General features: G+C 52.9%; 8 protein-coding genes, 1 long non-coding RNA gene and 1 pseudogene across 16 annotated transcripts in view; 5 read left to right on the forward strand and 5 right to left on the reverse strand.

Annotated features, from left to right (window-relative positions):
- The first annotated feature begins 555 nt into the window (after positions 1-555).
- On the forward strand, positions 556-5668 carry CRABP2 (cellular retinoic acid binding protein 2). Of its 3 annotated transcripts, none has more exons than XM_036344585.1 (4): positions 556-803; positions 4093-4402; positions 4618-4734; positions 5199-5668. In XM_036344585.1, exons 2-4 carry the CDS (start codon positions 4235-4237, stop codon positions 5247-5249), a joined length of 336 nt encoding a protein of 111 aa, XP_036200478.1. In that variant the 5' UTR covers positions 556-803; positions 4093-4234; the 3' UTR covers positions 5250-5668. The 3 variants fall into 3 exon arrangements, with proteins under 3 accessions (XP_036200478.1, XP_036200479.1, XP_036200477.1); XM_036344586.1 differs by having other exon boundaries at positions 4139-4402; XM_036344584.1 differs by having other exon boundaries at positions 559-803; positions 4224-4402.
- A 14565-nt stretch (positions 5669-20233) lies between these two features.
- NES (nestin) lies at positions 20234-29084 on the forward strand. The gene is made up of 5 exons (XM_036342646.1): positions 20234-21152; positions 22297-22421; positions 24372-24445; positions 24689-27717; positions 27769-29084. The coding sequence occupies exons 1-5, from the start codon at positions 20370-20372 to the stop codon at positions 28555-28557; spliced, it is 4800 nt and encodes a 1599-aa protein (XP_036198539.1). The 5' UTR covers positions 20234-20369; the 3' UTR covers positions 28558-29084.
- A 6999-nt stretch (positions 29085-36083) lies between these two features.
- On the reverse strand, positions 36084-53309 carry BCAN (brevican). Of its 2 annotated transcripts, none has more exons than XM_036342639.1 (15): positions 53100-53309; positions 52448-52548; positions 49023-49133; positions 48010-48384; positions 47519-47693; positions 47135-47262; positions 46113-46406; positions 44015-44248; positions 42860-43498; positions 39343-39450; positions 38646-38804; positions 38055-38137; positions 37522-37666; positions 37069-37259; positions 36084-36535 (listed from the first exon to the last, which is right to left on the reverse strand). In XM_036342639.1, the coding sequence occupies exons 3-15, from the start codon at positions 49111-49113 to the stop codon at positions 36440-36442; spliced, it is 2718 nt and encodes a 905-aa protein (XP_036198532.1). In that variant the 5' UTR covers positions 49114-49133; positions 52448-52548; positions 53100-53309; the 3' UTR covers positions 36084-36439. The 2 variants fall into 2 exon arrangements, with proteins under 2 accessions (XP_036198532.1, XP_036198533.1); XM_036342640.1 differs by having other exon boundaries at positions 52448-52543; positions 53100-53205.
- Positions 53310-62814: 9505 nt separating this feature from the next.
- HAPLN2 (hyaluronan and proteoglycan link protein 2) lies at positions 62815-68745 on the reverse strand. Of its 2 annotated transcripts, none has more exons than XM_036342642.1 (7): positions 68478-68745; positions 67776-67834; positions 65921-66032; positions 65354-65707; positions 65061-65177; positions 64762-64944; positions 62815-64342 (listed from the first exon to the last, which is right to left on the reverse strand). In XM_036342642.1, the coding sequence occupies exons 3-7, from the start codon at positions 66006-66008 to the stop codon at positions 64062-64064; spliced, it is 1023 nt and encodes a 340-aa protein (XP_036198535.1). In that variant the 5' UTR covers positions 66009-66032; positions 67776-67834; positions 68478-68745; the 3' UTR covers positions 62815-64061. The 2 variants fall into 2 exon arrangements, with proteins under 2 accessions (XP_036198535.1, XP_036198536.1); XM_036342643.1 differs by having other exon boundaries at positions 67776-67837.
- On the forward strand, positions 64758-70849 carry LOC118672801. Of its 2 annotated transcripts, none has more exons than XR_004973213.1 (3): positions 64758-64871; positions 67706-68023; positions 70205-70849. It is a non-coding gene; the product is annotated as an uncharacterized LOC118672801 (long non-coding RNA). The 2 variants fall into 2 exon arrangements; XR_004973214.1 differs by having other exon boundaries at positions 70216-70849.
- A 3225-nt stretch (positions 70850-74074) lies between these two features.
- On the forward strand, positions 74075-81342 carry GPATCH4 (G-patch domain containing 4). The gene is given in 9 exon segments (XM_036342641.1): positions 74075-74237; positions 77516-77655; positions 78088-78161; positions 78258-78350; positions 78451-78537; positions 79987-80078; positions 80303-80353; positions 80587-81151; positions 81154-81342. Coding segments are annotated over 8 exon segments (1083 nt in total). The 5' UTR covers positions 74075-74237; positions 77516-77576; the 3' UTR covers positions 81196-81342.
- Positions 81343-82195: 853 nt separating this feature from the next.
- Positions 82196-84946, reverse strand: NAXE (NAD(P)HX epimerase). Of its 2 annotated transcripts, XM_036342644.1 has the most exons (6): positions 84708-84944; positions 84515-84623; positions 84282-84392; positions 84090-84203; positions 82827-82974; positions 82196-82509 (listed from the first exon to the last, which is right to left on the reverse strand). In XM_036342644.1, the coding sequence occupies exons 1-6, from the start codon at positions 84887-84889 to the stop codon at positions 82307-82309; spliced, it is 867 nt and encodes a 288-aa protein (XP_036198537.1). In that variant the 5' UTR covers positions 84890-84944; the 3' UTR covers positions 82196-82306. The 2 variants fall into 2 exon arrangements, with proteins under 2 accessions (XP_036198537.1, XP_036198538.1); XM_036342645.1 differs by lacking the exon at positions 84282-84392 and having other exon boundaries at positions 84708-84946.
- A 4843-nt stretch (positions 84947-89789) lies between these two features.
- TTC24 (tetratricopeptide repeat domain 24) lies at positions 89790-94498 on the reverse strand. Its single transcript, XM_036343907.1, is given in 8 exon segments — positions 89790-89795; positions 89889-89975; positions 90625-90723; positions 92143-92241; positions 92574-92686; positions 92853-92981; positions 93426-93629; positions 93793-94498. Coding segments are annotated over 8 exon segments (1443 nt in total).
- A 6033-nt stretch (positions 94499-100531) lies between these two features.
- IQGAP3 (IQ motif containing GTPase activating protein 3) overlaps positions 100532-136856 on the forward strand; it is a 40196-nt gene continuing 3871 nt past the window's right edge. Inside the window, exons 1-34 of one of the 2 annotated variants that reach the window (XM_036344133.1) lie at positions 100532-100568; positions 104073-104160; positions 108325-108481; positions 109108-109185; positions 109790-109866; positions 110555-110622; positions 110776-110889; positions 111094-111272; positions 111747-111834; positions 112329-112492; positions 113241-113328; positions 114231-114394; positions 116057-116214; positions 117629-117750; positions 117851-118014; positions 119007-119097; positions 119898-120065; positions 120157-120296; positions 120390-120560; positions 123735-123818; positions 123959-124030; positions 124132-124201; positions 126768-126976; positions 127775-127927; positions 128221-128384; positions 128741-128965; positions 129851-129991; positions 132477-132561; positions 132919-133151; positions 133491-133623; positions 133753-133855; positions 134594-134720; positions 135943-136030; positions 136789-136856. The exon at positions 136789-136856 is cut by the window's right edge and continues 145 nt beyond it. In XM_036344133.1, coding sequence (XP_036200026.1) covers positions 100532-100568; positions 104073-104160; positions 108325-108481; positions 109108-109185; positions 109790-109866; positions 110555-110622; positions 110776-110889; positions 111094-111272; positions 111747-111834; positions 112329-112492; positions 113241-113328; positions 114231-114394; positions 116057-116214; positions 117629-117750; positions 117851-118014; positions 119007-119097; positions 119898-120065; positions 120157-120296; positions 120390-120560; positions 123735-123818; positions 123959-124030; positions 124132-124201; positions 126768-126976; positions 127775-127927; positions 128221-128384; positions 128741-128965; positions 129851-129991; positions 132477-132561; positions 132919-133151; positions 133491-133623; positions 133753-133855; positions 134594-134720; positions 135943-136030; positions 136789-136856 — 4271 coding nt within the window. The remainder of the gene's footprint in view (positions 100569-104072; positions 104161-108324; positions 108482-109107; positions 109186-109789; positions 109867-110554; positions 110623-110775; positions 110890-111093; positions 111273-111746; positions 111835-112328; positions 112493-113240; positions 113329-114230; positions 114395-116056; positions 116215-117628; positions 117751-117850; positions 118015-119006; positions 119098-119897; positions 120066-120156; positions 120297-120389; positions 120561-123734; positions 123819-123958; positions 124031-124131; positions 124202-126767; positions 126977-127774; positions 127928-128220; positions 128385-128740; positions 128966-129850; positions 129992-132476; positions 132562-132918; positions 133152-133490; positions 133624-133752; positions 133856-134593; positions 134721-135942; positions 136031-136788) is intronic. The other variant, XM_036344134.1, reaches the window with a different exon arrangement.
- Positions 105733-107654, reverse strand: LOC118673181 (annotated as a pseudogene).

Below are 136856 nucleotides of genomic sequence, written 5' to 3' on the forward strand. Positions count from 1 at the left end.
CGCCCCTTCGAATCGTCCCAGCAGGGGGCGTCGCTGCCTCACTTAAGAGCCTGCCCAGAACCCCCGGGGCCCCTAGCGGGTCTCGAGTTCGGAGTGGTCCCGGGGGTCCAATTCAGGCTTCCCCGGAGGCGAGCTAGGGCGCGCCCTCCCTCCTCCGGCTCCCGCTCGCGAGCAGGGCTGGCCCGCGGTGACGGCCCCAGGTCCCGACACCAAGGAGTTGGGGAGACGTGGGGAACCCGCACGACATGACCCTGGGGTTCGGACGGCAAGACCTGAGCCCTGAGCATCTGCGCCCGGCGCCCCACGCCCCTCTGGGCTGAGAGGTCAATCCCAGCCCTCGCTCTCCGTTCGCCTCCCCGTCCCACCGCGGGCGCGGGGCGCGCGCTCTCGGTCCCCAGCAAACCCTGGTCCCGCCCACCGGGCTAGATCGGGAGGCAGGGGGCTTGGGAGTGGGGGCTGTGCGGCGGGCCGGGGCTCAGGGCCCCCCAGGTGGGGTGGGAGGCGGGGCGGGAGGAGGGGCCACCCCGTTTTTTTGGGCAGGGGCGGGCCCGCACCGGGTATAAAAACTGCCCGCGCGGGAGCCCCGGCCAGCTTTGGGGTTGTCCTGGGACGTGTCCTGCTTCCCGAGTCTCACGCTCTGGCGAAGGCGGCGGCCACATATCGTTTGACTAAAGGACTCACCGTCCAGTGCTCCAGCCGAAGACCCTAAGGGCCCGCCTCCAGCGCCGCCACCATGCCCAACTTCTCTGGCAACTGGAAGATCGTCCGATCGGAAAACTTCGAGGATTTGCTCAAAGTGCTGGGTAAGGAGATTTGCAAGGGCCCCGGAGAGGGAGTATTCGGAGGTGGGTAAGAGTAAGAAAGGAAGGGGGGGTAGAATCAGGGCTTAGGGGTCCCAGGGTGCTGGGCCGGGCCACCTAAATCCTGCTTTCTCTGGCGGGGCGCCCACCGATGCCAGCTCCTGCAGTGACTCAGCCTGTGAATCAAGTAGAAACCAGAAGCACGAGGTCCGTATCCCTTTGGGTGGGGAAGAGGGGCTCTCTTCAGTTCAGGAGCTGCAAACCCTACATCCAGGCAGGGAGCCTGGGCCCCCGCCCCCCCCCCCCCCACCCCCGAGACCTTTCGGCCTCCTTCCCTTGTCCCCGCTGGTAACCCAGCCCAGGCAAGTTCCTTCCCCATGTGCCGCTCTCCACCCGCCAGGTGAGGGCCACCCCAACCCCCCTTGGCCCTCCTTCCTTCCCCCTTCAGCACTTCCCACTCTGCTCCCTCTTCACCCCCATCTGTGAGACAAGTATTTTTCCTACAGCGAGTTCCAGAAACCTAAAATTGCTCTAGATAATTATCACTTTCTTCGATTTCAAGAAATGGCTTTGTGTGGAACTCCCCCCTCACCCCCTTTCTCCAATAGGAGTTCTCTTTTCCCTTCTCCCTGGATACCCACTACAGCCCAGCTGGGTGTGCTGGGTAAAGGCAGGGAAAACTGTACCCACCCAGATGGTCCTTCCCAACTCTTGTGTGCCCTCTGTCTGGGCAAGGGGTGAAAGCTAGGAAATGGCTGGAGGGGGTGGGGGGCTCTGGGAAGAGATGGAGATTGGTTAAGCAACTGGGGAGCCACCTGGGAGCCCCAGAGCCATCCATTTCAGGACTGAACAGAGAGAAGCCAGTTGGGCTGGGTGGGGAGGGGCACCTTGTGTGGGGCCAGGGGCTGTAGGGATGAATCTGAACCTAGGAAGGGTCTGGAATGCTATCCGAAAAGCAGGGACTTCCAGCATTCCTTGCTGCTGGTTCTCCTTGCAGTCTAACCACAGAACTTCTAGTCATGTCAGTCTTTCTTGTGTTGCCCTCGCTGAAATGAAACACCAAAAGGATAGGAAATTTCCCTTCAGAAGGCCTCGGTGTCATCCCCTCCCCCAGCTCCGGATTTGGCTCCTCTCCCCAGTGGGTGAGGCACCCCTAGGACCCAGCTGGAGAATAAGACCCAAAGCCCAGCCCTGTTGTCTGTCTATCTTCGTCTGTTTGTCCTCCCTGCAGGGTCTCTCAGAGCCACGTGCCCTCCTCAGGCCCTGCTGGGAGACAGATTGCAAACAGACCCATTAACACAGCCCTGAGTCAGCCGAGGTTGGCCGAGGCTGGACCCGCTCCACAGGCAGCAGAGGCGGGCGGGCTGGAGGGGCGTCTCCTCGGAACCCAGCAGCCTTGCCTCCACCGGAACCTCAGTCACTTCTCACGCTCCTTGGCCCTAGTCCAGGGTCCCCCTCCTGTGAGGGATGCTCAGGTGTTTGGAGGACAACTGTCCCGTGCAGTGTGATGGCCATGGATGGAGGAGGCTCTGCTCCTGTAACAGGACAGATGGATGTTAGAGAGCAGATGGGCTTCCCAGGCAGCAAAAGGGTGAAGTAGTCTCAGTGCAAGAACATGGAGTGGGACGTGCCTTCTCTGCCCAGTCAGCTGGACCTGGAACCTCGGTCATTTCTCCCGGGCCTGAGATCAGCAGTCAGGAACGGGGCTCCTGGGCTCCTGAGGGCCAGGGCTCTCTCCCTCCAACTCCCTCTTTCTGGCTCAGAGTGTGTGCTGTGGTGCCAGGGGGAAAGAGATTTGTTTCTCTCGGAACCCAGGTCTAGAGGAGGGACAGGGAGTTTGGGCCGGGTCAGGGGTAGGGGAATCCCGCTCACCTGGCCCAGCCCAGCTTGGCCCCCTCATCCCCACCAATTGCTTCTCTGGGGGATTCTGCTCCAGTCAGGGCAGGAGGCCTGGCCCGGCAGTTTAGACCCGGGCCCTGGCCAGAGGCGCCTGCCTGCCTGCTTGTCTTCTGTCAGAGGGGTGCTCTCTCCTGGCACCCCCACCCCTCTTAATAACTGGGGAGCAGAGAGCAGCGGTCCAATCTGGGGGAGGATATGCGGACAGGCGCGGGGACTCTGAATGAGAAGCACTTACCAGGGTGAGTTGGGGACACATCAGGGGCGGGGAGGGCAGTACCCCTTCTGTCCCGTGAAGGGAAAGGGCAGGCGTGGGAGCCTCCCAGGAGGGCAGGTGAGCAGGAGTCTGATGCAGAGAATGTCTGAGCCCCAGCTCTGGCTTTTTTTTTGCCTTCCTTCTATCAGTAAAAGTGCCTGCTACCGGAAGACTAATTACTATTTCTTAAAAACTCAAAGGTGTGCCTGGCACTGAGTACTAGGCCCTAAACACACCTACCTCATCCCATTTGCTAGGCTTTGGGAGAAACTATTGTCTCCATTTTACAGTTGAGCAATCTAAGGCTCAGATAAGTTAAGCCATTTGCCTAGGCCCTAGGGCAGTGATGGCGAACCTTTTGCGCTCTTGAGCTTGGCGTGTCGTATTTTGAAAAACCCTAACTTAACTCTGGTGCCGTGTCACATATAGAAATTTTTTGATATTTGCAACCATAGTATAAAAAAGATTTATATTTTTGATATTTATTTTATATATTTAAATGCCATTTAACGAAGAAACATCAACCAAAAAAAATGAGTTCGCGTGTCACTTCTGACACGTGTGTCATAGGTTCGCCATCACTGCCCTAGGGTCACCCAGCCTACAAGCGCGGCTGAACCAGGTGGAAATCGAGGAAATGGATCTTACTCCAGAACCTTTGGCTTCCCCAGCGGCTGGCCACCTCTTCCCTGGCTGAGAACCCCTGTCCCTTCTCATTTTGGGGAGGGACAGAGATTGGGCAAATGAAGGCCCAGCTGGCACCAGACAGGGGAGGTGGGTCGCACAGGGAGGGAAGTGGTCCCTACCTCCAGGACAAAGTGGTGAGGCCTGGCCTGGGAGGGTCTGTCCTGCACATGGGCAGAGGTGAGGGCACAGTGGCTCTAATGAGCCCACCCAGCAGAGGGTCTCAAGTAGGGTAGACAAAGGGCCCAAAGTGAGGTGGACAGAGCCAGTGAGCCCATAGCAGGATGTCTGCTGGGTGAGGGGAATGGGAAAAAGTGACCCTGAGCTGGGAAGGGGGGGCAGGGTGGCTAATCTAGGACTGCTGACTCACCCAGGTGGGGTGGCTGCTAGGAGCAGGATCCTTTAAGGGCAGGCACTGACTCTCTGCCCTCCTCCCTAAACCCCACCATTCATTAGGGCTGCACCACCTGCCCTGTCCTTCATGAACTTTCTCGGAAACTAGCCAGACTGCTCCAGCTGTCTCTTGGGGAAGGTGTAACACAGGTGCCTGGAGCACCCCAAAAGGTGAGCCTCTCTCTTCTCTGCAGGGGTGAACGTGATGCTGAGGAAGATCGCTGTGGCTGCCGCCTCCAAGCCGGCAGTGGAGATCAAACAGGAGGGAGACACTTTCTACATCAAAACCTCTACCACCGTGCGCACCACGGAGATTAACTTCAAGATTGGAGAAGAGTTCGAGGAGCAGACTGTGGATGGGAGGCCCTGTAAGGTGAGTGCCAGGAAGGAGTCCCTCAGGATCCTGGCTTCTATTGCCCTGCCTCTCAGCATGCCATTTTCTAGTCTTTTCCTGGGTCCCATTCTCTTTTTCTAATGGAGGAAGTCCCTCGGTCGTGGTGGTGGGTAGAAAGGGGGTACAGCCCCTATCTCTCTTGCTACATTGTCCCTGATGGGGGCGCAGCTCACTTGGCCACCTCTCCCTTGCAGAGCCTGGTGAAATGGGAAAGTGAGAACAAAATGGTCTGCGAGCAGAGGCTTTTGAAGGGAGAGGGTCCCAAGACCTCCTGGACCAGAGAACTGACCAATGATGAGGAGCTGATCCTGGTGAGTCCTGCCTCCTCCCAGCTAAGGGCAAGCCCACTGCTACCTTGGGGGATGTCCTGGGGTGCTCCAGGGTGCAGAGGGTTCGAGGACAGTCATGGTTGGTTTCCCACGTCCTGCTGGGGTGTGAGTAAGCTGTCCCTGTCCACCCAGTGCCCTCACGCAAATGAGAAATGGCGCCCCCTCGGAGGGGAACAGTGGATATTCACTGAGAGTCCCAGCAGTTCTCCAGGGGACCTCCCCCGCTTAGGGATGAGGATATAGGGTAGACCCCTGGGGCTCTGGTGCCATCTTCCCTCCCATGATGCCCAGGCCTTTGGGGACCAGCTTCTGACTGTTGGCCCTGAACCAAGAAGCAGGTTTGAGCCTAGAGACAGAGCGGAGTTCCTTTGTTCAACCCTCCTCCTCTTCCCAAGCCACAGGGCCGGGGCCTCCCGGGCTAACAGTGACTTCTGTCCTCCTTCCAGACCATGACGGCGGATGACGTTGTGTGCACCAGGGTCTACGTCCGCGAGTGAGTGGCTGTGGGTCTGACAGAGGCCCAAGCCCATCCCCAGCCCACGCTCCTGCTTCTCTGCCCTGTGGGCCGTCCCTCCCCCCTGCCTTCTAGGCTAGCTCTCCCCCTCACCCATGCCACTTCCCCAGGTGCTGGGATGCCTCCTGCAGGGGCTCTGCGTTTTTTGCCCCTCCTCCGCTCCCCTGTTCCAACAAAGAGGGATGGGTTGCAGGAGCCCAGATCACCCATTTTGGAATCACTCCCCTCACCCCCCAAATAGCCAGTCCCAGCCCCAAACCAGCCCAGAACCGTCTCTTTCTGTGAGGGGACCTGAGGGCCTGAGAGGGAAAGACAACCCTCAGGCTTCTACTTTGTCCCTGTAGCCTATACAGTATAGAATATTTATTGGTTAATTTTATTAAAATGTTTTAAAAAAAAATATAACCTGTCTCTGGCTCATTGGAAAGATGTGTGGGAGCTGAGGTTTCAGTAGCAGGCATATGAGTTAGGATCCTTCCCTTCATTGTTCTCACCACCACCTCTTCATCTGCTGCTGAATCTGAGCATCACCCCCACTTCCTCTCTTCCAACCTCCTTGGTCCCCCCTCTGACTTCCAAGGTCACCAGGGCCTCGTCCCCTGACCCCTCGGAGGGGCGCTTGACTTGAGGAGCTGATTCCTATCTCCTCCCACCTTCTCCACAAAGGCGACACAGCTTCCTCCTCCTCCTCCTCCAATTGTTCCTTCTCTCTCCTCCAACCTCAGTCTGTGGGCACCCCAGGCCTGGCCTTGGCCTCCCACACATTCCAGGTGAGCTCATCGATGCCCCAGGCTGGCCTTGCTCCTGCCCAGGTCTCCCTGTCTGAGACAAGCATGTCTCTGCCTTGAGCCCTCTCACATACCCCTTCTGCCCTGGCTCCTACATCTCCCAGGCCCCTTGGACCCTTCTCCCTGAACCTCCACACTCAAGTCTATACCGCATCTTCCCAGATTCCATCCTGATCTCAAATGCTTGCCCTCCTTCCCCGGGCCACTGCCCTAGGTCAGACCTTGTCATCACCCACCAGGTTCCATACAGCAGTAGCTTCTAACTGGCTTTCCTGGCATGATAAAGGGAAATGAGCACAATGTTGGAATAAGGGAGTTTTGAGTCCTGGTTCTGCTACTTGCTGTTTGTGTGACCTCAGACAGGTGGGTTTCCCTGAGCCTGAGCTCTTCGCACAGTCTGAAGTGGCCTCTCCCTGCATCTGTGCTTCCGCCAGTGGGCACGCTTCACAGCCTGTGTCAGCAGTGCGCTCCCTCTCCCTGTGTCAGCAGTGCCAGGGCCTAAGGCTTCTGCCCCCTGAGAGGCCACATACGCAGCTGAGGGCAGAGGGTCAGGGCCAGGGAGTTGGGGAAACAGAGTCTCCTCAGAATGTGGGGTGGGGGAGGTGAGGGGTCCGTTCATGTATTCAACCAACTATCATTTCCTGAGTAGCTAGTACCCTGCTAGGTGCTGGGAACACAGATAAGAAAAAAAATGGACAAGATCTCTGCCCTCATGCGGCCTGTAAGAGGGAAATGGACCTTTAATGGGGAAAGATAGACAATTGAAAAATAAATGCACCAATAAATAATTGTATATCGTGCAGGTTCTATGAAGGAGAAAGGGAGAGAGCATGATGGACTGGGATGGGCGCAGATGGAGGAGGGCAGGTGTTTTGGAGGACAAAGCATGGGGGGGGGGCGGGGGGGGGTGATCCTGAAGCACCTAGTGGGATGGAGCAGAGGAAAAGGTGCTCTAGGCACAGGGCTCAGCAGGGTAAGGGCCCTGCAGACAGGTTGGGGCTGTCCAGGTCCTGCGAGGAGTACAGGGCAGGGTGGCTGGGGCTGTCAGGGGCTGGATTGGCCTGAGGGCCACCGTATTTCTTATTTTATTCTAAATGCAATGAAACCACTGAAAGGCTTTTAAAAGGGGGAGGTGGTGGCTTCCCATTTGTGGGTTTTTTGTTTGTTTGTTTTAGTTTTGCCTTCCGAAGCAAGGCCTCCAAAAATTAGATTGCCTCCTCCCCCGCCCCCCCAAAAAATGGGTGAGAGAGAGTATACATTTGTGTTTGTAAGAGGTCCCTCTGGCTGCCAGTGGAATCGGAGAAAAGGAGGAGTGAAGGGAAAGCCAGCAGGAGGCTAGTGAGGTGCTCAGTGGGGGAGGGGGGGAATGGGGCGCAGAGGTGGAGGGTGCAGCCTCAGTGATACATTAGACGGGAGGGGAGGGGAGGGAGAGAGAGGGAGGTGTCACAGTGGCCCTGGGCTTCTGGCTTGGGCCACTAAGGGAGTGGTAATGTTTTCAGAAATGGAAAAAATAAGTCAGGCTGGGCTTTCTGGATGCCAGTTTCTGTTGTAATCCCGAAGAGCCCTAACTCCGGGCCTGAGCCCCTGCTTCGTCTCTCTGCGGCATCACCTCCCCTCTTCTCACCCATCCTGGACTCCAGTTCTGTCTGACCTCTATCCTTCCCACCTGAGCTCGACCCCCTCCCCATCCTGGAGAGACCCTCTGGCCCCTTCCCAGATCCTGGCTGGAACTGTCTCCCGTTTGCTCCGAGCACCTGCTCGTTTCTCTGCCTAGTTTGTCTCTTTCTGGAACAAAGATGTTGAGAAAGGCAGAGAGAAGAGGCCAATTTCTCTTTCTCAGGAGATCCCAGAGGGCAGAGGCTGGGTCTTCCCCATCAGACTGGGGGCTCCCTGAAGGCAGTGGCTCCCTGGTGGCAGGGCCTTTCCCCTTGGCTCTGCTTCTCCTGTACTTCCTTGCCCAGCAGCCTGAGATGACAAGGAAATCACTGTCCTGAACCTACAGGTTGGATCAGGGAGGGGCGCCTCACCCATCTGATCCAGCCTGGCCCAACCCTTGAAAAAGTCCCTCCAGCCCCGGCCCAGGTGGCTCAGTTGATTTGAATGTCATCCTGTACAACAAAAGGGTTGAGGGTTCGATCCCCAGTCAACAGGGAGATAACTGATTGATGTTTCTCACATGATGTTTCTCTCCCTTCCTCTCTCTCTAAAATAATAATGATAATAACAATAACAATAACAATAACAATAACAATAATATCCTCAGGTGAGGATTCAAAAAAGAACGAAAGAAAAAGTCCCTCCAGCTTCCCTTCCCACCCCCAAGTCCCTCTTGAGCTCTTCTGCTACCTGGGTCTTCATTACTCAGCAGCACGTTTGGAAGAAAATGCACGGGAAGCCCCACCCTCTGCCTACATCCTGTGCGAGTTCCATGGACAACCTTCTCTAAGTCCAAGCTTCTCAGAACCCAGCCACTGGAGGGTGAAAGGGCTCAGGCAGCAGAGATGCCCCGGCCACCGAGGCCCAAGACAGGAAGGCAAAGACAAGGGAGGGGCCATGTGTGATTCTGCCCTGGGGTTGGGGCTGACAAACATGGCAGGGGAACCAGCAGGCACTGGGAGAGTCTGCGCCAAAATCTTAGGGAAACAGGTGCCACCGAAGCACACACACCCTGGAAGCAGGAGCATGGAGCTCAGACAGAGAAAGGCCTGGTAATAGCAAAACCAAGAGGCCAGGTGATCACTCGCAAGAAGTTATGCGAGGAGGAAGGAGGGGCCACGTGAAGATTGAAGGGATGTGGCCAGGAGCCCCCAGAAGCTGAAGAGGCAGGAAGGACCCTTCCCTGGAGTCCTTCCAGGGAGCACAGCCCCAGACACCCTGATTTCAGATTCTGGCACCCAGATGGGGAGAGCGCATGTTCCTGCTTTAAGCCAGTCTTGTAGTCATCTGAGCAGCAGCCTCAGGAAATAGGCTCCTCCTTGCCCCTTCTTTTGGGGCTTTGACCGGGTTCTGGAAACAGCTGAGTGCTGGGGTCCAACCCCAGCAGGTCCAGGGGTCCCCAAAGGTGTGGACGGAGTTAGTGAAGAAGGAATGACATGGAGAGGGCGTTCAGATGATCATCATAGCAAGGTTCTCTAGCCACGTTCTGGTCAGGATCTCCAGTGAGGTTCTGGTTAGGATCTCCAGCCAGGTTCTGTGTCCATGTTCTCTTGCTAGGTTCCCCAGCCAGGTTCTGTCCAGGTTCTCCAGCCAGGTTCAGTAGCCAATTTCTGTAGTCAGGTTCAGTCCAAGATCTTTTGCCATGTTCTCTCCAGCGAAGTTCTTCTGTCTGTAGGTTCTGTGTAGGTTCTGTCTTCTTAGTTCTGTGTTCTAAGTTCTGAGTCTTGCTGTCTTGTTGCATCTGTATTTATACCAGTTGATTCAATCCTATCAATCTATATTACAAAGGTTAGGGCGTTTCTTATCTTCATTCCAGGGAGTAAAGATTATGTAGCTTAAGCACGGTTGTTCGTAGTTAAAGTGATTAATTACCCGCCTGGCACTTAATTAAGAGGTTTTATTCCCTCCCTAACTTCAGGGGAAAATCCCTACCTGGGGAAACAACCTTTCTCAGAGAGGAGACCTTGGTTAAAACACATAGTGCCAAGAAGGTGAGCAAACATATTAAGAACAATATGCCATATATGCCAGGTCCCTTGAAACAGCAAGGATGGACCGGCTCCCGGCAGCTGAGCCCTGTGCCCTGGCAGGGTAGAGCCCCTAGACCGCTCACTGCAGGGCTCAGAGGGAGATCCATCCCTGTGTCTGTGCCTCAGCCCTGTCTCCTGCTCCCCCGGGCTCCTGGGCAGCGACAGTGCAGTGGGCACACCAGGCAGGCTGCTTGGCTCAGGGACTTCTCTCCTCCGGAGTCCCCCGCTGCAGGATGATGCAGGGCACTCCCCTGCCCCGCCCTTACCTCCCAGGCCTTCCCCCTAAGGAGTCCTGCCTGGGCCTGGGCCTGGGCTTCCTGGAGCACCTGGGTTGACAGGAGCCCACAACTGGGTTGCTGTGCCCATATTCTAGATGTCAAGACTGAGGCTCAGAGAGGGGGAGCAGAGGTCCCTACCCCCAGCCCACCTCCCCCTCAACTCAGCCCAGCTCACAGGTGGCTTCCCCAGCTGCCTCCGGGTTGCCATGGTGTCAGAGGAGGGGGAGGAGGAGGAGGAGGAGGAGGAGGAAGAGGAGATGGAGGGGCAGGTTTCTGAAAAGCAATCCCCGAACACACACCAGCTGGCCCCTCCTTGCTCACTCCCTCTCTCCAATGTCAAAGCATCCATTTGTACAGCTGGGCCCAGGCCTCTTCTAAGCAGGGAGCAAAGGAGGTCAAGAAGGCAGAGGGCCCAGGGAGTGGGTTCTGGGACCCCAACCTCAAACAGCAGATTTCCTGGACCCGGACTCCATTGCCCTCCCACAGTTCCCAGACCAGGCGAGCTCCTTCCTGCCTCCCTGCCTTCCCGCATGCAGTTCCCTCCATCTGGAATGCCCTTCCTCAGCCTTCAGGTCCCAGCCGGCTTTAACTCCACTGGAGAACCTCCCCTGAGTCCCCAGGGGCTCCCCCTGCATCCAGGACCCACCGTGGTCACAGCCCTTTTCTTGATGATGCTCTCACGGGGCGGTGAGGTCATGGGGATGCTAGCTTTGCCTTTGTAGCCCAGCGCCTGGCACAGACAGGTGCTCAGTAAATCTGGAAGGAAGGAGGGAGGGAGGGAAGGGAGCAAAAAGGCACCTCTGATAGGATAGGAGAGGATCTGGACCGTGAGCACCGGGCACAGGGCTGGGCACGGAGCAAAGCCCACTAGCTTCCTGCCGACTCCACTTGAGCCTGTGCTCCAGCACCTTCTGCCTCACCCCATTTGGAGCCGGCTCAGGGGTCCTCTCTACACCCACAGGCCTGTGTCTGCTGTCCCTTTGGAGGCAAGGTAATCACACCAGGATGCAGACGTGCACTTGACTCCATAAGGAGCTCCCTGTGTTGGGGAGAATTGGGAGAAAGGCCTCCATTCTCCGAAATCCAGGGCCAAGCAAGTTTGCAAGGGTCGGAGAGCTGACCTTGATCAGGGGACTTCAAAGGGTTTCCACGCTGAGTACTTTCTGCAAACAATGCCTTACCTGATGCCCATGACATAAAACAGATGGAAACTAAGCTGCTTGGGGTAGAAGTTGTGGGTGTTGAAGGCACTGGGAGATGGGGGTTGGGGTTGGTCCTGGTGGTGGGATGGGGCAGCCAGGAGAGAGAGAGAGAGAGAGACAGAGAGAGAGACAGAGAGAGAGAGAGAGACCTGGGTTGAGTCCAGTGGCTGACATTTACTAACTGGTACAGAAGGGCTTCAATATTTTCAGAACTGTGTGTTCATGCCAGTGTGGCTGAGCCAACAAACTCATCTTTCACAGCAAGAAGTCAGTCTATACAAACAAAAATGAAAATATGTCCTTGGAAAAAATCATGCCTTCAATCTTTAATGTTCTCAGTTTCTTTTCTTTTTTTTAAATCTTGAATGGATACTTTAGGGGAAGTATCTCTTGTCCAGAGGAAATATTGATATGAATTCAGCAATTCCATCAACTTCTCTTTCCTTTTCTTTTGTGAAATTCAAGTAAAATTAAATTTAAAATTGTATCCTGAAAAAACAAAACAAAAACAAAGCCCAAGGAATTCAGGGCATCGCTGAGACTTGAGAAGAGAAAGCCTGGGGGGAGCCCGGGGCCCAGAGTGGCTTTGAAGCTCCCAGAACCCAAGGGCAATTCCATGCTTCTATGTGGCAGGAAGAGCCAAGTTACAGGGACCCACATGGGAGGAAGTGGCAGAAATCTGGCCAGAGACAGGAAGAGGGAGAGATGCTGAGGGAGAGACTGGGGGAAGGAGACGCGGGGAGAAAGTTAGTGGGAGGGAGGGGGAGATACCCAGACCAGAGAGGAGTGGAGGAGGGGGAAAGAAAGAGCCCCAGGGGTGCGGGGTCAGAGGAGAGGGGGTCTGATGGTCAGTCCTCTGACCCCAGGTCCCTACAAAAGGCTGCCTCAGGACCTCCGCAGGCACAAGATGGATGGGACTGCCAGGCCCTTTGTGGTGGGAGGAGGAGGGAGTGTAGGAGGTGAAAGGGAGCAGGCCCTGAGACAGTCCTCCAGGGTCCCCCACCTCTTGTTAGCTCCCTTTTCCCTCCCCACAGTGACCTCCGGAGCCTCCCAGAGTTAGTGGGGGATGGGGGAGAGGCTCAGGGGGGAATGGGGAGGAGGAGAGGAGGGGAGGAGGGGAGGAGGCAAGGAGGGGAGGAGGGGAGGAGGGGAGGAGGGGAGGCGCTGAGTCCAACCAGGTATTTCTCCTGGCTGGGCCAGCCATACCTGAGGAAGATGGGGGACAGAGTAGAGGGACAGGAGGGACCTGGTGGGGGGGGGGGGTCACTTAGTCTATATAGAAAGTGCATCAGAGCGTCCTTCCAATGCGCCAAAGTTGTGGGTTTGGTCCCCAGTCAGGGCACATATAAGAACCAACCAATGAATGAATGAATGCATAAATGAATGGAACAACAAATCAATCTCTCTCTCTCTCTCTCTCTCTCTCTCTCTCATCCTCTCTCTAAAATCAATAAATAAGGAAAGTGAATCAGTCGTGTGCAAATAAGACACGAACACAGTGCCTGCAGTGGCCCCAGCAGCGGCGGTTGAGACTCTTGCCCGAGTGCTGGTCAGGGTCCCCTGTCAGGTCCTCCCACCTCTCCTTCAGGCCTGCCACTGCCCTCCTGACCTCTGGCTTCCTCCTGCCCCAGCCCCTTGGCACTGCCAGCTGCCAGTCGAGAAACCAGTTCTGTTTCTGCCCTGGATAAGGATCGCTGGGCTGGGCTCTTCCCAGGCAGCGGCAGAAACCTGGCAGGCCCACACCACCCCGCCCCTACCCAGGGCTGCCAGGATTCCCACCCGAGAGGCCCACCGAGGCCTTGCTCCTCCCTCACGTCTCTCCCCTGTCCAGCACCACCTTCCTCTGCGCCCTGGCACACCCCTTGCTGTTGACCCTTGGTCTCCCTCCCCTGCCTCCGGGAGGGCTTTGTATCTTACAGAGGGACCCTGAGGAGCCCCAGTCCCCAGGGTGTCTCCATGCCCCTTCCTCCCTTCCAGTGACACTTGGACCCTCCAGAGTCCCTTGCCCAGCCCATTCCCACCGGAGGATCAGTTCTCAGAGGCGCGTCTGTCCCTTGGCTTTCCCCTGGGTGTCCATTCCCACCTCCATTTGTTTCCCATTGGTCTGCATGGCCTGTATCCCCTCGGCCCCTCCCAGCCTACCCCGCCCCCCCAGCAGTGGCTCCCACAGCAGGGTCAGCCCCCTGCACAGTCACTGGCACTGGAGGGGGAGGGGGAGACAGGGTTGACCCCACTTAACCCCAGTCTATAGACTCCTCTGGAACCATCATTCATTTCCCAGGACATTCTGGTCCCTTTCTCATCCCCTGGAGCTACAGCCACCGACCCCTCCAACTAGAAGGGACTTTAAAGGGCCAGCTCCTCCATTCTTCTGCCTCCTGGCTGCCTGACCTCTGCCTCGGCCCAGTGCCCCAGAAACCTCCTGCTCCTTCTTCCTGTCCCAGCCTGCCATAGGGTTGGCCAGGCTCTCCCAACCACTTGCAGGGCTGGCCAGGGCCCCAACCCATTGCAGGGAGCAGCAAAGGTTCAAAAGCAGAAAGGAGGGCAACCCTGGCAGCCATCAGGGGAGATCTGGGGGTGCCCAGAGGAGATTGGACTCGGGCCTCAGCTTCTACCTCCAGCCCTTGGAGTGAGCAGGTGTGACCAGCCAGGCTGGGGTTCAAGCAGGTGACTGAAGCTGGAGCTGACACTTCACAGTCCTCAGCAACCAGCCTCCCTTCTGGCCATCCCAGGTGGGATCTTAGAAGCTGGGAATCCAGGGACCAGAGAACAGAGTCCCCAAAGACAGGGCCTTCAGGGATCACCCCTCTCCTTCGGTCCAGACAAAAGTGAGGCGCAGAAAAGGGTGTGGCTTGCCTTCGGGGGTGGGGGGAGGGCACTGAGGAGGCAGGGACAGAGGACTCACGGGTAACATGAAGGGGCTGCTTGAGGTCACCACACACTGGCAGGTCACATGGCTGTCGGCTGGACCCCTCCAACCCCCGGTCTCTCTAGCGAGAGGAGCAGGTGTTAGCGTGGAGAGAAATGTTAGTTCTCCCACAGTCTAGCTTCCATCTCTCAGCCTGGAGTGGGCCCAGCCTGGGCCCCTCTGGCCCTCTCTCTTTATGAGGCCAGAACAGGTGCGGGCCCTTCAGGTTCAGGTGGGGATTAGGGGCTAAGGTTTCAGCAGGGGCCTGAGGGCATGGGATCCTGCACCCAGCCGGGGAGGAACACTGAGGGAGATTCTTTGCAGGGGGGTGGGGAACCTTATGTCTGCCAGGGGCCATTTGGATATTTATAACATCGTTCTTCTGCTCTACAAAATTATCCACTTAAAAATTAGCCTGCTATATTTGGTCAAACATTTAATTAACTCACCCCTCATGCCTTGGCAGGACCAGACCAAATGATTTCGCAGACCTTATATGGGCACCTGCGGGCCAGACGTTCCCCACCCCTGCTAGAGCCTTAACCTAGCCCCTAACCCACTTCGGCCTACACAGGTATGAGCCCGAGTATAAGGAGAACCAGGGCCAGGTCATTGCCTACTTGGCCACACTGGGCACAGGTGCCATCACTGCTTTCGGGGGTGCCTATAAAGGCAGGACCCGGCCCTGGGCAGTAGGGCAGCTTTTATTCCCTTGACTAACATTGACTGAGCATCGATTATGTGCCAAACACTGTGGTGATCAGGGCCAGTGCAATCCCCGACACAAGAGCTCCCATCTGTTCTTCCATCCAATGAGGAAATAGTCACAGAGCTCCTGTTATGTGCCAGGCATGGCGCCCCACACCTCTCCTCCGTTCCAGAGCCAGGGCAGGACCTGCACAGCAAGCTCTGTGGGACAAGGTGTCCACAAGGGCCCTCTCTTACCATCCCCAGCGTCTGCCATCAGGCTGCCCAGCCTCAGCTCCAGCCCCTTTCCTCATAGCTGTGTACAGGCCTAAATCTTTCAGCGAAACTTTCCTGTAATTGTCCTGTCATCGAAGCTGGACCCAGAAGCCAGCCAAGGGACCGCAGAAACACAGAGACAGGGGAGTGAGGTCATCTCGTCTGGCAGCCTGTCTCAGGGCAAGAACATGTGCTACAGCCCAGCCGAGTGCCAGGACTCACCAGAGCAGGAGGGAACCCACCCTCCCACGACCTTCCCATGGTCCCCGTTCCTCCAGGGAAGTCCTTGCTGAGGGCTCCCTTCGTTGCCTCCTGCTGCAGCTTTAGCTCCGCGGGAGGACTGAACCCAGAAGAAAGGCTCCTTTCCTCCAGTGGCTTCAGGGACCAGGAAGGGGAGGAGGGAGTCGCACCAGGTGGGGCGCTTTCTCCGGCTCTGTCACCTTTCTTTTCTTTTCCTTTTCTCCGCCCCTCATTCTCTCCCTTCCCTCCTCTCTCCTCAGTCGCCTGGCTGGACGCCAGCATTGTTCCTGCCCGGCTCCCGCTCACTCCTCCTTCCCTCCTTGTCCCCTCTCCCCAGCCAGCCCACCAGCAGGCCCAGGCCCTGGTGCACTAGCCCCAGGCAGGAGGGGGGGAGTGTGTGTATGTGGGGGGACCACTAGAGTCCCACCCTCCGCTTCCGCATCACTCTGCTCTTCTAGTCCCCGCTGATGGCCTCCACCCCAACATAGAAAGCTGGGAGCTTGGGTTACTCAGAGCCTCCGGTTATTTTTAATGCCACCAGCTCAGAAGATAAATTTACCTCCCCTTCCCCCCAGCTGTCCTGGGTACCCCGGCTCCCCTTCCCCCTCTCCCTACACAGATTCCCTTCTTCCCATCTCCTCAGACTTTCCTTGTCTCGAATCCTCCTCACATTCCCTCCTAGTGGGTCCCCCTGGACACTGGACTCCCAGCAGGAAAACAGCTTGACCCCCAAATCCCATAGATGAGGCGGAGGTGTCCTGGTGTCCTGGCTCCACCTAGTGCCTTCTTGAGACATCACATCCAACAAGGGGTTCCAGCAGGCGCTTCCCCTTCGATGGCCCAGGCTGGGGCAGACTGGTCTGCCTGCTTGGCCCCAGCCTGGGGCCTGGGTCCCACTGTTACTTGGGCAGGGAGGGGCTGGCGGTAGAGAACACACCACCTCTTCCTCTCCCTTATCCCACTCTCTTCTCTTTGATCCCACAACCCAAGCGAGTTCTTTCTGGAATTCATTCCCAGGCCTCTTGCTTTGGCCCAAAGAACCCTCTGGCAATAATTCAGGGCAGGAACTGCAGCTCTCCAGGGAGGACAGAAGAGGGACAGACCCTGGGGTCAAGATGTGTTGTTCATTCCTAAATTGTTGGAGTCCCCAGGATTGAAGAAGCCACCAAGGTCCACTAAGACACCTCCAAAAATGAATCAGCCTGGAGCAGGCAGCCGGCCTGGGCTCCAGTAACAGAGCCTTCCCTCCATCTGGTGGCAACCTGCTCAGGACAGAGACAAGCCTTGCAACCATCCCCTTTGGGTTGGCATCTGGGCCCCGTCCTTTCCACCCACCACCATGGTTCTGGTTCCTGGATCCATGTAAGAAAAGTCTGGGTCCTTTTACCCTAGAACTCTTCAGACACTTAAGATGCCCAACTCTATGTATTTATTTTCTAATACTTCACGCCCTTTACCAATAAAGAATTATATTACACCCAGTGGTGTGCCACTCCATCCCCCTTGCATTCCCTCCTCCTCCCCAGACAGAATCACTGTGCTCTCTTTGATTTTTATCATTCTTTTGCCTTTCGGCAATATGTTTACTACATATGCACGTGTCTCCAAAAAACACGTTGTTTTGCAGGGTTTTGAATGTTTGAGAAACGCATCTGCCGTGCATACTTCCCGCAGCTGCTTTCCTTCTCAACACTATGGCCTCGAGCCTCCTCTGATGTGCTTCCAGTTGTGCGGAATGAACACACTGCAGATTGTGAAAAGTCTAAAAACCGGCTAGTTCTTGGTCAGGGCACATGCCTGGGTTGCAGGCTCAGTCCCCAGGAGGGGGCGTGCAGGAGGCAGCCGATCAATGATTCTCTCCCATCATTGATGTTTCTCTCTCTCTCCCCATCCCTTCCCCTCTGACATCAATAAAAATATATTTTAAAAATTTTAAAAAAGAAAATCTGCTTAAACACACACACACACACACACACACGCACACGCACACACCCAAACAAACATTACAACAGTCAGGACTGAGGGCAGAACCCAGCGACACAGCCCAGAGCCCTCCTCAGCTTGCTCATAGATGTCTCTGGGGACAACTACTGAACTCTGTATCCACCCCTGTAGCGTCACATGGCCCATGTGTCCTGGGCCCAGAGACACAGGAAGTGCAGCCAAAGGCCTCACAAAAACCCCGTAATCCAGTGCAAGCCCCGGGGGAGGAGAGGAGGACACTGGCCTAGGAGTGCCTGGGGAGTGCCTGCTGGCCCCCATGCGGGGCCTCATTTTTCTCAGTTTTCCGCTTCAGATACCAGTGATCTTCTTAGAACCCGCTGAGCATTGATGAAGCTCTGTCAGGCTGTGTTTGCTAGAACCCACCTTCTCCTGCCTTAGGAAAAGCAACACCAGACTCTTCTCCAGCATTCTAGATCATCTCTGCTTCCCATGAGCCCCAAAACTCACCTAGGGTGGTTCATGGGAGGGCAGTTTGCTCCAGCTAAATGGCTTGGTAGAAAGACGTCCCCACACCTGGTCTTGTTTGATACTCAAGTAAAACTTATGGGGATGGGTGTTAACCTCCTTTACCAACAGGTAAACTGAGGATCACCTACAGAAGTTATGTGACTTTCCCCAGGTCAGTGGTCGGCAAACTCATTAGTCAACAGAGCCAAATAACAACAGCACAACGACTGAAATTTCTTTTGAGGGCCAAATTTTTTAAACTTAAACTATATAGCTAGGTACATTGTTATTAACTTAATTAGGGTACTCCTAAGGCTTAGGAAGAGCCACACTCAAGGGGCCGACCACGGCCCTAGGTCATTCAACTAGAAAGTTCAAAGGTCAGACCCAATGCTCTCTGTGTGAGACACAGTGCCAAATGTCTCCCCTCCGCATCAGAGGGAGTGGCCAGGAGAGACATTCACCTCCTTATGCCCCCCCACCTCTCCAGGGGACCTCCCTAAGGACTCCAGGGACCCCAAGTATTCAGCATCTCTCTCCCCATAGGGAGGAAGTGAAAGAGGAGGGGGAGACCCCAGTCAGCTCTCCTGGACACTATTTTTGGGGAGCTCCCAGCCCAAACCAAACAGCAGGATTTGTGAGGTAACGTGAGGAAGGAGAAGCCTCAGCCTCCCGTCTACACCAGCCCTCAGTCGCTCCCCGCACTCCACACCCATGGGCCCTCCCAGTCCTATGCCACATATTGGTAGTGAATTCCAAATCGCAGCCTGCCTGGGGCTGGGAGGGAACGGGTAGGAATGGCCTCCAGGTTTCTGGTTTGCTGTAACTTAGGAGACCCTCTTCATTGTCTGTGCTCCCTCGACTCTACAGACACCTTGGGAGCTAAGAGAGGCAATAACCTTACGTCCACTTCCATCACCAGACTATGAGCACCCATCACTGGTTGTTGTTGTTTTTAATATGTTTTTATTGATTTCAGAGAGGAAGGGAGATGGAGAGAGAGAAACATCAGTGATGAGAGAGAATCATTGATCAACTGCCTCCTGCACGCCCCACACTGGGGATTAAGCCCGCAACCCGGGCATGTGCCCTGACCAAGAATTGAACTATGACCCTCTGGTTCATAGATCAATGCTCAACCATTGAGCCAAGCCGGCCGGGCTTACTATACTTTCCTTGTTATTGATAGTATTACAGAGGAGCACCCATCACTGTTGCTCTCACATCACCCAGCTCCTCCAGGGCTGGGACTGAATGTGACACATAGTAGGTGCTGATTAACACGTGTAGATCTAAATTGGATTTACATGAGCAGAAATTCCTTCCCTAAGATCCCCCCGTTTCATTATCCCTGACTCTCCTCCTTGGCCCTGCTGCTCCTTTACTCTGCATATCCCAAGTCCTACAGTCTCCCCTACCCAGGAGGAGGACCCCTCCTCAGAGGGCCTTCCCAACTACTCCCACCCTCGGTGAGCTCTCTGCAGAACCATCAGAGGGATGTTTGAAGGATTAAATCAGACAATGTAAGTAAAGTTGTCAGAGCACGCTTTGGCACATCACAAAGGCTCAATAAATCTGGGCTGGTTGCGATCAAGGGAAGAGCCGCTGCTTCTTTCTGCCTCCTCTTCTTGGCCAGGCCTGTAGGCCACCAGGGGGCGTCCTCTGCCCAAAAGTCCCTGCCACCTAGGCCAGGACGTGGCGCCCTTCCCTGAGACTAGGGGGGGCCTCGGACTAAGCGGGGTGGGTGCGTGAACCTCGGGTTTTGTGAAAGAGCAGGAGGAAGCATGGAGGTGAGTAATGGGGAAAGTACCCTTGCATCTGACCTTTCCATTCTCGGATGGACACAGAGGCGATAGGGTGTGTGTCCATTTCACTCTCCCAATACAACGCATCCGTTCTTTTCCCCCAGGCAGTGTCTCTCTTACTTCTCTTTGCAATTCTGCCTTCTTCTAGTATTTTGGGGTGGGGTGGGGTGGGGTGGGGCATTTGCAATTACCAAAAAAAAAAGAAAAAAAGAAAAAAAACAACCATGGGCTTTCCATCATTGCTCCCACTTTATGGACGAAGAAACGGAGTCTTAGAGGAGCTCAGGAAGTGACACCTTTCTCGGGTGTGCTGAGTAACTGAGGCTGGAATCCTCTTCGGGCCCCGAATGCCCTGGCACCCCCCGGACGGCTAGTTCTGTGCATAATCGACTTTCATCAGGGTTATGACCCTTCCCCTCTGCCTCCTCCCTCAGAAAGCCACACCCTGGGATCAGATTCTCCAGGCATGGCTTTTCCTTAAAAAAAAAGTTCCACTTTGCATCTGGCACACCAGGCCGCAGGGACAGACAGGGGATGCCGCGGCTCCTCCCAGCTGAAGGGGTTAAGGCCCAGGCCCCGCCCCGCCCCGCCCCGGCCGGACCGGCGGGAGTATGAATAGCCTCGCTCCCACTCCCGACTCCCCGTCGCTCCAGCCGCTCCTCGCCCCGTCCTGTCATTGTCCCCGTCGGCCTCCTTTTCCCTTTCATCCTAAAAGCTGTGCGAGCCGCTGGCTTCTCCCGGTGCCCAGCGCCTCTCCCTCTTTGGCGGGTCAGACGTGCAGGATGGAGGGCTGCCTGGGGGTGGAATCTTTTCAGATGTGGGAGCTCAACCGTCGCCTGGAGGCCTACCTGGCCCGGGTCAAGGCGCTGGAGGAACAGTATGAGCTGCTGAGCGCGGAGCTCGTCGGTCTCCGGGCACAGTCCGGGGACGCTTCCTGGCGGGCCCGCGCCGCCGACGAGCTGGCCGCCCTGCGGGCCCTCGTGGACCAGCGCTGGCGGGAGAAGCACGCGGCCGAGGTGGCGCGCGACAGCCTGGAGGAGGAGGCGGAGAGCGTGGCGGGCCGGTGCCGGCAGCAGCGGCTGGCCCGCGAGCGCGCGGCGGACGAGGTGGCCCGCAGCCGGCGCGCGGTGGAGGCGGAGAAGGGCGCCCAGGCCTGGCTGAGCCGCCGGGCGGCCGAGCTGGAGCGCGAGCTGGAGGCCCTGCGCGCGGCGCACGAGGAGGAGCGCGCGGGCCTGACGGCGCCGGCCGCTGGGCCCCCGTGCCGCCCCGGTCCCCCGCGCGCGCCCCCGGCGCCCGGCCCCGAAGTGGAGGAGCTCGCGCGCCTGCTGGGCGAGGCGTGGCGCGGGGCCGTGCGCGGCTACCAGGAGCGCGTGGAGCGCATGGAGACGGCGCTGGGCGAGGCCCGCCAGAGGCTGGGTCATGCGGTGCAGGGCGCCCGCCAGGGGCACCTAGAGCTGCAGCAGCTGCAGGCCGAGCGCGGCGGCCTCCAAGAGCGCAGGGCAGCCCTGGAGCAGAGGTTGGAGGGCCGCTGGCAGGAGCAGCTGAGGGCCACGGAGAAGTTCCAGGTGAGGAGGTGGGGGACCTGGGGCGAAACAAGACTCCGAAAAGTCCCTACGGGGCTCAGAGACCTTCTGGGGAAGGGAGTGGGAAGTGGGGGTGGAAGGGGGGTGGTTGCCCATTCAGGGACCACTTCTTAGAAAACTCATAGCTGGTGCCAGAGGCCCTAGACTTTCACAGCTCCCTCTAGAATAGGGTGGAAATGGTTGGGGTCGGAGCCTCTCAAATCAGACCGCCTGGAAGGGCAGACAGGCCCAAGACGGGTGTAAGCACCTTCCCACTCTGATGGCCTCTGGGCCCCTCCCTAGACTCCGTTGTCACTGGCAAGATGCCCAGGACTTTCCTTCTCAGTGCTGCCGAACCTCATGGTCCTGCTACTCAGAATCTTCAAAGTTCCTAACCACCCTCGTCCCCCTGACAGGTGGGGGTGAGGGGCCCTGCATGAGGGACCAACTGCCCTTGTCCCACGTCATGGCTTCTTAACTCCCTCAGCACATTCCAGAAGCCTGGGACAGCTGCTCCCCCTCACACCGCACAGATGTGACCAGCAACTGAGAAAACAGCTCCCTTCCTGGGCGGACAGAGGTCTCACCATGGCCACCTCCCCAACCCTCCTCTCAGAGGAGACAGATTCCAGAACATGTGGGAAGTGGAGGGGGTGGGTGTGAGGAGCAAAAGACAGTGATTGGGACTAAGGCAGTTTTGGCTTCCAGTGCTGCGGGCTCCAGGCTTCTTGATTAATCGTTTTTCCTTCTGCTGCTTCTACTCCCCCTGCCCTCTCCTCTGCTCTGTAACCATCTCCTCCCCTCCCTCATGTCCCCCTTCCTGTGGCAGTTGAATTCTGAGCAGCATGTGCAATCATTTAGTCAGCATCCTCAGAGAAGGAGCCCCATGGGAGGAGAGAGAGAGAGAGAGAGAGAGAGAGAGAGAGAGAGAGAGAGAGAGAGAGAGAGAACATGCCCGAGAGGGGCCCTTGTGCTCCTCTTGGGGTCTCCAGAGGGGTTCTCTGGGCAGGGAGTGGGATAGGGAGGCAGGAATCTGCTCAACAGAGAAGCCAGGAGCAGAAGGTGCTGTTGCAGCAGCCAGGGGGATGCAGGTTCATCAGCAGGCAGGACCCCACCCTTTACTGACTGCCTCCGGCTTGCTCTGCAGCTGGCCATGGAGGCCCTGGAGCAGGAGAAAAAGGACCTACAGAGTCAGATTGCCCATGTCCTGGAAGGTCGGCAGCAGCTGGCACGCCTCAAGATGTCCCTCAGCCTGGAGGTTGCCACATACAGGTACAGGTTGACCCCGACCCACCCAGATGAGGCAGAAGGGCCTCAGCTGAAGGGGTCCAGAGCCACCAGGTTCTGTGACTCTAGGCCAGGGATGGCGAACCTGTGACATGCGTGTCAGAGGTGACATGCAAACTCATTTTTTTGGTTGATTTTTCTTTGTTAAGTGGCATGTAAATATATAAAATAAATATAAAAAATATAAGCCTTTGTTTTACTATGGTTGCAAATATCAAAAAATTTCTATATGTGACACGGCACCAGAGTTAAGTTAGGGTTTTTCAAAATGCTGACACGCCGAGCTCAAAAGGTTCGCCATCACTGGTCTAGGCTGATCCCTTTCACACCAGTATATTTCCCACCTGAGCCCACTTAATCCCCGATGGGTTCAGGACCAGAGAAGTATCCTGTGCCCAAGAAATCCCCCAAGGAGAGGTGATATTGCTGAATAGGAGAGAGGGCTGGCCACCTGTGGGGCATCTGCATCCGGACTCTTACCCCAGGGGGCTGAAAAGCCCTGTCTGAGTGTGTATTCTCACGCAAGGAGGTAAGTTCCTTGGGCAACCTCAGAAAGGAGGAACTGCAGGTATGGGTAGGTGGCACTGGTTTGCACTGGCGAGGCTCCTTGTCTGGAAGATGGAAGATGGGCTGGGTGACCTCCAAGGCCCCTTCCATCCTGAATGTCATGGGCCTGACTACTCTCAAATCCTAGTCCCTTGGCCCTACCCAGCCCTTCTGCTAGCCACATTTCCTGGCCCAGGAAAGGCTGAGACTGAGGAGGTGCTGCTGCTCTGGCTGTGTGGCTTTGGGTAAACTCACAGCCTCTTCCGGGAAACTGACCTGGTTGGCTGAGGGTTCAGTGACAGAGCCTGAGGAAGGGGCTTTGCTACCATGAAGGGCTTCGTATACCAAGCCCACTGTGAGGACTGGGGTTAGACAAGCTATGAAGACAGTGCCCCCAGAGTCCACAGACAAACAAAGGCAGGGGTCCTAGGACAGGTTCTGGAGGGGAGGGGAAGCAGGGCCCAGAAAGGAAGCAGGGCTCAGTGAGGAGCCAGGGATGAGGAAGGGAGCCATGGAGTGAGCTCAGAGGGCAGGATGCTGCCTGGGGAAGGATGGAGGTGAGACTGCAGACAATACTAACCAGCCTCAGAGATCATGAGGAAGAGCTGAGAGTTGATGTTCAGCATAACCTGTTGAATTGATTGTTTCCCCCTCCTCCTATGGGTCTCTCCTCCCCAGTCCCCATGGGGTATTGAGGCAAAGGCATGAACACAAAGACCTCTGTTGCCCTAAAAGGCTTGGGACCCAGAGCACTTAGAGATCCCAAGATGAGGGCCTTAACCCCAATCAAATCACTGAGGGAAAGGGTCTGGGGAAGGCTTAACCTCGGGGTTTTTGAGGCCTGAAAAGGATTTAGATGAATTCTTTTATTTCTTTCTGTGACTAGCTCCTGGGGCCCTGGGGGAGGAGGAGGGAGCCTATCCCATGGGAACAGCCTGAGAATTCCCACTTCCCCTGGGAAGCCCCTCCTTAGACCCTCCAGATGGTGGTGTGGACAATGGCATCAATTAGCATGAGAATGGGCACCACACACAGAGGATGAGGTCATTAGCCTGGGGTGGGGAGGGGGAGCCTAGTCTAAGCTATATGTGGGAGTGTGTACATTGTGTCTGCTGTGTGGGAATCTGCTTGTGTGTCTGTGAGCTCATCTGTGTGTCCCAAATATGTGTGTGATGCTCTGTGACCAGGTGGGTGATATCTGGATATGTGATTTCATGTACACAGCCAAGTATATCCCCACCTGTGGCTTTCATGTGATAGTGGTAAAAATGAAAAGGAAGTCTGCAGTATTAGGGTTTTGGTTTTTATTTTCGTGTTTTTTTTCTGGCTGGTTTGCCTACGGCCCTGTGGACAGAGGGCTGACCCAGTTTTCCCTCCCTCATTCCCCAGGACCCTCCTAGAAGCTGAGAACTCCCGACTGCAGATACCTGGCGGTGTGTCCAAGACTTCCTTCAGCTTCCAGGGTAAGAGTTGGGGCCAGGTTCCCCCTCCTCAAAACTCTGCCCTTTTTTGCTTTTCATACCCCAGAGCAATTCCTTTCTTGAGAGGCACCAGTCTAAGTCTTGACTCCTTGGCTCCCAACAACCCATACAGTAGGAGGCAAGGAGAGGGCCCATGGGCACTCTTGCCAGAAATGGTAACTGCTCTGTGGCCCCATCCCCCTGCCAGTACATACTGACACCGTTTCTTTTCCTCCATCTTTCCAGACCCCAAGCTGGAACTTCATTTTCCTGGTACTCCAGAGGGCCAGCGTCTGGGACCTTTGCTCTCTGTCCTCAGCCCTACTCCCCTCTCCTTGCCCTTACCTGATACTCTTCAGACACCTGTTCCAGCCTTTCTGAAGAGCCAGGAATCCCTCCAGGCTCGTACCCCCACCTTGGCCAGCACCCCTATCCCACCCACAGCTCAGGCTCCCTGCCCTGCAACAGATGGAGAGATCAGAGCCCAGGATGCCCCTCTCTCTGTGCTCCAGCCAGAGGTTGGGCAGCAACAGTTTCCACAGGCCATGGGGGCTGAAGCCAATGTAGCCATCCCTGCCAGCATCCTGCCAGGACCAGAGGAGCCTGGGGGCAAGCAGCTAAAGGCCAGTCCAGGCCAGTCCCCTGAGGATCATGCCTCCTTGGCCCCACCCCTCAGCCCTGACCACCCCAGTTTAGAGGCCAAAGATGGAGAACCCAGTGAGACCAGAGTGTCCAGCAGGTTTCAGAAGGATGGTGAAGGGGAACTGTGGGAACTGGCAGAGAAGGAAATAGCCATAGAGGTCAAAGTGGTAAGCAGCCTGCAGCAGCAAACACAGCAAGAAGAGGGGGATCTGGACAGGAAGGAAATCCAGGACTCCCAGGGTCCTTTGGAAAAGGAAACTCTGAAGTCTCTGGAAGAGGAGGGTCAAGAACCACAGAGTTCGGAGACACTGAGACCTCTAGGGAAGGAGAATCAAGAGCTATTGAAGTCTTTAGAGGAAAAGGACATGGAGGTAGCGAGAACTCCAGACAAAGAGACTCTAGAACTACTTAAGCCTGTAGAAAAAGAGGACCCGCAGACATTGCAATCTCTAGAAAAAGGGAACCAAGAACTAATGAGATCTCTTGAAGATAATCTAGAGACATTTTTATATCCAGGGAAGGAAAATCAAGAATTAGTGAAGTCTCTAGAAGGGGAGAACTTTGAGTCCTTGAGAGCTCTAGAAAAACAGAATCAAGAACCACCAAGGTCTCTAGAAGAAGAGGACCAGAAAACACTGAGAACTCTAGAAAAAGAAAATCCTGAGTCTCTGAGTTTTCTAGAAGAAAATCAAGAGTCCTTGAGATCTCTAGAAAAAGAGAACCAGGAACCACTGAGGTCTCTAGAAGAAGAGGACCAAGAGACAACGAGACCTCTAGAAAAAGAGACTCAACAGCCACTGGAGTCTCTAGGAGAAGAAGACCAAATGACATTGAGACCTCTGGAAAAGGTGAAACCAGAGCCACTGAAATCTCTTGGAAAAGGCCAGGGGATATTTAGACCTTTTGAAGAAGAGAATCAAGAGTTATTAAGGTCCCTAAAAGAAGAGAGTATAGAGGCAGTAAGATGTTCAGAAACAGAGACTCTAAAACCGCTAAAGTCTGCAGGAGAAAATCTAGAAATATTAAAGTCTACAGAAATTCAAGGGCCATTGTGGTCTCTGGAAGAAATGAATCAGGAGACAATGAAACCTCTAGAAAAGGAAATTCAAGAATCGCTAGGGTCTGTGGAAGAGAACCAAGCGTCATTGAAGTCCCTAGAAAAGGAGAATCAAGAATCATTGAGATCTCTGGAAGAATGGAACCTAGAAAATTTGAGATCTCTGGAAGAGGTAGACAAGGAAAGTCAAGAGTATCTGGAAGAGGAAGAGAACTTGGAGAAGGGAGAGAATCCAGTGTCACTGAGGTCTCTGGAAGAGGAGGGGCAGGAGCTGCTGCTGTCTGCAAATCAGCAGAGGTGGGAAGATGTGGTGGTGGGGGGCCAGGAACTGGATCAGGAAACGCCCTCTGGGAGGGCTGGCGTGGACGATGAGGATGAGGCAGAGCTGGACCCGAGGGAATGTGATGGCTTCTCTGGAAAGGAGGGATCTGCAGAGGAGGGAGAAGTGCAGTTGACTGCCATGGGAGGAGCCTGGAGCACAGGTGAGGGGCACCCAGGGAGCCCTGAGCCCAAAGAGCAGAGGGCTCCAGCTGAGGGCGCCAGTGGGGAGGGAGTTGGGGGCCTTCAGAAACCTGAAGAGCCAGAGAACGTGGAGGCCCGAGGCCTCCATGCTCCCTGGGGAATGTCAGAGGTGATAGAGCCAGTATTGGAAAATGAGGATAAGGCCCCAGGGGGTGGCCGAGCTTCCCCAGAGGTCACCTTGGGGTTGGAGGCAGCCGTGGGTGAGTCTGCTGCAGGAGCTGAGCAGGGACTGGAGCAGAAGATGGTAGGGTTGGAGGACCCAGGCCACCTGGCCAGAGAGGAGGTGATAGAGCTGCTCCTGGGGGAAGAAAGTTTGGAGGCAAAGAGTGTGCAGGACTTGGAAGGGCCTGAAAAGGACCTAGAGGAGGCAGCTGCTCTGGAGCCAGAGCTTTCCATACTGCCCAGGAAGAGCAAAGACACTCTGGAGTCTCCTGGGGCTGGGGAGGAGTTGGAGCCTGAGGTCCCCTCGGGAGAAGACGAGGTGCTCCCTGCTGAGACCTTGTGCCATGATGCAAGTGATACCCCTCAACCCAGGCTCCTGGGGTCAGAGGAAGCTGAGGAGGATGCAGAACCAGGGCTAGGGTCCTCCAGCCCCAGGCCCACCGAGCCCTTGTCGCTCAACCCAATCCCTGAAGCTGCCCCTGGGCCCCAGCCCCTAGCAGAGGGGAACCAGGAGGCTAGCTGGGGGCTGGAGGGCAGGGCTGAGGCCCTGGAAAAGGTGGAGGTTGAGAAGGAGGAGTTGGGTCCTGGGGGACTCCCCGAGGGCCTCCAAGATGAGGAGGAAGAGAGCAGAGATGAGAGCGAGGCTGATGAGCTGGGGGAGACCCTTCCTGACTCCACGCCCCTGGCCCTGTATCTTGGCTCCCCTGCCTCTTCCGAGTGGGACGTAGCTGCAGAGAAGAGGCCCTCCCCTCAAGGGGAGGCCAGAAAGGAGGGATGTGATTTTGCTGTCCTGACCCCTGAGGGCCATGGGGCCCACCAGGAGGAAGAGGAGGAGGAGGAGGAGGAGGAAGGGGAGGGGGAGGGGAAGGGGGAGGGGGAGGAAGGGGAGGAAGCGGAGAAGGAGGAAGGGGGAGAGGAGAGGGAGGAGGAAGGGGGAGATGAGGAATGTGGCCAGGACTCTGACCTGTCAGAGGAATTTGAGGACAATGTGGGGACTGAGGCTTCTGTCCTTCATGGGGACCCTGGGGAATTGATGGAGCCTCTGGGCCAGGTGTCCCAGGTGCTACTGGAGCCTGCAACCTGGGGTCAGGATGGGGAGTCTGATGGGTTCGCAGATGAGGAAGAGAGTGGGGAGGAGGGAGAGGAGGAGGAAGAAGAGGAGCAGAAGGAGCCAGGGCGTGGGCAGTGGGGGCGGGGGCCCTCTGTTGATAGCCTTCCTGCCATGAGCGGCCCTCAGAGGGGGAACCTCTTGGGGTCTGAGACTGTGGATGTCAGCATCCCCTGGGATGATGGCTTGAGGGGTGCAGCCGCTGATCCGCCTATGACTGCCCAGGAGACCGAGTCCCAAGACAGCACGGAGCCCTCTGGCTCAGAGGATGAGTCTGACGATGCCCCCTTGGAGAGGGAGGACTACGTTCCAGGCCCTCTGGGCACCCTCGGAACAGAGGATGCCCCTGGTGTCAATGGCCAGGGCCCCAGCTTGAAGGATGAGTTGGAGCATGTGAATGGGGGTTTGGTGAATGGGGTACAGCAGTCTGAAGGAGCAGGGCAGGGAAAACTGGGGGCCCTTGAGGGGGACCAAGGGAACCCTTTGGAGGAGGAGGAGGGGAGTGCCCTGAAGACCCCTTGGGCAGGGGCTTCCCTTCATCTGGACCCAGGCCAGTTCCTAACGTTCACTCAGAGGGAAGGAGATGGGGACTCATTGTCTCCTGATGACTCGGGGGAGGATTAGAGACAGTGCTGTTCCTGTGCTTAGGACCTGAGTGTGGACAAGTCCCCAAGCCCCTCCCTGCTCAGGGCCAGCGCCTTAACTTACGATCTCCCGACCTGTGGTTTCTGCCCAAGAGGCCTGGCTGGCCAAGGTGAAATGGGGTGTGGGAAGGGCACCTACCTGTCCCGAAAATGGAGGCTCCAGGAATAAAAACCAGCCCCTCAGACCCTGCAGAGTGGGCATCATTCCTGCACTGTCCCATGAGGTTTAAGCCAACTGAATCCCTGTAGGACTAGGCCCTTTTCCTTGCACCCCCTTTCCTTCCCATCCTTTTGGCTGGAAAAGGCCTGGGGCCTGGTGGCTCTGCCAAGAAGAAGGTGGCTGTGGTGATCTTTGTGTGGGGGGGTTCACCAGCCCTGTCCCTCCTCACTGTACCCTCATGGGATGTCTGGTCAGTAAGGGGGTGCTCCTATGTCTTGACCCCCCCATATTCCTGCCCTGTGTGACCCTCTCTCGCTCCTCCCTGCTTGAATAAAGTAATGCTTCCACCTACCAAGCCTGGACTCTTTCTTCCCCAATTCAGGGAGTCGTCAGGGCCAGCACAGGAGCTGGGGAGACCAGGACGCATCGGGAGATGCTGGTGTTGGGACGGGGTTCTTCCTGAGGAGAGGAGGCCCTGGAGGCCTCATGGGGCGGCAGTGCAGACAGACGAAGGCTGCAGGCAGCAGTGCTAGGGCCCTGGGGAGGGCTGGGGGTCCCAATCCAGGTGATCTCAGTGCCTGAGCATGCAGGCTGTCATCATCCTGCCACGGGGCTGATTACAGGGAATAGGACTTGTGCCACCCCCGCTCTTGCCTGTCCCCCCCCTCCGGCCCCTCAGTGCCGCCAGCATAATAAGCCCCTTTGCCCCCAAATCCAAACAGCTGTCTGGCCTGTGATGTCTGCATGGACTGGCTGGGTCAGAGGGGGGTGAGGGACGGGGAGGCCTGTTCGGCTTTAGTTGGGCTTTATTGTCTGAATCTCAGACTCAGCCACACAAGAGGGGCGTTGGGCTGGGTGACTTGGGGGGACCTCCCAGTACAGGAAAAGCAGGAGAAAGGCTAGGGGAAGCCGGAGGGATGCAGCTTTGACCTTTAGTAGTTCTTTTCTCACATGCTGAAGCAGGAAACAGGCAAGCCCGAAGTGTGGAAGTGAGGAGGGGGAGATACTGAAGTGGCAGGGCTGACACAGAGCTAGGGGCTGTGTTGATGACTGGGGTAGACGAAGGGTGAGGGGCACAGCCATAGCTTCTCTCCACCCCACCCCTTTCCAGGGTCCCTGTGCAGGGCAGGGAGGGACCAGAGGTTCCTGGATGAGGTGGGGCCTGAGGCCTTGAAATCAGGATATGCAAATAGAAGCCCTCCCCAGCTCAGCTCAGTGGGGAAGGAAGATCTGGCGACACCTCTAAATAAATACACTTGGTGGGGGTGGGATAGGGGCTGCCAAACAAATGCTCCATATTTGGAGACAATCTCAAGTTTGGGAACAGGCCGAGGGCCTGGGAAAGATGACAGGATGAAGGCTCAGCCAATCTGGCCCCCACGCATGTCCTCTGGCCAAGGAGGGGTGGGCAGGAGGCCCCCTGATAGAATCCCACTGTCTGTCTCTCTGCCCATGTTTTCTCCTTCTCCATCTGGGAGTCTCTGTCTTGGGCACTGACGCCCCCATTTCACCGTCCACCCTGCCCTTGGGGTCCAAGAGTCTGTCTCCCCTTCTGGCAGCCCAAGCCTACACTCTCCTTCCTGTACTCACCACTAACAAGGCCTGTGTGACCCTGCCAGGCGGCCAGGCCGGAGGCCAGCACATGGGCATCCAGGCGAGTAAGACCCACTCCCTGACCCTCTGATGTGACACAGGAGCCCTGTTCGTGGTCTCCCCAGGCCCTGGGGCACCCCCGCCTGGGCAAGGGACCAAGGACAGAGGCCAAGCCAAGAGCAGTCCTTCCCTGTGCCTGGGTGAACATCCTGTCCCACACACCAGGGTCCCTGGTCCCCCACAGAGTTACCCAAACCAGCTGATTCTTCTTTTTTTTTTTTAAATGTATTTTGTTGATTTTTTACAGAGAGGAAGGGAGAGGGATAGAGAGTTAGAGACATCAATGAGAGAGAAACATCGATCAGCTGCCTCCTGCACACCCCCTATTGGGGATCGAGCCCGCAACCAAGGTACATGCCCTTGACCGGAATCGAACCTGGGACCCTTCAGTCCGCAGGCCGACGCTCTATCCACTGAGCCAAACTGGTTAGGGCTTTTTTTTTTTTAAATATATTTTTATTGATTTCAGAGAGGAAGGGAGAGGGAGAGAGAGAAAGAACATAGACGTGAAAGTGAAACATTGATCCCCCTACCGGGGATCGAGCCCACAACCTGGGCATGTGCAACTGGACAGTGCCCAACTCATTGAACCACACTGGCCAGAGCCAGGTTTGCATTTTAAATAAGACCTTCTGACGACTGAGCATGGCCTGGAATGGGCAGGCGTGCTTCGGGGAGGCTCCTGCAATAGTCCGGGAAGGGGAGATGGTGGCAGGGGGATGGAAAGGAGGCACAGAAGGGCAGCAGTTTCTGGACTTGTGACCCGCTGTGGGAGGTACGGGGACATGGCAGTGGAGGCTCTCAGGGTGTTAGCCTGGGCGGCTGGGAGACAGTGGTCCCATCTCTGAGCTGAAGAACCCAGCAGGAAATTGTGAGCACCAAGAGAGGCTGCTCTGGGGGAGGGTGGCATGTGAGGCTCAGGAGAGAGGACCCAGCTGGAGACAAGCATGGGAGGGTTGTTGGCTTCAGATCATCCAGACAGAGCCCCCAGGGAACTCCCGGCTGTCCGAGAGGAGACCCTTGGGCAGGGGCAGGAGGAGAGACCAGAGAATAGGAGGACCAGGGGACTATGGCACCTGGGGAGACCCTGTCTTTGTCCAGCCCAGTGCCTGGGGGCCCGGGGGTGCTCAGTGACTTTGGGTTGCATAAATGAACTGATGAAAGAATGAGTGGCTGATGAACTCTGACAACAGGAAGCCCTTTGGAGGGTGGGGTCCCCTCCAAGGAGGGAATGAAGAGGCTGCACCCTCCCCCCACCAGCAGGACAAGTGGGAGGTTATTCTGGGCCTCCTCTGGGTAAACATAGCCTCTGAGTGGGGTGGGGGCGGGATGGGGGCAGGGTGGGCCCCCCCAGGTGGCTTCCTCATTTGTTTGGGGCACTTCCTTATAAGGCTGTGCAGGCTGAGGGCCATGGAGGGTGAGGTCAGGGCTGAGCTCTCCATTCAGCCCAGCCCGATGCTGTCCCTGTTGTCCCTGTGGCTGCCAGAGTCTCAGAGGAAATCAAAGGCTGAGACTTTGGGCTCCAGCCAAGGAGCTCAGAGTGGGGCCTCTTAAAGGGCCCCTGAGCCTTCATGTCTGCTGTGGGAGCCCAGTTCAGGGCGGGGGAGAGGGTGTCCTTCCAGGGTCCTCTGGGAAGGTAGTGCTGGGGACCCTGGTTTTCCCATCTGTATGATGGGCTCACCCTCTGAAGCTATGGGCAGCTCTGACACCCTGTGGTCCCACCTTTGTCCCTTCTGCTGCAGGGTCTGCCCCTCTTGCTCTGATCTCCTGAGAGCGGACTCATTCGTTGCTTCCAAAGGCCCTGGTTCCTCCGCTCCCCCTTCCCAGCCCCTCTTTGGGGAACCAGCTGCTGCCACTTGACCCTGTGGTGTCACAGCTGCTGCCAGCAATGCCATCCTTGCTAGGCAGGGAAGGAGGAATGTGATTTAATTTCAGCTGGAATGTGCCCTCTGAGGCTGCCCAGAGAGAGGGGAGGGGGTGTAGACCAAGCCACCCACGCCCAGGAAACCCACGAGGGCTCTGGGCTGGGGAGGGGCTCCTGTGCCCTGTGCCATGGGAGGGGCCCTGCAGCAGGATGGGTCTTGGTAGCAGTGGGAAAAGAAAAGGCTTCTGGTGACTGTCCCTGAGTCCACAGGCCCCCTCAGAAAGGTAGGGGGAGAGTCTCCTCACCCCATGGGGAAGGGACGACTGGCTGGGGCAAGAAGAGAGACAGAAGGCCTCGGGTGAGGGCCCACAGGCTGCAGTGGAGAGCAGAGGAGCATTCTGAGATCCCACATGATTTCGTTCAGCCTGGGGGCCCCATTCCCTCTCCCCTCTTTCTTTCTTTTTTTAAAATATTTTTTTATTGATTTCAGAGAGGAAGGGAGAGGGAGAGAGAAACATCAATGATGAGAGAGAATCACTGATTGGCTGCACACCCCACACTGGGGATCAAGCCCGCAATCCGGGCATGTGCCCTGACGGGGAATCGAACTGTGACCTCCTGGTTCATAGGTCGACCCTCAACCACTGAGCCACACACACTGGCCCCTCTCTCCTCTTTCTAACCCAGCACCCCAACACCAGGTCGAGCTTGCCTCTTTGCCAACATTTCAGGAGCAGTGGACTCTGCCTCCTGCTCCCCACTTCCTCCCCAAGCCCATTATTCCAGGCTCTCCAATGTGGGTGTCTCTCCTATCACCTCACACCTGTTCTGGATGCTATAGCACCAATCCCTCTTGCCCCCAAAGGGGTGGACTTCAGGCCCCAGAGTCCCAGTCCTACAGCCCTCTTCCCCTAAGTCTCCTCTCCCAGCTTCAAAGTCCCCTCCCTTCAGCCCCATTCACCCTCCCCACCCCCATGACTCAGCTGTGCCTCCAGAAATAAACGGAGGCAGGAGCCAGGGGGCCACTGTCGAGGAACCACCACGTCCCAGCAGCTGTGGGCTCAGCTGCTGCTAAGCCGGAGCCACAGGGTCCCCGGAAGGGTGGCTGGGAGACTTCAGCGGTCAGGTGATGCCCAGCTGGCTTGGCCCTCTCCTGGGACCTCATCCTCCCTGCTAAGGAGAACGCTCCTCCCTGGAGCCTCACTCTCCTTCCCTATCCCCTCGCCTCTGTCTTCCATCGACTTTCCTCCCTCCTCTCTGGCCTCTCCCAACTCCTGAAGCACTTGGTGTCTCCTGGATCTCTTCCTTCTCTGCTCATCTCATTTGTCAGGAAGTTGTATGTCAGAGCTTCAACACACCTTGATGGGGAAACTGAGGCACCAAGAGACATCCCTTGTCAGTGTTCCTAAGAGTCCCTAGATGCCAGTTGGAGTCCACAGAACATGGGCCAAGTGGCTGTGGGTCGCTGCCCTTAGGTGGTCCGGTCCAAAGTGGTCAGTAGCCTTCCCTCGTTAACAAGCTGCCTAGAGACTAAGGAAGGACCCCCAGGAAGTAAACTCAGGGCCACCGAGCCACCCACAGGCGACGAAGCAGAGTCGAGTCTCTCACAGGGGATTTTCTCACACCCTCTTCCTTCTCCCCCTTTTTTCCTCTGCTCCTTCCCAAGCCCTTCCTCTTGCTCTGCCCTGAATCTTCTAGTTCTTCCTTCCCAGGAGGGAGGAGATTGCTGGAGAAGCAAGGTGGCAGTTAGATCTCAGGGAGGACCTCCAGTCGGGGGAATAGGAGGGGGATCTGACTGCAGCCCCCATGGAAATCCCTCCCCCTCAGGGGTCTGACAGGCGAGCATTCTTTGAAGTCTTTGGGAGCTGCTGTGTCACAGTAGGCAGGCAGGCAGGACAATGGGGCCCTTTTCCTCCCTGCACAGGGGCAGGCCCACCAACGGCCTCAGGGCTGGGACAAAGGCCCCAGTGAGGTCAGGGCAGTGTGTAGGGTGGGGAGGTGGGAAGGAATAAGGTGAGGGGGTGGGTGGGTCAGAGCAGCCTGGGGGGAAGCTGGGGACCTGGCGGTTGAGGACCTTGGCAGGCCCATGTCACCGGGCTCTCGGGCTCCTCTGCAAGGCCCAAGCCCTGACTTCCACCCAGGCTGGACCTGCCCCTCCATTTATTCCAATACACCCTCTGACCCCCCTCTTGTCCTTCATCCCCAGGGGGCTCTGGGGGGGACCTCACTTTAGACACGTATGAAAGGCTGAGGGGCGAACCGCATATCCAGGGGCTTGCAGGTCTGTGCTGTGTCCTGGAGGCAGAGGCTCCCAAAGAGAGGCTGACACTCCATGAGGGATCAGTTCCCTCTGCCCAGCCCAACAGAGGCCCCTGTCTCATTTTCCCTCCCTGGGCCAGGGCTGGATTCTGTGCAGGGTGTTGAGTCACCCCTGGTCCAGCTCTCCCTTCCCCAGGAAGCCCAACAAAGCCAGAAGGCTTCCGTTTTAGGCAGTCATGCCCAAGCAGCCAGCAAGTGTCCGGAGGGGAGGAGTGTTCTAGTTCCAGCCCCGTGTCCACCTCTGGACCACCCCTCCTCCACAGTCAGAGAAGATGGGGGACCCCTGCCGAGCGCGGGTGGGGAGATTCAGTGACTAAGGGGCTGGGACACCAAAGCCCCTTCCAGCTCACCACTAGGGTCTCTCTGGGAAATACCACCTGCTTTCTAAACCCCATCTCTGCGAGGTCACAGTTCTTAGAGAACCCCCCTGAAGGACCCCAGGACAGACACTGTCCCCTCTTCGGCCTTCTCTTCTTGAGGTGCTATGTTCAAAGGCCCACCCTGGTCTCCATCCACTCATGATTCCAGCTCAATTCCATGACATGCCTAAACTGCCCTTGAAGGGTAGTACAGGATAAGGGGGAGGGGCTCCCTACTCTGGTCCCCAAATCATCCTCTTCCCTGTAACTCCTTAAGAAACAGCCTTAGTCCCTAGCTGTGCTTGGCTGGGTTGTGTGTGTGTGTGTGTGGGGGGGGGGGCAGAAGGGGGGAGGAGGAGGCGCGGGGGGGGGGGGGGGCAGGTGAGCCCTGGGTGAGGAGAGGACTGTGGTATCTCAGAGTCTCAGAGACCAGCAGGTTTGGGGTGTGTATCCAGGGTGGAGAAGGTCCAGGAGCTGGGCAGGGATGGCCTGGGAGAGCCATCCCTGGGAGAGCCCGTTTTCCGGTCTTGCCTCGCTGTCTCGGGGCCTTTCCCCATCACTCTCAGCCTCTGTTCCCCTGATTCTGTCTCTGTGTCTTACAGGCCTTAGTAACTTGCACTTGTGTGGTTAAATGTGAGGATCTGCAGCAAGAAGATTCACCCTCATCATGGAAACAGATGGCATCCCGACACACACTCTACCATAAGGTACAATTGTGTGTCACACACACACACACACACACACACACACACACACACACACACACACAGAGCTGGTCATTCTCTCTCCAGTTCTCAGAGTGACCTCACTATCTCAACCTCCGCTGACTCACAGCCCCCAGGCCAGCTCAGGCTGGCGGAAGTCTTACCCCCCTTCTTCCCCCCTACCCCTCACTCCAGCCAGCTGCCAGACTTCCTCACCCTGGACAACTGGGGGGTGGGGGTGGGGGGCTGTGACACCGCAGCGCCCTCTGGCGGTGTCCTAAGGCTCCTCCCGCCTGGCTCCACTCACGCACGTGCACACAGCGCCCTCTGCTGGCTACAGCCTATGAGGCCTGCAGGTCATTCCTCAGAGCCCAGCGCACAGCAGGGCTGGGGATCCCCATCTCTCTCTCTCTCTCTCCCTCTCTCTCTCTCAGAAGCATCAAACTTGCTTGGACTCAAATGCAGCTTTATTTCCTGCTGGTTTTACAGGTATGCCATCCTGAAAACTCATTCCCTTAGAGAATGAGTGGCCCCAGAGCCCCCCAGGGGAATGGAGGGGACAGGATGGCTGGCGAGGAGGGGGCAGTTGAGGCACTTAGGGACAACTCAAGGCCCTGAGGGAAAACCTGATGCTCAGTGTGGGGGTGAAAGGGCCTAGGCTGGTCTGCAGCTGCCCAGGTATTTCCCAGAAGCCCCTTCAGGCACTGTCACCTGGACTCCAGCTCTACCCCTCTCATGTTGTCACTTCCCATGGTGGGGCATGAGGGCAGTGCTGGGGGCAGCAGTATCCAAGGCCTTGCTTCTTAGGGAGCTGGAACAGGACTGGAAGGAGGGGTCCAGCGCCCCAGTAGCCTCTGCTGACGTCCTTCTAGGGCCTTCCTGGGGTGCAGAGCTCGAGACTGGGGAAGACACACACACACGCACCCTCACCCTGGGCTCTTTCCCCTTCTCTTCTCAGAGCCCCCTCTGGTGTTCTTGCTCCTTGATGCCTGATCTCATCAAACACTTGCCCTGGCTCAGCCCTTAAGGCAGGGGTCCTCAAACTACGGCCCGCGGGCCACATGCAAATACAAATATTGTATTTGTTCCCATTTTGTTTTTATACTTCAAAATAAGATATGTGCAGTGTGCATAGGAATTTGTTCATAGTTTTTTTTTTAAACTATAGTCTGGCCCTCCAACGGTCTGAGGGACAGTGAACTGCCCCCCTGTTTAAAAAGTTTGAGGACCCCTGCCTTAAGGGCCCAGAGCTTGGCCAAATGTTTTGACGTCAGCACTGAAGAGAACCCAGAGCATCCAGCCCTCCTTCCCTTGGTCCAGAGAGGGGCAGTGATTACTTCAAGGTCGCACAGCCGGTGACTGGCAGGACTAGGATTGGAGCCCAGTGCTACTGTTAGTTAATGCCCCCCACCTGCCTCCTCCTGGCACTCACCGGCCTGCGGGGCACACAGGAGATCTGGGGGGCCTCCCAGCGACCATTCTCCTGGCAGCGAATCAGTGGCTGGTTGCGCTGGGCCAGCCCCTCCAGGCACCGGTAACGAAGCACCGTGTCCACCTCATAGCGCAGCCTCGGGCGGCCGAACAGTTGAGCCAGGGGCAGCTCTGGTGGGGACCCACAGGACACTGTAGGGCAGACACAGTCAGAAACTGAGAGCCTGGCTCTAGGAGTGACAGTTCCCAGAATCGGGATGACGAGGAGAGGAGTGGGCCACAGTTGGATACAAAAAAGAGCAGGGGTTCTGAGTGGACCCATCGGATTTGTTATCCCTCCCGTGCTCATGGCCTGGGACCCATTTCTGATTGAGCAATTTTGCACCGCCTTCTGTTTACACATCCGTCCCAGCACCCCAAGCCCCCGCCCCTCCTCTCCCTTGTCCGCCCTCACCCAGCCCCATCTTGCAGGTGTAGGACAGGTGGTAGTTGCAAGGCACGTCGCTCCATTGTCCCTGATCGTGCCACACCATGACGACGCAGTTCTCTCCGGACAGGAAGTAGCTGTCGGGCTGCCCGGGGTTCCAGTTCTCATAGAGCTAGGGGGTGGGGGTGGGGGTGGAGGAGGTGGTGAGGAGCTCCAGGACTGGAGGCTGAGAGGAACGGTCTGGAGGGTCTGGGAGGAGGGGTGGGAGGGGCACGGGAAAGTGGCCAGTAGGAGTCGCCACAGGGCAGGTTAGTGGGATGGGGTGTAGGGGCCCCAGGGGAAAGGAGAGGTCAGGGGCTTTGGGAGGAAGGATAATGGAAACCAGAAGAGAAGTCAGAGAGGCACAAAGATGGGAAGAGGACCCAGGGAGAGAGTGGGCATGGGGAAGGGAAGGAGCCAGAGAAAGGAAAGGGAGGGTTGGGGTCACTGTGGGGTGGGGGTGGGGGGAATGCTTCGAAGAAGCAACCAAGTTAGCTTGAAAGGCAGCGGTAGCCTCTCACCAGGGGGACGCCATCTGACCACAGGAAATCGCCTTCGATCGTTCTGTCATTGAGCCCAATCCACTGGTACTCCCGGTATCGATCTGGGAAAGAACCGCAGGGGAGATGGTTGCAGTGAGCTCCGCCGCCAGCAGAGGGCGACCATTCCCCAGGATCGCGCGGTCGCTGGGTGGCCGCGGAGAAGTCCTTCCCGCCTCCCCAGCCCCGCGTTTCCCTCACTCCAACCTCGGTGCGTGGGCCTGGGCTAGAAAAGGGAAACGCTAGACACAGAGTAAACATGTTCAATGAGGTCAGAGTCGGGGAGAGCAGGTGGAGGCAGGAGAGCAGGGAGGTGGGAGCTCTGAAGGGGGCGCCAGGCTGACGCAGGTGTAGTTCCTGCTCTAACCGCAGCGGCCCCGGTCTGAAGCCCCACCTCCCGCGTGTGGAGTGGGAAGGAGGCAGAGAAAGGAACAGTGAACTAGTAGAACGAGGTAGGCCAAGTAGTAAGTACCCGAATTAATGAATGAGGGGGGAAATTCATGAACACACTCATTAATGAGTTGATTGACGAGTGAGTGTGAGTGACAGCAGGTGGCAGGGCCCCCAGCCCACCGTTGATGAAGCGCTGCTCCTCGGGGGTGCTGATGCTGGCCAGGTGCGCGCCGTACATCCGACAGTGCGTCTCCGCCTCCTCCCAGCTCCTCCGTGTAGAAAAGTGCTTGTAGCAGGCGCCCTGGAAGGCGTCCCAGCCCGGGCTGCAGAAACGGAGGCCTGGGCGCAGAAGGGCGGGCTACTTAGGCGGGAGGACCCGGGAACTCCAAGGAGCCTGGTCACCTGGAAGGGGTCCCACCACCGCAGCCTGAGAGGGCGGGGCCAAAGAGCTGGTAGGGAAGGAGGGGAGGAGGCGCCTGGAGGAGCCCTAGTGCTGGGGACCTTGATCCCTCCCTCCCTTCGCTGGGGACTAGGGTGAGGGCTGGGAGTCCCGGCCTGGGTCTCTGCCATCCTCCATCGTAAAGGAGAGCTGTACGCTCGCCACTTGCCAGGAGAATGGAAACTGGCATGTATTGACTCCAAATGCCAGGAGTCTGCTAAGCAGTCCTCCCACACGGAAGCCCGGAGAGAGGCATTTTTGGTTCCACTTAACAGATGAAATTGAGGGTAGGGCTCAGACAGGTTATGTGATTTGCCTAAAATGGGATTCATCAACGGCAAAGCCAAAACCAGTGCCCTCCCCTCCTTCCTCTGGAACCAGCAGGGTCCAGGCTTCAGATCTACCCCCACCCCACACCAGTCCCTCCAACACACTCACCAACGTCGCACAGGTCCCCCCCATAGCCAGGCAAACATAGGCATCGGACCCCCTCCTCCTCCTCCAAGCATGTCCCACCATTGTGGCAAGGGCTGGGGACACAGTTACCTGAGAGGGGGAGAGAAGTGAGGTGGGGGGTGGGGGGGAGCAGGGAAGCACAGCTCTGCTGCCTGAGTCCATCTGGAGAGGGTTCAGAGGGTCCCCAGCCCCAACCCCCCTTTCCTGGGAGCTAAACAGCTCTCTCAAAGTTCCCCCTGGAACCTGCCTCTGGTTAGAGCCCAGCCTGAATTCTGGATTTTTCTCGTCTCTGGGTCCCCTCGAGGTCCCCCACTTCAGCATTGGTTCTGCTCTGTGCTGGCCATTGTCATGCCTGCTGGTGTGAGCCCAATCTAACAGGGGCTGGGAGAAAGTGGCCGCGAAGGCCCTTGGGGCCCAGCCCCGCAAAGGGGAAAGATGGTCATGAGGCTTGGACTCTTGTCTGGCTCCCAGCTCTGCCGGGTGACATTGGGCAGGTCATTTACCCCTTTGGGAGCTTAGTCCCCCACCCCCTGGTCTGTGTCAGGTCCAGAACAGCTCTGTACAGTCGAGGTGGTCTACTTGAAAGTGGAGGAGAGTCCCCACAGCCACTGGGACCTGATATGGGGGGAGGAGGGTTCAGATGGGAGGTAACCATTCCTCCCCTGTCCACTGGCGCAGTGAGTGAAGATCCAATACACTCCCCACTTTAAGCCCTCCCCCCCCTCCTTCCTCCTTACCAGGCTTCCCTTTCACCCTCTAGTTCAGGCTTCCTGCAGATTCCTTCGCCTAGAAACCCTTCGGCTCCATCTTGCACCCTTCCTTTTGGCTCTCTCTTCTCCAGGTAGCCAGTCTTAGACTAACACACTTCCCTGAAAGCATGCAATCTGCTGTCTGGATCCAGCGCCACCCAGCGAGGCCAGCTGCCTCCTCCTCTGTACTCTGGATGCTGGGGTAGGGGGTGACGGCTGCCTAACTTGGGCTGAGCCTGGGTGCTGGAGGGGCTGTCAGATTCTACTCTTTCTGGTCCTGATGACCCAAGGGAAGACAACCCCACCGACTGACAGCACAGGTCAGGGCTCTGAGGCCTGGGCAGTAAAACCACCCTCCAGGCCAGCGGTCGCTAACTGGTGGTCCTCAGACCACTGGTGGTCCATGAGGTCCGAGGTCCGAAAGGTTGGCGACCGCTGCAGCCAGGGCATCACCCCTAGCAGCCAAGGCCAAGGCTCACATGCTTTACTCTGGCCCAAGATCCTGGCCCAAGATGCCTGGTAAGGATCAGAGCAGAGGTGGGGGGGGGAGAAGCTGGAGTTGACTCAAAAATTTTTGCTGTGGTGATCCAGCTGTTTGGCGTAAAATGAATCAGCTGTTCCAGCACCATTCTCCCTGTCACCTCCCCTCTTGCCAATAGTTTTACCCACCCGCCAGGGTGAAGGGGGAAGGGAAGGTGTTTTATTTAACCCTTTAAGCACCGGGGCCCACAGAGGGTAGGAGTCCGAACTGCTCCCCGTTCCTCACATTTTCCTGCTCTTCCTGTTGTCTTCTCTCCAACCCTCCAACCCTCCAACCCTCCAACCCTCCAACCCTCCAACCCTGGGGGATAGAAACTCTCAAACTTGGTCCCTGATGCTCCACCCAGACCACAGGTCCCCCCCACCCCCAGTTCCCCACCCCACCCCCACCTCCAGCTAAACCTGAGCCAGGACAGGCACATTGGGGTGAAAAAACTCCTCTTGAGACTTTCTGGTCTTCCTTCCTCCACCTCTTTGGGCCCAACTACTATAAGGACCTGAACATTGTTCCTTCCATTCTGCTGCAATGGCCAGGAGGCTTTCCTCACCCTCCACGTGGGCAACCAACACACTGCAGATGGTGCGCCTCTTCCCACCAATCCCCTCCCCACCCACCAGCGCTGAACGCCAAGGTCAGCTGGGAGGGAGCCAACAGTTGAAATGTGTGAGCCTGGATGTGATGCAGGGACCCTTAGACCACCCTGGGCCATCTAGGAGAGGGCGTCCTGAGGGCATCCAGCCTTCTGTAGGAGTCGCCACTGGGAAGCTCAACCTTCCCTGAGCAGGTAGGGCTTCCCTAACTCCCCATTCCCCCGCCCTCTACATTCCCTCCCTCCCCTTGTCTCCGGATCTGTGTCTTCTCCAGCATTTGGGACTTTGACATCCTTTGGGTGTAGGGAGACTGAAACCATTCTCCCCAAGGGGTGGAGGAAGTCATTAGTGTAGGGGTTAGTGGAGGACAGGAAGGCTGTGGGAATAGGATGAAAGTCAGACACCATCCCCCTGCTGAGATGCCAGGGGCGGGGCATGGGCTGTGGGTCACCTGGATGCCAGGGAACCATATCTAGGCTAAGAGGGACTTTTTCGTCACTACTCTGTATGTGTGCCTCTATATGGGAGCCATTGAGAGGGACCAGACATGAATACAAACGCGCGCGCGCACACACACACACACACACACACACACACACACACACACTCCAGGCTGTGGAGGTTCTCCCCCCAAGAGTGAGGGAGAAACCTCCCAACACTCGCACAGACGGATGGACAAGGGCTTTTCTGGGGAATGTGCAGTCAGATTTGGGATCTCAGCCGTCAGGAAGGAAAGTGGAGACAGGCCTGAGAAGGACAGGATGAGAGAACAGCAAAGGGCTGTTAAATGGCTAGGACTGGATGGGTTTAGGCTGAAGATGAAAACGAACGCAAGGCAAAGAGACAGAGGGGGTGAGGGAGGGGGATGAAAGGTGAGAGAGAGAAAGAGAGAGAGAGAGAGAAAGAGCTACCCATGACATGGATCTATAGAATGCAAAGGGCAGACAGCTGGGGGTGGAGACAGAGGGTGCCAGAGTTTTGGTTATAAAGCAGTTTAATAGAGATTTATTTCCAAGGCTTGTTTTCCATGAAACAAATGAAAAAATACTTCACAGAAGTAGTCGCTTAAGGCTCTGTGGGATTCAGGGTCTCCTGGACCCCAGAGGGTGAGAGGTGGGGGTGGGGTCCCAGGCTTCCCTGATATCAGTGGGAGGTGGCTGAAGGGGATGGCACACAGGAAGGGGGAAGGGAGCAGTGGAAGACCAGCCTGGGCCTTGAAGAGGGCAACAGGTGCTGAGGGTATCCTAGTGCGTGAGGCATGAGGGTGCTCTGCGGGGTTGGTGAGATGTGAGTCACAGGTAGAGAGCCCAAGACTAGGAGAGAGTCTGAGGCAGTCAGTGGTGGGGCTGGGGTGATAGAGTGAGCAGGGAGACGGTCTTAGGGTGGGGGTCAGGGTGTTGAGGGGGCCACAGGGTGAGGAATCAGAGCTGGATGGAAGTCACATGATGGGGTATCCAAAATAGGAAGCCCACAGGTTGAGGTGGGTAGGAGAATAAAAGCAAAGGACAGGAGATCTGGGGCAATGGTGGGTTAAAGGACTACAGGTGAGGTGACTCAGAGTTGCAGGGGGAGAAAAAGGAGGAGGAGAAACAGGGAAGCTGAGCCTTGGGCAAAGTTACCTGCTGAGGGGGCCACGGCCACTCCACCATGGCTGGTGCTGTCAGTGGGCAGAACTGGCTGGGCCTGCACTGAGGTCCCTGCTGGGACAATTCTTCCAGAATTCTCTTTGGCGGGGGCCTCCAGCTCCCTGGTACCCCCAGGGGCCTGTGTGGCTGGAAGCAGAGCAGGGGCATCCTCGGAGCTCCCTGTCTCCTCGCTCTCTCCTCGAGGGACCCCCGACAGCTCAGGACGCCCAGTCTCTTCCCCCACCTCTCTTGCCCCAATGGGAGTGAAAGGTGAAGCCAGGCTCCCCTCCCTGGGAGTGGGCAGGGTCTCAGTGGGTGGTCCTAGGACCCTTGGCGGCCTGGGAGCCTCTGGCTCTCCATTGGGAGGTGGTGATGCACCGGGGTGTAGGACGGCCGGTGACTGGGAGGCCTGGGAGAGTGAGTCCTCCAGGTCCAGCTCACTGGGGAGAGGGACTTCTGGGTCCGGGCTGCTGAGCTCGCTGGGCCAGGCCCACAGGTCCTCATCCTCCACATCCTCCTCTTCTTCCTCCTCCTCTTTTTCTTTTTCATCCTTGTATTTCTCTTCTTCCTCCATTGCCTTGCCTTCCTCTTCTGATGACCCCATGGGAGGTACAATGGATTGGGGTTCGAATTCTAGGCAAAGCACAGATGATTCAGCACCAGGGACAGCGCCCGTCAGAAGATAGAAAAGGGGAAGGGAAAGGGGAGGAAGGGGTTGGTGAGGACTGGGGAGAGGAAAGAGCCTGCCCTGGGGAGAAGCTGTCTTTGCTCCACACCAGAAGAACTGCAACAGGAGCTGCAATGTTGAAGGCTCTGTGAGCTGTCATTATCCCAGGAAAACATGGTCTTTGCGTCTCCCTCTCCTAGTCTGTTAAAGTTCTCTAGTCTACTTTGGCTAGGTGAGGGAGAGGAGAGACCAAACAAAAGAGGATCAGCTCCTTAATCCAAACAGCTCTAGACTCAGAGAGTTGGGGGTGGAATTTTCTGGAAAGGCAAAGATTGGAAGAGGAACAAGTGAGGTGCCTTGCACTGTTGAGCTGCTGAGAAAGGACAGGACAGAGTCCTGCCGTCATAACCCCAGCATCAAGCTGGGCTTATGCCCCCAGTATCTCATGTGCAGACCTCTCCAGTGTAAGGGATTTGCATTACCTTGAAGGGTTTTAGGGGCCTCTGCTGGGTCTTCTGGAGTGGAGCTTGCACCTCCTCCATCCTCTATGATGGGGATGGAGTAGATGGCTCCTCGGGACTCACTCTCCACAGCTTCCTGAGGCAGCTGCAGTTCCTCCAGGGTCTCTGTCACTGTTACAATGGCCTCCAGTCCATCAGAAGCTGGGTCAGAGGATGGGTTGGAGTCCTCAGGGATGGTAGAGGGCTGGGCAGAGTCTGTTGTGGGAGTTAAGTGCCATTGGGGGTGTTAAATAGGTGGCTCTGTCCTCCCAGGTCACAGCCTACATGTGAGGGTTTTGGGTTAGACTCAGAGGCCATGGAATTCTCTCAGTTCTCTCTCATTTCCCTGCGGAGCACCCATGGGGCCACAGAAGCACCCTAGGACTTCATCACTTGTTCCTCAAGCATTAACCAAGTGCCCAATGTGTGTCATGCCAAGCAATCTCCAGGGCATTGAGAATACAGCGAAGAGCAAAATAGCAAGCTTCCTGCCCACAAGGGGATTTATATTTCAGATACAGATAATAAACAAATACACATGTATTATAATGTTAACATATAAGGGGATGGGATGGGAAGTACTACTGTATATGGAATGGTAAAGAAAGGCTCAGGGGAGATATCTTCCCTTGAGTAAAGGATGGAGGTAGGATGGATAGAATGGCCTCCGCACCTTGGGTTTGGGGCAAGGTGTGAGGGAGCTCAGTCATCCCAAGGCTTTTGAAATGGAAGGGGACAGGCTGCCATCACTGCAGGAGAGCTGAAGGGCATAGGACAGGAGAACATTCAACAGTCACCACCTGAGGATCTCAGTACGGGGACAAGAGCACAAAGGCGGGAGTCACCCTATCCTTCGGGTCTACTCCCTTCAAATGACAGTTTTAGAATAGATTACCTTGTCTCTAGGGAAGTAAACCAAGAGAAGAAAACCAATGAAGTGACGGTGGAATTGGGCTAAGAAAAGCCCTGAGGGCCATCTGTGCTCAGCCAGATGAAACAGGACAGCATGTCCTGCCCTCGTCACCTGCTCCAGTGAGCCTTGCTAATACGAGACCAGCAAACCCATGCCCTGCGTGCTTGTCCTCCACCTGCTCACAACCATAGTCATCTCCTCTTCTCCCCCCCTCCTGATTCAGTTCCTCTCTCCATTTTCCCCCACATAATCATAATCAGTGCATAGAAGTGCTAGCTATCATCATCATCGCTACCACCACCACCACCATCATCATCATCACCACCCCTGTTCCAGGAAATCTTTTCAGATGGACCTGCCTTCCTATGGGCTTCACTTCCCTATCCATCCCCACATCCGTCCCAGGTCAAACATGTCTGGGGATCGGTCTCAGTGAAAGTAATCCTTGTCTCTCAGTCTCCATCTTGTTAAGAGCAAGCTGTCTTGTCTTCTCTCAGACTGGGGGCTTCCATGGCAAAAGCTGTGCCTTCTCACATTTCTGCTTCCAGTCCGTGTACCAGTACCACAGGCTCACAATTGGAGCAAGGACTCAGACACCTAACAGCAGTTCCTCCCTCATTTGTAGTCACCCTTAGCCTAGGCCCTGTGCCTCTGGGGGTCCCAGGCAGTGCTCCCCCATCTCCCAATATACGATGTGGGCAGGAAGCCATCTCTACATCCAACTGTCCTTAAGGACCTGCTCTCTGTGGGTGAACCTGTGTCTGTCCATCAATATTTGGTGGTTAAAGATATGACACCTTCAAGCTGAAGGTTCCAGAAACCCCTTTGATGGCTCTTAAGGGCATTTGGTTAACTAGAGCGAATCATTCATTGCATTCAGAGATTGTCGGTCGTCTCTGCTCTGCTAATGAGCGGACCAGAAATGGAAACATACTTGGTAGCCCGATATGGGAGGTGAGAAGATACAGAGAAGAGAGCACTCCTTGAGGCCACATAGTCGGAGGATGTGACCAGAATTAGAACCCTAGTGACAAGCTGAGCATCACCTAAGCCTCCTTCAGGCAGATGGCAAAGACCTGAGAGGAAATGATCAGAGCGGGGGTAGGGCTTCAGGGCTGATCTGTGCCTGTGAGGTTGGTCCCAGTCCCTGCAGGAAGGTGGGCTCACCTCTGAAGCAATAGACGTTGAAGCGGCTGTGCTTGTTAGGGAAGCCGGTCTGGTTGGGGAAGAGGAAGAGAGTCTTGACCCCGGGCAGACCCCCACCACAGCGCTGGCTGGGTGTGATGATGGGGTAGCGCACGCTGCCATCGGCCAGCCAGCCTGGGCTGCAGCGGTCCAAGCCACCATCCCAGGCTGCATATAGCTGGCCCGTGGTGGCGATCTCTGCTCCTCGCTCCTGGCAGTATGCCCGTGCCTCCTCCAATGTCAGCTTGTCTGGGGGGGCACCCAGGAACAGCTCTCCTGGTAGGGCAGAGGAGGCTGGGTTACCAGGAAGTTAGTAGCCCCTTCTACCCTGGATTCCAACAGGGACCTGGGGCAAGCTTCTCTAGGCCTCAGTCTCCTTATCTGTGACATGGAGTCAATTATCCTGCTTCGTAGGATCAAAGTCTGGGTAGAAGCTCAGATGGATGGATATTATTGCTCAAAGGGACCTAGCCCAACTTCCCCATGCTGCAAAGACGGAAACAAGGCCTAGAGCTGCTAAGAGGTAGAGAGATGCACAGCAGAGTCAAAGCACAAACTCGCCCTAATCGGTTTGGCTCAGTGGATAGAGCGTCGGCCTGCGGACTCAAAGGTCCCAGGTTCGATTCCGGTCAAGGGCATGTACCTTGGTTGCGGGCACATACCCAGTGGGGAGTGTGCAGGAGGCAGCTGATCGATGTTTCTCTCTCATCGATGTTTCTAACTCTCTATCCCTCTCCCTTCCTCTCTGTAAAAAAATCAATAAAAAATATTTAAAAAAAAAAAAAAAAAAGCACAAACTCAGTCTCCTACCACGTGCCTTAGGCTTTGACCATGAACTTGCCTCTATGACAGTATTTGGAGGGAGGGACATCAATTGTTTCCTTCCCCCTGGCTTCCCCCTTAAACACATGAAGGACAATAAGGTCCAGCAGAGGCCCCAGGAGGACCCATGGGCAACACTAGAGAAGGGGCTTGTCCCTTGGGAGCCCCTCATCCCCAATCACCATTTAGGTCTTCAGCATAGCAGTAGACGTCATAGAGGTCACTCGGGTCCACCACGCCATAGTTTCGGACACCAGGGAAGCCATCCATGTCTCCGTAACAGGCCTCTCGCGGAGTCTGGATGGGATACCTGGGGATGGAGGACAGACGCCTTCACGAGGGAGCCATCCCACGGTGAACTTCCCAAATCACATTGCCTTCCATGCAGCCAGTTGGCCTCCCAGCCCTGGGGGACAAACACCCCCAGGGCAGATCCTCACCCATTCTCCGAAGACCAACTTCATTCCCAGGAGGCAGGGTGCCCCTGTGGCCAACTTGAGGCAGCAGGCAGCCCCTGGCAGAACCGCAGACACCATAGAAGCCCCTGGTCCACAGCCCCCGCGTACCTCACAGTCTGGTCGGACAGCCAGCCAGCATCACACTGCTCATAGCCCCCAAGATAGGCCGCATAGAGCTGCTCCGGGGTGGCGATGCGGGCGCCGATGCGCGCACAGGCCTCCTGGGCCCCGGTGAAGGAGAAGGCGTAGCGGGCAGAGCCCTCCCGGTAGAGAAAGACGACCCCTGAGGGGCAGAGAGTACTCCTGGAGGCAGGACCATCCTGCACACTGACCTCCCGCCCCCTTCTTGTCACTCATCTGTCCACACGGGGTAAATTACACGCCCTGCGGAAGGAGGGGCTCAAGTGAGGCTACAGGTGGCATTTCCTCCACTGGACGAAAGGCGGTGACAAAAGCCTGTATCAGGTCAGTCCTTTCCCAACTCAGTCTGTCCTCCAGGGGCGTTTGCGCCCCTCAGACTGTGGGCTCCCTGAGGCCTGGAGTCCTTCCCTCCCCGGGGGCGGGGGGGGGGGGTCTTCTCTCCGCCCCTGTGCTCTCACCTTTGACCTTGACCTCCACAGCATCGCTGCTGTCGTCGATGCCGTGCTGGACCTCGCAGCGGTAGATGCCTGAGTCGTTGGGCCTCAGCTCACCCAGCGCCAGGGAGACGTCGGTGAGTGACGCCGGGTAGGCGGGCAGCGCCACGCGGAACCGGTAGGCCTCGCTCACCTTGACCCGCAGCCCCCGCGCCACCAGCACCTCGGCCTCCCGGCCCCCGGACAGGAAGGTCCACTTGACCCGCGGGGAGCCCAGCACCGCCCGGCGGCCGGACGGCGGCCGCGAGTAGTGGACGTGGCAGGGGATGGTGAGGGTACCGCCCAGCACGCCCTGCAGCGGCGGGGCGCCGGCGATGCGCACGCTGAAGGCCCGGTCCTCTGTGGGGGGACCCGCAGGAGCTTCACCCTGGTTTCCCAGCCCGTCCCAGGGTCCTTCCCGCCCCGCCCCGCCCCGCCCCAGGACTCCCCGGCCTCGCCTGTGGGTTTTCCTAAACCGTCCCCAGCAACCTGGGCCCCCGTCCCCAGGGTCCTGCAAACCCACTTCTTGATCCCCAGACCGGTCCCCAAAGTCTCCGAGTCAATCCCGCCCCCAGAGTACAGCCCCAGGATTTGTGGGCCCCACCCACAGTCTTCTAGCCCCGCCCCCTGGGTCCTACAGTCCAGGGCTCAAAACTCCTGTCTGTCCAGAATCTCTCCCAGCTCCACCTCTGTTCTGCCTCCCAGCCCCCCACCTGGTCCCAAGGGTCCCCCCTCCCATCCTAGAGGATGGCAACTTTGGACCTGGTGCCCCTCCCCAGCCCCTACCTCAAGTTTCCACACCCAACCAGGGACCCACACCTCATCTCTTTTTTCAAAGGGTCCCAGCCCAGACCTTTCCCCACACTCCTCCAAATTCTATCTCCTCCTCCCTGAGTCCCCCAAGCTGGAAGAGGTTGGTTAGGGCCAAACCAGAGGCCATTCCTTGCCATAAGGAAGGTGCAGGAGACAGAGAAAGTGACCCCAAGCAGGTTGCTTACCTGAGCTGTCCCTTTCCAGAGCATCAGTGAAGGCCTCAGGGACCCCAGCCAGGGTCAAGGCTGCCAGCAGGGACAGGAACTGTGAGGCCATGCTGCAGACTGACGGGGGGACTTGAGGAAGAAAGACAGGGTTAGCCCTGGCTGGTATGGCTCAGTGGATAGAGTGTGGGCCTGCAGACTGAGGGGCCCCGGGTTCAATTCTGGTCAAGGGCACATGCCTGGGTTTCGGACTCAGTCCCCAGTAGGGGGTGTGCAGGAGGCAGCCAAGCAATGATTCTCTCTCATCATTGATGTTTCTATCTCTCTCTCCCTCTCCCTTCCTCTCTGAAATCAATAAAAATATATTTTTAAAAAAGAAAGATAGGATAGATCTCAGGATGGACTTACCACGGCTCCCTAACACATCCACATGGACTCACACCTGGCCCCAGACCCCACTGCCTCTGCCTCCCCGTTAGCTCTGCTTCTGATCCCTGTCTCCCCATGAAGGTATTCTTCAGAGCCACCACCTTGGTGCTAGTGAACTCACTGTGTGACTTAAGGCAAGTTCCTTACCCTCTCTGGCTTTTGTTTTCTTGTAAAAGAGCACCATTACTACCACCTCACAGTTTGTGATGAGGCTGTGTGCTTTGAGAATGCTTTATATTCTAAAAAAATCCTGTACAGATACCAGGAATCCAGCACACAGTAGGGGCTCAATAAACGCGTATAGCATATAGCGTGAATGGTGGGTACCATATGCCTGTGAGTGTTTAGAGTTCCCTCTGCCTCTCCCAGTGCCAGACTCCTTCTTTGAACCCAGAGTCTTCTCCTCCCACTGTACCCCTCCAACTTCCCTCCTTGTCCCTTCCTCCCTGAGTACCATAGCCACCTGGCCTCCCCCAGGAGGACCTCCTAGACTGAACTCAGGCAATGTACAACTTCTCCCCAGGGCAACCCCTCCTTGACCTCCCTCCACCCCACCATAAAGTAGAAGGAAACCCTTCTCTTTACTCCCCAGCATCTTCCGCCCGCCTCCTTGGCTGCCTTCTCTTTTCTTCCTCCCAGTCTTTCCTTTCTGTCTGGCACAGGCTTTCCCACCGGATCTCCTGGCTCAGAAACCAGCTGGGACAAAGCCCCTGTCTCTGCCAGTCTGGCCTCCATCCAGCCTCTCCCTCCCCCACCCTAACCCTGGGCTGGGAGGTGGGCTAAGGGGGGTGGGGGTGGGTGAGAGTAAATGAAAGGCTATCTCCCTCCTGCCCTTGGCTATCAGAAGCTCTGTGAGAACCCAGACTGTTCCTTTGAAGATCTCAAAGCACTTATACTCTCATAATGGAGAGATAGGGCTGTAGCATTGAGAAATGGGGCCCAGAGAGGGATAGGGCTGACCTGGAGTCCCCAGTGAAGCCCAGTCAGGCACCAGGCCAATGTGCCCCTAGGAGGGAAGGCTGCAGAGGAGCTAGTGTCAAGTCACCTTTGAGCCTCAGGCTTAGAAGACCATGAAGACCCAAGTCTGCCATGGAACAGACCAATGGTGCAGCAGGAGAGGTGAAGATTAGGCTGCAGGCAAGGCTTACGAGACCAGGCTTATTTCCCCCGGCTACTCATTCCCACTTCAGGCCCATTGTTCCACCTCCATCTTCCCCACCTTCATACTTGTGCCCCTTTCCTGAGCCTGAGCTGATGAGAAATCTCCAGAGTCTCCCGAGGATACCTCATCACCATTGTGAACCTCTGCTTCCCCCCACTGCCACGGCACCATTTCCTAGTGGTCAGAGCCCGGGGAGGAGTGGCAAGGGTCAGATGCCCAGGGCATCTCCCTGACCTTTGCTGCGGCCAGATCCGAGGTGCTGAGATTGGCTCTGGGCATGGGGGCCTCTTGGGAAGACTGTTTTCTGGGGTTGGAGGGACCTTTTTGGATGCACAGCCAGTGGCTGCAGTGCTGGGGAGACTGTTGACCATGCATTTGAGCTGTGCCAGGTCCTAGGCCTGGCGTTCCCTGGAGCCCTCCCTCCCCTCTCTCTGGGCTGGAGCTGCTCACAGACCTGGCTCCCGGCTCTCTGATGGGTGCCCCAGAAACCCATATAGTTGGAGCCATTCTGGGACCAATGCCCTGGGCCGCCGCACCCCTACCACCCCCCTTTGCTTCTGTTTTGAAGGTGGGAGAATGAAGGGAGAATATCAGAGGCTGAGGATCTGGCTGCCCTGGAACATAGAAAGCTCCCCACCCCCACCTCTAGGAATGGGAATCACCGATCAGAGAGGGTGGCCCTGGTTGTGTGGTTCTCACAGTCAGAGAGCTCTGCCACCTCACCCCACCTGCCAATCACACCAAACTTCGACCTTAGTCCCTTCTTGGTATCGCTAGGAGTCCTGAGAAAACTTAGGCATCCCTCATCAGGCACCAGACTCAGACCCAGGGGTTCTCCATCCCACATCCTCACCCACCTCCACTCCATCTTCTCACCCTCCAGAGTAGGACACACCATTCCATCCCTAACCTCGAGAGCTCAGCAGTCTTCCTGTCCCTTCGCCTGATGCCACACCGTCCCTCACTCCAGCTCTCTCTCCGGCTCCAGCTTCGAGTTTCTCAAGCTGTTCAGGAAACTTTCCCCTTGTTACATTATCATTCCTCTCTGCCCGTGGTCCTCCATCTCCCACAGGGGCTTCACAGACCCGTTCACCAGGCTGTGTGTGTGTGTGTGAGTGTGTGCGCACGCCATCTCCATGCTGAATTCCCACCAGCTGGCATCCAAGGTCTGCTCCGTGGGAACCGAGCTCCAGTCTCAGCAGGATCAGCTGGGCTGCACAGGCCAGAGCTTGGGTCTCCACAGGAGGGAAGCTCTCAGCTACCCCCTTAGTGGCTGTGTGAGCACTAACAAGAACCTACACAATACAGCCAGGCCTTCAAAGGGCCTGCAGGAGTAATTGCAGTGATGGTATAAATAGGCCTATTTACTGGGAGCACAAGTAATAATACAAGTGAGCAACATTACCAGATGAGCTATTGTAGCTCCTCCTAATATAAAATCTGAAATATAGACGATGCTTTTATCAATGGCAAAGTTAGTCATAACAGCATAGGCCCTGGTAATACTGTGGGTGGGTCTCGGTCTAGGGTAATTATCCCTTGATTTTACTGGTATTATCTGGAATAGAAGTAATGGTTTGTTTTTTTCTAATCTCACCCAAGGACCTGTTTCCATTGATTTTAGAGGGAGAGGAAGGGAGAGAGAAACATGGATTGGTTGCCTCCCGAACACCCCCACCGGGGAAAGAACCCACAACCTAGGTATGGTTTGTCCAACCGGCAACCTTTTGTTGCTTGGGATGATGCTTCGACCCAATGAGCCACCCAGCCAGGGAAAAGTGATGGTGACAACAAAATTGATGGCAAAGCTCTTGGTCCTCTTAGAACCATGTGGGCAGCGCTATTCTGAACATACCTGGGGGGAGAGAGTTCCAGCTCCTGGCCGTTCTAGGAAGGAAAGCAGGAGTGGTACCCACGCAGGGCCTCTTGGTAAACGCCTCCCAGGTATAACCTGAACTTTGAGAAAAACGCTGTTTACTAGATATTGACTGATGAGGAACCCGATGTTCAGGGAGGTCAACTCACTTGACCAAGGTCACAACAAGTAAGTGCCAGGGTGGGATTCCAGCTCCAGCGGGCGCGGGGACCGCCCGCTACAGCGGCTCCTATCGGCTGTCCTGCGGCTACGGGAGGTGGGACCTCACGGCAAGGCAGCGGGGGCTGATACCGTGACGAGGTCGGGGACAGCGCGCGCAGCAGGGAGGACGCCAGGACCTAGAGGGGCGTTCCCGTTAGCCTGCGGACTCCGGGGGGCTGCGGGTCCTAAGCAAAGCGGTGGGGGTGCGGGCGGGGGTGCCGGCGCAGAGAACCAGAGGGTGGCAGGGGCTGCAGGCGCTACGAGCTGGCCGACCGCGGACCTCGCCAAAGCATCAGGGGTCGGCGAGTTGGAAGCGCTGGAACCTCAGAGGCCAGGGCTGCGGGGTAGGGTCGCGTCCTGCGAGGCCGGCGAGCGCTCCCTTCTCTCTCTCCCTCCCAGGTCCCGGCGGCCGGGCTGCGGTCGCGCTCACCTACTGGCGTGCGGCCGAGGGCTGGGGTTGGGGTTCGGCACCGCGGAGTTTGTCGCCTTCTCCGGGGGTCTCCGCCGGGTCCACGGCTCGGTCCTGCAGCTGCAGCGGAGACTGCGGCGGGTACTGCGCGGGCGCCAGCAGAGGCTGGCCCGCAGGATGCTCGGAAGAGGGCGCCGGCCCGGCGCCGCACAAAACCCCCTTTCTTCCCCCCCGTCCCGCCCTGCCCTTCCCCGGGGCTGCCCCCGCCCCCTGGCCCAGAACACGGGGGGCTCGGGAAAGTCACGGGACCCGTTGCCTTCTCGGCGTCGGTTCCGGGCGGCAATAGGGAGAGCAAGGACGAGTGAAGTAGGACATCCTTCAGGGGATGGGAGCCGAGGGCTGGGAGTAGGGAGGGCGGGCAGGAGGGCGGGGAGGGCGCAGACGATGCTGCAGCTGGAGGGATGGCAGTTAGACAGCCGGAGGGACTGGTCAAAGGGACAGGAAGGGGACTCACACTTTGAGAGGAGGGAGAAGGAGGGTGAGAGAACGGGAGGTTTTGGGCACAGAGAAGAATGGGGGAGGGAAGCTGTGTTTGGAAGCCGGATGAGGTTGCAAAAGACCTTCGCCACCTCCCTGATGGGGCTCTGTCTCCTGTGGTGCTCGCACTCCCCTAGACCATAGGGGAGCTGATTTTGCAGCTGGGGGGACAGGTTAGACAGCAGATTCATGGGTTAAGAAAAACAAGTCAGAAACTCTCTAGACATGGGGGAGGGGTGGGGGTGGGGAGGTGGCACTGTGAACCAACGTTACTGCTCATGCAAACCAATGTGCGAAATGCAGGGGTTGCTGGGAGCCAGAGGGCCCCCTGGCCGGGGCTCTTGCTCCTGGTGCCAGGAGGTGGGCCTTGATGGCTGCCCAGCCACTGGGGACTTCTCAGCGCCCAGAATACCAATGACAACCTCCTCCCAGCTCCAGGGCCTCTGCTTCCCTCCTCTTTCCCAGGCTCTCTCCCCTCCCTCCTCTTTCTTCCCTCCTGAGACTCCAGGCAAAGCCCCTGGCACAGACAGTGGGCAGGACAGCCAGACGCCGGATGGATTCTCTCCCCTGTACACCAGCGGTAGCATCAAGGAGAGCTTGTCTGAGGCTTGGATCCCCATAATCATCAGCAGCACCCCCCAAATATCCCAAAGAGAGTGAGGTGCGGTGCACGCAATGCAAAGGCAGCCTAAAAGCAAGTTCCTGTCCTCCCGTCTAGACTGCACCCAAGTCCCTCCTGCGTGGGAAATCGGGGCTGCCTTCCACTGGCCTCAATCCTTGAGGAATTCTGGCAACTTCCAGAGACACATCTCCTGTAGAGACAGGACAGGAAGACCTAGAATGGAGGAAGGTACCGTCCCTCAGTGAGAGAAATGTCCCAGGCAGGGAGGGGAGAATGAAGAGGACAGAGCAATGTGCTTGGGATGGTTTACGGAGGAGGAAACCTCAGTTTATTGATTTTTGTTAAGTAAATGTTAACTGAGTGTCCACTATGGACCAGGCACTATTTTAGGCCTGGGAGTGCTGTCCCAAGTCCTCTGGTGGAGAGAAGGATTCGTACCTGGTAGCCCAAGGACCTCCCTTGGCTCCACTCAGACCTTCTGTCCTGCAGGACAGTGTCAGCATGGGGTGTACATCCAGCCCGACCCCACACGGCTCTTCTCCACCAGGGGCTCAATGGGGCCAGGCAACCGAATGGCTGGAATTCAGTCCCAGTGGTGGCTCACAGGTAACCATAGATTTTGCCTCCGGAAAACTTGTCTGTGACCCGGGAAGAGAGAGAAAGTGACCTTCCTCACTACCTCCCCTCATGTGCCCTAGAAGTGTGGGCACAGTTTGGTGCCCAGGAGGAGTCCAACCATGACTGAGGCCAGCAGCACCTGGGTTGGGACAAGGGCTGGTACCAGACAGTGTGTTCCAAGAGGGAGACCCCTAGTGGGAAGCCAGACCGAGTGAGAGAACAGAGCAGCTGCCGCTGTGAAGGTCTTGATGAGAGCCAGCATTTGAGTCATGCCACTGTTTTGCCCTTTGCAGTGGCAAAACCTTGAAACGCTTCTGTAGAAGCATCTACCCTATTGGATGACATCTACTGCTCTGGGTGCCATCTACTGCTCTGGGTGATGCCTACTGCACTGGGCTGGGTAAAGGAAGCCCCTGGCCCACACGTCAGCAAAACCTACTTCTTTTCCTCTACTTGTCACACACACACACACACACACACACACACACACACACACACACACACCCTAATCTCCACCAGATCTCCTGGCCAGGCAGTCAGTGGGCCACTCCTCTGTGAATGGGATGGGGGCGCAGTGTTTGAGAGAGAAATCTTTTCTTGAGGATTTCCTAGGGGAGGAATAAACACCTCCCCAAGCCTTTTCCAACACTGCCAGCTGTAACAGTTCACACTGAAGTCTAATCGTGCTTTGAACTGGCAGTTTCTGATCAGGGACCTTCTTTACTGTCTTTACTTACATCTTCACCCATAGCCATGTGACCACCCTCCCATTTCTACTCACTTGCTGAGCAAGATCTTCCCTTCTAGGTCTTAGAAAAAAAAAAACAAAACCCAGGGACTGGTTGAAAGCAAACAGAACCAACGGAAGCAGGAAGAACTCGGGTCACAGTTCAAGCAGAACCACTGGCCCAGTAACAGGAGGAGAATGTCTCAGGTAACCGTGGGTATCTTCTGCATAAAGAAACGGAGACCAAAGAGGTGAAGTGACTATCTAGGGCCACACAACAGGTAACTGACTGACCGTGACCAAAATGAAGTCTCCTGCCTCCCAGGCCAGGGTCTTGCCAGAACTTGGAGCGGTCTCTCTCCAGGGAGAGGAAGCCTGAGAGGTGGAGAGAAGACAGAGAGGAGGGAGAGTGGGGGAGCCCTCCTCCCTTTTCCATGTGCAGCCCAGCTGGCTTGCCTCCCAGCCTCCTGAGCCCTGGGGAGTTTTCCAGTCTCTCCAGATGAAGACAATCCATCTCCTGCCTCTCCCCTTCAGCTGAGGTCACGACCCAAGTTGAGGAGACAGAATCTCCCCTCCAAGTCCAAGTTCTCCCATCCTAAGAGCATTCCATCTCCAGTGTTAGCCTTGGGCCTTTCTCACTGGATCTCCAACCACAAAGGCCACTGGAAGAGCCTGTCTTTCCCAGCCCCTTGAACACCGGCTTCCCCAGGCTTGGGGGTAAGGGCCCAGGCAGCTTAGTTCCTCTCTGAGGCCCTGCATGTCACACAGGCACCTGGGAACGTGCACGTGGGGCTGAGGGGGAGGATGGAGGCAGTGCTAAGCGCTGGCACAGCTGTGTTAGGAGAATGGGGGCTTTGATAGCTTCTGAAAGGGGCCAGGAAGCAGGGGTTGCTAGCCCAGGCGAGGGGGTGGCCAGGAATGGCTGGTTATAGCTCTAAGGGCTCCTGAAGCTGAAAGAGAATGGGGGTGGGAAGGGAAAAGGGGGGTGGGGAGTCAGTGGTGAGGCCTACAGACTGAACAACCCCTGCTGTATGAGCAGGAGCCACTGCCCCCTGAGCTTACAGACCCTCGCTTTGAAGGATGCAAACTCTTGTGTTTAGATGAGACCACCAGTCTGTTCCATAAGGAACAGCTGAAGGTACTGGAAGGCTCGACCCTGAGTACAACCAAATCTACTTATTGACAAAAAGCCCCTTCCCTCAGGCTCCCTGCAGTCCTGTCTCTGGCTCCTGATGGGGAAGACCATTCACTCCTCTATGATGCTGGGCCAGCTATTAACCTCTCTGAGCCTCCGTTTCTCCACCTGTAAAATGGCACTAACATCTTGATTTATGGTTTTGATGTTGGAACCTTGTAAATGTTTTATAAAATTAAAACACAAAATTAAATAATTAAATTAATTTTAAATTAAATTTTAAAAGAATAAAAGTGCTTCGATCCCTTAAACTCTAAAACTTAAACAAACGCACCTAATTGTATATGAAGTTGGAGGCAAAGCCACCCAGAATTTTCTGATTATAAAACTCAGCATTTCCTTTTTTAAACTCGGCATTTTTACTATATATTTCTAAGAGCAAAAGAGCCATGGAGAAATCTTGATGTTGGCATTACTATTTTGAAAAGTTCTATTTATTATGATAAAGCAAATAATTATAGTAATAGTTCTAAGAACTAAGACTTGCAGTGTAAAAGAAAGTGAAAGTTAAGCAATAACTGCTAACCTTTCATCTGAATTAGACACAACAGCATGAACTCATGATTTGTGTGTGTGTGTGTGTGTGTGTGTGTGTGTGTGTGTGTTCTGGAGAACAGTTATATATAACATTTATAAATATTATTTGTGCATACAGTTTATTTAGGAGCACTAACAATCTGATGACAATGAATATGCCTTGTGCCCAGATTGTAGTCTTGAACTTTCCACTAAAAGGAACCAGGACTCTGGAGAAATTCCAGGCCTGCAGCAGGATAATTTTTCATACTTGAGAACTCAGGTCAAGTTCATGTCAAAAGGACCCAATAGCCAACTTGAGAATACTCCCACTGGCCAAAAAACTTCTGCATTAAAATGAATAATGACTGTAAGAGATGGAAACACATCCAATAATATAAAAAGCCAATAAGTTCATATGCTACTAAAACATGAAATCACTGGTCACCTTTGGACAGCGATAGCACACCAACTCACGATTTTGGAAATCCATAGGGCACAGCAGATCCTGTTGATGCCCCTGCCCATATCCTCTTAGCAGTGACCTCAACAAGCCAAAGGCTGCTGACGGCTGAGGAATTTTTCCGATTGGGGCGGTATGCTTGGCCTAAGTGCATGGTGAGTCAGAAGTACCAGAGGATTAATGCCCCTAGAGACAGCCCTCAACCGGTGACAGAGGGTGAAACCCCAGCCCCCTCACCTCTCAGGCAGGAACTGTGAGGCAAGTCCTCCAGTCTCCAGCTGCCCATGGTCATAACCTGTTCAATTATTTGGATTACTTATTCAATTATGTATTAGATTCCTTCCCTTCCCTGTCTCACTTTCCAGGTTTATTAAGATCTGGGAACTTTCAGACTCACAAAGTCATGAGCGCATGTGGGTGAGCACAGTATTCCAAAATGGCACATTTATGATTGGGAATGAGCATGCTCAGAGGGCACAAGTACGCCGCGTGAGCAGGAAGCCCGGGCTCCCATATTGCTTGTCTCTATTGCACCCAGGCCTCTCTCTCAGCTCACCCTACAGTTTCATGGGATTTCTCCATGGTCATACTCCAGAGGAGGAAAAGCCGGGGCCTGTTTCTTGGATGGGTCACTTTGATATTTTGATGTGAGCTAAACATGGACTGCTGCCACACAACAGACCCACGTAGGGGTGCCCTTGAAAGATAGTGGTGAGGGAGGATCCTCCCAGGAGGTTTCAGGCAATACACTGGCCACCTACTTTGCCGTGAGAGAGGGGACTTGAGGGGAGTATATACATGAACTCTTGAACAGCGGCAAATGGCTTTCTTGGTTGGCCAGGGGCCAGGAAAGGGTAGGGCTGGAAGAGTGGAGATAAGAAAGTCTGGGGAAGAGCTATATGGGTGGACTGACAGCAGTGGGCATTGTATCTTGTGGCAGTACCATTAAAGAACACTCACTGCAGAGGAGACACTGAATAGCCAAGGGAACAACATTCACTGCAGAGGAGACACTGAATAGCCAAGGGAACAGAAGGATTCCAGTGGGTAACAGCCAGCCTTTGTCCTCCTCTATGCCAGGGCTTGCACAATGGGCCCATGAATGGAGTAGCTGTGGCAGTAGACATGGAGGCTATGTGAGGGCCCACCAGCAAGGGCTCCCTCTCACCAAGGCTAATCCAGCTGCTGCTAATGCTAGATGTTTGGCCTGTCAGCAGCAGAGACAGACACGGAACCTTCAACATGGTACCATCCCTTAAGGAGCCCAACCAGCCACTGGGCAGCATGTTGATTACAATGTACCTCATTCAATCTGGAGGAGAGAGCAATGTCTCCTTACTGGGATTAATATTCTGGATGTGGATTTGCCTTCCCTGCCCACACACCTTGGGCAGCACCATTATCGAAGGACATAAAGGAAGTGACTTAGCCTTATGAGATCCCATATAGTATCACCTCTAACTAAGGGGATCCACTTTACTAGTGAAGGGAATGTGACAATGGGCATAGGACCATAGTCTCCATTGGCCCTATGATACACCACATCACCTTGAAATTGTCAGCCTGATAGTCCACTAGCATGGTCTCTTTACAACACATCTAAATACCAGCTTGGGACCAGCTGGTGTGGCTCAGTGGTTGAGCATCAACCTATGAACCAATGGCCAGGGCACATACTCGGGTTGCAGGCTTGATCCCCAGTGGGGGTGGGGTGGGGTGGGGGGGAGATGTGCAGGAGGCAGCCGATCAATGATTCTCTCTCATCATTGATGTTTCTCTCTCCCTCTCCCTTCCTCTCTGAAATATACCAGCTTGGGGAAACATCATCTGGGATTGGGCTACTGGCCTTCGAAATACAGTATATATTTTGAACAAGTGGCCATTGTATGGTGCTGCATCCCAGACAGCTAAAAATTATGGGTCAGGGACCAGGGTATGGAAGTAGAATACCCTTTCATAATCAGTCCCATGATCCATGTGGGGAATTTGTGCTTCCTGTTCCTGTAAATTTAGGCTCTGCAGAATTAGAAGCCCTAGTTCCTAGGTTGGGAGATGTGTCTACGAGGAGTCACAGTAAGGGTACCACTAAACCTAAGGCAACAGCAGCCTCTGGGTCATTTTGGGTACCTCATGGTAATTGACCAGTAGACCAAAAAAATGTATACTGACAAAGACATTTGATCTTGGTTATTCCATGTCCAATGGTAATCATAAACAGGCAATTGCAGCAATGTTGGTCTCTCAAGGGCATGGCAATGAAAGGCTGAGGCCTTCAAGGATGAAGGTCTGGGTTTTTCCATTGTGAAAACACCAGAGACCAACAGAATTAACTGTAGAGGAGGGAGATGTTGAATATTGATTACTCCTTGGAACCAACTGCAGCAATGGCTATTGTAGTTTGTCCCACGAGCCCTCCTGTAGCAAGACACTTTTTTTTTTAAGATTTAGAAATTGCAATCAGCCAAAACCGGTTTGGCTCAGTGGATAGAGCATCAGCCTGCGGACTGAAAGGTCCCAGGTTTGATTCCGGTCAGGGGCATGTACCTTGGTTGTGGGCACAACCCCAGTGGGAGATGTGCAGAAGGCGGCTGATCGATGTTTCTAACTCTCTATCTCTCTCCCTTTCTCTCTGTAAAAAATCAATAAAATATATTTAAAAAAAAAAAAAAAAAAAAAAATTGCAATCAGCCACCATGTTGAAGAATCAGTGACAGGACAAAGTGAATTTAACATGGGGACACAAATGGATCTGAGCACTGCAAAGGGTGGACTGTAGATACGATTCATGTTCTTCAGCATCACCTCTACAAGAAGGCTCTTTGTGAACATCTGGGACTCTGCCTGAGGGCTTTTTTTTTCTTTTCTCCTGGCTGTGGGGACATGTTTGAGCACAGGGCTAGCCAGGAATACTAGAGGGTTAATGCTTCCAGAAGCAACCCTCAATCTTCCAACAGGAAGTTCACCAATAATACCCTATTTCCATTGCCCCTTGGGTAGGATTCTCTGAGACAGGTTCTACACTGTCTTCCAGAATTCCCCCAAAGGACTGAGCCTCAGTTGCTCCACCTGCTCTATTACACAGCTCTCAGTGGCTTCCTTACCTTTCCTGTCTCAGTTCTCCACTCCTCTACCAGTGCGTCTTAGCATGACCTTGAACTCAAAGTTTTATACTCAAACTACTTGTACTCAAAGTCTTTTTAAAAAGTATACATTTTTATTGATTTCAGAGAGGGAGAGGGGGAGAGATAGAAACATCAATGATGAGAGAGAATCATTGATTGGCTACCTCCTGCACACCCCACACTGGGGTCTGAGCCCACAACCCAGGCATGTGCCCTGACTGGGAATCGAGTCATGACCTTCTGGTCATAGGTCAATGCTCAACCACTGAGCCACACTGGCTGGGCGTAAACATCTTAATTCAACATTTGCTTTTAGGAAACCCTTGTCTTAGTCAGTTTGGGCTGCTATAACAAATGACCATAGATGGGGTGCAACTAACATTTATTTCTCACAGTTCTGGATTCCAGCAGATCTGGTGTATGGTGAGGGCCCACTTCCTGGTTGACAGGCAACAGCTTCTCATTGCATTCTCACCTTGTGGAGAGCAGAGCAAATTCTCCTGATTCTCTTCTCATGAGGGATCCACCCTCAGGCTTAATTACCTCCCAAAAGCCCCATCTTCAAATACAGTGGCATTGGGGATTAGGACTTTAACATATGAATTTTGGGGGGAAGGGAAGCACAAAATATAGTCCATAGCAGCCATCTAAAAAAATGAAAGAGAATCAAGCATTAAGCTTACATTTATAGTTGATGAGGGAAATTTTCCTTTATAGTAGATGATTACAGAGTACAGCTAATAAGTGAAGGAGGGATGACAAAATTAGAACATCTCCATTTTGTACTAATGAAATAATGGCTCTAGAAAATGATCATCAGTAGGTATTACATAAAAAGTTAATGGATGAGTTGAATGGTGGCCACAAAAAGATATGTCCACGTCCAAATCCCTGACACTTTGTAAATGTTAACTTGTTTTTAAAAAGGGTCTTGGAGCTCCAGTGGCGCAATCGGTTAGCACGCGGTACTTATAAAAAGGGTCTTTGTGGTTGTAATTCATTACATGAATTCATTTCCTAAATGTAGTTAATGGTTTTGAGATAAGATGGGGGTATGGAGGAATACCAATGTGTCCCAGAATCTATACTGCCCTCCTTGGTGCTTGTGGTAGACTTGGGTACTGCTGCTGCTACCAAATAGTATTTCCAATTTTGCTTCCAGGGCTAGGCCAAGGTGACTGTTCTTTCCCGCCCCCCTGTGGTTGAGTGGGGCCACGTAATCAGTTCTGGAAAACTGACTTGTGAACAGAAGGGACAGGTGTCCCTCTGGGCCATAGCTATTATTTTTTTACTTCTGGCATAGTGACTTACAGCATTTGAGATGGTGACTACTCTGTCAGCCTGGGTCCCTGAATAACTAAAATGAGAAGACCCACCCCCTTGTTGACCATAACGTACATGTAGCCTACCTAAGTGAGAAACTTTTATTTTAAGCCACTGAGATTTGGGGTTTGTTTGTCGTCACATCATAAGTTAGCTTGTTCTGACTAATACAATGCCATACAGCAACAAATCCTACAAGCTACCTGCTAAGAACCTGAATAATAATAATTGTTCTATTGTTGCTATTATTGTTATAATAACAATCATTGATTATTATAGTTACCACTTACTGAGTGCCTCTTATGTGTAACAGGCTTGTACTACCCAGTACAGGCATTGTCTCAATTCTGCTCACGGCAACCTTGGGAGGAAGGTATTATCTAATGACCAAGACAGGAAAATCAAAGCTTAGAACTAGCACAAATATTTCATTTGCTATCTGAGGGTTATTGAAAATGCTATTCTTTGATCACTCTCTGTCCCTTATACAAAGTCCTATGGGATGAATTATCTTTTTTTTTTTTAATATATATTTTATTGATTTTTTACAGAGAGGAAGGGAAAGAGAGAGAGTCAGAAACATCAATGAGAGAGAAACATCGATTAGCTGCCTCCTGCACATCTCCTTCTGGGGATGTGCCCGCAACCCAAGCACATGCCCTTGACCGGAATCGAACCTGGGACCTTTCAGTCCGCAGGCCGACGCTCCATCCACCGAGCCAAACCGGTTTTGGCGGGATGAATCATCTTTAACAATCATAGCAAGAACCGTCTTGGAATGCAAGTTTACATGTACGAAGTGCCATTAGAAAGTTCATGACCTTTGCTCGTCATTACTATTCTCTAGACCAGGCTTTTGTGGTGCAGATAGATTGCTTGAGCAGTAAAAAATAAAAAATAATATATATGAAAAATGAATTAATGGCATTCGAGTTTGTACGTAGAGTTACTGGAATGCTTCCTTTAGCCAGATGGTAAGAGTGCTCCGGTCCCGTTGCCCCTTTTCCCTGGCGGCCATGGTGGTGGTGAGCGCTAAACCAAACGCACAGTCACCCCAAGTATCAACCCTGCGGGACGTGCTGGTGTGGTGTTTGCCGCCTCCTCCTTCCACCGGGTTGACTTCCCGTTAGTTGTAACAACGGTATAATTTTCCCTTCTTTAATAGTAGTCCTGAAAAACCCTCCTGGGAGACTGGCAGGGCACAAACGCATTTAGAAATATTTTTAGGTCTTTTTATTTGTTCGGTGGTAGGGTGTAGGACTAGGGGTTGGAACGCTTCCGGCGGATTGGAAGGAATCTTAGGTGAATTTGTGGCGCCCTCTGGTGGTGCTCGGCGAACACCCTGGGTTCTCCGCGTCTGTACCCGGCTCGATGCCTGCAGCTCTCCCTCCTCGCCACCCTCCCGCAGGCTCACCCCGAAGCGGCAACAGCCCTTCAAGAGCGCAGTCAGCACGCTTCATCGAGCTCATCCCCCTCACCCTCGACTCCTCGCTGCGCCTACAGCTTCATCCAACACAAAAACTTCCCGTTATTTTACTGCTGTATACAGAGGTCAGTTCATGTCCCCTGGGCGCCCTCCCACCCCCTAGCAGTGGCTGAGTTGTGTGCTGGGGGCACGCGAACCGCCACGGGGCCTTGATCCGCAGGTCCGGGGTCGTAGCTACACCCCGTCACCGTCACCACCACCGGGGCGCCACCCCTCCCCTCCCGACACCCGACCCGACCCGCCAGGAGGCCCGGGAGGCGGGTCGGGAGGGGCTGCTCTTCATCTGGCGGGAGGAGAGGCTGGAGGGAAAGGGCAGCAAGAGACCCCGCCACGACTCCCAGGCTCTGTCCGCGTGCGGAAGGGGCGCGGTGGCCCTACTCGGAGTAGCAGTAGGTCCCGTAGCTGGCCCGCTGGGGCTGTGGGAAGCCGAAGCTGCGCACGCCGGGATCAGGGAGGCCCCCGCAGCGCGGCCGAGGCGTGGTGATGGGGAAGCGCACGCTGCCGTCCGCCAGCCACCCGCCGTCGCATTGGTCCAGCCCCGAGAACTTCCAGGCCGCGTACAGGTGCCCGACCTTCGCCACCACGGCCCCGCGCCGCCGGCACGCCGCCTGGGCTTCGGACAGGGTCAGCCGCCCGGGCACGAAGAACACGTGGCCTGGGGACGGAGCGGGTCACTGACTGGCCGAGAGCAGGACATGCGGGGTACAGCGGGGATTCAGCCTCCCGTCGAGGGCGAGGCTGCGGAGAGCGGGCCGGGCTGGGTGGGAGGAGCGGGCAGGGGTGCGGATGGGGTTGCGGGAGGCGGGCTGGAGCGAGGGGGTGGCGTGAGGCGGTGGCCAGGCCTCGAAGAGACAACCAAGCCGGGCGGATCTCCAGCCTCAGGGCTTTCACTTTCCCCGCCCCCACCCGCCAGACCCCGCCCCCATCCGCAGACCCCGCCCCACCCGCCAGGCCCCGCCCCCATCCGCAGACCCCGCCCCCACCCGCCAGGCCCCGCCCCCATCCGCAGACCCCCGCCAGACCCCGCCCCTAGCGCCGTGCGCTCGCCGTGCGCTCGCCCCGCCCGTCCCTCACCTGCCTGCGTGGAGGTGAAACAGAAGGCGTCGTAGCGGTCGCGCTTCCGGTCGCGGGGCCCATAGCTGCGGATCCCCGGCCGACCGTGGCCGCCGCACGGAGCACGCGCGGTAAGCACAGGGTAGTGCACGGATCCCTCGAGCAGCCAGCCCGCGTTGCACCAGTCCAGCCCCTCGGTCCATGCTGGCGGCAGACGAGGGATTAGAGGCGTCACAGGCAGGAGCCAGACCCGGAGGTCGCCTCCGCTGGGGCCCCTGTAACAGCCCGGAGGGGACCTAGGCGGTGCCCGGGCCGCTCACCCTGGTACAGCTGCGCGTAGGTGGCCAGGCGTCCGCCCTGCTCCTCGCATGCCTGCTTCGCCTCGTAGTAATTGAACTGGTACCTGCCCCGGCTAGGCTGGTACGGAAACACCACACCTGTGGGGTGGCAGACAGCCTGGGGAGGGCCGGCAGACCAGGGAGGGGAAGAACAGGCGGGGCAGCCGAGCCGAGAGGGCGGGGGAGATGCTGAGGGAGGAGCCCTGGGATACCCGGATCCGCCCCCGCCCGTCTCCCCCGCTGGCGAGGAGGGGGCTGGAACCGCCGGGCCTCACCCTCCAAGCGCAGGGTCAGCGCCACGCTCTCGTCCTCGATGCCGTTGATGAGCTCACAGCGGTACCGGCCCTCGTCCTCCAGGCGCACGCCCGCAATGACCAGAGAGGCGTCCAGCCGATGCCCCCTCCTCATCCTGGCTCGGCCCTCCAGAGCCCCGTAGCTCCGGGCATGCAGTCCGTTGGTGATGAGGATCGAGGTTTCCCGGAGCTCCCCTGGCTCCACTTTGCTCCAGCGCACCTTGTAGCTGGGAGGCAGGGTGCCCAGGATGCAGGGCAGCGTGGTCGTGGCGCCACGACGAGAGTGAATGACCTCGTGGATGGGGGGCAGGAGGTAGTGGGGGCCCCGGTAGGATGCTGAGCAGAGGGGGCCACAGTGGCAGGAACCCCCTGACCCCCACTGTGCCAAGTGCCCATCCAGACCCTGTCCCCAGGCGGCCCCATTCTCTCCTCCACTGCCCACTCAGCAATAACTCTCACTCCCTGGGTACCTCCAACAGCTGCCTTTCCCACTTTTCCCACACCTGGAGCTTCTCGCCCACAGATTCTGGGCAGGAACTGAGATCTTACCTGGGTCCCCGAGGGCTCTGTGGAAGGTGGTGAAGGCCCACAGGAGAAGGAAGTGACAGAGTGTGGGGAGATTGAGCCAACCTTGCATGATGGGGAGTCAGCCTAGCTGGGTCTACAAGGCACAAAGGGTGGGCCATTCTTCAGGACTAAGGGAATGGGGACAGGGCGGGGAAAGCAGGGTTGGAGATAAACTCCCAGCAGGGATTCCTCAGAGGGACTGTCCAGCTGGAAGCCATGGGGCAGTAATAAGGGGCTTATGTTCATGGCAAAAGGAAAGTGGGAGGGGGAGGGGGTCAATAGCAACCACACCCCCTCCTCTGCCCATCCTGCTTCCTCTCTCCCATCCCTCAGTCAGCAGGTCCTCTACCTGTCCCCTTCTCATCACCAGTGCCACTTCCCAAGCCTTGCCATCTGGACTGTCAGCTCCAGTCTCTATCCTCTCCCACACTCATTGCCATCTGAAGCCAGAGTAAATGTGTCCTGCTTACCAGTCTCTCCCTGTTGCCCTGAGCATAAAGCCCAGTTGCTCTGTGATCCAGTCTCTCCCTGCACTTCGCCACCTGTGCCTTCTGCACTGCGCTCCACACATGTTGGACTTCTGGCTCCAGAACAGTCCAAGTTCTCTCTCACCTCCTCACAGACATCAGTTTGGGCCTCACCTCCTTTGGGAAGCCTTTTCTCTTCCCCCAAGTTCACCACACTGTGGTGCCCTGTGATCCACTTGTCTGGTTCTCCTACTGCACTGGATTGGGGACTTTCCCCCCTTAGAAGTACTTTTATCAGCAGCTAAGTCAGCTGTGTGAATTTGAAAGTAATACATATGTATATGTAGTAAGGTTTCCAGTAATTATAAAGTATAAAGTTATAGTTATAAAAAAGATTTCAAACACAGTTGTCTATTTCAGTAGTTCTTTTTCTCCTTTATTGTATCTATTCTTCATCACCTTGATACTTATTTTTAAAGCAGAGGACCCCTTAACTTAGTTTTATTCATTTTAAAAATCTGATTCCTCCACTTCCTACCTGCATGACTTTGAACAAGTTACTAAACTTCTCTCTGACTCAATGTCCTTGTTAGTAAAATATGGATAATAATGCGCACCTCCCTTACTGAGTAGTTGTGAGGATTTGATGAAAATAATATAGATAAACTGCTTAAAATAGTGCCTGATATGTAGTAGTGCTATGTATGTGTTTCTGGCATGCAGCAGGTACTAAATTAATATGTGTTGTGTGTTAATGAGTGCGCTCATATGCAGGACTTCTGGGAAGGAGAGCTGGGACATGGAGAGAGGGAGGAAACACTGAGGGGGAGTCAGAAGGCTTAGGTCCTGAGCTCCATCTTTCTGCAAATGAAGGTCAAAGACGACCTTGCAGAAGGAGAAATGGGGGTTAGGCACAGAAAGGACTTCCCCGTCGGTAGTAGGGAAAGTATCTGGGACAGGGACATGAGCAAGAGAACCAGTTCAGTACAGGAGAACCTGGTAAGCAGAGTGATAGTGGGGACGGGCTCACTGAGGGACCAATAGTAATAGCTAGCAATAACGTGCCTGAGACGGCTCTACGCACTTTACATGTGTACTCTTATATTTACACCTGTCAGCAATCCTACGAGGTAGGAACGATGATTGAACCCCATTTTATATACTCACACAAAGGAGCATACATTTTAGTAAACTTGAGTGAAGTCAAACAGCTTGTGAGAGGAGGGGTTCTCTGGGATTTGAATCAGGATCTGACTGACGCTTAATTTCTTTATGACTGATCTATATTTCTGTATTTTAGAGCAAGTGCACACACACCTTCATACTCCTGACAGAGAATGAGAGAGGGCAGTAACAGCTCCAGCACCTACCTGTTAAAAGCTGGTCTCTTCACAGCGATGGAGGGAGCAGTGACTGGCAGCTTTTTGTCCTGCTGGAGGAAGAGGTTCCAGGTGAAGGAGTTGCCACTGGGTGGTCCAAGCACCTCAGAGCCCGGGACTTAGGCATCTGGTCAGTGCAGTCGCGCCTTTTGCACCTTTGAGGAAAGGCTCCTGCCCTGAGCTCACAGAAGAAGCCAAGGGTCCAAGAACTCCACGACCCATTATTCCACTGAGCCAGGGTAAGTGACCCATGTCCAGCCCTGTGACCAAGCACTGTATCTGCCGTGCTCACTGCCCTGGGCCCAGGGGAAGATGCTGGGTGTGGGGTATGGGGCAGGGACCCATTAAGGGGTATGGAGAAAAGGAGGCAGCCAGAAATGACCACCTGGAAGAGTACAGAGAGTGAGGTGCCCTGGTTCATCTAGATGCTTTTGGACCAGAGAAGGGTATTGATTGGTGGGTATGAGGATGTTGGACCAATAGGCATAGGAATGAGGCTCAAAGATCCATAGCAGTCAAGCTCCCGATGCCTGCATTTTTCCATATGGGCCTCATCTGCAGGCTAAGCTGCTGGGCCAACAATCTTGGCTTTATGGGCACTAACTCCATGATAGGCTGGAACTTAGAAAACCCAGAAGAGCAGTGGGGGGATGGAGCACCCCTCCCCTCCTCCTTTCCCAACAAAGTCCTCACCTCTGCCCTCCGGTGCCTGGGTGCGCATCGCCTATGGGAAGAGGCTCTCAAGGTGGGAACCAGCTGCTTCCAGAAACCTGACCCCTTCTGTCCAGCCCCCCATCTGTCTATCTGTCTGTCCTTTCCTTCTCTGTCCCCACCCCATTGGCAGCACAATTTCCCATTGTCCCCGTCTTTCCCCCATTGTTGAAACAACAGGGGCCCTTTCTTTATCCTTTGGGTAATGGCAATAAAATGTCAACAGCTGGGGATGTGGGACGCAGGACCGGCTGGCACACACCACCGGAAAAGGGTTCTGGGTGGGGGTGGGCTTAGAACAGGAACTAACATCCCCAAGGGGAACAGAATGAGATGAGGGGCAGAGAATGGTCAGTCAGAAGGTTGAAATGGGGTCTCCTTCAATGCTGTAAGCTTCAAAGCTTTAAAGAGATCTTGTGTGAGGCTGGGCTCCATAGAGGGAAGAGTGTGCGGTTAGAATTGCAATAGGGGAGATGGAAATTAGACAGCCAGGAGGATTTTTCTGTCCCCAGGAAGGGACATGGTATGGGAGTGTCTGAGGCTGGAAGGATTTTGGGAAGCTCTCCAAAAGAGTGGTCATAGTAATTTTTTCCCTACTTCCCTACCTCCTCTTTCAGCATAGGTACATAATCCTAAAGTTCTCAAGAGAACTTACCTGGGTAGAAATTGACTTCTCTCAAGTCTTTCTTGTTAGGAAGTTTTTTTCTGAAGCCTAAACTCCTATTGGAGTTCAAGCTCATTTTAAAAACCTTTCTAATGAGGTGTAATTTACAGGCAACACAATGCACAGCTCAATACATTTTGACATGTGCACACGCCATGTAATTACCCCGCTCCCCCATCAAGACACAGAACCTTTCCAACACCCAGAATAAGCAAGCACATTTCCTTTTTGTTTGCTGTCAATGCAGAGGGAGGACTCCCTCCAGTAACAGCCATTTAGAAATGTTCTGAGCTTCGAATGGCCTCTTAGCCTTCTTTCATCTCTGCTGAGCAACCCCACACCAGGAGTTTTGTGTTTCGGAACTGGAGGGAACTTCAGGATGCTTAGCCTCCTCGGTTACCAGAGGCAGAGGAGATGGAGGGGAGAGGGACTTGCCCAAGACCATGCAGAAGGCAGCTGTTGGGTCAAACCTAGAACTTGCTGCTTTTTTCAATAATCCCTCTGTCCACTCCTCTGCTTGACCCTCCCAGTTGGAAGAGCGCCAGGGTTTTTACTATAGATTTAATAATAGGAGCTCGTCACATGGACTTGATTGACTGTCTTTTCCCTTCGGCTCCATCCCTGTTTCTAAGCCCTTCCCTCCTCGCAGAGAGGACAAACAAAGAAGACAAATAACCCCTGTCTCCTAGGCCAGGACACCCTGAACCAGCGCATCTGATTGGCTTCCACCCAACTCAAACAAACAGCTTCCCACAGAGGGGGGGCGGGTCTACAGTGAAGGCTCCACAGCCCGTCATACCACCACTCCCAGGCTCATGCCTCACCCACCTCTCCTTTCTCCCCAGATGACTTCCGAACTGTGGTTTAGAAGTCTCTGGTAGGTAAGTCCATAAAAGGCTGAGTTTGGCATGGAGGTAAACCTAGAACTGGTTGATAGATGCCAAAAGGACCGTTTCAGGGTAGGATGAGAAAGGAACAGACCAGGAGTGAACATAGTAAATAGTCAAGCTGTGTTTAGTGTGCTCAAGGTCACTTTCATTCTCAGTTTTCCCCAAGGCACTGCAAAATAGGAATCGAATCAGACTGCGCAGGCTTGAGCTGGCAAGTTTTCACTGAACTAGCATCTTTTAAAGAGAGGATTTTGCCACTTCTGCTCCCTACTGACCAGAGGGAGGTGGAATCATCCAGAACACGCATGGAGTCCTGACACCTCTTCCCCTAACATCACAGGCTCAGCTTACCCCCTCTGGGCACGTTTGGCTAATTTTCTTCACCCCTGATGATGGCATGATCCCAGTTTATTACTGGGAATGTCACACGAAGGACTGGAAGAGTTGGCACTTTAGGGGAAAAGGCAGGGAGGGAAGACTGCCTGACTCATACAACACACTCAATGCATTTTGGCCCTTATTATAGGGGGGAGGGAGAGAGAAACGCCACAGAGAATAGAATCAATCAAAACAGACACTAACTGCTTGATTTTAAAGGATCACCTGATTTTTAAAAATACATAAAAAAATCACACACACAAAAGTTAATGTCCCACTTATTTTTTTATGACAAAAGTAATACCTACACATAGTGAAAAAGAACTCAACCACTACTACAGGGATAAAATAAAAAGCCAAGTGCTTCTTTCCTTCCTTCCTTCTCACTTCCCCCTATAACAATTAAACCATTGTTAAACTTCTCAGTCTGTCAGTTTTTAAGACTCTATAAGCCCTGGCTGGTTTGGCTCAGTGGATAGAGCATTGGCCTGCAAACCAAAGGGTCCCGGGTTCGATTCCATTCAAGGGCACATGCCTGGGGTTGCAGGCTCGATCCCCAGTAAGGGGCAGGCAGAAGGCAGCCAATCAATGGTTCTCTCTCAGTGATGTTTCTATCTCTCCCTCTCCCTTCCTCTATGAAATCAATAAAAATATATTTTAAGCCGAAACTGGTTTGGCTCAGTGGATAGAGCGTTGGCCTGCAGACTGAAAGGTCCCAGGTTTGATTCCGGTCAAGGGCATGTACCTGGGTTGCGAGCACATCCCCAGTAGGAGATGTGCAGGAGGCGGCTGATCGATGTTTCTCTCCCATCGATGTTTCTAACTCTCTATCTCTCTCCCTTCCTCTCTGTAAAAAATCAATAAAATATATTTAAAAAAAAAAAAAAATATATATATATATATATATATATATATATATATTTTAAAAAGACTCTATGAGAATGCAGATAAGTAGAAACATACATCATGCATTTATTCTTTTAAAATTTTATTTCAGAGAGAGGAAGCAGAGAGAGAAACATCGATTTGTTGTTCCACTTATCTATGCATTTATTGATTGATTCTTGTATGCATGTGCCCTGACCAGGGATCAATCCTGCAACCAACCAAGTTACTTGCTCAGGGCCCATATATATTTTTTTAACTGAATTAAAATCATATCATACAAACTGTTCGCTACCTTGCTTTTTTCACCTAATAATATATTTTGAGCATCTGTCCTATCAGCACATGACATAAAGCTTCCTCATTTTTTTTCGTCTGCACGGTATTCCAGTGGGTGACTATCGCATAATTTATTTAATGAGATGCCTATTGATGAATATTCAGGATGCTAGAGATTGGGACAATTAATCATCTGGGAAAAAATTGAGTCCATAACTCATTCCTTAACCAGGGGTGTGGAATGTCATTTGGTCTGCCAAGCTTAGGGGTGAATTAATGAGGTGTTTGACCAGGCTAATTTTTAAGTTGATAATTCTGTATGGCCCTCAAATGATGTTATATATATCCAGATGGCCCTTGACAGAATAAAGGTTCCCCATCCCTGCCTTAACTAAATACATTTCAGGAAGCTCAAAGATTTAAACTTAAGAATAAGTTGCTCATTTTTCCTGGTCACTCCCATGCATACAAGAGGTATACATGCTGTTAAACTTCTGTGTGTTTTTTAAATTAAGCCAGAATGAATTATAGAATAATCTTTTTTAAAATATGTTTTTATTGATTTCAGAGATAAAGGGTGAGGGAGTGAGAAACAGTAACATCAATGATGAGAGAGCATCATCGATCAGCTGCCTTCTGCACACCCCGCATTGGGGATCGAACTCGCAACCCAGACATGTGTCCTAACTGGGAATCAAACCAGCAACCTCCTGGTTCATAGATCAATGCCCAACCACTGAGCCATGCCACCCGCGCTAGAATAATCATTTAAATTAGAAGGCAACTTTTATTGCTTTTTAAAGTGATTACACAATGATACATTTAATTGTAGACAATTTAACAAACATAAAATCATTTTTAAAAATTATCTTTATTGTTGAAAGTATTACAGATATTCCCTTTGTTTTCTTTCCCATTGACCCCCTCCACCCCGAACCCGCCCCTTCCAGGCCTTCCCCACACTATTTTCTGTGTTCATTGGTTATGCATATATGCATATAAATTCCCCGGTTCATCTCTCCACATAAAATCATTTTTAAAAATAAAAATTCCCACCCTAACCGGTTTGGCTCAGTGGATAGAGCATCGGCCTGCGGACTGAAGGGTCCCGGGTTCGATTCCAGTCAAGGGCATGTACCTTGGTTGCGGGCATATCCCCAGTAGGGGGTGTGCAGGAGGCAGCTGATCGATGTTTCTCTCTCATCGATGTTTCTAACTCTCCATCCCTCTCCCTTCCTTTCTGTAAAAAACCAATAAAATATTTAAAAATAAATAAATAAATAAAAATTCCCTCCCTAACTGGTTTGGCTCAGTGGATAGAGTGTCGATCTGTAGACCGAAAGGTCCCAGGTTTGATTTCAGTCCAGCGCACGTGCCTGGGTTGAGGGTTCGATCTCCAGTGTGCAGTGTGCAGGAGCAGCCGATCGATGGTTCTCTCTTATCATTGATGTTTCTATCTCTCCCTCTCACTTCCTCTCGGAAATCAATAAAGATATATTTTAAATAAATAAATAAATAAATAAAATGCTATACCTGAGATCTACAGCAGGTGGCGGAAGAAGACTGCGTTACCACTCGGACGCTCTAACCACTGAGCCACCAACCAGGGCACTATGTGGCATACTGTATTTTCAGTCTAACGTTCTCCCAACTGAGCTATTTCGGCCGCTGTTGTATTTTCAAACTAAAATTAATTCTATGGAAGATTTTTTATGGACATAAGGGAGTATGACACATTGAGCAATCATGACAAAGCTTTACTATGAAATGGCAGTCTTCTTTTTTGAAGTTCCTAGGAGGCGTTAATTTACCATAAATACTGATACAGGGAGGCAAATGACGGATACTTTTTTCAGGTTTTAGTCCTTGGGTGGCTCGGTGAAGGAACAGTTTGGGGGGTGGGGATGCTGACTTCTTTGCATTATCTTCTTTCCCTTGTCTGCTACGGCCAGCCCAAACCCCTCATCCTGGCTTGCATCCCGGATCCTACATCTCTCTCCATGCCCCGCCTGTCTCCTCCAGTCCCACTCAGGATCCCAACTTCCCCTGAATAGGTACTAGTGAAGTCAGGGCTCGTGTCTTATGCACATTTTATCACCAGTACCGAAAGGACAGGTCCTGGCACACAGTTGTGGGTCAAAAATGTTTGATGGACCTGCTGAAACCTCTAATCTCTAGGCTTTTATCAATAACTGTGCCCGCAAAATTCACCCCAAAGGTGCTACCTCCTCGGCCTCCACCTATCTCTAGGGCACTCTCGATGCTTTCCCCTAGCGTTTCCTTCCTCTTATCTGTGCCCAGGGCTGGCTCAGCGTTGGACCCGAAGCTGTTTTCGGTATCTTAGCACGTAAGTGCCTTGGTCGCTCAGACGCTGCAGGTGGGCAGTGAGTGGAACCCTCCCCCGCCCCTCACCCCCTTCGCCCCACCCTCCGGAAATGGGCACGCTCAGGGGCCGAGTTTCTATAGCAACCATACCAGCAATGGGCCCACCCCCAGACTGTTTCTCCTGGGAGGACCGGGACAGTGGTTCCCGCATTCGTCTCTATGGTTTCACAGCCTAGAAGGACCAAAACGGTACTTCCGGGAAGGTGGCGGCTCACAAGTCAGATCTGCACATGTTTCCGCCGGGAGGACCCCGCAGTGACGGTAAGGGCTGCTGTCTCCTGAGTGGTGCCGCTTGGAGCCCGGGCTCAAGAGAGTAGTGTTACCACATGAAACTGCAGAGGGGACTGGAATGTAGACCTCAAAGGAGGGAGGCCCAGGGAAAAGGTAGCCGGCTCTTCACGTCCGCTGTAAGAAGCGAGGCCCAGGAACCTTCCCCGGAAGACTCGGGTCGGGGTCGACCGGAGAGGAGACAGTTCCTGAGAGCGTGCTCGCAGCCTTCCCAGAGACCTGGCTGCTTTTGTCCAGAGGGGTCCACTGTGAGTCCACAGCAGTCCCCCCCTGTGCCATTCAGTTCAACGACTGACTGAACGCGTTCTCACTTCCTGGCGCTGCGCGAAGTGCACCGAGGTTGGGGAATAAAGCCCGTCCCTGGCCCCAGGGCGTATTGTTTCAATGACCGAGACGAGGGGCAGGTGGGGGATACTGCAGAGAGCACAGAGCTGTAAGAGACAGGACTGTGGCCATTAACGCTGGCTCTGGGATGCCTGGGATCCTGGACCCACTACATGCCAGTTGTTTGATTTGGGCAAGTAATTAAACTTCGCAGTGCTATTTCTTCGTTTGCAGATTACAGTAATACCATGTCCTAAAGGGTCGTTGGATTAAATGAGATAATCTGTGTTAAGCAATTAGCAACAGGCTGTCATCGAGTAAATACATAAGTATTATTATATTATTACTGAAATTTGGGAGCTGATAGGTCATAGATAACTTCTGAGAAGAAGCAGAGTTTTGAGGTGGCCTTAAAGACTTCAGTGTTTGAATTTTACTTTAACAGTATCAAGAAGCATGATAGGGCCATTTCTTCACTCAATGCTTTTCTTTTTTTAAATATATTTTTATTGATTTCAGAGAGGGAGAGAATCTTTGATTGGCTGCCTCCTGCAATCTACTGGGGATGGAGCCTGCAACCCGGGCATATGTGAAGTGACCGGAATCGAACCTGAGACCCTTTAATCTGCAGGCCGACACTCTATCCACTGAGCCAAACTGGCTAGGGCTTCACGCAATGCTTTTCTGTTGGGACTGTCAAGGTATCTGCTAGGTTTACAGGTAATTGTTCTTCACAGTAGAAATGTGAACAGAAGTGTGAGTCATTCTGAATTTGCTATTCTTCAAACCTAACCAGACTGGTCATCATTTTTTTTTTGTTTGTTTTTTATGTTTTTATTGATTTTAGAGAAAGAAGGGAGAGTGGGGAGAGATAGAAACATCAATTGTTTGTGTCCTGCATGCTCTCTACTGGGGATTGAGCCCACAGCCCTGGGCATGAGTCCTGACCCGGAATCGAACCAGTGACTTCTTGTTTCATGGGATGACACTCAACCAACTGAGCCACAGTGGCTGGGCTTGTCATCATTCTTAAGCCTAATATATAATGCTTAGGAGGGGTGGCTTAATAATGTATCTCAGCCCGGCTGGTGTGGCTCAGTGGTTGAGCATCAACCTATGGACCAGGAGGTCACGGTTTGATTCCCAGTGCATGCCTGGGTTGCAGGCTCAATTCCCAGTTTTGGGGGGTGCCGAAGTAGCCAGTCAAAGATTCTCATCATTGATGTTTCTCTCTCTCTCCCTCTCCCTTCCTCTATGAAATTAATTTAAAAAATAGATATTTTAAAAAATGATGTATCTGATTTTTTTAAAGCATACTTACTAGAACTTCCTGAACTCACATGAAAGTTTTACCTTCAGAACTGTCACTTTGGGGGGCTGCAGGATTACCCCAGTAATGCCGTTGATCAGCTTTAAAAATAGTCTGCAGTGCCTGTAATAAACGATCTGTGTAGGTTAACGTTAGTGAATCGAGTCAGCAGTACTAGTCTTCGTTTTGAATGCCTTTGTAATAAGCCATCTTAACCACTCCAGAGGCAAATCTGGTATCTAAGTTCAATAAAGCCATTTTGGGGTCCAAAAAGAACTGGAATGACTATAAAAAATGCAATTAGGCCCTGGCTGGTGTGGCTTAGTTGTTTGAGCATCATCCAGTACACTGAAAAGTCGCTGGTTCAATTCCAGGTCAGAGCACATACCAGGTTGCGGGCTCAATCCCTGGTTGGGGTGTGTGCAGGAGGTGATCGATCAATGTTTCTCTCTCACATCAATGTTCTTCCCTCTCTCTCCCTCTCCCTTTCTTTAAAATCAATAAAAACATTTTTTTAAGAATCTTTTTATTTTTTTATTTTTGTTAAACCTTACCTGAGGATATTTTCTCATTGATTTTTAGAGAGAGTGGAAGGGAGGAGGAGACACAGAGAAAGAGAAACATCAATATGAGAAAGACACATCAATTGGTTGCCTCCTACATGCAGTCAATCAGGGCCAGGAATCGAGCCTTGACCAGAATAGAACCCAGGATCCTTCAGTCCACAGACAGATGCTCTATCCACTGAGCCAAACTAGCTAGGGCAATAACAACAATTTTTAAAAAAGAACATTATAATTAAAAATGAAATTAGTTGGGGATGTGATAGAAAGAGGGCCACTTTAGAGTCGGCAACCTAGGCTCATATTCCAGCTCCATCTCTTACTAGCTGTGTAATCCCAGGCAAGAAACACAGGTTTTATTTCCCTCATTTGTCAAGTAATGATAATACCTAACAGGACTGTCAGGATTAAATGAAACTAGAATATGGGTAATCCACCTGTTGTGCATTAAGTGCTCCATAAGAGTGTCCTTCCTGAGCTGGACAATTTCAAGAGGGGTGCGTGAACAAGACGGAAAGACAGTGGCAATGGGGAAGAGGTGTGTGGCACCCACCCTGAAAGGACAGTGTATATGCTAGGGCATAGGTGTAGGATATGGGCTCTACTAAGTACTGTTATAACTCAGGTTAACAAGCATCTCATTGCTGTTTTTACATGGCAAAGAGTGGGGACTGCACACAAGCTGTCTGGGTTTGAGTTCTACACACATTAGCTGCATGACCTTGAGCAAGTCGTCTAACCTCTTCAGACCTCCGTTTCCTCATTTTTAAAACAGGGATAGTCATACTTTCCTGGAGGTAAAGTTCAGAAAATCTTCCTGGGATGGGAAGATTAAGTGACATGATTCATGTAAGGCCTTAGCACAGCCTGGCATGCGGTGAGCTCTCTATCAGTTACTAACTTTTGACATGTTGGCATTGACCTCTGTGGTGAGACACGGAGCTCCCCAAGGACCAAGGCTCCTTCCTCTGTCTCTGCCTCAGTTTCAGGAAAGAATTCTCGTGAGAGCAATCAGGATTGGGTGTATGACGGCTCTCTTTCCTTTCCTCTTAAAGGGATGATAAGTGACCTCTTCTTCTCTGGTGAGGACCTGAGGACAGTGACCCTGGTCTCAACATGAAGGTCACCCCGGAGGTTAGGAGTCATGGGATGAAGTTTGCTGAGGAGCAGCTGCTAAAGCACGGATGGACTCCAGGTGATCCCCATGGGTACCTTCCACGTGACCCCAATTCCCTGCCTACCCTCTGCCCAAGGGAGAGGCATCATCCTGGAATATCCCTATGCAGTCCACTCAGTTGGAGGAGGGAAACTAGCTTAAAGGGAAATTTGCAGAAGAAAATTTCTGACTGTTCCAAAAAAGGGGAGAAGAGGAAGAAATTTGACAGTGGGTATTAAGAAATGGTTGGGAGGACAGGGGCAGAGGGGAAGAAACACGACATCTGTCCTGAAAGAATTATAAAGGAGAAGAGATAACGGCAGGGGGACTGCATGGAGAGGTGTCAGAAAGAATGGAACTCAGAGGGCTTCTGAGAGGGATAGAGTTTGCCCAGTGCTACCAGTGGCATGTGCTGGGGTGCCTGTGAGAGCTTGGGGCAGGCAGAATAAGCTAAGTCACTGTCTTCTGCAGGCAAAGGCCTGGGCCGGAAGGAGAATGGCATTACCCAGGCCCTCAGGGTGACGCTAAAGCAGGACACTCATGGGGTAAGACTGGGCAGGCTGAGGGAGGTGTGGATGGGGGAGGGGGAGCCCTTGAGGACAGGGAGGCAGGTTCGGAGTTCATACTTCTTCCTCTGGCAGGTGGGACATGACCCTGCCAAGGAGTTCACAAACCACTGGTGGAATGAGCTCTTCAACAGAACGGCAGCCAGCTTGGTGGTGGACACTAAGCAGGTATGAGCTCTAATAGACGGGCATGTGAACCATGAGGCCTGGGACAGGTGGAGGTGAGGGAGCAAGGGACTGTCACCCACTCACTGAAACTTCCCCACAGGACGGAGTACAGATAAGGCGCCTTTCTAAGGAGACCACCCGTCATAATCATCCCAAGCCCAACATGCTGTATCAGAAGTTTGTGAAGGTATTAGAGGCTGGGGGTGAGAGGGTTCATCCTTTTTTTTTTCCTTCCTTGGGGCCTAGACAGTTGCCTTGTATGCCCTGCATATTCTCAGGTTTGTCCTAACAGTGGGATCCTGTTACCAACCCCTTGCTGTTGCTTAGACTGCTCAGACCCTAGGGAAGAATTGGGGGGGCGGGGGGCAGCAACAGAGTGGGTGGTAGGGCATAATCAGGAGCTGCCAGAGTGGGGCAGGGACGGGATGTCCAATTTAAAGGACTTAGAAGTCAGAGACCTGAGAGATTATCTGGTCCATTCTTATTTTGCACATGTGGCCAACGGTGGGGCAAGAAGGGCTTGTTGAAGAGCCCACAGTTGGCTAGTAACGGCAGACAGGGCTGGAACCCAGGTCTTCAGACTCCCACCTACTAAGCATATCAATAGAAGGGAGCTAATACTTAATGGTCACCTATTATGTGCCAAGGTCTCTACATGGTATCTAGCAAATCTTTCCCATTTCTCTTCATCTCTGTGGCCATCTTCTATCCCAGACCATCATCTTCTACCTTTAACAACCTTATAAACCAGACTCATCACCTCTAATCTAACTCCCCACTCCAGTCAGTTCATCCTCCACACAGCATCCAGAGTGCTCTAAAACAAAAATTTCATTATTTCATCGACAACTCCTTGATTTACAATGACACAGATTATCAGACTGGCTCATGTGGCCTTGTCCCTGCCACCTTCTCTAGCTCTGTCTCTTGCCACTTATCTCAGGATCTTCATACTTAAGCCAGATGGAGTTGTTATTTTTAAGTTTTTGCACATGCTATTCCCTCTGCCTGGATTTTTCTACTCCCTTTCCTCCTTTACCTGATTTTTTTGTCTCCCAGAGCTCAGCCACTTCTAGAAACTGTTTACTAAACCCTGAAATCTGAGTGGGTACCCCTCCTGTAGCACAAACTCTCATCCTAATTGCTAATGTTCTGCCATATTCCCTTCCCCCCTCACCATGTAGATTCCATCTGGGCTGGACCATCTCATTCTTTTTCCACTCTGTATCCTCAACCCTTGGCCCATAGTAGGTTCTCAATCTGGTCAAATAAAGTACTGTGCGTAGGTGTTGGGGATGGGGGGGAAAGGTGTCATCTTTATCGTCAAGATACTTGAACTATGGGATGACCACCCGGGGACACTTGTCCCACTGTGAAGACCTGATGGCCCTTTCTCCCTTCTTGTTGTGCCCACTAGCCAGGAGGCCAGGGCTGCTCTCCCCCAACCTCCCACAGCCCTTCTGCTCAAGCTGAAGTATGCAGTTTGGTGCAGCTCTCTGTGGTCTGCAGGAGTGATATTGGGGGCTGGCAAATTTGTGCCTCTGGGTATGAATTCCTGGGGAGGCTCCCAGGAGGGAAAAGGGATAGCAGTGGTGTGTTGAGTGGGCCTTGTCCACCTCATGATTCCTTATTCTAGACTGCCACACTGACCTCAGATGGGGAGAAGCCAGACAAGGACTTGGAAAGCTGCAGTGATGATGACAACCAGGAGCCCCAGCCTTCAAAAATGTGAGACTTCATTTTAGCGCTGGGGGCAAGTGGGAGGAGATGCTGCAGATCTCAAGAGAAAGGACCAGGTCTAAAATAATGCTTGGATGGGGCTTCTTCGGGGTGGAACTGTTCTATACTAATCTTTGTGTCTTGAAAGAATGTTTTAGAGGGGAGGAGAGGTCAAGCTTTTCCACCAGATCTGTTTGTAATTTCTGATCTCCCCCACCCCAAACCTCCACCAGTCTGACCGATGAGATGCTGCTCCAAGCCTGTGAGGGTCGAACAGCACACAAGTAAGTAGTTACTTGTTAGCTCCTGAGTCTCCCTTCTCTCCCTATCACAAGCCCACCCCTAAGGATGGCCTATATCACTTCTTGACTCTTTTTTATCCCAGGAGTGTGATTCATACTACCTGCCCATATCTGAAGCTGCTTTTAAGATAGCTCCTCCCCTACCAACTTCCCCTACAGTCTCAAGAATTAGGCTTTTTCCTGATACCTACCCTCTGATTTTCGCCCTATTTCAGGGCTGCCCGTCATGGAATTACGATGAAGGCTAAGCTTGCTCGTTTGGAGGCCCAGGAGCAGGCCTTCCTGGCTCAGCTCAAAGGCCAGGACCCTGGGGTCTCTCAACTGCAGACTGAGAGCAAGCCCCTCAAAAAAAAGAAAAAGAAGCAGAAAGAGGAAGAAGAGGCTACAGCAACTGAAAGGAATGCAGACAAGGAGTATCCCAAATGTACTGACCAGAGCATCAGGAAAAGCAAGAAGAAAAGACAACTTCAAGATAGGAAAGAGGGGACAACTGTAGGGGATGAGGAAGAGGTCACAGAAACAGGAGGGTTTGGGGAACTAAAGAGCAGAGAACAAACTGATTCATCCCACAGGAAAAGGAAGAAAAAGAAGAGGCAGCACCATGAAGAGGAGAAGCTGGGGGTCTTAGGTAGAGGAGGAGGTAAGGGGGATGTAGGTGGTATCAGAACAGAGAAGGTAGAGAGACAAGCACACACTGATTCACACAGCAGAAGCAAGAAGCAGCAGTGCGAGGAGAAGGAAGACTTGAATATGGAGGATAAAGAAGGTGAGGAAGCTGTTGTAGATGGTGGGACCAGGGAAGCAGAAAGCAGAGCATGCAGTGATAAGAAACGCAGAAGCAAGAAAAGACAGCGGCATCAGGAGGAGGGTGTCCTGGACATAAGCGATGGACATGAGGATGGCAGGACTAGGGAAGCAGAGAGCAGAGCACACGCTGGCTCAAGCAGCAGAGGTAAGAAGAGGAGGCAGCAGCAAGCAGAGGAGGAAAGAGCCACAGTCAGCACTGACCAGAGAGCAAACAAGAAGAAACTGAAGAAGAGAGACTGAAGGTCGGGTGAGGGTGGTCCTCAATCAATTTCTTTTCAGGAGTTGTTGAGGCCTCAGAGACCTGAGTTGATGCAGGTCTCCTGCACCCCCCCAGTGAGGGGTCCTTCCCGAGGAGGAACCAGCTCTGGATACCAGCATGCTGAGAGGAGAGCAGTAGCACCTGCCTTATTGAGGGAATGGGCTTCTTCCCCTTTGCAGCTCCTAACCCAGAGATCATGAACTCAGATGCCCATCGGAGCCAGGCAGCCAAGGGACAAGGAGTGCTTGGGGCTTTGGGGATAGGAATGCAGATACCCTTTGAAGGGGCATCCTTGCTAAAAGAAACTAAAAATGTTGATTTATGTGATATGTCCTGATTCTTAAATATTGTGAAGCTAAGGAAAACATACAATTCTCATTCTGTGAGCTGGTTTCTAACACTATGCCAAATGAGTCAATAAATGTGAGCTTGGGCTCCTAGCCTATATATCAGTCCCGACTGGCACCTCCATTCCCAGCCTGGGAAGGTCCTAAATACAAATTAAGTTTCCTGGGCACCTTTGAAGAAATTCCTTCTGTTAACCGCCTGGGGTCTTGCCACATTGTTGAATGGAAGGGGAAGGCTTAGAGAACCTCATCCAGTGTCCTGTATCCCTAAGGGGTAAGAGTTGATGTGTATAAAGGACAAGCACCTCACTTGGGGGACTTTTTCAGCATCTGAAAGTATGTAGTGCCCCCAAATGCCACAGCAACTTCTCTTGCTTGTTCTTCCCCAAAGAGGACACCATATCTCCAGTGTTGCTGACCACCCATTAACCTTTATAGCCAGAAGAGCTTCCAGGTCTCCACCGTTCTGGGAGAGAGAGAGGCACGAAGTCTTTATTGGGAAGAACAAACGTCTACCTTCCCTCACTGCAGACGGTATACACACTCCGTGTCAGGGTACGGTGGCAGATTCAGCTGGTACTTCTTTTCCAGAGCAGGTGGTACGAAACGACCCCCCAGGTAGTGGTAGCGACCAGTGAAGTGGGTGGCAGACTTTTTAGGTGCAGTCAGGGAGATGAGCAAGTCTGGCTGGATCCCTCCAGGGTTTCCCTTCTCCACATCCCATCCTGAAAAGAGGGTTGTATTCAGGAAGAGCAGAAGAGGCCACGTGTCTATCTAGTCCTCTTCCAAACCTTGCTCTACCCCAGACCTAAAGAAATAGGAGCCCCTTTAGGACCGCATCCTTGGAGCTCCCTGTGTCCCTAGGCTTAGGTCTCTTGGAGCCAACATGCAAAGGGTACTCCTGAACTCTGCTCCCAGCTGTGTTCTGCACCTCTAGACTCATTTTAGACTTGGTCTGAGCCTTGAGTCAAGGATCAGGATTCCTAGGTACCTACCTCAAAACAGGGCAGGGCCCCAATCCCAACCTCCTTGAACCCAGCACCTGAGGGAATGTCGATGCTGGCAATGGGCACGGTGAGTCCACTCAGGACGCTCAGGATGTTGCGGAATGGCTCCCGAACATCTCCCTTGAAGCTGAAGCCAAAGATGGCATCCACCACCAACTCATATAGCTCATCGATCAGCTGGGGCTGTGGGGGAACAGGAAAAGTCAAGGATGTCAGAGCCAGCAGCTGTACAAAGAGCTCTTAATAGGAGAGGCTGTCCCCTGTACCCACAGAGGCACAAATACAATTTTGTCTCATTCAGATGATATTCTGAGACAGAGTTCAGTGCAAGTGGGTCCCTGATTTAGGTCAGGCTGAGTCCAGACATCAAGTTCTGCCATTGGGGAGGCTACAGTATCGGAGAGCCTGAGACTGGGAGTCAGAAGGGCCATGGTCTGGTCTGTTACTTTGGACAAACCACTTATATCTATAAAATGTGTTAAATTTTTTAAAAGCCCATCAAGTTGCCCTAACTGGTTTGGCTCAGTGGATAGAGCATCGGCCTGCGGACTCAAGGGTCCCAGGTTCGATTCCGGTCAAGGGCATGTACCTTGGTTGCGGGCACATCCCCAGTGGGGGGTGTGCAGGAGGCAGCTGGTCGATGTTTCTCTCTCATTGATGTTTCTCTTTCCCTCTCCCTTCCTTTCTGTAAAAAAAATCAATAAAATATATATATATAAAAAAAAATAAAAGCCCATCAAGCTCTCAAGTTTCCCACCCCCTAAATCCATGCATCTGCAGAAAGGGTTTAGGCACTGACTTCGGCTCCTAGGATGATGTGTTCACTGCATCCTAGGGGAAGAGGAATGACTACAGAGTGAAAGGAGTGACCAGGGGAGGTGCCAGGCACTGTTCCTACCCTTCAAGAGTTTAACATCTAGAGCAGCGGTTCTCAACCTGTGGGTCGAACGACCCTATCACAGGGGAGGCCTAAGACCATCGGAAAACACATAATTACATATTGTTTTTGTGATTAATCACTATGCTTTAATTATAGTGATAATTTAATGTAAATATCAGATATTTACATTACAATTCATAACAGTAGCAACATTACAGTTATGAAGTAGCAACGAAAATAATTTTATGGTTGGGGGTCACCACAACATGAGGAACTGTATTAAAGGGGCGCGGCATTAGGGAGGTTGAGAACCACCGCTCTAGAGGGAGATAAGCAGATGAGCTCAGCCCAGAAACAGAAGGGAAGAGCAGAACACAATGGTCACTATGGAGGAGAGCAGTGAACGGGAGCCGCCTACCTCTGGGGGCATTTCACCGAGGAAAGGGATGTCCATTTTCTCACACTGGGTCACCAGGGCAGTGAAGAGTGGCTTGTTCGGCCTTTTGGGGTAATAGATGGTTGGCTGGTAGCCCTGCGAGGAAAGGAAAGGGGTAATTCACGTTCAGATCCTAGCGACCGTACAGCCGCCCGCAGCCCTCCACATACTCACGAAGAGTTTGAGGTGCCGAGCGCAGACCAGGCCGTCGCCTCCGTTGTTCCCAGGGCCACAGATGACCAGGACAGTGGGGGGGCTCCTGGACAGGGACGTGGGGGGGTATGCCTGAAGGCAGAACCAGCGGGGATTCCGAGTGGCTTGGGGCCCAACAGCCCAAGCTTGCCCCACTGTCCCGCCCCCTCCGCCAGGTCCCGGCCCGCGGCCGGGTGAAGCGTGGCACCGCTGACCTTGGCAATGGCTGTCGCACAGCTCAGCCCCGCCAGCTCCATGAGTTGGTCCACGCTGAACTGGTACTCCTTGAACAGCTCCTCGTCCACGGCCTGCGCCTCCTCCTGGCTGAGCAAACCCTCTGCTCAGGGGCTCGGCCCCGCGGGCGGCACAGCGCCCTCCGCCCGCGCGCCCGGCCGGAGCCCCGCCTACCTCAAGAGCTTCACCTGCGCGCTCGCCATGACCTCCGGGTCCCCGCGGCCGCCCGAGCTCAGCCGCTGCGGCCCCCACCAGGTGGGGCTCACTCGACAGGCGCTGGCCTGGGACCGGACGCGCGGCAGGCGCGATCCCGCCACCAGCAGCCCAAACCCGAACAGCGACCACAGCCGAGACATGCGGCTCGCGGGGCGCGCCCTCGGCCCTGCCCGCCGCCCTGGCGCATGCGCAGCGCTATGCCCCGCCCCCGAGAGGCCGGGGCGGGACCAGGCGCCGGAAGCGCCCGCGGGCTCCCGCTCGCTCTGCCGCGCGCCCAGTTCTTCAAGTTGAGCGGAGCTGTGAGCCCGGGTTCCTGCCCTGCTGCTAACTAACTGCGGGATGTGGATACTCCAAGTTTCCGTGTCCTGGCTATAAAATGGAGGAAGGTACATGCATCTCATAGGGTAAATGCATGCAGAGCGTCGGCAGGAGCGGGTACTCAGGACTCCGTAAATTAAGCTAGTGTTCTTTTTTTAAAAAATATATATTTTATTGATTTTTTACAGAGAGGAAGGGAGAGGGATAGAGAGCCAGAAACATCAATGAGAGAGAAGCATCAATCAGCTGCCTCCCACACCCCCCCACTCCTCCACTCCCATACTCCCCAACTCCCCACTCCCTCATTGGGGACGTGCCCGCAACCAAGGTACATGCCCCCAACCAAGGTACATGCCCCCAACCGGAATCGAACCTGGGACCCTTCAGTCCCCAGGCCGGCGCTCTATCCACTGAGCCAAACCGGCCAGGGCTAAGCTAGTGTTCTTACATGCGTGCGCTGCTGCTGAGCGTTTTATATAACTTAGTGCCCTCTCCTCACCACATTAGCTCCCCTAACTCTGTTCACCAGCATGGCACAGTGTATTTCCTAGTCACACAGAATCCTTACCTCTTTACCAAAATAATAGTAATAGGAAGTAGGTTGAGTATGCCATGGTCAAAAATGCTGAAACCATGGACTCCAGGTCATGATACTATCAAGAAAAACCTGGAGAGGAAAACTAAATCTCTTACCCAAGAACTTTTAAAAATGTAAACACACCCTTGAATGGTTAAGGGAGAAGTTTGTGGAATAACAAGTCACCATTAAGGCATACTCAGGTGGAATGAAGATCATTTTTAAGCTAGATTTATTCTTTTCTGTATCATGAAATGCCTCCTGACTAGTTCATTGTGAGTAGCAAGAACCCCTCCACCTTTTAACTTCTCTTCTGATAATCTCATTTTTACTTATGAGATTTATCATCTCGTATGGGATGTGCCCTTGTTCTCCAGCTATGCTTGTTTTTACAAGTTTGTGGTGGGAAATTGAATTTAGCAGACTGTGATTGTGGTTGGAAACTTTTTGTTAAGCTGTGTTTATGGTTGGAAACTGGGTTTACAGTGTACATTACAATTGGATAATCTTGCCCAAGGCCTCATTAACTTTGTTACTTTACCAGCATATAAATAGCTTTACTTTTATGCCTGTTTGAGAAATTAATTTGGTGATTCTGAAAATTCATTTCTAAAACATGATGTGAAGCATTTTTCTTTGAGATAGCTAACATTTTGAATACTTATATGTGCCAAGTGATAACATGAATCATTTTAATTCACCTTCAAAACAACCCTGTTATTATTCCCATTTTACAGAAGGGCAAACTGAGACTCCAAGATATTGAATGACATGCCCAATAATACAGTGATAGCTGTTAGTGGAACTAGGATTCAAGCAGCTTGACCTAGAGTCTGCAGTATTAAGCACCATTCAATACTGAACTGACTCCCAAATGCATGTGAATGTAATTAAAGGCTTGTCACTGCTGATTTCATTTTCATGAGATGTAACTATAAAATAATGACACAAAGCATCTCATCCCACCACACACACACACAAACACACACAGAATTTACCAAACAACCAAATGACAGATGTTCCCAGGAAGGCAGTGCCTGAGACCTAGTCCACTTTGTTGCTATTTCTCAATTTTGGAGTTTTCTTTGGGAAATACCTTCAAAGTCAATTTAGAAAGGGCACATGGATTGACCACCTACTGAGTGCCAGATGCTTTACATAGATTATCTAATTTAATCCTGTCAATCCTATGATATATTTTTATCCTCATGTTATAGATAAAGAAATTGAATGGCAGAGAGAAATCAAGTAATTTTTCTAAGATAATACAGCTATTAAATGGTAGAGCCAGTAATACTGAATTGGCAATACTCCTGGGTGGCAGACACTGCTACTTATCCCTCAAAATCTGTTCTTTTTTCCTTTGATAACAGAATCCCTGAAATCTATCTGGCCACATGGATGCCTATCTAACACTGCATTTTCCAGTCTTCCTTGCAGCAGCTAACCATACACATGTGACTAAACTCTGACCAATGAGATTTGAGCAGAAATGATATATGTAACTGATAGGTCATAACCTTAAAAAAGTTGTTTTCTTCCACTTCCTCTTCTTACTGGCAAGAAGGAAGGTATTATACTGGAGCGGGAGCAATCATTTAGACCATGAGATGTAAGTCCCAGGTTGAGGATGGCAGAGTATCCTGCCTACCTCCCCAAGCTCCACAGAGCACTATATTAGCCCTGGGCTACTTATATGAGACAGGAATAGAGTTCTCTCTGGATAAAGGCACTGTTATGTTGGCTTTTGTTATATAATTGGTAAAACTGCATCCTAATCAAGACAAAATAATATACTCCATTTACATAAGGAAGATTAACAGATGTGTCCCCAGCACCTACTTCTGTGCCTAGCACATAGTAGGTCCTCTACAAATATGTTTTTTTAAAAATATGTTTTTATTGATTTAGAGAGAGAGAGGAAGGGAGAGGGATAGTGAAACATCTATAAGAAACATCATTAGCTGTCTCCTGCATGTCCCCTACTGGGCATCTAACCCCATCGTCCCATGCACTGAAAGGATGCAGATTCGATTCCTAATCATACTCTTGGCTCAGCAATTTATATAATATTTAATTAAATTACAATAACACATACAACCAGCATAAATACATTTGTGTCAAGTAAACAATGGCTTGACCGGGTGTGGAACTGCCCAGCATTACAGAAGGGACTCACTACCTAGGTTAGGATCACGGCTTCTCTGCTTACTAGCGTGACCTGGGAAGACAAACACCTTAGATTGTTTTGCTCTCTATTCCTCACTGTGAAAGGGGATTCGCCTGCTGTGATTAAAGGAGAAAATACTCGTGAAGCACTTAGAACAATGTGTGGCATGTGCTAAGTGATTAAAACCCATGTTGAATATCATTGTTGTGGCTACTGGCAGCAGTTGTGCCACAGGCGGCGGCCTCAGGGGCCTGCATCCAGCCCCTGCTGTTTCATGGAGGACGCGGAGTGCATGGTTGGTTCAGCTGTACCTTCTCTAGTCTTATAACCCCATTTTCCATGTGAGAAAATGGAGGTCTGGAGAGTCATTGACTTCAAAGCCTCTTGGTCAAGAAGTTATAGTTTTTAGAACTGGAAAAGGGCCTAAGTCAGCGGTTCTCAACCTGTGGGTCGAGACCCCTTTGGGGGTCGAAAGACCCTTTTACAGGAGTCGCCATATCAGATATTTACATGACGATTCATAACAGTAGCAAAATTACAGCGATGAAGTAGCATCGAAAATAATTTTATGGTTGGGGGTCACCACAACATGAGGAAGGTTGAGAGCCACTGGCCTAAGTGATCATGAGGTTTGGATCCAGAAGGAACAGGGGGAGATTCACCATCCATTTCCCTTTTCGCTTTTGCCTGTTGAGTCCAAACCTCCCAGCAAGGAGCACTGGCAGCCTCAGTGCTGAGACTGCAAAGCCCTTGTGCAGCCTGCCCGGGAGCCCACTTGCTGCCCGTGGTGTAATCCGTGTCTATACAGCACTGAACAACTGGGAAGGGTCTTGGTCCCAGAAACCACACCCTCAAGTGTGTATGTTGGGGAGGGACCGCTGAGGCCAGTAGGGTGGGGTCACGTGATCATGCAGAAGCCAGATGTGGTGGGTCTCCTTGGTGGGTCCCTGCTGGAGGTCTCCCTGGGCTGTTTGAATGACCTGAAGGAGGCAGGGCAGAGCTTGCCAGTGGGAGTGGCTATGGAAGAGCAGAGGCAGCCTGCTCTGACTCCAGCTTCTGCTGCCCTCTCTAGCCCTTACCTCTGCCGGTGGGCTGCAGGGCAGTAGGGAGGAGATGTAAGCTGCATATCCCCACGTTCAGCGGCGCTCTTCCTTTCTCTGAGGTCTACAGTCAGGCCGTGCAGGAGGCAGGGGACCGGCCAGGCCTCCTGAGCTGGGTAAAAGTCGTTCAGATTACTAAGGAGCAAAGACAAAGAGGCTCAGAGCACTATATATTCCCAAGCACCAGTCCATACCTTCCCCCAACTTTAACAGCAATAATGTCCCATTAAAATGGTCCAAAGTCACATCCTCTCCTACTCCCTTTATCCATTCTCCAGATCTCCTTCCCTCCCCCAGGGACCCACTCATTGGCTTGAGGGCCACTGGGTACCAGGATGCCAGAGCACTCCATTCTGGGGGGCGGGGGGGGGGGGCGGGGAATGGTCTCCAAATGAGAGATGGGCCCTAGGTCCAGAACCATCCTGGTGGAAGAGAGACTTTGGGAGAACAAGGAGGGAGGTGTGAGGGATGTGTTGGTCACTGTAGGTACATACACCAAGGACTATGGTTTGGGGCTGGTAAGATTGACGAGCCTGGGCTGTCTAGTGGCTAGGCATGGGGGTGACTTGCAGTGCCTGGAAGGAAACACACTGAAAAGATGTCAGTGAATTCAAGTCAGCAAATAGCAAGGAACTCTGCTGCTGGATTTGGAAGCCTTTGAGGGAAGAGACTAGTAAGCAGCAAGGTAGGGTAAGAAAAGCACCAGTTACCTGTCACCTAGTAGGCTTCCAACAAACCCTGGTGCTCTGAGATGCAGACCTAGAAGTTAGGAAGGCTGTGGAAGCAAGGAGGAAGAGGTGATCCAGAAAGAGTCAGGAAAATGGGCCAGGGTCTTGAGAGAGGAGCAAAAATGGGGGTAGGGCTGGTTCTGGGTGTTAGGCCTGGGGTGGGAGGAAAGAAGGGAGTGGGCAGAGTGCTCCCCTCAGCCGGGACAGCCTACACCTACTCCCATTCCAGTCCCTGCCCAAGCCAACCCAGTCGCAGGGAACTTTCATGAAGCCTTCTTCCTCTTTCTCCTCGTGGCCCTCCTCCAACTCTTTGTCTTTCCACCACCCAAAGGTCTATACTAGTCCGAGTTCTGGTCAAGGGCATGTGCCTGGGTTGCAGGTTCAATCTCCGCCTAGTCAGTCGGGGTGTGGTGGGAGGCAACCAATTAATGTGTCTCTCTCATATTGATCTTTCTCTTTCTCTCTCTCCCCCCCTCCCTCTCTTCTGCTCTCTAAAAATCAATGGGAAAACTATCCTTGGGTGAGGATTAACAAAAGAAAAAAGAAAAAGAGAGAGATAGAAGACATAAAACCTTAGTGGAGCACTGCCCCTATACTATTCTATACACTATAGCAGCGGTTCTCAACCTGTGGGTCGCGACCCCTTTGGCGGTCGAACGACCCTTTCACAGGGGTCGCCTAAGACCATCCTGCATATCAGATATTTACATTACGATTCATAACAGTAGCAACATGACAGTTATGAAGTAGCCACGAAAATAATGTTATGGTTGGGTCACAACCTGAGGAACTGTATTTAAAGGGCCAGAAGGTTGAGAACCGCTTCTCTATAGGGTCAGGTAACAGGGGGCCAAGGGGCACCCAATCAGGTGCCCTCCTTCCTGGGGTACCTATGAGGCCCCCAGTCCCCACAGCACTGCTGCAACACCTCCCAACACCCTCCAGAAGTCACATCCACCCCAGAAGCTCCGCCCCACCCCGCTCACCTGTGCTTTGCTTCTGCGGGGCTTCTTCCCAGTCTGGCGGGAGTCCCTGCCAGGCCGGCCCCACCTGGAGGCTGAGGCTTCCCTGGAGCTGAGATCTGGGAACGAAGGGGAGTAAAGGGAATCGGTTTCAGAAAAATGGCTGTGGATGTGCACATGAGTGCATGTTCCCTCCAGAGACCTGGCCCCAGAGACAGAGAAGTGTCAGAGCAAACTGGGCCACGCCACAGGCCTGAGAATACAATTTCCGGGTGAGGCCTTCTCTTCGGTCAAGGTCCCCACTAGGCACTGTCATGTTAGAGCTCAGGCTCACGGACTGTCAGATGTGGCCAGGGCCTGACCACCACCCCGTCCTGCTTGAGGCCTCCAAAAGCGAAGTCACAGAAAGCTGGTGGCCCATTTTGGGTGGAACCCCAGGTCCTTTGACTCCCAATTCAGTCCTCTTTCTGTACCAGGCTGATTTAATTCGTTTTATTCCTCACCTGAGGACATGCTTAGAGAGAGGAAGGGAGAAAGAGAGAAACATCAGTGTGGGAAACAATAATTGATTGCCTTCCGTATGTACCCCAGCCCGCAGCCCAGGAATGGAACTGGCAACCTTTCGGTGCACAGGACGATGCTCAAGCGAACTGAGCCATTCTGGCTGGGCAGGCTAATTTGATATTACTTGCAAATTATCAATAGGGTGTCCCAGTCTTTAAAATAAGAGAAGACATGCCCTGGCTGGTGTTGCTCAGTGATTGGAGCATTGACCCACGTAATGAAGGACTGCAGGTTTGAGTTCTGGTCAAGGGCATGTGCCTGGGTTGCAGGTTCAATCTCCGCCTGGTCAGTCGGGGTGTGGTGGGAGGGAACCAATTAATGTGTCTCATATTGATCTTCCTCTTTCTCTCTCTCTTCTGCTCTCTAAAAATCAATGGAAAAACTGTCCTTGGGTGAGGATTAACAAAAGAAAAAAGAGAGAAGACATAAAACCTATTAAATAAATATAATAAATACTAAAGTGTAATTTGAATTCCTGGGATGGGAGGTTTCCTGAGGGCATCTCAGAGGGTGGGGGAGCAGGCCGTTGAAGAGGCTGAGAGGTGGAGAGCCAGAGGAGGAGCATGGTGGAGGTCCCGGAGAAACGGCCCCAGAGAACAACGATGGGAGAGAGGGACTTCCTTGGAGCACTGCCCCCATCCTGTGGCCCTTTTGAGAAGTGCAGCCGAAGACTTAAAACACCACCTCCTCCTTGGTGTGGCTCAGGGTCCCTAACTGTACTGAGCTGGTTACCACTCAGCTAAGGCCCTGGCACAGCCCTAGAGTTGGACACAGGCCACAATCCCCCGCCCACCTCCCACCCCCAGGCGACCTCAGGAAAGTGATACCTGTACCTTATGCTGGCCCAGGGCACACGAACACAGAAGAGCAGTCAGGCACGGCATCCCGAGAACAGCAGCTCTGCTTACCTTACCTCTTCCTCCTCCAGGCAACCTCTCCCCGCCCCCAGCTCCTTGTCTCGGGTGTCAGCTCACCGGGGTGTGGGTTGGGTCCAGCCCACCCTGAGCCAAGTGGGTCCTCATGGCGTCCGCCAGCTTGGCCACCAGCCGTTCTCGCACAGAATCTGGCTCCTTCTGGGGAGAGGGAGGATAATGCAGTGATGGGGAGGGCCTGGGCTTTGTGGTTCTCTGGGATTTGGGGAAGAAAGAAACAGGAAAGGGAGAAAGAAAGGGGGGTTTGTCTTCCTTCTCTTTTGCTCCACCCCCATGCCCTTGCCAGAGTCCTGCCCAGAACTGTGGACAGAGACAAATTCTTCCTCATAGTAGTGTCCCAGGGCATAGCACACATGTGCCCAGTGCATGTTCGATGAGTGAATGAATGACGCAGAGAAGACAAGACATGAGGCAGGACTGTTAGCCGGAGAAGGCCAACAGGAAGAGGGAGATTCTGGGATGGGAGGTCTCACCTGACACTGGGCCAGCGCCTCCTTATAGTACTTCAAGGCCTGGTCATGCTGCCCCAGTCTGGCTGCAGCAGCCCCCAGACCCTCGCAGGCCTGCCACTGCCCCTTCACGTCCCCTGGGGAAGAGAGCCTGAGAGGTCCTTTTATGGCTCCTACCTCCCCAACCCTCCCCCCAGAGGCACTCCCCACCCCCAACTCCCAATCTGCCTCCCGACCAGCCCCAAGGACTCTCAGCCTTTGCTCCAGCACCCCCAAGCCACCCACGAACCCCCTCACCCTCACCAGTGTCCTGGGCAGCCTGCAGAGCATGGAGGTAGTTGTCTCTGGCGGCCTTGTGGTCCCCCAGCTGGCTCAGTGCAAATGCCAGGCTGCCAAAGCTCCGGCCTTGCTCCCACCGCTGCCCCACAGAACCTGCCGACAGAGCCCACCCAATTCTAAGAGGGACCTTGGCCGCTGGGGTATCAGGACCCCACCCCCCAACAACCAGAACAGGGTTTGCAGGAATGCCAGTGCTCAGCCCCAACACACCTTCAGATGTGCCTCAAGGCCCAGGCTTTCAGCACCACATTCAGCTGCTCCTCAGTCCCGAGTTTTGGCCTGAATGCCTCTCCCTGGGGACTCTGAGCCACGCAATGATCTTGTGAGGCAGGCAAGGCAGGTATTGATAGCTCTTCCTTCTGCCCATTGCTGCCTTCCCTTTCCTAGGCCTCAGCCTTCGTGCCCACAACCCTCTGTCCTACACGGCTAGGCTATCCCATCTCCTGCATCTCCAGCCCCCTGCTTCTGGGCTTCCTGACCCCATAACGAGTCCTAAAGGTCCATTCACTCTTCAGCCTTTGGGCCCCTGGCACTTACCATGCAGGTCAGCAGCTTTCTGGTGAAACCCCCGGGCTTCCTGGTAGTTGCCAAGGGCATTGTGGGCCATCCCAAGGTTTCTCAGCACCGTGGCCTCCTCTCCTGGCCCCCGGCACAAGGGCAAGGCCTGCAGGAAGGCCTCTAGTGCTAGTGGGAACAGCTGGAGCTGGGAGTAGCCCAGGCCCAGGTCATTATAGAGCTGCCCTAGAAGGCAAGGCCGGGGTCACTGGTAGCCAGGTAGACCCCTGTCCCGCTCTCAAAGGGTCCCACCATCCCCTTCCCCCGCCACAGACATGCCCCTGCTTCCACCCCACCTCTCAGAGTGTCGCCAGGTCAGAGCCCACACTTCTCTGACCAAAGGCCTCACCAAGCAGTCGCCGCTCAGTGCTCATCTCCGCCAGCCGCCAGCTCTCCTCCAGCACCTGCACCACTTCACCCACGCCGTGCTGCCCGCTCTTCAGCATACACCCCGCCGCAGCCCCCAACGCCAGGGCTGCTGCCCGGGGCTGCCCTGCTCGGGCATAGGCCTGGCTTGCTTCCTGCAAGCACTGGGCTGCTGGCTCAGGCTGTCCCAGAGCCTGGTAGCAGGCTCCCATTTTTGCCTGGACCTGCCCCTGGTCACCCAGTGGCTGATAGTGGCCCAGGGCCCTGTGGTACCAGGCCAACGCTTGAGGCAGGTTGCCCAGGGCTTGGTAGGCCAAAGCCACATTGAAACACTGGTCACCATGACACCTGCCCTGTGCCTTCTCTTCAGGTTGGGCCCTTAGGAGCAGCTCAAGGCCTCTGGCTGGGTCCCCCGTCTCCACGTAGGCAGCCCCCAGGTTGAAGGCACAGGCCCGGAGAAGAGGAGTGTCCCGCTCCCGTGAGGCCTTGGAGGCCAGGAGGAAGGCCCTCTGGAAGCTGGTCAAGGCCTCATGGTTCTGGCGAGCCAGTAGGGCCCTGTGGCCAGCCCTGGTGAGGACTTGGATGCTGGCCTCATGCTGCTGACACTTGCTTTTCTTCTTTTTCTCCTTGGACCTGGAGGGCTCAGTCTCAGGCTCTTGTGGGGTACCCTCAGGGTTGGGGGAAGACATAGTACTGACAATGGAAAGCACAGGGTTCAACATGTCAGCCTTCGCTTCCTCCAAAGCAGGATCCCTCCAGCGCAGCAATTTTCAACCTTTTTCATTTCATGGCACATGTAAACTAAACATATGATTACTAAAATTCTGCAGCATGCCCTAGCCGGTTTGGCTCAGTGGATAGAGCGTTGGCCTGCGGACTGGAGGATCCCGGGTTTGATTCCGGTCAAGGGCATGTGCCTGGGTTGTGGGCTCGATCCCCAGTAGGGGGCGTGCAGGCGGCAGCCAATCAATGATTCCCTCTCATCATTGATGTTTCTCTTTTTCCCTCTCCCTTCCTCTCTGAAATTTATTAAAAATATATTTATAATAATAAAAACATGATATTTAAAAAAAAAATTTTAAATTCTGCAGCACACCAAAAAACATATTTTTGTCAATCTGACAAAGAATAAGTATAATTTCGATTCATTCACACCGGATGGCTATGGTTGAATTGGCTGCTGTCGTGTTGTATTTAACAATCTAAGGGAAAAGAGATCAGTGTTCTAAAAATCCTTGTGGCACACCAGTGTGACACAGCACACAAAATCACTGCTCCAGGGCAATTCAGCTCTACCGCCACCCTGGTGTGAACCTCAGAGTTTTAAGAATTTCTCTCGTGCCATCTCACCTTGTTTCATCTCTCCCATGGGCACGATATCAACTCTCTAATGTCCTGACAAATTCTTAGTCCTCCTTCCAGACTCAGTTCAAGTAATAGCTTCCTTCAGAAAGTCCCCTTCCCTCCACCAGCCGGGTCCCTCTACACTCCCATAGCACCTTATGCCTTTTGTGGCATTTATGACACTGGCTTAGAGTTGTTGACTTTCTTGTCTATCTCTCTTATTAGATTTGGAGCAACTTGAAGGGCCTGGCACATAGTAGATTCTCAGTAAATATTTATCACGTGAAATAAAAAGGTTATGGAGATGAATGGTCTGATGGTTGCACAATATGAGTATACTTAATGCCACTTACAATGGTTTAAAACTATACATTTTATGTTATACGTATTTTACTATAATAAGAATGTTTAGCGAATGAATAATTGAATGGACGAATGAACTGAATACACACAGGACCTCTCCTCCATCATCTCATCCTGTGCCTCCACATACACCCATCCACTCACAATCTAGGTGTTCCTGCCGTCTAATCTCAAGTCAGTTCAATGAATATTCAGTGACCCCCTGCTATGTGCCAGGAGCCATAAGAGGCACTGGGGTCACAAAACAGAAGAGGCTATTGAATTGGCAAGGAGCCAGCTTCCAGGAATGAGGATTCTGTCTCTCTATTCTACCTCTTTTAAAAGAAATTTCTCCTGCTCTTAAGAACACCTAGGAAATCTGCCTCTTCAAGGCCTCCATCCCTAAGGCATTCCTGGCTACGATCACCAGGCTTTGGGGTCCCAGCCATAGGACGCCTTACCTCTTTCGATCTTCTCCGAAGCTGGCTTTCTGCAATGGTGCCTCTGGCTTGGGTTACATCCCCTAGCTCCTGGCTCAGAGCTTCCTCGAGTTACAACCAGGTACCACCCTCCACTCCTAGGGAATTCTTTGATTGACAGCTTAGGTGCCCTATCTTAGTGCTGAACCCTGCTGGTGCTTGGGCACAGAAACTTGAATTTCATTGCCCTTCCTGCCCACCTGCAGAGACACCCTCAAGTGTCTCCCTTGAAACAATGAATCAAAGCATCATGGGCTTGGTACTAGTTACAACTTCAAAGATCATCTATCCCATACCGTCATTTCAGAGGAGGGGACCAGGCTCCTAGAGCAGGTGTGACTTGCCTGAGGTCAAAGGAAAGTCATGCAGCTGGGATTAGACCTCAGGTTTTCTAACTTTGGGCTAATAGCCAAGGGTTGTAACCCTTTCTCTCTCTCTCTCTCTCTCTCTCTCTCTCTCTCTCTCTCTCTCTCTCTCTCTCTTTCTCTCTCTCTCTCTCTCTCTCTCTCTCTCTCTCTCTCTCTCTCTCTCACACACACACACACACACACACACACACACTTAACACACTTACTTCTGAGTGGTAGTTTCACAGTTGGGAACAGGGTGAAAGGTTGATGGTTAGCAAAGGCCTGGAGATCAGAAGAGCCTTCCTGTCCCCAGACTCCTTTCCTCAGCTCCACTGATCTGAAACCTCCAAGTTCTGCTTAATTCGAGGACAGCAGGTCCCAGGACAATGGGAACCAACTACCCCAATTCACCAAGGGTGCTGGCATCAGAAAGCAAATGTCCTCATTTTTCTTGGGGAAAGGCCTCTTTTAAACAGTTAGGGCTTTGCCAGAAACAAAGTTATAAGGACATTGTTGGGCTCACCTGTATTTGCCTGTCAGCCTTTGCTGAGTGCCTGCTGTGCCATGCCAGAGGCAGGCTCTCCCAGCTGCCTGCAGCTTCTGCCCCAGGTCTGGGCCTTCAGAACTATGACAGCCTGGCCAGAACCAAAAGTGCAGCTCAGTCTGTGGCTGCCTCCACAGGCTTCCCTTAAGGAGAGAGGGTGATCTGGGAAGGGGACAGAGACCAAACCTCTCTCACCAAGGTTCTCAAGACTTCTGAGTGATCTAATGATTATTTTCTGGAATCATTTTCTTGTTTGATTTCCTGCTGTATCTGACCTGTCTTTGCAGCTCTCTCCTTACCTGGCTTCTGTGCCCCTGACTCTCTTTCTCCTGCTCTGCCAACTTCTCTGTCTCCTTTTCTGGGCTCTCTGTCCGCCTCTTAAAGGCCAGTGTTCCCCAACACTCTGCCCTTTGCTCTTTTCTCCCTTTATATACTCTTCCACAAACATTTTATTCACCCCTCTGGTTTTAACATCACTGATAAGCTAATCATTGTTAATTGTATACCTCTCAATTTAGTGTGTCCAAACAAAATTCCTAGTTCCTCAAATCTACCCATTCTATGCTCCTGGTCCCTAAGCTGGAAACCTGGTAGAAACCCATGACTCCCCCCTCTCCTCTAGCTCTCAATCCTATTGGTTCTACTTCTGAAACCTCTCTCCAGTGTACCCTCTCCTCTGCGGTCTCATAGCCATAGCCTTGAAAGTGGTGTAGTATATAGTGATTAAGAACTCAAGCGTGGAGGCTGTGGCTGGGTGGCTCATTGATTAGAGCATCATCCCAATATGCCAAGGTTGTGGGTTTGATCCCCAGTCAGGGCACATACAAAAATCAACCAATGAATGCATAAATAAGTGGAACAACAAATCACTGTTTCTCTTTCTCATTAAAAAATCAATCAATAAAAATAAATGAATTTGAAAAAGAACAAGAACTCAAGCTTAGTGTTGGACTGAGTTTGAATCTTGGCTCTACCCGTTTTTAACTGTGCGACAGTTCTAAACCTGGGTTTCCTCATCTATACTGTGAAGATCTTATAAGATGGTTACTTATAAGATGGTGCTAAATATAGTGCCAACCTATAATAAGCACTCAATGCACATTAATGTGATGGTCTACAACTCTGGTATTTGAGACTACATCTCTACTTAGTTCCTGTTTCAAGCTTCCACTGGGGTGGTGGAAACAATGTGAGTCAGTTTGGTTTGCCTCCTCCTCGCTCCCAAGGTAGAGTCCAAGTTAGGGGAAGTATGGGTGCTAAGACTTAAGAGGGGAGGCCCACCTGGTCTTTGGCCACCTATTTGCTCTCCACTGGCATCTCCTTTCTTCTCATCTACCTGGCCTTTCAGACTCAGGGACCTCATCACAACCAGAAGAGGGAGCAAGTCTTCTAGGTACTTCCTTTCTGGCTGGGTTGGGTAATTTCTGCACAACAGTCTGAAGGCATAGCTGCCCGGCTGGTTATGCAACTGTTCTTTCTCAGGGTCCGGTGCGCCTCCAGTCCTTCCCAGGAAGCAGGGAGTGGGATCTCTATCACCAGGAGTCACCAACATCTAGATTCTTCCTACTTCCCCCCTGGTGCTGGTGGTGGAGGGCAAGGGGGAATCCCTTCTGGTCTCAGAGAATACGCACTCTCTTCAAACCCCACATCTCCCAAACGGCTTTGTCTCAGCCCTGAGTCTCCTCTGTTTCTCTGAAGGTTTGGATAGTTTCTGTTTTTCCCCCTTCACATTTCTCCCCTGAGACTAGGAACCTAGGCTGTCTAGCTGCTTGAACGTGGCATGGGGAGAAGGGCAAAAGGAGAAATACTAGATGGCAATATACAAAAAAAACCCCACATTTTTTCAGTGTAGTTGTAGTTATAATTGTTTTTATTTGTTCAGACCCTTATTGTGTAAATTTATATGTATTTGTTTCCCCCCAGGTCCCACGTGGTTCAGGGTTCAGGATCTGGAAGAGGAGCCACACACAAATGAAAGAGACAAGCCGAAACCGCTTTGGCTCAGTGGATAGAGCGTCAGCCTGCAGACTGAGAGGTCCCAGGTTTGATTCCGGTCAAAGGCATGTACCTGGGTTGCGGGCACAGGATGTGCAAGAGGCAGCTGATCGATGTTTCTCTCTCATCGATGTTTCTAACTCTCTCTATCTCTCTCCCTTCCTCTCTGTGAAAAATCAATAAAATATATTTAAAAAAACAAAAACAAAAACAAATGAAAGAGACAAGACAAGAAATAATAATTTGGAAATATTGGGGGGCCAGGCGGGCAAGTCCAACTCAAGGGGAAGGACTTCCACTGGTGTTCAGGCCTCACCAGCCTTTTATTGGTTTGGGATACACCCATAGCCCTTAGGTAGGCAATTTCCAGTAACAGGCAGACTTGCCCTTTAGCAAGGATTTACATAATAGTAAATGGGGAATTTGCTTCAGCTACCATTGTCTGGACTAACAGTGGGTGCACAGCCCTGACCTTTGCCAGGGCTTCAAGGGTCACCAGCCTTGCGGGTTCCTTGTCCACACCTCTCTGCTAGTGAAGACAATAGGTGGCTTCCCACACCTTATTTTTCTCTCACTTGTGCTGTTGCAATAAACTCCCAATTGGTCTCTGTCCCTAGCCTCACTCCCCTTCAAGCCTCTGCTGCAAAATCTTTATAAAATGTAAATCTGGCTCTGAGCTATGTTTAAAGTGTTTTTTTGGCACATGACTGCTCCCCAGACCATGGTGCCCCAGGGTCTGCAGGATCTGGTTCTGTGCCTTTCCTGGCTTACTTCCTGCATCTCCCTGGCTGAGCTTTGTTCTCCTATAAAACTGAACCAATTTTAATTTCCTGAACTCACCTCCTTGCTTTTACACATGCTATTTCCATTGACTGAAATTCCTTAGTCTGTTGAATCCTTGTTAACTTTTCAACCCAAATCAGCTGTCACCTCAAGGAAGTCTTCCTATCTTTCACTGCTCTTCATTACAGCAATGAACTCTTATCCTTTGTGTGTCACTGGCCTCTAATTTATTTGACTATATGTTTATCACTCATTCCAGAACAGCAAGCTTCTTTTTTTTTAAAAAAAATATTTTATTGATTTTTTACAGAGAGGAAGGGAGAGAGATAGAAAGTTAGAAACATCGATCAGCTGCCCCCTGCACATCCCCCACTGGGGAAGTGCCCACAACCCAGGTACATGCCCCTGACCGGAATCGAACCTAGGACCCCTCAGTCCGCAGGCCGACACACTATCCAGTGAGCCAAACCGGTTATGGCAAGAACAGCAAGCTTCTTTCTTTAGGGCATTTACCGTGCTTATTTATCTGTGCATCCACACCACCTAAGCAGGTCATCAAGTTAGTGGGACCAAAGAATACTATAGAAAGCGGAGCGAGGTTAATGGAAATACTGGGATGAAATGATAAAGGCGAGGACAAGGGCAGGAGCTACTTGAAATAAGACGGTTTAGCAACTAAGGAGCCTTGGAGGAATAGCAACCCAGGTACTGCTGGGAGGGAAGCCCAAGGGTACTCTTGTCCTCCCCACCTGGTGGCGCGCCTCTGCAACCTAGAACTACAAATCCCAGTGTTCCCTGCGCGCATACCGGAAGTACTCGCTAACTGTGGTGACGGTGAGGTACAGTGGCGGACGGCGGGAGATTCAAACCTGGAGAAGGAAAAACATGGAAGGGAGAGGAGCGGGCCCTGGCCGGGCGGTCTGTGAGTGTCAGAAGTGGCCGAGGAGGGCCCCGCGGTGGTGTGCCCTGTCGGGGACTCCGTGGCCCTGGGAGAGGTTGGGGCGGGGCGGGGCGCGGGGTCTATCAGTCCAAGGCCTGGGGGACTGTGTTCAGTGGGGAGGGAGCACCGAGTCCAGACTCCTGCGGGCAGGAATGAATCTCTGAGCAGCAAAACTTCCCCGACTTCTGTGCTTACAAAGGGTTTTCTCCCTTATTCCCTAATTCTAGGGCTCCTACATTTTGAGAGAATGTAGGTAGGTGGTCTGGATGGCTCCTTACAGTTCAGCAGTTACTGATTGCTGCACTGCTCGTTAAGCGCTGCTAGGGGACTGGAAGCTGGGGGGAGGGGGGGGGAGGTGAGGGAGGCTAGTTTTGCCACCCCAAAATATGCCTTTTGGGATATTGATTTTAAGCTAGTTATTATGAAACACAAGACTCAGAAAGAACCTGTGACCCTCTCTCCTTACCCACTTAAAGAATTCAGAAAAACTTGCTTAATATACTATAAACTAAACGTGATAGACAGGGAGAAATTCAGGGAAGCCTATTTGTTGAACTCCCCTCTGTGCACCCTTGTTTCTGGGTGGCCCAGCAAGAATTTGTTTACCACATGTTTGCTCTTTTTCATCTACCGGTGACTTATCTAGTTTCCGTTTGCAATCCCAGACCCCTGCCTCTGTCTCCTTTGTTGAGAATGGCATATAAGCCTCAACTGCCCCATGCCTCCTTGGGTCTCATATTTTTATGGCATGTACATCCATAATAAATTTCTCCTGTTAATCTGTCTCATGTTAATTTGATTATTAGCCCAGCCAGAGGGACTTAGAAAGTGGGAGGAACATTGTTGTGTTATTTTCCCCCCATAGGGGCTCCTTCATTTTTTGATGCCTTTTCCAGATGCCTACTAAACTTTAGGGTGTCAGAATTATCTGGGGAGCTTGTTTAAAATGCAAATTCATGAGTCCTATCCCAGAGCTTTAGCTCCAGTAGGTCTGGACAGTTAGTCCATGAACCACACTTTCAAAAACACTGTTTTAGAGAGACTGGGATGAGAAGGATGGGGCAGCAGAAAGGTTTCCAGCAGACCTTCTGAATAAAAGGCAACATTTCCTTTTTCCTCTCCATTGGGATTCAAAAAACAAAGCCCATGTCCACCAATCTGTTGAAGGAAAGCTAGCTCCAGACTTCAGTAGGGCAGGAAGACTGATATATATTTTTTTAGATTCTGTGTGTGCATGTACAAAGCCCTGCCCATGTCTCATAGTCCTCGATTCATAACTCTGAGATGATATCATTCACTTACTGGTTTATTTTCCATGCTTAGCAACCAACACTTACTCCTTATACACCCCATTGGAGGAACTGATGGGTTTTCTGCGGTTGGCCAGTGCTTTCAAATTTGAACGTGTGTGTGTGTGTGTGTGTGTGTGTGTGTGTGTGTGTTTTAACTTGCTTAAGTGCCAATTCAAATAAGCCCTGCCCCTCTCCCAAATCATTGCAGGATACACAATATAAAGAAGAAATATGATAAAGAGTGGGAATGACATTAGGTGCTGAATCAAAGACAGATTGAGCCCGGCAGGTGTGGCTCAGTGGTTGAGCTTTGACCTGTGAAGCAGGAAGTCACTGTTTGACAGTTTGATTCCTGGTCAGGGCAAGTGCCCGGTGGTTTCTGTCTTGGTTCCAGTGGAAGGCATGCAGGAGGCAGCCAATCGATGATTCTCATTGTTGATGTTTCTGTTTCCCTCTCCCTTCGTCTCTGAAATCAGTAAAATATATATATACTAGAGGCTCAGTGCATGAAATTTGTGCACTTGGGGGGTTTCCCTCAGCCCAGATTACAAGAGGGCACAGGCCAGGCTCTGAGGGACCCCACTGGTGCATGGTCTGGACCAGGGAGGGACATGGGAGGTTGGCCATCGGGGGAGGAACCACAGGAGGGCTCCAGGGCATGTCTGTCCCATCCTACTCAGTCCCAATAGGCCGGACCCCAGCAGTAAGCTAACCTACCGGTCAGACCGTCTGCCCCCTGATGGTCAGTGCACATCATAGCGACTGGTTGACTATCTGCCCCCCAGTGGTCAGTACACATCATAGCGAGCGGTTGAGCGGCCTTAGCATATTATTAGCATATTACACTTTGATTGGTTGAATGGCTGACCAGATGACCAGACACTTAGCATATTAGGCTTTTATTATATAGGATATATTGAAAAGACATTATATCTAATTTTGTATTGTCTTCTCTAAGGAGACCAGAGGGAGGGGGAGAAAAGGAAGGAGAAGGATAAAGGGAGGCTGTGGCTAAGGCAAACTATGAATGCTAACTCATTTAAGGGAGCCCCTGTTCTTGAGTTTGGGGGTCATAGTATTGTCTGCATTTTGTTTAGCCTGGAGATTATTTCCTCCTCAGGTGACCTGTACCAAAAAGGAGAATAAAGATACCTTTGTGATCTTTTAAAATTCTTTGTCCTTCCACTTAATCCCAAGTGCATGGCCTTTTTCATGTGGTTCTCTCTATTGAAATGCCTTTTCCCCCTTTTCACCTGTTCATTCTTTAAGATTCTACTCATAGGTCCTAGCCAGTGTGGCTCAGTGGATAGAGTGTCGGCCTGTGGACTGATGGGTCCCAGGTTTGATTCTGGCCAAGGGCACATGCCCGGGTTGCGGGCTCGATCCCCAGTGGGGGGCGTGCAGGAGGCAGCCGATCAATGATTCCCTCTCATCATTGATGTTTCTCACTCTCTCTACCTCTTCCTTCCTCTCTGAAATCAATAAAGAAATATACTAAAAAAGAAAAAAAGATTCTACTCATAGGTAGAATCCTTTGCTTCCTCTGCTGCTTGTATAAACTATGCATGTGCTATACTCACACTTAACACATTAGGTTGGAGTTTTTTTACTTACATGTTGTTCTGCTCTAATAATTATATCTGTATTCTTGAGAGTAGTGGTCCACTAGCCTAGTGACTGACATATAGGAGGCATTGAATGAATGAATGGCCGTTGAATGATGAGCCCTAGTTGGTTCTGTCAACCTAGCCTCAGGAAGAGTATTTAAGGAGGATGACACAAGTCAGTTATTGGAGAACTGAGAATTAATTAGGGATAAAATAAGAAGCTACTTTGCCAGCCAAGGAGGGATCTGGATATCCCAGCTGAGAGGCCCTCAGAGAAGGTCCATGTAGACTTGGGAAGGAGGAGGTTAGGAAGATTGACGAGGAATGGGAAGGAGTTCCTCCGATACAGGACAGATCCCCCTGATACAGGGTTCAAAGGCCACCCTTCTACAGGGTGCTGACTAGAATAGCTTTACTGGATGGGAGCACAAGATTGGAGTCGGGTTGTCCTGGGAAATGGGAAACATATTTGGGAGATGATTCTGGTCTCCGAGCAGAGTTGCTTAAGGAAGTCTACCAAGAAGCAGCTTCACTGCCATGGCCCTCTGTGCAACGCTCCCTTCATTGGCCTTCCCTTCACTCCTCAGATGAACGCCTCACAGCCGAGGAGATGGATGAGCAGAGGCGGCAGAACGTTGCCTATCAGTACCTGTGCCGGCTGGAGGAAGCCAAGCGGTGAGCAGAGGGACTGTCTCTTTCTGGTCTCCCTTTCCTACCCTGCCCACCCCAGGCACCTGCCCCCAAAGCAAATGCAAAAAGATAAGAGTCCATTCTGTGGGAAAGGGAGAGTTGAAACAGCAACATTTTTAAAAAAAGACTTTATTTTCTTTAGAGTAGTTTTAGGTTCACAGTAAAACTGAGAGGAAGATACAGAGATTTCCCATTTACCTCCTCCCCCCACACATGCCCAGCTTACCCCATTATCAACATCCCCCACAGGAGTGGTACATTTGTTACAATTGATGCACCTATACTGACACATCATTATCACCCATAAGACCCGTTAGCACTTACTGTTGGTGTTGTGTATTCTATGGGTTTGGACAAATGTATAACGGCATGTATGCACCATTATGGTATCATACAGAATTCTCTCACTGCCTTAAAAGTTCTCTGTGTTCCACCTATTTCCCTCTCCCTCCTCTTTAACCCCTAGTAACCACGGATCATTTTATTGTCTCCATAGTTTTGCCGTTTCCAGAATGTCATATTCTTGTAATCATAGAGTATGAAGCCTTTTCAGATTGGCTTCTTTTATTTAGTAATATGCATTTAAGGTTCCTCCATGTCTTTTCATGACTTGATAGCTCATTTCTTATTATCGTTGAATAATATTCCACTGGATGTACCAGTTTATTAAACCATTCCCCTACTGAAGGACATCTTGGTTGCTTCCAAGTTTGGACAGTTATGATTAAAACTGTTATAAACATCTGTGTGCAGGTTTTTATGTGGACATAAGTGTCCACTACTTTGGTATGTATCAGGGAGAATGATTGCTGAATCATATGGAAAGAGTATGCTTAGTTTAAGAAACCACTAAACTGTCTTCCAAAGTGGCTGTACCATTTTGCATTCCCACCAGCAATGAATGAGCTTTCCTATTGCTCCACATTCTTGCCTGCATTTGGTGTTGTCAGTGTTCCAGATTTTGGCCATTTAATAGTTGTATGTTGATATCTCATAATTTCTTTTAAAAAAGAAAAATGTAGGGATTAGCATACCCTTTTAATTTGTTTTTAAATATTTTTAAGGTTTAAAAGCATTTGAAGTTTGTAATTCCTAGTAGGAAAACATTACCTGAATGAATATCCTGTTGGCTAACCACTAAAATGTTACAGCTGCATTTGGGGCAGAGGGATAGGGATTCTCTTCAAAGCACACAGTTTTCTTCATGAGAAGGTCAGAGGTACACATGTTTGTATTATTGCGACATCCATTGGGTAATCTAAGTTGCTTTTCCTTCAGCAAGGGCTTTATTTTTAACATTTCTTTTCTAGAAATATATTTTTACTGATTTCAGAGAGGAAGGGGGGGTAGAGAGAGAGAGAAAGAGGGAGAGAAACATCAATGATGAGAGAGAATCATTGATCGGCTTCCTCCTACATATCCCTCATTGGGGATCGAGCCTGCAACCCAGGTATGTACCCTTGACCGGAATCAAACCTGGGACCCTTCAGTCCACAGGCTGATGCTCTATCCATTGAGCCAAACCAGCTAGGGCGGGCTTTATTTTTTAGATGGGAATTACACTTGACCTCCAAATTTGGCTGACAGTTTACTGATGAGATTCATAACTTTTGGGTTGCTCTTGTACTCGGACATATTTGTCAGGCTCTGGGCTACATCCTGGAAGTCCAGTATAACTTCGAATCCTGTATGGCTGTAAGAACCTCTGGATCACTAAGAATTTCATTGATGTCAGGCATTCCTGCCAGTACAGGCATGCCCGCTCCCATTCCATTCCCCCAGGAAAGCCACCTGGAAAAGAGCTGTACTGACCTCCTAATTGTGATCTGCCTTCTTTCCTCTGGGCTCTCTCATGCTCTTCTCAAGCCTTCTTAACCCTTTCCATTCTTTCTTTGATCTCTTGCCCTTCAGTTTTTTGATGTTCTGCAATTTTCTGTGCCCTTGGTTGAACTTCTTTCAGCATTGCACTAGCATCTTTGTTGTAATCCAGTTTACACACAAGGGCAAGATCATGGGCTGCTGTTTCCCATGGCCCAGAAGTCTGTGTGGTTTCCCCTGCTACTTGTAAGGCAGAGCTGAATCAGGATTTATTTTAATAGCTATGTCAGTCTCAGATGGCAGCATTTGGCTTCTGTAACTTGATAAAGACACCGGCTGCCTTGGCATTTAGAATGGCCAAGTGAGGATTCAGCTTGATGGCATCTGTGAACAAGTCATTGGCTTTCTGTAGTTCACCATCATTTAGGGCAGTGGTTCTCAACCTTCCTAATGCCGCGACCCTTTAATACAGTTCCTCATGTTGTGGTGACCCCCAACCATAAAATTATTTTCGTTGCTACTTCATAACTGTAATTTTGCTACTGTTATGAATCGTAATGTAAATATCTGATATGCAGGATGTATTTTCATTGTTACAAATTGAACATAATTAAAGCATAGTGATTAATCACAAAAACAATATGTAATTATATATGTGTTTTCCAATGGTCTTAGGCGACCCCTGTGAAAGGGTCGTTCAACCCCCAAAGGGGTCGCAACCCACAGGTTGAGAATTGCTAATTTAGAGCATCAGTGGCAGCCACTTTTTTTTTGTCTGATCCATCATCTCCTGAGTTATCTTTACATTTTCATCTCCAATTTCTTGAGGGGCATCAGTGTCTGGTTCAGTCACATCTTCATTGTCAATTTCAGGTCACTTTTGTCACTTGATGGTTCCTCTGTCTTTTATGTTTTCCTCCACCTTCTTACTATTTTTCTTCCTTGATATTTTCTTCTGAGTTAGTTTTATGAGTAGCAGGTGGTATTTCATCCCTCATGCTCTTCACCCACTCCCTTAGGAAGCATATTTCCTCGTTGTGTAGAATGCTCAGATCCTGTTACACATTGTCATGAAGGACTGAAACGGGGTGCAGTGCGGTGGGGGTGGCCCATGCTTGGAAAGTTTCGGGAGGCAGCTATTGTGGCTGAGGCTATGGCCCAGTTCCAGGCTAGATAGAAGGGGTTGACTGCCTCGAAGCAGAACCTCATCATTGTTTTAATTTGCATTTCCCTGATGACATGTGACGTGGAGCATCTTTTTGTATGCTTATTTGCCATCTGTATATCTTTGGTGAGGTGTCTGTTAAAGTGGCACATTTTTTAATCAGGTTGTTTGTTTTCTTACTGGGTTTAAATATCTTGGATAACAATCCTTTATTGGAGGCATGTTTTGCAGATATTTTTCTCCCAGTCTATGGCTTGTCTTCTCATTCTCTTGACATTGTCTATTGTAGAGCAGAAGATTTATTTTGGTTTTTTATTTTTTTAAATATATTTTTATTGGATTTCAGAGAGAAGAAGGGAGAAGGAAAGAGAGACAGAAACACCAATGAGAGAGAAACATTGACCATTTTCTGACTCCAAGGGCTGTGACCTTTGTGTCCCTCTGGGCTGCTCCCCTTCCTTCAACCCTGGGTATTCCCCACTACCCTCACCATCATCAAAGCTGGGTTATGGGCTGTGTAGATCTTTCAGGCAGACCTGACCTTTCTGTACCTGGGTTCTCCTAGAGCAGTGATGGTGAACCTTTTGAGCTCGGCGTGTCAGCATTTTGAAAAACCCTAACTTAACTCTGGTGCCGTGTCACATATAGAAATTTTTTGATATTTGCAACCATAATAAAACAAAGTCTTATATTTTTGATATTTATTTTATATAGTTAAATGCCATTTAACAAAGAAAAATCAACCAAAAAAAAAATGAGTGTCATAGGTTCGCCATCACTGTCCTAGAACATGCAGAATGAGACGAGAGCAGATTCAATTTGGTTCCCCAGTCAGATGCATAACCAGATTGATGAGGGGTTATATCGTGTAAGAGATAAGAGCCTGTTTAAGCCCCACCGAAGGTGAGCAGGTTTAGGATCTGTCAGGGGAGATTTTCTGGGGTTGGTGGGGGCTGAGGATTGGCCAGTGCAGGTGTGTGCGGCAGCATGGGAGAAGGTGGGAACAGCCAGGCAATGGGCAAAGGGGAATTGGAAGTAGAGCAGCAATAGGAGGCAGGGGAGGCAGAGGCTGCTTAGAGGAGAGGCAGGGAAGGGCCTGTGGGTAGAATGAACTGCGTGGGCTGAAGAGCAGGTGAGAAGGTGCTCTTGTGCTCTTGTGCCCTCAGCTGGATGGAGGCCTGCCTGAAGGAGGAGCTTCCTCCCCCCGTGGAGCTGGAGGAGAACCTGCGGAATGGAGTGCTACTGGCCAAGCTGGGCCACCGTTTTGCACCCTCCATGGTTCCCTTGAAGAAGATCTATGATATGGAGCAACTGCGGTACCAGGTGAGGAATAGAGGTCTCTACCTTCTACCTTGTTCCTCTCAAATTGCTCCTTCTTAAAGCTGTGAGCTTACTGACCATATAACTTACTGTCCAAACCTGGATACTTTTGAGGATGAAAAGAGTGCTACTGATCATTGCACTGGGACAACAGGTTTCAGTTGATGTCTCCCAGTCAGGCAGCGTACATTGTCCCTAGCAAGGGACGCTTGATAGGTGGGCTTCGAGATACCCCCTCGTATGAGCATTTCCAAGAAGACTTTTCTACCTGCAGTTTGTGTACATTCAGAGACTTGTGTGCTTTGCCACCTGGAGGTACTTCCCGGGGGGCACCCTGCTCCTTGCCCGTGCCCTGGCTAGCCCAGCCTGCCTCCTTCCCATCCCAGTTCTGCACGCCCTTTCCTAGGAAGCCTTACAGGGTGGTTAACCCCATCCCTGTGCCATCCTTCTCAAATATCCCTCAGGTCACCCATTCCTGGTGATTTCTGTTGCTCTGTGTGGGAAGGTGGGGCAGGGACCTCTGGCTTCTCCAGCCACTTGAATCTCCAAGCTGTGGTCTGAGCTCTGCTCATAGGGAACTCTGACAGCTGTGGAAATGGATTCTCTTCTCTTTTTTATTTCCCTTTCAGGCAACTGGCTTGCATTTCCGTCACACAGACAACATCAACTTTTGGCTCTCTGCAATAGCCCACATCGGTCTGCCTTCGGTAACACTGGGCCTCAAGATTGGGGTTCATCCTTACTATTCACCAGCGCCCCCCCAACCCTCACCATGCATATACACTTTATCTCCCTGGGGCCCTTTAGCCTTCATCTCCCTGTGTTTTCTTTTTAAAATATATTTTTATTGATTTCAGAGAGGAAGGGAGAAGGAGAGAGAGAGAGAGAAACATCAATGATGACAGAATCATTGATGGGCTGCCTCCTGCGCACCCCCTTCTGGGTATCGAGCCCGCCACCTGGGCATGCGCCCTGACCAGGAATCCAACCCTGACCTCCTGGTTCATAGGTTGGTGCTCAACCACTGAGCCACGTCGGCCAGTTTCCGTGTGTTTTCTAAACTAACGTAACCTAAGACTTTAAGGTCCTTGGGGCTGTGTGTCTGTGACTGGGTCTTGGCTTAGAATGTGTCCCTATTGCCCTTTACACTGGGCTCGCTGTTAATGGTTGGGGAGACTGTCCTAGAAGCCCCAGGCAACAAAGGAGCACACACCCAGGTCGGAGAGGAAGACCCATTCCTCAGCCCCCTCTCTCCACATCTGGTGGTGCTCAGAGGTCCCCAGTGGCAGTAACTGCTAGTTTCCCCTCCAGACCTTCTTCCCAGAGACCACGGACATCTATGACAAGAAGAACATGCCCCGAGTGGTCTACTGCATCCATGCACTCAGGTGAGAGACCTCAAACGTCTGTCAACCAACAACTGACAGCAACAAATGCTGTAGCAGGAAGGATGGAGGGTAGACCATAGGGAGCACATCTCAGGAGAGTAAGGCTTTAGGTTTGTGTGTTTGTGTTTAGATTTATGTGCATGTTTGTGGGACACTTATGCATGACCTGTGTGGGTGAAGGAAAAGAGCATCCAGGGAAAGGCCTTCAGCTGGTGACTGGGGTACACAAGACCCATCAAGAGCAACTTGGTGTGAATGGTGAAGGCTCTTTGGTTCTGTACACAGCCAGCCATCAGCAGCCCGTTGGCTAAATCATAGAACGTGATGGGCCAGTGCCTGTGTCCCGCCTGTCATCGCTTCCTGAGTTCATTTCCCATGTCCTTTCAAGCCTCTGGGCCTGAACTCAGTGGGTCTCTTCATTATGCTCTTCCCACTCTCCATCTCCATCCGGTGACCCGCTATTGCAGTGTGCCCTTATCTGTGAAGCCTTCCCAACCCCCAGATCTCCACAGCATCTTGTTAACCTTTCATAGCACTTGCCTTGGGCTGACTTCCAACAACCTCTTCCTGTGGATTGGGGGTGACTTGAGGGCAAGCATTGAGTGGTCTTCATCTCCAGGTCCCCTGCAAGCCCATAGTGGGCAGCATGTCAAAATGAATAGGCTCCAATGCTTTCATTCTTTCCCAGTCTCTTCCTCTTCCGGCTGGGATTGGCCCCTCAGATCCATGATCTATACGGGAAAGTGAAATTCACAGGTAAGCCCAGTTCCTTCCTCAACTACCATGGTTCTGGGCCAGCTCCTGGCAGTTCCGGGCCGGCTCTTGGGGTGTCCGGGCCGGCTCCTGGGGGTTCCAGGCCGGCTCCTGGGGGTTCTGGGCCTGATGAAGGACACTGTGGTATCATTGCAGCTGAGGAACTCAGCAACATGGCCTCTGAACTTGCCAAATACGGCCTTCAGCTGCCTGCCTTCAGCAAAATCGGGGGCATCCTGGCCAATGAGCTCTCAGTGGATGAGGCTGCAGGTAGGGACTGGGCTCGGCTCTCCTAAGGGCAGGCTCAGTGAGAACGGGAGGACCCTGAGCCTCACAGCTCTCGGGTGGATTCCGGATCCCTCTCATCCTGGTTTGCCTGGCCCTTGTGGATGGAAAAGGGATGATGTCAGAGTAGCTTGCAGCTGGGCTGGGTGTGTTCTGGCCTCCTGACCTTGTTTCCGTGCCCCCTACCAGTCCATGCAGCTGTTCTTGCTATCAATGAGGCAGTGGAGCGAGGGGTGGTCGAGGACACCCTGGCTGCCTTGCAGAATCCCTGTGCTCTGCTGGGGAATCTTCGAGAGCCTTTGGCAGTCATCTACCAGGAGCTGCTGGCCCAGGCCAAGATGGAGAAGGCTGCCAATGCCAGGAACTGCGTAAGGAGGAACCTTGGAACGCAGGGGCTAAAAAGCTGGGTGGCTTAGAAGGCCCGAGTGAAACCAGGACTCCTGTGTGTGCTGTTTCTAGGTTCCAAAGTTGCTTAGAGAAACTAACTTGTCAGTTATTGTAGAGAAATAGGAGAGGAACTTGGGAGAATAATGAGAATTCAGAAGATAAGATGGGAGAAGAGGTTCGGGGGGTGAGGGGGGAGATGGATCTTCAGTGAGGGCTGAGAGAGAGAGACTCTGTGGAAAGTAGAACTGAATGAGATTGGGCTGGGGGTTCCAAAGGTTGGTTTGACTTAACTGTGTCAGTGCCAGAGGGTTGGACCCCACAATTTCCCCAGGTTCCTCCCTACCAGGTTGACTTTTAGCCTTGGGAAGGCCCCCAGAAGAAGAAATAGGTATAGACAGGGAGGAAGGAGGAGGAGAAAATGGAATTGGCTTTCCCAGGTTCCCCTTTCAATGTAGTATTTGCAGGATGATGGAGAAAGCCAGGACATCTATGACTGCTACCTAACTCAGGCGGAAATCCAGGGCAACATCAACCATGTCAATGGTAAGAGAGATAGGCCGGGAGGGCCGTGGGGGAGTGCTCTTGGGGTGAGCTCCTGCCCTGGGAGGTTGGGGATGGTTCTCAGGCCCGAAGGCCCCATGGCCTCACTGGGACCAGCTCTTATCTCAGGGAAAGATCCAAGCCAAGGCAGTGTGCTTCACTTCACCGCTATCAGTATCTGTTAGGGGGCTTCTGTTGGAATGAGATTCATAGAGAGGACCATGGGGTCCTTCAAGGAGGGGATGTGGAGCATGGATGGGGAGGAGAAGATCAGGGCAGGAGGGGTGGGCTCAAGGTCTGGGGTGAGGACATGGAAAAGGGAAAAGCTGTGCAGATCAAGCTGCAGAATTTGGGCTGGATTAGTTGGGCCCCAGGAACTCAGGGAGCAGGAGTGGGGGTAACTGGGCCAGCAGGAAGAGGGCAGACTTCTAGGGCTGGGCTGGGGATGGTGGCAGGGCCTTTCCCACACTGTCCATTATGGAGTCCTGTCTTTTCAGTCCATGGGGCCCTAGAAGTTGTTGATGATGCCCTGGAACGGCAGAGCCCTGAGGCCTTACTTGAGGCCCTTCAAGACCCTGTGCTGGCCCTGCGAGGAGTGAGGAGAGATTTTGCAGGCTGGTACCTGGACCAGCTGAGCTCAGACAGAGAGCAGAAAGCACAGGTCAGGCTCCGTCTATCACCTGCTACTTCCTCTGTCTGACTGTAGGATGGGGAGGGCCTCATACTTAGGTGTCACCTCTGTCAATTCTTTGTATCCAGTAAGTGCTGACTACATGTTTAAATGATTAAGCCACCCCAAAGCTTAATGGACTAGACCAGTGGTTCTCAACCTTCTGGCCCTTTAAATACAGTTCCTCATGCTGTGACCCAACCATAAAATTATTTTCGTTGCTACTTCATAACTGTAATGTTGCTACTGTTATGAATCGTAATGTAAATATCTGGTATGCAGGATGGTCTTGGGCAACCCCTGTGAACGGGTCGTTCGACCGCCAAAGGGGTCGCGACCCACAGGTTGAGAACCGCTGGACTAGACTGATCAGGTTCTGTTCTCTGATCATCTCCAAGTGATGAGGGACCTAGGGCAGTTCAATAGGTAGCGTTGGGCTCCCTGATTGCTGAATTGGGACCTCAATTTAGTACTCTCATTGTCAATGCTGTTGACTTTCTCCCTGACACTATTTATATTTGTGTTACCAGTGTTGTTACTTCAGATGTTTGCTGGGTAATAAATTGCCAGAGGTTAGAGATGGGTTAATAGGTATGGGTGGGCCAGGCTAGTCTACCTAAATGGGAGCGGTGGCATTGACGATGGGTGACTGGGTGGATCTGGGAGCTCATGCTGACAGCTCCAAAGCGTGTTCATGGCTCCTGGAGGACTCTTTCTACTGCATCTCTTCCTTTTCCAGGAGCTGGGCCTGGTGGGGCTTCTGGAAAAGGAGGAGATTCAAGCTGGTGTGGCTGCTGCCAACATGAAGGGTGATCAGGAACAAGCCAGTAAGTCCTCTCCAGGCTGAGGTCTGGCCTGCATGTATCACAGGCTCTTGGAGGAGAATCTCACCCTTTGCCAGTTTCAGTAGTGCAGGGCAAACTGCTGCCCGGTTTTCCATCCTGGCAAGGGACTCCTGTCTCCTCTCACATTGAGTGCCCTATTCCTGGCTGCCGGGAGGGACCCGACAGATAAGTTCATTAAGGCCTCAGACATAATGACAGTACTGTACCCGGCTGTCCTCCTAAGGTAGGCAGTTTCCTTCTAGGCACTTCCCCTTTATTTTGACAGTTTCAACTTGCTGTGGTTCCTTTGCCTTCTGAAATGTAGTGATCTCCCAGGTGCAATGACAGCAATGCACTGTGGGTATTTTTATTTTTCCCCAGTAGCTTGTGTGCTCCTTGATGCCAGTGCCCATAAGTCCCAGTGTTGCAAAGCTTAAACTACCTTGATGCACCATGGCTCCTTTTTTTCCTTACTCCTCCCCTTTACAGCCCAGATGGCTCCACCTTGGAGCTGGTTTTTCATTCCTCTGTTTTGTCATCAGGATTTGATCCACCCTGGAACCCTTTGACTAACCTCATTTTCGTTAGGCTCGTAGCCTCCTGTCAGTCTTATGCTCACCACCTAAAGGACTCACCTCTGTCATGACAACCACTCCGTGTTACCTGCTGAGCTACTCAACTTCTAGTCCTGACATATTGCTTCTTCCAGAGCCTCTTCTTAAAATGATCCAGCCCCCATTCCTCCTGAACCTTTAGAAACGCATTTTGAACCTAGCAGAAGAGTTCTTAAGAGTAGTTACAAAGCCATTACCCCTCAGAGATCCCCAGCAGAACCTAATTGGCCAGGAGAGTAGAAATGGCTCTGAATGGCCAGGCTGTGCATCTCTCTTCTTCCTCCCCTGCAGTGCTCCAGGCTGTGCGGAGGATCAACAAAGCCATCCAGAAGGGGGTGGCAGCTGACACTATGAAGGAGCTGATGTGCCCTGAAGCCCAGCTGCCTCCTGTGTATGCCTTTGCCTCGGCTATGTACCAGCAGGAACTGGCTGTACTCCAGCGGCAGCAGCAGGGGGTAAGCCCCAGAAATGTGGGGTTTTGCTGCTGGGGGAATCAGGCAGTCAGCCCAGAGCACCCTCTGAGGCTACTCTTAGGGGCTAGTAGAGATTAGGGGAGGAAGGAGGGTGACCAGGCTTGCCCCCTGAGAGTAGTATAATAGTTACACTGAGCAAAAACTGTTTTACATACTCATTTAATCCTTCAAAGAAACTTATAAGGTAAGTATTATTTCCATTTTAGAGGAGGAAACTGAGATGCAGAGGTTAAGTAACTTGCCCAATATGGGTGTAACTGGCAGTGCAGAATGAATGCTAAGCTGAATGTACTGGCAGCCCGTGCTTTTAGCAATTCTGCTGTCCCACTTCACCCCAGTCCATGTAGCTGCTCTGACAATAGGGTGATAGGGCCCTTCCTTAGGGTGACAGGCTCTTCCCAGTTTGTTAGAGGGTCTAGGCAGAGACACAGGGAGGGAAGAGTCGATGATGTAAGTGGAATAGGACTTCAGACTAGGGAAATGGAGCGAGCAGAGCTAGTAAGTCTAGGAAGGCTTCCTGGACGAGAGGAAGAGAATCATACCCCCTGCCGGCTTTTATTTTATTTTTTATTTTATTTTATTTTATTTTATTTATTTTATTTTTTTAAAATATATTTTATTGATATTTTACAGAGAGGAAGGGAGAGAGATAGAGAGTTAGAAACATCGATGAGAGAGAAACATCGATCAGCTGCCTCCTGCACACCTCCCACTGGGGATGTGCTCGCAACCAAGGTACATGCCCTTGACCGGAATCGAACCTGGGACCCTTCAGTCTGCAGGCCGACGCTCTATCCACTGAGCCAAACTGGTTAGGGCCCCCGCAGGCTTTTATAGAGCATCGACTCCAGGCTTGACTCTCAGGAAGGGCACAGTCTCAGCACAGGAGACTATAGCCCAAGCATTAAATAAGGACTAAGGGAAAGCATAGTGACTAAGGTTGCGGACTTTCAAACCAGGCTGCCTGACTTCCATTTAGCTCTGCTACTTCCAGCCTCATGACCTTGGGCAAGTTATTTACCTTCTCTGTTTCTCAATTCCTATAGTAAATGGGGACAATGATATATTTCATGAGTTAATCTGTGCTTAGGAGTGAGCCTGGCATGTAAGTGTTAGCTATTATTATTATTCACAATATTCTGTTTGTAGAGGACAGGAGGGGTGCTCCAGACAGAGGGAAGAGCATAGCAGATGTTTAAAAAGGAGGAGGCCTGGGCAGGGAAGTGGGGCCAGGGCCTTTGGGGGGTGTGGTGCAGGGTGGAGGTGCCCACCGTGGCTTCCTGTCTGTGTGCCCGGGTCTCAGTGCAGTTCTTCATGTGTAGAAGGGACCCAAAAGGCACTGGTGGAGCTGACCGGTTGAGTGTGGGCTCTGGAATCAGGCAGCTGGGTTAACTTACATTACTTGATTATGGGATCATCCGGGAAATGGGATATTAATGATACCTACCTCCTGGCTTGTTATGAAAATTAAATGATAATATGCGTGAAATACTTATACATTGAGCACATAGTCAGCATTCTCAAATATTAAGGATGATGGTTAGTGACTGGGGTGTGGGGAGAGACTGGGAGAGAGCAGAGTCTTGGGGGCAGGATGGCAGGTAGGCCCCCGACCTTCACCAGCCCACCCTCCCCCTCTTGTAGGAGCTCGGCCAGGAGGAGCTCTTCGTGGCTGTGGAGATGCTGTCAGCTGTGGTCCTGATTAACCAGGCCCTAGAGGCCAGGGATGCCAGCGGCTTCTGGAGCAGCCTGGCGAGCCCCGCCACGGGCCTGGCTGAGGTGGAAGGCGAGAATGCTCAGCGGTGAGGAAGGGTCAGCCCCATGCTGAGAGGGAGGGAATGGAGGGCGTGCAGCCAAGACGCCAAGTTCTACTTGGGGACTGGCCTTCTGCATGAAGGCCTATTCTTCCTCGGAGTCGGTGGGGCACCGTCATTCCCCTTCCCTCCACTTAGCCACTCTTGCATCGCAAAGATGTGAGTGCCTGCTCGTGTGCCACATACTGTTCTACGTGCTGGGAAACGAAGTTTTGCTCTCCTCACATTTCCATGTCAGTCGGGGGAGACAGACGAAAAACAAACACGTCAGACGATTGGAAGAGAGGAGCGGTGGTGGAAATAAAACAGGACACTCGGGGTGAAGGTGGGCCGAGAGGTGCACTTGGTGTGTCCAGAGCACACCAGGAAGCTAGCTACCTGTAGAGGAGCGTGAGCACAGGAGAATGGTGGGAGCGGGAGTCGCAGAGGCCAGCTCAGTAGAAGTGGCTCAGTGGTCGAGCATCAACCTATGAACCAGGAGGTCACAGTTTGATTCCCAGTCAGGGCACATGCCCGGTTGTGAGCTCGATCCCCAGGAGGCAGGCGATCAGTGATCATCTCTTATCATTGATGTTTCTGTCTCTTTCTCCCTCTCCCTTCCTCTCTGAAATCAATAAAAATATATTAAAAATAAATAAATAATAAATAAAAATAACAAATAAAAAGTAGCAGAGGCCAGACAACTAGCTGTGGCTTTTACTTCAGTGAGGAAGGAAGCCAGAGGAGGGTTTTGAGCGAGGAGGGAGGTGATTTGAATGGACTACAGGTTAGAAGGGGAGAAGCTGGGAGACCTGTCAGACATCTGTTGGAGTAATCCAGGCAGAGGCGACGGAGGCTTGGCCTATGGCAGTAGCAGTGGAAGTGGTAAAAAGGAATTAGATTTGATATACATACTGAAAGTTGAACTACTTATGTAGTGGGTATGGGATGTGAGTGGATTCAGATGACTCCCAGATTTTTGGCCTGTGAGGTTGAAGCGAATATTTTCTGAGATGGGAAGGACTGTGGGATACCCAAGTTGAGCAGGGGGATCAGGGATCAGGAGGTCAGGTGTGAGCTGTGGGATTCGAGGTGCTTATCGGGCATTCACATGGACATGCCAAGGAGGCAGCTGGGATTTATGCATGGGCTTGAGGTGTGCTCTGGGGAGTTATTAGAATCTGGTGTTTCAAGCCATGAGATGAGAGGAGATCACCAAGGGAGAAAGGAGGGCAAGAGGCTGAGCCTGGGGATACTCCAGTGTTTAGAGGTCACGGAGGGGCCAGCAGAGGAGGCTTAGAACAGCCGGTGAAAAGAGAAGAGAACCAAGAGACTGATAACCTGGAGGCCAGGTGAGGGACGTCGTTCAGGAGTTTCCCCTGATTCTGGCTGATGATGCCCTTGTTGCTCACCCTGCTGCCAGTTACTTTGATGCTCTGGTAAAGCTGCGACAGGAGCGTGGAGTGAATGGGGCCTTCTTGAGCTGGAACGACTTGCAGGCCACTGTGAGCCAGGTCAACGCCCAGGTCCAGGAAGAGACTGATCGTACGTGGAGTCTGGGGCTGGGGGAGGGTGGCCCGCCGTGGAGAGCCCCGTCTCTTAGCCATCAGTCTGGGCCCTCTGCCCACCCAGATCTCTTTCCCAGAGGTCCTCGCGGTCAGTCTCATCAATGAGGCTCTGAACCAGGACAGCCCTGAGAAGACCTTATCCGCCCTGCTGCTTCCCTCAGCTGGCCTGGAAAATGTCAGCCTCCCTGTTGCCCCTCGGTACCATCTCCTCCTCGTGGCAGCCAAAAGGCAGAAGGCCCAGGTGAGGTTTGGGCTGTCTGGTTGATCATCAGAGCAGGAAGAACATCCCATGTGGGTAGGACTGTGGCCAGTATGCATCATTGGAGAGCCCCAACTTGATGGACAGTCCCTTCTGGGGAGAGGGGTAGGAAGGGTGTGAGCTGGCCATGGGAGAAGATGGCCCCTTGGCCAGGGCACGGGCAGAGCTCTGGTTGCCAGCACAGGGCAGTGGGGCCTTGTGCATGGGAAGAGCACAGGCCTGGGAGCCAGAGAACTGGGTTAGACATGTCCTTCTCTGACATTAGTGGCCATGTGACCTCTAGCAAATCTCTAATGTCTCTGAGCTCCACTTATCCTCCTATATAATAAAGAGCTAATATGCTAATTAGACCGAAGAGCCGAACGACCTTCTGGACGAAGCCAGGGCTGCAAGGGCCAAACCCCTTGCATGAATTTTGTGCATCGGGCCTCTAGTTCACCTATAAAATACTACATGCCCTGGTCCTACGTACCTCCTGGATTGGGGTAAAAATAAAATGAATTGAAGAATGTGTGTGGCACATGTAACCTTTCTACTACTTTGTGTGGTAGAGAAGGTTGGGAAGGAGAAGGTGAAGGTTGGGATCAGATGGGCCTACGAAGGTATGAAGTAGGGAAATGGGGAGTAGGGCAGGCAGGTGGAGTCTCCAGTGTTGCCTCTCTCGGGACATGGCTCAGGCACAAAGGCAGGGAAGTGAGCTGTTGACAGGGTGGTGGATACTGAGGTAAATGTAAGGGAGTTCTGGGGTTGCTGTGGCCAAGCTGAGATGATGGGCAAGCCTGAAAACAGGTAGGAAGAAACCTGAGGGCAGCAGTCCCAGAGAGCGCAGGCCATCCCTAAGCAGGGTCGGAGGAGAGGAGCAGAGACTCCTGTCCCCGTGGCTCCCGATGTCAGCCTGCAGTTGGGTTCCCCTGGACGGCTAAACCTGGGAACCAGAGAGACCTCCTGGGCTCTTCTGTCTCTCCATTTTCCAGGGGACAAGAGATCCTGGAGCTGTGCTGTGGCTGGAAGAGATCCGCCAGGAAGTGGCCAGAGCCAACCAGGACACAAACACGGCTCAGAGGAGTAAATGGGCCGGGCAGGGGGCAGCAGGGTGGAGGGGAGGGAAGCAGCTGTGGGCTCGGCAGGAGCCCAGATAAGCAGGGCCTCCCCAGTCACCTCCATCTCCCTCCCAACCTCTTTGGGGAAGTGGGCTGGAATCGGAACAGAAGGGTTGCTGCTTGGACCATAGGATGGATTTCCCAGCAGTCACTGGGCAGGACAGCCTCAGGGGTTGAGAGTGCATTGTCTCCCCACTGCCTCCTCCTATGTGGGCACTTTCCCCCACGATGTGAGCATGTGAAATCAGGTGGGGGCCAAACATGTGCCCTATTTGCTATTGTACCAATCGGCTCTGGCTAGAGAACGTTTAGTCTTGAGTGTAGAGAAGTCTTGGTTTTGAGGAAAAGGAGGCAGGATCAGTGCAGATAGACACAAACATGTTCGTTCTCAGTGTCTGGAGCCCCTTGTCCATCTGTCTGTGAGTGACTGGAAGGCAGGTGCTGCATCAACCACCTCCACCTCTTGGACTTTATTTTCTTCCTGAGAAACTGTCCTGGGGTTCTGTGCCCATATCCTGGCCTTGACCTTCTGTGCCAGCCCACCCCACACTGCTTCTCCAGGAGGCCTTCCTGACTGCGGTCTTTTCTTCGAGCACAGCTGCAAGCTGCTGCTTTCCTTGTCTGCATCCATCCTGGGATAGTCCCTGTCTCCATCACACGGGGTGTTTTTGTGTCCTCCCCCGAATCCCTTACCGGTGGACAGGACAGGGCCCGTGGGGAGGCCTTGGGGAAGGATTGACCACTCCTTTCTGCTGCCCCTGCCAGTGGCTCTTGGTGTGGCCGCCATCAATCAGGCCATCAAGGAGGGCAAAGCAGACCAGACAGAGCGGGTGCTGAGGAACCCCAATGTGGCCCTCCGCGGGGTGGTTCCTGACTGTGCTGCCGGCTACCAGCGAGTCCTGGAAGGTGCCATGGCCAAGAAGAGGCGCCCAGGTACTGGCTCTAGCCTGACCCCCATCCTCAGCCTGCCTCGGCCACCTCTTGCCTCCACCGACCCTTCTCTGCTTACGTGGCTTCTGCTTAGGGGACACGGCCTTCTGGGTTCAACATGACATGAAGGATGGCACCGCCTACTACTTCCACCTACAGACCTTCCAGGGGACCTGGGAGCGACCCCGTGGCTGCTGCCTCAACACCTCCCACCTGACTCGGGAGGAGATCCAGGTTGGCAGGGCCCCTGCGAGGGAGGGGGCCATGGACGAGGGACCCGCTGCGGGAGAGGCTCCCACCCACCGGCTCCCTCTCCTGCCTCCACAGTCAGCCGTCACCAAGGTCACTGCTGCCCATGACCGCCAACAGCTCTGGAAGGCCAACGTCGGCTTTGTCGTTCAGCTCCAGGCCCGCCTCCGTGGCTTCCTGGTCCGACAGAAGTTTGCTGAGCATTCGCACTTTCTGAGGACCTGGCTCCCAGCCGTCATCAAGATCCAGGTGCCGGGCTCTGGCTTTCTCTGTCTTCAGGGAACTGAACTTATCTGAGGCTTGTGGTTCCCTCTTCCTTCCTTTATCTCTTTTTTAATATCTCTTTATTGATCTCAGAGAGGAAGGGAGAGGGAGGGAGAGATAAAAACATCAATGATCAGAGAGAATCATTGATTGGCTGCCTCCTGCACACCCCCTACTGGCATGTGCCCTGACTGGGAATTGAACCTCTTACCTCCTGGTTCACAAGGCGACGCTCAACCACTGAGCCACACCGGCCGGGCCCTTGCTACTTCCTTTTTTGTTTTTGTTTTTGTTTTGTTTTGTTTTGTTTTGCTTGCTACTTCCTTTTTGCTGAGTGTGTTTGGGATGGTCTTTTGGCCTCTGAACATACTGGTTAGGAGCATGGATTCTGGGCCCTAGACTACCTGGGTTTGCATCCCAGCTCTATCACTTGTGACAGGTTACTCCCGCTGTTTCTTCATCTGAAAAGTAGAATCTGAAATTGTAGCACCCACCTCCTAGGGTTGTTGTGAGGATTCAGTGAGATAATATCTAAAGTGCTTTAAAACAGTGCCTGGCAGATAGGCATAAACATGGCATCAGTGCTAGTCACTGTCACCACCATCCCCATCCAGAGGGTATGAGAGCTGCTTGTTAGCTGGCCCAGGGGAAGGTGGAATATGATTTAGTAAGACATCAGAGTTCATACAGCAGGAGGACTTCCCACTAGAATAGGAGGAGTGACGAGAGGGCAGTGGTTAAACAGAAAGGGGTGGAATCGCCCTTAGGGAAAGAACTTCTGCCCTTTGCCTGTAGCCAGGCCTTTCCAGTCTTATTCTTGCAACCCGCCTCAGGATGGGGCACTTTACAAGCCAGGAATGATGGGAGGTGAACAGAGAGAGACGTCCCCAAGTGGATGAGACCTGGAGGGCCTCATGGAGATGCTGGCAGTGTAAAGATACTTTATTTAATGCACGCCTCTGAATGCCTGGTATCTGCAGAGGCTGCCACTTGGCACTGGGCAGGGGTGGGAGATGGTGTGAGACAGCTGATTGATCACTGCAATACAGCTCATGTTAGACGTTGTGATGGCAGAGACAAAAAGACATCCTCAGAGCATCCCAGATGCACAGGCTGAGACTGGCAAATGGCCCTCGATTATGGATGATGATGTAGGGCATGTGGGTGGTAATTGAGAGCTCAGGCTTTGGAGACAGAGGCTGGAGTTTGCCTCCTGATCCTACTATTTCTGGGTCCTGTGACCTCGAGCACCCTAACTCAGCCCTCTCCAGCATTCAGTGTCCTCACTCATTATGATGGTACTCACCTCCTCTGAGGTTAGGTAGGAAAATTACATGTAGCACACAGTTCAGTAGGCGCCCCATCGGTGGTAGCCATTATGAGTTGCTATATTTCAGGGCATCAGTCCCAGAACTCAGTACAGAGCCTTAGTCATCAACACTTAGTGGTCTGAATCATAGGGATTCCTCCTATGAGCCTGGACTGGGATTTCTTACCAGCTCTCCAAGGAGCCAAAGAGCCGCACAACAGTGAGAGGAGGATAGAGTCATCTGCTACCAGTCCTGGTGCTGTCGGGGTCTGGCCTAAGTCCTGGGAGACAGAGAGGGAGACGTGGCAGAGCCTTGGGCCACCTGCCTTCCAGCTATGGAGAAGGGCGATTCAGAAATGAGCCTGCTTGGGTGTGAGACTGTAGTCTCTCCGGAAAGCTCTGGCCTTGGCCAGGACCTCAGTCCGGGTCCTAAATTCCAACAATCCAGGTTGTAAGGCCCCCTCCTTAAGGAGGAGCCACCTGTGCCTTTCGCTCAGCAGCTGTCCAGAGGGTGTGCCAGGCAGTACCTGGAGGTGGAGAGGAAGGAGTGATGAGGAAAGACATGAAAATGGGGCCTCCTGGCCTCTTGGCTCCAGGAGGGACAGCAGCTGGTGTCACTCCAGCCAAGCTGGCTCTCGCATCCTGTCCCAACGGCGGGGCAGTGCAGTCCTTAGGCTAGGGAAGGCCTGGCCAGGAGAGCTGGCTTTAAGAAGAGCTGGGAGGACATTGGCTGAAAGGGGATGCTCATAACCCACCAGACTATGGCATTATCAGTGGTAGAGTGTACTCCAGGGCTGGAGCACCTGGGAGAAATTTGACATGAGCCCTAAAAGAGGAAGAATTTCAGAGGGTAGAGATAAGGCTGGGGGGGAGGGGGCGAGGGCGGGCATAAGCAAAGATTCGGGCAGAAAATCATAAAGCATGATTAGAAGAAAGTGAAATATCAGGTGTGGCTAGAATCCTTAAGAAGGTAGGGACCAATGGAAAATTCAGATGGGAGTGTGGGGTCAGATGGTGAGAACTTCTGGGGGCTTCGGGGCTGAGAGAGACATAGTCCAAGTGGTTCTTTAGGAAAATTAATCTGACACAAGCTTGGGGTGAAAGGGAAGAGGCCCCTAGGATGGAGACCCAAACAGGAGGGAGCCGTGAGATTTGTGTCTTAGGATCAAAGGGGGTGTGATTTCTGGAGGAGGGAGGTCACTTGAACCCTTTGTAGCAGACCAGTCGGGGAGAGGCCATTAGACTGACAGTGAATTACTGGGGACCTCAAGGGAAGACTTACTTAGAGCTGTACGGTATAGTTGTAAAGAGAAGTGTGAGTTGAGCGTTTTCGTGACCTGTACCCATTGGTAGAGATGGAGGGCGCGCAGCTCTGTGCCTGTGCACACTTTACACCCTTGCCACCGTGCGCCTCCCAGGCTGTGCATGTGAGGGATGACGGGGAGTGTGATGTCTGTGGGTGGACTCAATGCGTGGATGAGTGTATTTGGGGAGGATGTGGTGCGTGGTTTGCTTAAGTTGGTGAGTAGGTGTATGCTTTATTAATTTCTTTTAAGCTTGTATCTTAGTTAAGTTGCTGTGAGGAGGTGTTGGTGAGCATGGGTATGTGTTCTTGATTGTATAATGCGAGTTGGTACCAGGGAATGTGGCAGAGGGCACGGTTGGCTTTGTGCAAGTATTTGGCCTCCCCCGTGAAATTCAAAGTTCTTGGGGAACAGGGCCAGTTTCCTCCCTCTCCCTCCACTTGCCTGCTCCCCCCTTTCCCTGGAGAGCCCAGGACAAGCTTTTCTATAAGCCTCTCAGGCCCACAGGGCCAGCCGGGTTAATTCTTTTTCTGCCTTAACGTGCAGGCTCACTGGCGGGGTTACAGACAGAAGAAGATGTACTTGGAACGGCTGCAGTATTTCAAAGCAAACGTCGATGCCGTCATCAAGGTAGCTGGCCTGATTCGGGCAGGTTCCTGTCTCTCTTGAAAGATCCCCGGAGAACCCTTTTTCGGTCCTCTCACCGACGTGTGATCTTTGGAGATGGCTGAACTGCCCTGGGTCTGAGGGCAGTGTGCCTTTTTCCCCAGATTCAGGCTTGGGCCCGGATGTGGTCAGCTCGGAGGCAGTACCGGAGGCGTCTGGGCTACTTCCAGAAGAATGTGAGTGTCGTCCTCCTCGCCCTGTCCCTGTACCCAGCCTTTGCCCATGAAACCAGGGCAAGGGCAGTCAGTGATCCTTTTTCTGTCTGTGGTCACGGCAGGTTAATGCTGTTGTGAAGATCCAGGCATTTTTCCGAGCTAGGAAGGCCCGGGATGACTACAGGATGTTAGGTAAGCTGCCTGGCCATTCTCTGCATTGTGAGGAAATTAACTGCTGGTTTCCCTCCTCTGTGTCTGGGTGTCCCTGCTGTGTGAGTCTGATGGTTTTCACCAGCAAGGGGGACTGTCACCCCACCCCACAACTCGCAAAGTGGGGCCTTGGCGAAGTCATCTGGGCCTCTTGAGCCCTTCCCTCTCATTGACTGCTGCTGTCCCAGACCTTGAGCAAGCCTTAGGACCTGGGGTGGGCAGAACAGTGAGGAGATGCCCCTGCCTTTGGGGATCCCCCAGTTCGATGGGAGAGATAGGGATCCCCCCAGAGTCAGGCAGGTCTAGATATTCCTCCTGGGGCTACACAGCAGGTAAGGGGAGGTACGGGTTGTCTGTGCAGGAATGTCGAATGGGTGTGGTGACAAAAGCCACCCTGCCCACCCCAGTAACAGAAAGCCTGCTCACGGGGACAGCTCCCCTGCTCAGGTTCATTATACACCAGGCTCTGGTGATCTTCCTGTCGCTGCCACCAAAGCCACACAAAAAGCAAAGGGCCTTTCTCCTCTCCCTAGAGTCCTGCCTTCTCCCACTTTGCCCTCTCCCTGCCTATGACCCTTCTACCTGCCCACCTCTGTGGGAAACAGTGCAGCTCATGGAGTCCTTTCTGCAGGGCTGGGAGCATGAAGGCGCGGCCCCAGTTCCCAGTGGGGGTGTGCATCTAAAGCCTTAAAGAATCCTTCTAGGCTGCTCTCATCTCCTGTCCAAAGTCCCGGAGCCCAGCCTTGGAGATCCTCCTCCTTGTTGTGAACCAGCTCCAGGTTCCCCACTGGCCCCTTTCCTTTGTGGGCCTGAGGTTACATGCCTGGGCTCCAAGTTGAATAGGCTGTTGAAGAGTCATCTCTTTCACCTCCTGCTCCCTTATCCCACCCTGTCCTGCCTGCGGGGGGCACTGCCGGTCCCCTCTGGCAGGGACACGCAGCCCATCTGCTTCCCGGTGCAGCTGCTTTTCCTCCTCCTCTTCCCCAGCCCTTTCCATTTTTCTCTTGCCGTGCACTAGTAACACTGCCCTGGCCATCCTTTATCTCCATTTGCTTCTCTTTAGTTTATAGTTTTCCTGGAAGAACTTTCTTTTCCCAGTTCTGTCTCCCAGTTTCATTATCACAAGCTTCACTCGGCACTGCCATCTACACGTGGTCCTAGGCAAGTGGCTTGACTTCTTTGTTGCTTCAGTTTTTTCATTTATAAGATGGGAATAATAGTCTTGTTTTGAGGATTAAATGAGTTAATGAACTGTATGTCATTGAATCTAAGATGCCATCGGTTGTCTTCGATGTTCCCATCCTTCACTCCAAGACCCACCCGCCAGGCAGTAGCCAGATTAATCCATGTGATCTGGCCATTCTCCCACTTAAATCCTGCCTGGGATCCCATGGACCTGGGCATAAAGTCTAGTGTCCTAACTGCAGCTTCCAAGGCTCTCTCTGCTCCAGCCTCTGCCTGTACCTCTCGCCTCACTGACGCCTCGCTGTGTCCCTCACCACCTGCACCCTCTGCTGTGCCCCAGACGGGAGGGACTTCTGGCACTTCCTAAAACAGCCGTGTTCCCTTGCCCTCCCCTCCTTTTCACAATCATCAGGTTGCGAGCCTTCCCTCCTGTGGGAAGCCTTTCTTCACTCCTCACGTGGGCGGAGCGGCCGGTTTTTGTTTTTCCGACGGTCCCCGTTTTCACACCTCTGAAGACCAACCACGCTGTTGTGAATTGTGGTCTTTGTCTAGTTCCCTTACTGGACAGGGCCTAGTTATATTCATCTTCCAAGTCTGACTCTTTTTTATTTATTCCTGGTTGTGTAAACTAGGGCAAGTTGTTTACCCTCTCTGGGCCACAGTGAGCTCATCAATTGGCTTTAGCATACTGACCTCACAGGGTCGTTCTGAGTATATAAAGCAGTTTCTGGCCCATAGTGAACGCTGTCTGTACTAGTTTTGTTGTTAGAGCCTGTAGCTTAGCTCAGAGGCTTCTCTCTGCTCAAACACCCATTCCAAAAGCGATTCCGGGAGCAGCACCATCTAGCTCCGGCCTCCCTAGAATGTAAAACCCACTGGACAGCCCTTCTCCTCCTGCCCCTTCCTGTGCAGACTCTCCTGACAGAGGAGGGTTGTGTGAGGGGCAGGTAAGGCTGAGAGGAGGCTGATGGGTGAAAATGAACTTGGGATGAAGGATGAGAGCAAGTTAGCTCAGCAGAAGTGGGTGGTAAAGCGGAATAGGTGGGCCCAGGGGTATCGTCCGAGGGAGCTGGGGCTCTGACTTTGGTGTGGAGGTCACTAGGACAGGCCCAGGTTGGGGTGGGCCCACCGGCATGGGAAGGACAGCTCGTCCTCATCGTACTGGTTAGTGAGGAGGGCAGGGACGGGACTGACTGGGAGGCTGCCCATTGTCCTCCAGCTACAAGTAGAACCAGATGGGGTCTGGGGGCCTGCTGGCCATAACCAGAAGGGGGACTGAGGGTAGCATGACTAGGGTAGGGGGTGGGCAGGGAAGCCTCTGGTGAGCGCATTCTGACCCTGATGCCTCTTTCCTTCCTGCCAGTCCACACGCCCCACCCCCCTCTCAGCGTGGTGCGCAGATTCATCCACCTCTTGAATCAAAGCCAGCAGGACTTCTCGGCTGAGGCAGAGCTGCTAAAGCTCCAGGAAGAAGTGGTCAGGACGATCCGGTCCAACCAGCAGCTAGAGCAGGACCTCAACCTCATGGACATCAAGATTGGCCTGCTGGTGAAGAACCGGATCACCCTGCAGGTGGGGGGCTGCCGGCACACCCTCTCCCCCAATCTGGCTGCTTCTGGGGCAGTGATAGTGACATTCTGTGGTTGCTCATCCACTATTTTTAAATGCCTGGATCTCATCACCTTGCTCGGGTCCTTGGTCTGGGGGTCCTCTGCCCTAGTAATTTGTTGGACACATGTGATATAGTAGAAAGAGCACTGGACATACAATTGGAATGCCTGGCTCTGCTGATTCTTCGTGATGGCACTGTGGGCTGGTGATTTAACCTCTGAGTCTGTTTCCTCATTAGTAAAGTGGAAATAATGAGAGGGCCCACTTCACCAGGCCAAATGTAGACATAGATAGCTCCTTGAACTGTAAATTACCATACAATTATGCAGGGATGGGGTAGAAGTGATAGCTCCACTTAAATTTGTACAACAGTCCAGTAAGAACTAACAGGGGAGCATTTTAGATCTTGCTTCCTGGTAATTATTGTCAGTTTTGGTTCAAATAAATTCAAAAAAAGAAGAAGAAGAACTAACAGCACAACCAGTAGACATGGTGCCTCAGCCTGGCAACCCAGTCCTCTCTGGGGACTCACCCTGTGAGAGGAGGGGTGCCAGGTGGAGTTTTGGGGCAGAAGGAGAGGCCCTTCCTCACCCTAGAACTGTTTATCTCCCTTGGCTCAGCCTTGAATGCCTTGAACAGCAGAAAGCCCTGGCTCTTCCAGGCACTGATGCTAGACCATATGCTCTGTGCTGGGGGCTGGCCTGGGCTGGTTGTATCATCCGCTCTCCCCGCCTCCCCCCGCTGCCCCCGCCCCTGCAGGAGGTGGTCTTCCACTGCAAGAAGCTGACCAAGAAGAATAAGGAGCAGCTGTCGGATATGATGGTTCTGGACAAGCAGAAGGGATTGAAGTCGCTGAGTAAAGAGAAACGGCAGAAACTAGAAGCTTACCAGCACCTCTTCTACCTGCTCCAGGTGAGCAGAGGACTTTGGAAGGAGATGTCTGCACCATCTCCTGAGGGTCTGGGACCTTGAGGCCTTCAGGAGCTTTTGCCTCCATGGGAGATGTCCTTTCCCGTGGTCCTACAGCCTTACCCTCCGAGAGAGAGACTGTTCCCCCCCCATGTGTCTGAAATGTTTCCCGTGGCCCTGAGAAAATGTGACGGAGCTTTCTCCATTCCAAGTTCTCATCGGGAAAGCCGTCCTTTCTCTGATCACTAGTCCTCAAGGCGCATGAGCCGTCATTCCCGTCTCCCCATTGCTTGCAGACTCAGCCCATCTACCTGGCCAAGCTGATCTTTCAGATGCCACAGAATAAAACCACCAAGTTCATGGAGTCAGTGATTTTCAGCCTGTACAACTATGCCTCCAACCGCCGGGAGGCCTATCTCCTGCTCCAGCTGTTTAAGACAGCGCTCCAGGAGGAAATCAAGTAGGTTTTTCAGATGCAAAGGAATGAATGAAAAGAGCACAGGTTAAGAGATGCCATTGTTGGTTCCTTCACAAGGGAGCAATTCATTGAGGGTTGAGGCTAGAAATGGAATCAGAAGACCTCTTTTCTCTGCCTCCTGTGGAGTGCCTGCCAGACATCTCTTAGGGCAGCACAGTGGGAGGACATGGGCTGACATCTTCGCACAAAAGATGAGCTAGAGCTAACAGGTCATTTTTAGGAGGAGGGACACCAGAGCAAGCTTCAAAGGGCCAGAATCTCAAAAAGGAAAGGCAACTGTTTGCCCTACACAGAGGCAGGAGACCAGCTTCAATGACCTCTTGAACTTTCTACCATAGGTCAAAGGTAGAACAACCCCAGGACATGGTGACAGGCAACCCAACTGTGGTGAGGCTGGTGGTGAGATTCTACCGTAATGGGCGTGGACAGAGTGCCCTAAGGGAGATCCTGAGCAAGGTGATCCAGGACGTGCTGGAGGACAAGATGCTAAGCATCCACACAGACCCTGTTCACATCTACAAGAGCTGGGTCAACCAGACCGAGGCCCAGACAGGGCAGCGCAGGTGAACAGATGGGCAGAGGACAGAGGGGGAGCTCTCTTTGATCAGCTCTGTCTTGGGCCTCACTGGGGAAGCATGGGTGTACTTTGAAGGTGGCATGTAAATGAGCATGCTGATTATGCAAATATGACACCAGCCCTATAGGTTGAAATAAGGTAGCCTTTCAGACCTCCTCTGGTAATTAACATGGGACTGATGTAAAAATGACACTGGACCTGGTGCGCTTAACATAGAAAGAGCAGCACAGATGAGCATGCAAATTTGTTTAATTGCTGTGTCAGTGCTTGTAAATGGTATGTCAGATTTGTTAGGAGTTGGGAGATGGACTCCTTATTGATAGGGGTACAGATGAATATTCAGATTTATGATGAATAGGCAAATGAGATAGCGGGAGAAGTAGGTTGGCCTTACAGATTGGAGGCATTACTCAGATGCGTAGGCACTAGGGGGAAGTGGAGCCACTGGGGAGGGCAGGCAGTGCTGGTGGCTTCTCGCGGTGGCACACAGGCATGTGGGTGGGAGGACTGCAAGGCCCTGGCCCAGCTTTCCCTCTTGCTCTGACTGCCACAGCCTAAGTGCCCGCAGCCCTGGTGTCCTCAGTTCCGCTTGGGAGACTTTCCAGACTCCAGGTTCTCCGTTCTCTTCTGCACGTTTCCACCTCCCCATGGCTATTCCAGCTCTTCCTTTACTTTCCACTCACATGGATCCAGTCCTTTCTGCGTCCTTTTCCTTATTTTGGCCTGATCCCCTTAAGCATGCTGGGCTGCCCTTAGCATGTGTGTGCATGAAATCCTGTTGTTAGATGTAAGAGTTTAAGGGGGAAGACCTTAGGAGGGGAGGCCATGGGAGGGGGACTCTGGCTGATACCTTGTCTCTCTCTGCCCACAGCCACCTCCCCTACAACGTCACCCCAGAGCAGGCCTTGAGCCACCCCGAGGTCCAGAGACGACTGGACATCTCCCTTCGCAGCCTCCTCGCCGTGACTGACAAATTCCTTGTAGCCATCATCTCATCTGTGGACCAGATTCCGTAAGTGCAACAGCCCCAGCCCCGCCCAGGCCAGGCCAGGCCAGGCCGTGATGGGAAGAGCGGAGCAGTCCTGAAGGGGTGGGGCAGGACAGGAAGGAATGTGGCTGGGGGTGCCCTAGGGCTTCTAGGAGATGCATGGAGAGAGTGCACGGATACCCTGCTAGAGACTGAGCTGGAATACAGATGCAGGTCTGCATGTGGCCTGTCAGGACTTCACTGGAGCCAGAGAGGAAACATCAAGTGACTATGGGGACAGATTATTGTCTGAGAGCAAAATGGGGACGGGGGGGGGGGGAGTGAGATAGGACTCTCCAGTCCACAAAGTCAAAAGTAAGAAATACCTCAAATCAGTAAGTACTTTATAGTTCTCTCCTTTCTTAACATTTGTCAGTAAGGGTTTTTTGAAAAGCACATGATTGGAAAGGTTGACAAGGTGAGCCTCACCTAGGTCATCATTCAGCCAGCGGGTCTTCCTGGTGCTCAGCTGCAAGAGGAAAGGTGGGGATGCAGGTGAGGGGAACCCACAGAGTTTAAAACTGCTCCCCAAACCTGGATTAAGAGTTTACAGTTAGCCGAAACCGGTTTGGCTCAGTGGATAGAGCGTCAGCCTGCGGACTGGGAGGTCCCGGGTTCGATTCCGGTCAAGGGCATGTACCTGGGTTGCGGGCACATCCCCGGTGGGGGATGTGCAGGAGGCGGCTGATCGATGTTTCTCTCTCATCGATGTTTCTAACTCTCTCTATCTCTCTCCCTTCCTCTCTGTGAAAAATCAATAAAATATATTTAAAAAAAAAAAAGAGTTTACAGTTAGGACTCAGAAAGGATTGTGTTAGAGCTAATAAAGGAAAGCGCCCAATGAGCTGTAAACTTCTGTCTCTGGTACCCTAGGAGACAGAAATAGCTTTTAAACAAATTTAAAGACATTTGGGTGGTCCATCCATGATAAGAAGGATAATAATTTAAAAAAAAAAAGTCTGCCGCCGAAACCGGTTTGGCTCAGTGGACAGAGCGTTGGCCTGCGGACTGAAGGGTCCCAGGTTCGATTCCGGTCAAGGGCATGTACCTGGGTTGCGGGCACTTCCCCAGTGGGGGATGTGCAGGAGGCAGCTGATCGATGTTTCTCTCTCATCGATGTTTCTAACTCTCTATCTCTCTCCCTTCTCTCTGTAAAAAATCAATAAAATATATTAAAAAAAAAAAAAAAAAAAGTCTGCCATGTTGGATAGCACTCCACCATTACTTTCACAGACATCATTTCACTCAATCCTCACAAAAACCCTATGAAATAGAGAGGGCAAGAATAATCCTCCCCACCCTGGCTGGGGGCTCAGTTGGTTACAGCATCATCCCAACAGGCTAAGGTTGTGGGTTTGATCCCGGTCAGGGAACATACAAAAATCAACCAATGAATGCATAAATAAGTGGAACAACAAATCAGTGTCTCTCTCTCTCTCTCCCTCCCACGCTCTCTCCCTGCCTCCCTTCCTCTCTCTCTAAAATCAATAAATAGTCCTGGCTGAGTGGTTTCATTGGTTGGAGCCTTGTCCCATACACCAAAAGGTGTCAGGTTTGATTCCTGATCAGGGCACATAACTAGGTTTTAGGTTTGATTCCCAGTCGGGGCACGTATGGGAGGCAACCAATCCATGTTTCTTTCTTTCTTTCTTTCTTTCTTTCTTTCTTTCTTTCTTTCTTTCTTTCTTTCTCTCTCTCTCTCTCTCTCTCTCTCTCTCTCTCTCTCTCTCTTTCTCTCTCTCTCTCTTCCTCTCTCTCTCTCTCTTTCTTCTCCCCCCTTCGTCTCTCTCTCAAGTCAATAAACATATTCTCGGGTGAGGATAAAAAAAAAAATTTAAAAAGAAAATTAAATCAGTAAATTAAAAAAAAAAAAGAAGAATCATCCCCATATTCCAGACCAGGGAACAGCTTCCAAAGGGGAAGAAAAAAGCGTAAGCTGAAATCTCTGGTTAGTGGTAGAGTCAGGACTGGAGCTCCTACTCCAGTTCATTGTTGTCCTTGGCCTGTCTCACCCAGGCCAGGCCCGTCACAGGTGCTCTGTGATAGCCGACCAGGTTGGCCACCTCAGAGCCTCCCTGGCTGTCCTGGGACAGGGCTCTGGCTGTGAGGATCAGGCACCCAAGGTACAGGCTAAAGGTGCCTCTGTGGGCGGGGTAGATACTGTAGTGTCCCCAGGGGAGACTCCAGAAGCCAAAGAAGAGACTCCCAGGCCAGGTGGGAAACGGTGAGAGCCTAGTGGATGAGACCCTGGTCTTGGGTTACTGACACAAGGGCATGAGGGAGGGACAAGATCCAGAGATGTCTGGAGGGCATCAGGGAGCTGGCTGTGGAGGGTCAGTGCTGATGCTTAACTCCGGTGTGGCTGAGCCTGGGGAGGGAGAGGCAGGCAGGCAGGCGCTCCTGACCTGCTGAGCTCTGAGCACTGCCAGAAATGGACAGGAACATCGTACACCAATTGTTGTGTCCCCAGCTATGGGATGCGGTATGTGGCCAAGGTCCTGAAGACGACTCTGGCAGAGAAGTTCCCTGATGCCGCGGAAAACGAAATCTATAAGGCAAGTGTCTCTCCTCCCCAGCCTCCCGGGCTGTCCTTTGCCCCGATGGCGCCTGTGAACCTCTAGACTGAGACAAGAGGACAAAAAACCCTGTCCTGTAAAAATGTGAGAAGTAAAATGGACCCTGGCTTACCCGCAGGGCTCCAGGTGGAAGATGGAAAGGAAATTGGGACATGAACTGACAACCCTAGACTTGTCGGGAGACCTGGGTTCTAGTCCTACCTCTTCCTCAAGTTTGCTGTGTGACCTTGAGCAAGTTGCCGGCCTGCTCTAGGTCTTGGTGTCTTTCTAGCCCAGTGAGCTGGGCAGCCAAGGCAGAGCCCAGAGCGCTGCTGAGACGGTCTCCTGTGCCCTCAGGTGGTAGGGAACCTGCTGTACTACCGATTCCTGAACCCAGCAGTCGTGGCCCCCGACGCCTTTGACATTGTGGCCATGGCAGCAGGCGGAGCCCTGGCCACCCCCCAGCGCCACACCCTGGGGGCCGTGGCCCAGCTCCTGCAGCACGCCGCAGCTGGCAAGACCTTCTCTGGGGAGAGCCGGCACCTGCAAGTCTTGAACGACTATCTGGAGGAGACGCACTTCAAGTTCAGGTCTAGGGTCCTGGCACCCTGTTCCTCTCTGTCCCCTTTTTCTCCTCTTCTGATCTCTCATGTCCCACTTCCCTGCTCTGGAAACCATGAGGAAGAGAGGCATGAGGTGAAGAGAATAGTTAGTGGGCTGGAGGGGAGATTGTTGGAAGGATTCCCTGGTGGAGGGAAGGAGGACTATTGAAGGAAGTGGTTTGGGGGGAACTGGGAGACAGAGAGGCAGGACAGAGGGTGGGAGCTGAGACTGGAGAGTCAGAGCTGGCTGGACCAGTCACTGGAGAGGGCCAGAGGCATGAGGAGGTGCTGACCCGCCCCATCTCACATGCTCTCCCTGTGGAGTAGGAGGTTCATCTGCCGCGCCTGCCAGGTGCCAGAGCCAGAAGAGCGCTTTGCGATGGACGAGTACTCGGACATGGTGGCTGTGTCTAAACCCATGGTGTACATCACCGTGGGGGAGCTGGTCAACACGCACAGGGTGAGGGGCTGCAGCCTGGGGGTGCTGGGCAGGTAGGCAGGGCTTTGGAAGCCCACAGTGGGTGGCGGGCTGACCCTGGGAGGAAGCCTGGCTCAGACCCTGCATCTCCTTACTGCCTCCATGCTGCAGCTGTTGCTGGAGCACCAGGACTGGATCGCTCCTGATCACCGTGACCCCCTCCACGAGCTCCTGGAGGACCTTGGGGAGTTGCCCACTGTCCCTGACCTCATCGGTGCGTGCGGGGGCCAGCTGGGGGCCTGCAGAGAGGGAGGGACAGGCAGGTGAACAGGGCATGCTCACCTGCCCTCTGGAGTTTTTGTTCAGCCAGGGATGTGTGCCAGGAAGCTGGTTACCCGCTTGTCCTCCCTCTCCCTCCGATTGGGAGGTGGACACGTGGACACAGACTATGGAGAGAGTGGGAAGACAGTAGAGAGACACAGTCCCATCATATAAGTGGCCAATTAAATCGCATGAGATAGCCCTGTCCGGTGTAGCTCAGTTGGGTGGGCATTGTCCCGTGCACCGAGAGGTTGCCGATTCAATTCCCAGTCAAGGCACATGCCCAGGTTTCGGGCTCAGTCCCCGGTGGGGAGCCTGCAGGAGGCAGCCGGTCAGTGTTCTGCTCAGGATTTCAGGAGCTATGGATTGGGAGGAAGCGTATGGATTGGGATAGACAGAATGGAGGTGCTGACAGACAGGAGAGAGCTAGGAGGGGGCAGGGAGGTACAGCCCCCTGCCCTCGGGGCACCCAGGCTGGCGCTGTTGGGGAGGCGGGTCTCCAGGAACACACGGGTAAGCTCTGTGGGTAACAGCCCTCCCGTTAGTGCTCAGGGTCGAGGGCACGCGGTGGTGCCGGGGTCAGTGTGGGGAAGCTTCCTGGACGAGGGGTGCGTGGAGCAGTGTCTGCCGTGACCCTGTCTCTGCATGTGGAGGTGTATGCTTGTCTCTCCCTTTTCTCCCCCCACCTCAGGGGGAAATGTAGCCGCCGATGGGAGCGTGGATCTGAGCAAGCTAGAGGTGTCCCTGACACTTACCAACAAGTTTGAAGGGCTAGAGGCAGACGCTGATGATACCAGTGCCCGGAGCCTTCTTCTGAGGTGAGTGGGCGTGGCCACAGCCCCCTGCTTGCCTGAGCTTTCCCACTCAGGCCAGTAAAATGGCCTACACCTCCTTCCTGGGCTCCCCTGTCCTGCAGAAGGCTCTCCCTGAGCCTAACGCACCCCCCTTGCTGCCTCTCAGCTGTCTTCCTCCGGCAGCCCCGCTTCTGACCTTTGTGGTAGCTGAAGGCAAAGGAAGAGTCAGGACATTGGCAACAACGGACCTTTGTATATTGTTGTGCTGTTGACCAAATGCTTCTTTATGTTACCGGTAACCTGGGTAACAGACTGCTTTACAGTTGAGGAAAGAAACTCAAGGTGAGGGAGTGGCCCAGAGTCCCACGGCCAGTTGGTTGTGGAGCTCGTGTTCTCACCCCTGTTGTTGCCGAGTGATGGTCAGGAGATGGGCCTGGAGCTTGGCCCCCCCAGGTCTGCAGAAGTGAGGGTGGCCCTGCCAGTGTGGCTCAGTGGTTAAGCATTGACCCATGAACCAAGAGGTCCCCGCTTCGATCCCTGGTCAGGGCACATGCCCAGTTTTCAGGTTTGATCCCCAGTAGGGAGGGTGCAGGAAGCAGCCAATTGATGTTTCTCTCTCTCTCTAGCCCTCTCTCTCTAAAATCAATAAAAAATACTTTTTTTAAAAAGTGAGAGAGGCCTCACAAAGGGCTGGGCTGGTCTTCGGGCAGAAGAGGAGCCAAGTCACCACCTCGGTCTCCCTGCCAGCAAGGCAGCCCCTCCTCATTCATTCACCCTCATCCATTCAAACCGGGGAGCTGGGTGCTCAGCTCCGTCTTGCCATCCAAGGCCTTGCAGCGGTGTCAGGCTAGGGGTGAACACACAGCCAGAGCCACCAAGAGGGAGGTGGGTGTCTGGTACGTTGAGCACTGAGGAGGACACCTGGGTTGGGAAAGGTCTCACAGAGGAGCCAGTGCGCACGTCAGCCAAAAACTCAAAGAAAGACACTTTGTGGGAGGCCCCGCAGGCAGAGGACGCGGAAGTGGACGAGCACAGAATGTTCAGACTGTGTAGCGCTTCCTGCATCACAGGGTCTCCCTCCGGGGTTGCGTTCTCCTCACACACCCCCTCGCTCTCCCCTCTCCCTAGTGTCCCTGGCAGCCATGATGCTAGGCGGGGTCCACTTGCTGTCAGCTCTCTAGCCAGCCCCACATCCAGACCCTTGCCCTGTCCCTCACCTCTCCCCCACCACCCCCTCCTCCTGCAGCACCAAGCAGTTACTGGCCGACATCATGCAGTTCCACCCTGGGGACTCCTTCAAGGAGATGTTGTCCCTCTCAGTATCCAGCTCACAGGTACTGTATCGTTCGTCCCCACCTCATGCCACCAGCACTGCCGCTTCCTTCCCCTGGACCCCACCCACCATCTACCACGAGCAGACACCCCTGCTCACCAATAATGAGAACTCTGGTGGGCCAAGGCCTTTCCCTTGACCCCAGAGACCCACAGGCTGAGAAGAGCAGCCTAGCTGTGCGGAGCCTCTGGCTGCAGAGCCCGGGGACTCCACCTTCCTCCTCACTCCCCGCTGAAACAGGGGTGAGCTCCGCGGGGCACCAGCCCCTGACATCAGGCTGGTGCTGGGGGGGTGCCAAGAGGCAGTCTGGGCAGGCAACCTGAACAAGCGCCAAAGGGCTGGTGCTGGGCAGAGAGGGTGGGCGCTTGAAGGCCTGGAGGCAGGAGGAAGTGGTAAGTGGGTGGGGAGCCAGGGGCAAACTGGGCCCGTGGAGTGAAGACTCAGCCAGGGGCTTCCCAGAGGAAAGGTGGGATGGCAGTAGAGGCACGTCCGAGCACATGGGGCAGGAGGGAAATGCCCAGATACCCTGGCGCATACCAGAGGCCGGTGTCGGTCTGGAATCCTTTCTGCTGTGCTTCCATTGGGTCTCCCTTGGGCCTCTGCTCCCCTTGGCAATCCATGAGGCCTTCTGTGTCTATGGTGTTCCGCCTGATGTTCTTCACAAGCCACCCCAGAAGCTGGGCTCTGGGGCCTGCCCTGGCTTGGGGACAGGCTAGTAGGGCCAGACAGACCTGTCAAGGCAGCATCCGTGCCCCCTAGGAAGCAGCTCACACGCGGCTGATGTGCCGGCGCCAGGCCTGTGAGGCACAGAACTCGGAGCCGCTTCG

The sequence above is a fragment of the Myotis myotis genome, unplaced genomic scaffold (genome assembly GCF_014108235.1).
Source record: "Myotis myotis isolate mMyoMyo1 unplaced genomic scaffold, mMyoMyo1.p scaffold_m19_p_18, whole genome shotgun sequence".
NCBI classification, from domain to species: Eukaryota; Metazoa; Chordata; class Mammalia; order Chiroptera; family Vespertilionidae; genus Myotis; species Myotis myotis.

Bases quoted from the DNA above. Each gene is read 5' to 3' on its own strand.
- CRABP2 (XM_036344584.1), top strand. From the start codon at position 734: ATGCCCAACTTCTCTGGCAACTGGAAGATCGTCCGATCGGAAAACTTC. The intron at 804-4,223 runs GTAAGGAGATTT...TCTTCTCTGCAG, and splicing joins GGATTTGCTCAAAGTGCTGG to GGGTGAACGTGATGCTGAGG. The intron at 4,403-4,617 runs GTGAGTGCCAGG...TCTCCCTTGCAG, and splicing joins TGGATGGGAGGCCCTGTAAG to AGCCTGGTGAAATGGGAAAG.
- NES (XM_036342646.1), top strand. From the start codon at position 20,370: ATGGAGGGCTGCCTGGGGGTGGAATCTTTTCAGATGTGGGAGCTCAAC. The intron at 22,422-24,371 runs GTACAGGTTGAC...CTCATTCCCCAG, and splicing joins CTGGAGGTTGCCACATACAG to GACCCTCCTAGAAGCTGAGA. The intron at 24,446-24,688 runs GTAAGAGTTGGG...CCATCTTTCCAG, and splicing joins GACTTCCTTCAGCTTCCAGG to ACCCCAAGCTGGAACTTCAT.
- BCAN (XM_036342639.1), bottom strand. From the start codon at position 49,113: ATGGCCTCACAGTTCCTGTCCCTGCTGGCAGCCTTGACCCTGGCTGGG. The intron at 44,249-46,112 runs GTGAGCCCACCT...CTCCCACAACAG, and splicing joins CAACGTCTATTGCTTCAGAG to ACTCTGCCCAGCCCTCTACC. The intron at 43,499-44,014 runs GTAATGCAAATC...TGCTTTGCCTAG, and splicing joins GGCCCCTAAAACCCTTCAAG to AATTCGAACCCCAATCCATT.
- HAPLN2 (XM_036342642.1), bottom strand. From the start codon at position 66,008: ATGCAAGGTTGGCTCAATCTCCCCACACTCTGTCACTTCCTTCTCCTG. The intron at 65,708-65,920 runs GTAAGATCTCAG...CCCTCTGCTCAG, and splicing joins CAGAGCCCTCGGGGACCCAG to CATCCTACCGGGGCCCCCAC. The intron at 64,945-65,060 runs GTGAGCGGCCCG...GTCTGCCGCCAG, and splicing joins CTACGCGCAGCTGTACCAGG to CATGGACCGAGGGGCTGGAC.
- NAXE (XM_036342644.1), bottom strand. From the start codon at position 84,889: ATGTCTCGGCTGTGGTCGCTGTTCGGGTTTGGGCTGCTGGTGGCGGGA. The intron at 82,975-84,089 runs GTAGGCGGCTCC...GTTCCCCCACAG, and splicing joins TCGGTGAAATGCCCCCAGAG to CCCCAGCTGATCGATGAGCT. The intron at 82,510-82,826 runs GTGCTGGGTTCA...CCCTCTTTTCAG, and splicing joins CAGCATCGACATTCCCTCAG to GATGGGATGTGGAGAAGGGA.